The following is a 143,849-nucleotide window of genomic DNA, read 5'->3' on the forward strand; positions in this document are numbered from 1 at the left end:
TAACCTAACCTAACCTAACCTAACCTAACCTAACCTAACCTCACCTCACATGATCCTAGGAGCCTAAAACAAATGTACATCAATCATTGTTTTCCTCTTAAGTAGATAGAGACATCACCAGAGGGAGGAAGAGGAGAAGAAAGAAACTACAACAAAACTGATGAAACGAAAGAAAAACGCAAAAAAGAAGAAAAAGCAGAAGAAAAATAATAATGATAACAGTAATAACAATAATGGTCCAACCTAACCTAACCTAACCTAACCTAACCTAACCTAACCTAACCTAACCTAACCTAACCTAACCTAACCTAACCTCACACGATCCTAGGAGCCTAAAACAAATGTACATCGATCATTGTTTTCCTCTTAAATAGATAGAGACATCACCAGAGGGAGGAAGAGGAGAAGAAAGAAACTACAACAAAACTGATGAAACGAAAGAAAAACGCAAAAAGAAGAAAAAGCAGAAGAAAAATAATAATGATAATAGTAATACTAATAACAATACCTAATGGTCCAACCCAACCTAACCTAACTTAACCTCACGTGGACGACCCAAGAGCCTAGTAAAGCAATAATGGTCCAACCTAACTTAACCAAACCTAACCTAGCCTAACCTCACGTGGACGACCCAAGAGCCTAGTAAAGCAATAATGGTCCAACCTAACTTAACCAAACCTAACCTAGCCTAACCTCACGTGGACGACCCAAGAGCCTAGTAAAGCAATAATGGTCCAACCTAACTTAACCAAACCTAACTTAGCCTAACCTCACGTGGACGACCCAAGAGCCTAGTAAAGCAATAATGGTCCAACCTAACTTAACCAAACCTAACCTAGCCTAACCTCACGTGCACGACCCAGGAGCCTAGTAATGTAATGGTCCAACCTAACTTAACCAAACCTAACCTAGCCTAACCTCACGTGCACGACCCAAGAGCCTAGTAAAGCAATAATGGTCCAACCTAACTTAACCAAACCTAACCTAGCCTAACCTCACGTGCACGACCCAAGAGCCTAGTAATGTAATGGTCCAACCTAACCTAATCTAACCTAACCTAAGCTAACCTCACACCATTGTTTTCCTCTTAAATGGATAGAAACATCACTCGGGAGGCGGAGAAGGAGGGAGGGAGCGGGAGCGACGGGTAAAGGCGAGGGGTGGTGAGAGGCGCAGAGTGGGACTGAACAATTAACGATGCAGGCCGGCACCATCAGGGAGGGAGGGAGGGCGGGGTAACAATTTAGCAAGCAAGCGTGTGCACTAAAGGGGAAGAGAAGCCACAGTCGCCCCGGGAAAGACCAGCAGCTACGGAGGCTCAGGTATTAGGAGGAACAGAAGGGAGAGGAAAGAGGAAGGTAATAGAGGAATAGTTAAGGGGAATAGGTGATGTGTGTGTGTTTAGGGAGGATGGGAGAATGGATAAGTAAGGCCACGTGTGAAAGAGAGAGAAGAATGGGATAGATAAATGGTGTGTGTGTGTTCAGAGGGAAGGGAAGGGAAGGGAGAAGGACAAGGGAAAGGGAAGAGGAAGGATGCAATGGGGAGACAGGTAACAAAGAAGGGGAAGGGAAGGGGGAAGGAAGGAAGGAAGACAATGAAGCGAGGGTAAAGACATGGATCAAATGACAAAGGGTTAGGGGTGATGGGGAGACAGGTAATAGAGAAGTGAAGGGAAGAGGGAAGGATGTGAAAGAGGGGATGAGCTAGACAAGTAGTTAATTCAGTTATTGATTTTGCTACTGTTGCTGTTGTTGTTGTAGTTGTTGTTGCTGTTATTGTTTTATGGCTAATTCTTCTTCTTCTTCTTCTTTCTTCTTGTTATTCTTCTTCTTCTTCTTCTTCTTCTTCTTCTTCTTCTTTCTTCTTCTTCTTCTTCTTGTTAATCTTTTTCTTCTTTTTTTTCTTCTTCTTCTTCTTCTATATCTTCTTCTTCCTTTACCTCTTATCTATCCCACGTTTCTCCTCAACAATTAGTGTCTATATGTCTATGCCTTTATCTATTCATCAATCCATATGTCAATCCGTTCACCTGTATTACGTCTGTTTATCTATCGTATCTGTCTGTGTCACGGCGTTAGTCAGGGCGATAATCCACCTGCCTTTATTCCTTCATTAGTCTCATTCCAACCACCTGTTCATATATCAAACAATCAGACCTTTCTCTCTCTCTCTCTTATGACCCTTGTAATATCGGAAGAGATGAAGGAAGAACAACAACAACAACAACAACAACAACAACAACAACAACCAATCAATCAGTCAATCAATCAATTAACCAAAAACACACAAAAAAACAGCAGAAGGAGGAGGAGGACAACGACGACGACGAAAAGGAAAAGAAGAAAAACAAAGGAAAACAAAAAAATACAAAAAAATAACGAAATCATAAAAAATATAAAGCTAAAACGAAAGCAATTTGCATAACATAATCCTAATGACCCAAAAAGCAGGGGGTAGCTTATTGGTAATTATGCAAAACACCCACGCACTCGCAGGTAAATAAATACAGGTCATTAAGTCTAGTAGGGTTCCACGCCCCCCGTCACCAGCGCAATTATCATATTATGTATACACTGAAAAACATGTCTATTAATATTATACACAGCAACAGGAATCTCAGTTGACATAGCCTAGTCTAGTCTCTCTCTCTCTCTCTCTCTCTCTCTCTCTCTCTCTCTCTCTCTCTCTCTCTCTCTCTCTCTCTCTCTCTCTCTCTCTCTCTCTCTCTCTCTCTCTCTCTCTCATAGTAGTAGTAGTAGTAGTAGTAGTAGTAGTAGTAGTAGTAGTAGTAGTAGTAATAGTAGTAGTAGTAGTAGTAGTAGTAGTAATTGGATGAAGAAGTAAAAGAAGAAGAGAGGAAGAAGAAGAAGAAGAAAAGAAAAAGAAGAGTTTTACATAATATAAAAAGACCCATCCCCATAAACTATACATAATAATGAAGAGGCTATTTAATATACATGAACTCAAAACTAAAAAAAAAATAATAATAAATAGTAGTAACACATACCACCGTTGCAGCTGAAGGTTGATGTGGGACGAGATGATGATGAAGAGGAGGAGGAGGAGAAGGAAGAGAAGGAGGATGGTGACGCGTGATGCAGAATGTCCGCCTTCCTTCCTTCCTTCCTTTCCTTTTCTTTCCTCCCTTCCTGCTAACCTCCTCCTCCTCCTCCTCCTCCCTTCCACTTTTCCATACCTTCCTCCATCTCCTCCTCCTCTCTTCCATCCCTTCCCAACACTTCACAATCACTTCTTAAGACTATAATTTTTTTTTTAGTGTTAATATCAAGTTTATTCCTATCTCTCTTTCTAGTCTGTAAACACTTCTTTCTCGTCGCTGCAGCTTCCTTTAATCACCGCCGTCTGTAAACTGCAGGCGCAGGGGTGACATCTCCAGTTTTTATCCTCCACTATTTTTTCTACCTACTCAACTGGACGGTGACTGATATCGAATTTATGCAGTTTATGGTAAAAAAAAATCATGCACGTTTTTTTGGGGGGTAGCAGGCAATGACACCTATCCATGAAAGTCCTACTTCACGACTGTTTCAAATACTGCTTCGGCTCGAAATTCCTGAACTAACCCTGAAACTTACCGAACACTGCACGCTGTGGGGTTGGCTATTTTCATCTTTTTTACCCTTAATACCTTACACAAACACACATAGTCATAAGAGGGAGGAAGGGAGATCAGAGGAGGGAGGGAGAATAAGCCATAGAGACAAACCGAATTAACTCAGAGCAAGGATAGTCGAGGGCAGCCTTGGCTCCGCCCCCAACCAGTTCTGCCAGATTATCGTACTCACAACATCGTATTTTCCGCTTCTAACGCATAACCAGAGCGAACAAACACCGATAATTAACGATTTTAACGATAACTATAAATGAATCTAATTATTGGGGTAGAGGAGACAGTTTTTGGTTGGAACTCGGGAATTACATGAGGCTGAGTACCGAGAACCTGGCAACGTTTCCACCAATCTATATTCGTCTATCCATTGGTGTTACAGGGTCGTATTTTAAAACATTTCGTCGCCCAAGAACACAAATTTGACAAGGCTTTCGTAGGGGTTGTGGGCATTTCCAGGAATAGTTTTATGACCCTGGTGGTAGTTTGACCCTTCTTTTGTACCATGAACCTGAAGAAACACTCATTAGAACCCGAGTGACCCCTTCTTTGACCTTTAGAAATAGCTGACATAAGAACCAAAAGTGTCTTATAATACCGACTTGCTAAGGGTCATATTCTTAAACATTTTGTCACCCAAGTACACACATTAGACAAGGCTTTCGCAGGACTTATGAGCACTTCCAGAGGTACTTCTATGACCCTGGTGGTAGCTAGTCTGGCCCTTCCCCTGTATCATGAATGGAAGGAAACACTTATGAGAACCCGATCAATCTCCTCGTCCTTTAGAAATACTTGATGTGAGAGTCGGAAGCGTTTAAGAACACCGACCTTAAGGGGCTATTACACTGGGCAAATTTTCCGTGGATCTTCAGTCACACCACGATTTCCGCTGGCGTGGTTTTTATATTTCCGTGGTTTTCTGACATGTCCACGATCTTCCGAAGCTACGTTAGATTTCACCGAAGGACGACGGTATTACTCACCATTATCATCAGCAACATTAACAAGAAACAAATGAGAACCAAGCTAACGGAAATCGTGGTTTGACTGAAGATCCACGGAAAATTAGCCCAGTGTAAGATAGCCCCTTTAGTCTCCAGCATTTGCCCCAAGATTGTAGTCACTTGGTGGAGTCCCTTGTGTCTGCCCCCTACCATTATACCTTTTTAGTTTCATAGTGCTACCTACATGTAAGTCATTAGTTGTACAATCACACTGTGTACTGCCTGGGGGTTGTGATGGCAGGTTCCTCCCTTCTCCTTTGTTACATACCTGCATCAATAAACTATCAATCAATCAATCTATCCAGGGGCTCTCACAAATTAGAGATAAAAAGGCATATCTTTCCACTTCATAACTCGGGAAAAAGACACAAACAAGCTTGAAAATGAAGCTTTTAGTTGATATTTTGCATAATATTAAGGAGACGTTCACTGCTCCCAGACACGAAAAAACAATATAATTCAGTTGATAATAGTAAACTTTAGATGCCCTTGAGAACAACAGCCGAGTAATATCACCAAGAAACACACCACCTTCAACAAGAGAAGCACCTACGAAGGCAAGACACTGCCGACACCTCTTTAATATATCACACACACACACACACACACACACACACACACACGAAGATATAAGTAAATGTAATGGATTTGAAGTAGTATCCATAATATACAACTATGTTCACCAATTCACACCTACCACTCCAATTAGTAGGACTCATATCAGGTCAAAAGTTACTTCAGAAAACCGAGATAAGGCATCAACATACAAACATTGACAATATGAATATCAATAAGCCTTTTTAAAGTTCTAACATTAATTTTGTACCTCAGCTCAATTTTCCAGTAGTTCGATATAGTCACTAATTGTCGTGGCATTTACAAAGTGCATAACATATCATAATAGAGCATATGCGGATTTATAAGGAAAGCTTGCTAGACAGACCCCACATTGCAGGCACCACCCACTGATCTGCTCTCTCTCTCTTCCCCTAACAATGGCTTCCTCATCCCATGCCAAAATCGTGACCTTAACAAACCCTATCACTACAGACACTTGGAATATATTATCTATTTACTTACATGCTAGATTACAACTTGCCCTTATGGCTTCTTTCTTTGCCTACCTCCTACCAGACTTTGATCAGATACTCGTAATTGTAACGCTAATTTTTTATATCCAATACGGAAGCAAAGAAGATATTAGTAATGTGATTTATGTACAACTAGGATGCAACTTGCCCACATTATTTCTCCATACTCTACCCCAGAGGTTCTCAATCTTTTTTCAGAGATGGCACCCTGAACTTATATAAACTGTTTTGTGGCATCCCTTTTTCACCCACCCCCTCCTCATATGAATTAACTTCTTTTACACAATTGTACCTGTTTAAATTACTTTAATTAATGAATTGAAATTATTATCCATACTCAAACCAGAAATAATATATGGTACAGTACATGCCCAGACAGAACTCATCAGTCAAATTAGATGAACTTCAGAATTATAAATGCAGACTAACATAAAAAGAAAAAAAAAGAATGATTCAAAATTCATGATCTTGTGGCACCCCTAGGCACTGTCCGTGGCACCCAAATTTGAGAACCTTTGCTCTACCTTCTACAAAACTTCTATTGGAAACCTCATTATTGTCATATTTGTTCACTACACCTGATATAAAGAGGAATAATATATGATTCATATTCTCAAAATTACAATACATAATACAACTTACCCACAAAAGGTATTTCTACATCTACCTATACATACCTTCTACCCAATATCTGTCAACGAACCAGTTTTACCATTATTCTTATGCTCATCCTCTATCTGACGAAGACATTACTTCCCAAAATACGAAACAAAATTATCCTCCTCCCTACCCTAGCTTTGAGCATGTATAGCCCCATTAGTTACCTCATTGTGTCACCTTAAATTTCTGATAATCTTGAGTCCATAGGCATTCTCTTATATTATCACACACAGACTAATTCGTTGGCTGGCTGGCTGGCTGGCTGGCTGGCTCTTCAGCTCTAGACACTCACCATACACTATGCCTTCTTTTGTAACTGTTCAATAACCTTCTCCGGCTGTGTGAACAAGAAACATTAGTGCTAAAGAGAGAAAGGTTAGGGGTACAGCCTATCTTGCCGTATGTATGTATTTATCTGACAACACAACACCCATAATTATTCATGAAGGTGATGATTTAATGGAATAATGACAATACTGTTCTAACCATCTGGATGTTGTAATTAAAGTAGTGACAACATATTCAAGTAAACTATCAATAAGCAGGATACACCAAAAGCATGAAACTACAAGAGCAGACGAAGTTTCACTCATCTTCAAACACTTATGCACATACACACTCACGCACACACACAAGGAACATTCATGACTTAAACGCTATGTTGGGGAAGAGTAGATGGGAGACAAGACAACACAGGAGTACTATGAGATTAACTCTAGTCCTGTACACTACAACTAGATAAATACACACACACAAAAAAAAATAATAATAAAGTCTCAGTTGTACCTCTTCACACAGAGGCATAGTTTCAGTCAAGCAGAACACACAAACACAGACAAAAGTATACACCAGAGCCACAAACACATACTCACAGTGACAAACCAGAAGGAGTTGGCCTTGAACATTGCCCGGCCTATCAAGCCCATCTCACTCTCGGGGGCAATGATGTGGAGGTGGAGGTGGCTCACGGTGTGGAAGGGTGGCCAGTGGAAGCCCAGCCTGGCAGTGTCCGGCGATCCTCCTTGTGTGACCAGAACCTCCTTGCTCAATGCCATCATTTTCTCCACTACCGAGAGGAGGAATATAAACTTGGATATCTACACTGTTTCTGTGACCAACAACTTTACTTAGCCTAGGTGGCGTTCGTTGCCCAAAGGAAGTAAAGTAAAGACGGAGGCATATGCTATTGCTGCACATGGCCTTGGTCCTCATCTGGCACATCAGCCCTTTAGCTTGTGGTGGGATAAGAGGTAAAAAAAGTCTAATAGCTTGAGAGGATGAGATTTTTCTGCTTCATATACAAAATAAAGCGAAAGGTGAAAGCAAATCAAACGGCTAAAGATGAGCAAACTTTCCAGCTCTTTTTGTCTATTATGGGAGCGGTGAGTAGTGGGCTTTTTTTCTACACTCTTTTTGTTGCCCTTGAGCCGTCTCCTTTGTCGTAAAAAAATAATAATAAAAAAGTAAAAAAGAGTAAAATGGAATGACGATAGAATAATAAAAGTGTGGACTCTAGATAAAAAATAAAAAGCACCAAAATCAATAACAACCACCAGAGATTAGGATTAGAAAGCAGAATAAAATCACCTAAAGTGGCAATCTGACCTCAGCATCAGAAAAAAACATAATCACAATCAATCCATCACATGAAATAAGCAAACAGGAGGTACCACAACAAGCTTACCTGTGGGGATGTGCTCCTTGGTGAGGCACTTGGGGTCTGTGATATGTTCCCGTGTCACCACCAGGAAGTGGTGAGGTGCCGCTGGCCGGATGTCTGGGAACACCACAAACTCCTCATCCTGCAGTGGAGTGAGTTTGTGTGAATGATTACATGTTGACATTAACCCTTTGGCTGCAGATTTCCTACAAGAAGACATCACCAAGCTACAAGAATGGAACAAAAAGTGGCTGCTACAATTCAATGAAGAAAAATGTGAAGTCATGCACCTTGGGAGAGGATATCCAGCATACCAGTACCACATGGGAAACACTCCACTATCAACTACAGAGGCAGAGAAAGACCTGGGATTATATGTTACCAGGCTACCAGTGAAAGCAAAATCCGTGCCAGTCGCAGCGGACGGGTTAGTATATAAAGAAGACATAACTAAAACTATGGCACTGATTAAATAAATACTCCAACTAATGTGTACTAAAACAACAAACTGTGACATTGATAACAGTACAACAACTAAGATCAGCTAGAGAAACTTGAGCTATGACTCTGATTAATGCTGTGGCAAGTACTAACTAAAAACAACTGAAACTTTGGTACTGATCCAATACTCTTACTAAAATAAAATAACTCCAGAAGGTGATACTGCCTCAACTATAATATGTAACTAAAACAGCTGTGATGAAGATGTCTACTCCCACCCAATAAAGTAACCTAACACCACCAATTAAAGTAGCAAAGCCCAACCAAATAAAACAATACAGCCTCACTAAATAAGTAAAAAATAAGTGATAGTTGTTACTCAATTTGACAACTGTAATGCTAGAAATGTTGAAAAAGAAAAGCACAAAATAAACAGTACAAATGTGGACAACCAGGAAGCAAAAAACAGGATAAAAATAGGCAAAAAAATGTAACAGAACAGGAAAAAAAAATTAAAGTAACAAGGACTACATTACAGGACCCATTACAAAGGCTTATCCCACACCCTGGACTGGACTGGACTACCACGGATCTCACCTGATGGACAATGTTGCTGGGCTCCAGGCCATCACAAATCCTGCAGAACAGACACTTAGCCCTGGTGCTGCTCTGGCCCTGTGTCTGGGCGGACTCTGACTGGGGCGGTGAAGCACTCATGGTTCTGGTGCTGGCCTGAAAACATGTCAACTTGAATATTGCTCTTTTACCTCTAAACTAACAATCACACTGAGGGGGGAACTCTAGAAAAGTGTGAGGATGTTGAAGATCTAGAAGAAATTTAGTCAAGTGAAAAAATGTATTGGTCAAAGCTGCAGGATTACCAAACTAACTAATTGAGTACAGTGCAATCCTAATAAAGGTCTCTACTTCTCATCCTCCCAGGCACAGAGTAGAAAGATGTAGTATGTTTGCACAGAAATGCTCCACCTGCTCTCTCTTGACATTTGATTGGAAACTGACTGACATTCCATCTGTGATACCGTATATTCTTTGATGGTGGTGTCCCTTACAGCTTATTTTTTTTGATATTTTGCATGCAGCTGTGACCTCAAGTGTACTTTAAACACTAAGACAGAACATAACCTATTCTCATCTCTCCATCCCCACAAATGAAACCATCTACCATTAACTTCACTGCACGATAAAAATTTCACTTTAAAAAATCCTAATCTCAAGCTGAAGAAGAACTGAGAACTTACATACACTATGCCTGAACAAAAGCTCAATTTCATTATGTCAGCATGGGATTCTGTTGGTTTAAGAATATGCAGGCTGGAAGTGCATAGGTTCAGTAGTAGCCTGGTCTATCATCTTGAATCAGGGTGTATTTCTAGAATCTTACCCAAAACACACTAAGTAGGCATAATTTTCTACTCTATCACCTCCTAACAATTGACCTTTCAGCCCTTGACAACAACCTGAAACAAATGCAAATCACACAATGCAGTTCCAGAGACAAGCCCTTGCCATCTTGCCTCAGTAACATAAAGAGAGACAGACATAGATAGGTGGAGCAAGATAAAGGACAGAGTAAGAGATAGACAGAGAGAGATAAAGTAAGAGATAGACAGAGATAGATAGAGCAAGATAAAGGACAGAGTAAGAAATAGACAGATTGATAGAGTAAGAATAACATAAAGAGAAAGAGATAGACATAGATAGGTGGAGCAAGATAAAGGACAGAGTAAGAGATAGACAGAGAGAGATAGAGTAAGAGATAGACAGAGATAGATAGAGCAAGATAAAGGACAGAATAAGAAATAGACAGATAGATAAAGATAAAGGACAGAGTAAGAGATAGACAGAGTAAGATAACGAGTAGAGATGACGTTTCCCCGCCCTGTCACGCCCCCCTCCCCCTCCCCACACCCACTCGCCGGCTGGACGGTGCCTGCCACGCCCTTACACTGCCACACACTCCCCAGCACACCCACACCACTACAGAGCCTCCTTTGCGATCTGAAAAGAGTAACACACGCATGAGGCCTTACCTTAGCGATCCTGTAAGCACTGCCAAGGACCCGCACAGCACTGACGGACAGGCGACCCATCAACACACGGGCAGCGCGCCGGTTCTGTTTACCACGTTACTTACGGGATCACATTTCCATGGATAAGCTGTCACTGGAAACTATTGCAGATATTTAAATAGATAAGCACTCCTGTCATCGTAACTCACCACTGGCGTCTTCGCAAGCACAACTCTCTGCGTGTAAAGTCAACCTTCCAGAAATCATCACAATTCAATTCAGCAAGTGGGCACCCAAATGAGGTAACCATGAGATTATCAATTATTCTGGGGCTTCTGCTTCATTGGTAGGAATCGAGGAAGATTTGAGTGTGAAAATGATGGATCATGAGGCTCTTAAAGCTCTAACTGCCTGATTACTTCCCATAACTTTCAATGATCGTTTTACTTATAAGACCAACAGCCAAATCATGACAGGCCTCATGGTTGCAGACTATTCTTCTTTCCAACATATCTGACCTAATGAAAAATAATAATTCACTAATAATGCATTTTTAAAAACTTTATTCCAAATTATGATTCTTTGGAGGGCTGATATTTCAGCTATTTACATATTCATAGTTTGCATCAAATGAGATTAATATGACTCCTTCACTTCACATAAAATAATTACAAAACAAGTGACTACCTAGCTCACCTATCACAACACCCTGAAGGCCTGCCTAGCCCTCAACAGTGTTCCAGAAGGGGTGGTCCTGAAGGTCCTCATTCTGGGGCCCAATGAGGCAGGCACCCTCCACATGGGCATCCTTGAGGTACATGCGGGCCACCCTCACCAGGTCTTGGGACTCAGCGTCCAGCACCAGCTGTCGGTGGTCAGCAAACAACCGGTCTGTGATGTGGGAGAGGAAGTGCCTCTTGCCCATGGCCCCCGGTGCAACAGGGGCGTCTACTGTCTGGAACACCCCAAGCTTGGCCTCAGCAACATCCCGCTCGGTGAAGCCCCCAGACAACACCCACTCCACAGCTGCATCAAACGCCGCCAGGCTCTGGGTGGAGTGAGGGTCCCGGTAGCTGTAGAAGGTAAATGGTCCACCTGGCTGAGCCCTTGCTCCACCGCCGTACGCTCCACCCTTTTCCCGGATCTCCCGATGCAGGAAGCGGAACATGACACGTGCTAGCACCCTAAGGGCACCAGCATCAGGGTGGGCATAGGGCACCCCAGGGAAGGCCTTGGCAGCAAAGTTTATAGGGAATGGAAAGACACAGTGAGTCCTGTTAGTGTGGGGAGAGAAGGTCTGTGGGATGGTGGCCAAGGGCTGGGTGGTGGGGTCAGGCGTGCCATCCAGGTTCTCTAGGAAACTCTCAAGGGTGTGAAGGGCAGCATCATGGTGGCCTGGAGTGGTGTTGATGGCCACCCGCATCCCCTGGCGACTCAGCAACTGTCTGGCCAGCACACGGAGGTTCTCCAGGGTTGGGGTCAAGTCTTTGGCCTCGCTGAGAGCTTTCATGCGCCGCAGCTGTGACAAGCCACCCCAGCTCTCTGCCAAGGATGACACATGGCTGGTGGAGGCAGCGGCAACAGTCATGGCATACTGGTGGCCCGAGTACACCAAACTGTTGGCCTGGTTGGTAGCAATCATGCTGACCAGGGTACTGAAGCGTTGCAGATCATCAAATTTTGTCTCATTAAAAATGCATGTCCACAGGTCCAGCATTTTCTGCACATTATTGTTGAGGCAGTGTGAGGAGAGCACGATAGCTTGCTCATATTGTGTGATATCAACTGGATGAAAGCAGGTATGGGGGCCAACTCCCAGGCCTCCAGAGACAAGCTCAGCGGCTTGGTCCAGCTGTCGAAAGTCCATGTCCCCTGCCCCCATCCTTGTCAATACCCCACACAAGAGGGGAACCAGTGGCCGCAGCTCCTCATCCACATCCTTGGTGCTGAGGACGGTGGTGAAGTAGGTGAGGTCATTGGTGGGGCAGTCACACACCTGCACCTCCACCCCGCCAAGTGTCTGGGTGGTGACGGGCACGGGAGTCACAGTGCGAGGGATATCGGACACTTGCAGCGTTGGGAGGGATGAAAGGTCCTCCTCCTCCTCCTGTTTGTTTGCCAGGGTGTGTCCAAGCTCCCAGATCTTTTCCCGGTCCTCTGAGGTGAGAGAAGCAAGCCGCTCCTTCAGCTGGGCTTCTTCAAGGCTCTGAAGGTTGTCTTCATATCCGTCCTGCGGGGCCATGGTCAGTGTGTACTTGTGGGAGTTCTCCTTAAAGTATTGTCTAACTTTCTCCTGGAGGAATTTGGGATTTTCTTCCAGGCATTTCCTGAACTTGGCTATTTTGTTGTTAATGAGGAGGCCATCGATGGGGTCACCATTCAAGTTCCAGAGTGGGGTGAGGTTCATGGCGAGTGAGAGGCCAAAGCTGGACGTCTGGTGTTTGACACTCAGCTCAATGTTGTGCAGGACAGATTCCACACGGTCTGCAGGGAACCCTTCTTCAATAACCTGATCAAAGGTCTCCTCTATGATGGCCTTAACCTTGTCCACATCTTGGTCCTTGACACCCTGAAGACCCACAGTGAAGGTCGTGCTGCGTGTGCTGCCCTCAAACCCTGAGGACGGAGAGAAGCTGGACCCAAGCCCCGGCTCCAGCAGGGCTTTGTAGAAAGGAGCATTTGGGCCACTGGTCAACAGTTGTGTTAAAATGGCCAAGACAAAGGTTTCAAAAGTATTGGTGATGTCAACTAACTTGTAGGACACAGCTACACTGGCCTGGGCCTCTCCACCCCCCATGGGGTCAACACCACAAGCCACATGAGCAGACCGAGGCTCCTGCCAGTTGGGTTCCTCAGGCACCTCTGTGTTTGGGTCAATTTTGTTATAATGTTTCAGGTAGTTATCCTGTATAAACTCCAGGTGATTGGCAAGAGGTTGGTCACCATAGGTAAAGAAGTGTGCATTGCTGGGGTGGTAGTGGTAGGCATGGAATTGCTTGAGCTGCTCCCAAGTCAGCTGAGGAATGACCAGCGGGTCCCCGCCCGACACCACCCCATAAGTGTGTGACGGGAGGATGCCATTCAGCAGCTTTTGATTGAACAGCTGCTGGGAGTCTGCAAAGACACCCTTCATCTCGTTGAACACTACACCCTTGAACACAATGGGTGAAGATGGGTCTTTGACATCTTGATGCTCCAGCCTCCATCCCTCCTGCAGGAAATCCAGCTCAACAAGATTAGGCTTGAACACAGCATCCAAATACACAGACATTAGGTTCCTGAAGTCCACAGGGTGCTGCGTGGAGAAGGGATAGATGGTGAAGTCACAGCCTGTCATAGCATTCATGAAGGTTGACAAAGAGCGGTTCAGCATCTTGAAAAACGGGTCTCTGCAGGGAAATTTTTCACTGCCACAGAGAACCGTGTGCTCCAGGATGTGAGGCACACCAGTGGAGTCCATGGGGGTGGTGCGGAAACCCACACAGAATACATTGTTGGGGTCAGCGCGGGCTATGTGGAGGTAGTCAGCACCAGTGGCTTCATGTTCCAGGCGCAGGGCCGTGAGGTGGAGCTCAGGCACCTCCTGCACCTCCCTCACCACAAAGCCGGACACTTCCCTCCCGACTGGAAACTCTGCTTGGACTGCCTCTTCTGTAGCCACTGGAAAATAAATAAATGTTGTTCTAGTATGCATTACAACATTACACATCAAAGTTATGCAATATGACCATCACACCCCATCACAGAGCAATGGTTAAGGACTAAAGGGCGTTGCTAAAGGTACAAACCACTGCTGAAATTCAGGACAAACAATATGACTGAAATTAATAAGCTTGATTAATTAACTGAATGACACCTATTTGGTAATGTACTTATATAAAATTTACTGAATATACTAACAATATATATTTGTCATTCACCAGGGGTCTGATCACATACTGGACTCGTGATCACCAGCCAGTAGCCTACCCTTCATAAAAATAATAATAAAATGCGTTTTGACAAATTCAAGAGTACAGCTGAGCCCTCATCCATTACACCACGGAGCAGTGCGCGAGCGTGCGTCAGTGTGTTACTCTTTGGATTACTTGACGCAAAACACAAGGAATAGGAATGAATGTAGTCTGAGGAATGTAATCTAAATCCTCACACAGCAAAATAAGTTGCCCTCGTGATGCCAAGCCCTCCCGGCGTGGCAGTGTTGCGTCACCCACCTTTGACCGCCGTGCTGTCCTTCGTGGTAGTGGTCACTAGTGTCCTCGCCCTGCCACGCCTCAGCCCGTGACCCGCCGCCCTCCCTAGCGACCCGAGGAACCTGGATATCGTCATTTTTGCTGGAGCAGTGTCTTACATCACGCCACAGCCCGCTGCCTCGCCTGCCGTCGTGTGATGTAAACAAGTGTGGGGAGACGAGTCGTCTCAGACGACAGACGCGGGCGAAATATTTTAACGGGGCGACTTACACATGATTTTGATTTAATGGTCGTTACAGTTTCTTGTGTGTGTGCGTGTGTGTGTGTGTTTCACCACCATGGCCTGATCACGAGTTCAGCAAGTATGTACCCTCCCGATTAATACAAGGCTCATTAGTCGATCCGAGTACTGCCAGCTGACCTCACACACCACACGCCCCAGCCATTCCTTGTTCAAGTGGGGACAGTAACCACTCCTAGAGTCCTAGTAAGCCGAAAAAAAACCGGCCTTAGCGGGGCTCGAACCTGTTACCGTGCCACGCCACGAAGCCTGGCGACGCAGCGCTTCAACCGACTGAGCTATCGGAGTGGTGTGTATCAACATTAATATGATCGTTTTATTTTCTTCTTTACGTAACCAAAGAAAGCATGACAGCCTTCTCAGACAGATGATGGAAGAAGAGCCTTTAATAAGAGTTCTAGCAACTGGCCCATACTCATGGAAAAGGGAAGCTTCCCAGCTGATGAAAAAGGAGCTAATTAAGTCCACCTAACTTTATTCCTTCTTGCACTAAAGCCGGACGCTTTCCATGAATCCATGCAGTTAGAGCCAATAACTCCTTGGCTGAAATTGTGGAGACTCAAGGATAATGCATTGAACCTGTCCTGACATTATTTGATGTGAGTTGGACCTCCTGAAAGACAGATAAGCGCATGGAGTAATTTATTTGTAACAGTAAATGTTATTTCAGAACTAAATGTATATTAGCTGCTGAATAAAATCAGTCAGTATATATATGCATGATTTTTAAGTACATAATGTATTTAGAACAAGTTGCCTGCAAAGTATACATTATTTTAAGGTTAATATTAAAATAAGTAGATGTGTGAGGTTCCAATAATTGGTGTTTCTGCTGAAATAAATTAATCTTCCTGACTATGGCGAGTCATTATGAGTGAGGAAAAAAACCTCAGTGCCAAAAGTCACACATTTCCAGATTATTCTCTAGATCTCCAGCTCATCAAAATGTCTAAAGGCTTCAAGGTTTCAGTACATTCCCCACATGATATAAAATTAGAACACATGTCCAAGCCATTGTTGGAGGTGGGCTTTCACCCAGGACTTTACTCTGAATCTTTACAAGAAATTAAATTGTATAAGATTTGGGCTCTACTGTATTTACTTCCACTTCTTTTGATTGCACTCACATGGAAGGAAATACTGTACGAGACAGCTAAAATTCAATGGAAAATCCTTGCAGAGCATGCCACCAGGCCCACCAACAACTCTCTTTGTCACTTGTGGTTTCACACAAGTGATCCCCCAATGCCCCAAATGTCTAGCAACAGCCATGTGATACCTAGTGCTACTGTGAAGCTCATTTGATTGCTGTGCTGGAAGTGATGTGTTATCATTATCAAGACAAGGCACTTTTAGCTTAATCTCTATCACATAAAAATATTACCTATATGATCACAATTACCGAATTATTATAAATTGACATAATGAGAATTATCACAAAATGTCTCATGACATGTACAGCCATTCATGGAGATGGTTGTGTTAACACTTCACCTACAAAGAAAACATACCAATGGCCATTCAGCCACAAACCCCATGGCAGTGAAGTACACCAGGGTATTCGTTATATGCGAGGGTTACATTCTGCAAAAAGCTTGCATAATGTGAATTCGCATATATTGAACCTATTATCCCATTAATTAAAGGGGGTTATGTTCCACGATCCATTTTCAAACCCTCTAACTATTCATTCTGGCACTGTTTCACAATAATAAATCACTAAAGCAACAATAAAGCACATTAGTACAGATAAACTGTAAAATATAATGATAATTAGCTACCTGAGGATTAACTTTAGGATCAGAGGGAGGACAAGGTTAATTATAGGCGAGGAAAGTGCGGGAAAACATTTGCATCCGCCGCCCTCTAGTGCGAGTCGGCCACCATACCTTCCCAAACAATCGCACCAGCGCCGCTACCCACATAATAGTGAATTTTTCTCGCATAAAATGAACACTTGGCACATTTGGGTTATTCGCATATTTCGAACTCGCATATATCGAATACCCGGGGTATTTCGTTCTAGTTGTGTTCCCTAGTCTTGTACATTTAATTATCTTATTTCTCATTCATGGCACTTACTCCTTTCAGACTGATCGTCACCTTTCACTTTCCTTTGCATAACCACACACAATTTTCCTTTCTTTCTTTCTATTACCAAACCACTTCATAATCATTCACTCCTTTTTGTGTTCATAATCTTCCACAAACACTTTCACACATATATCTACTTTATGATTCGTACACAAAAATATTATAAAGTAGAAAATTACTATGATCAGAGAGCTAACAAAAAAATATTATCTCTGAGTGTCTTATGACCTTGGAGCTCTGGTTAGAGAGCACAAGAAACATATGAATGAGACACATTTTGGCGCACATCCTGAGAACGCAAAGGTCACTGCAACTATGAGGCAGCACTGAGAAATACCCTGAATAAAAATCTTAAAAAACAGGTCTCATAAACATATGGCAACCAAAACAACAGAAATGAAGTACAAGGAAATACATCTTACAAAGCCTACAAGGGTTAATTATTGCTCAAGACATTTTGCTCTAAACTTATGGAATGGCAAGTTGCAAAATGAAATGGGCACTAAACTGTTAATTATGGAACCAGATAACACAATCACTATATATGCAGCAGATCCAATCATTAAAATATATAAGATAAAAAAATAAAAAATAAATGAAGAAATTGCTTTAAAAAATTCCATAAGACACAACCTGAGAGTAAAAAAACAACCTTCAAATTCCAGTACATACCAGGAAGGAGAACACAAGCGCAATAAAAAACTGAATATATAAAACAAACACTCGGTAACTATCACATCAACTCAAAAGTCCTGCCACAGATTCACCCAATGACAGGAAGGTTCTGAGATAGGCGTAGCTTGAGGGGAAGATGATACCCTAGCTAAAAAATAAAAAATAAGATAAAATAAGAAAAACTGTGAGCAACTATTAGGTATATCAACTCAAAAGTCTGTCACATCTTCCACATAAAAGGAGGTGCTGGGATGGGCTGAGGTTTAGTGGGAGACTGAGACATAGAGGTTGTAGCATCCGAGCGTGATGCCACCCTTCTGAGCTGTCCCATGGATGTAGTAATCACCCGAGACCAGCCAGGCGGGAAGGTAGCTAACAATGGGGGAGATGCTGAACACTCCTCCCTTCACCTTATACTGGCCCTGGAAAAGCGAATAAATTAAAACAAATATGCCGTGTAAAAAATCCTTCCCTCTACCTTAGTCCTCACATGACAAGAAAACAAGAAGGAAAAAGGAGTTGTCGGGTTAAGTACAAAATAAATGAATAAATATGTGAACCCTAACAAAACAGGAAAAGAATGAGGATGATGATGATTATTAGGGCGGTCTGTCTTGGCGCCAAGAACTGGGTCGTTTACGCCGAATCTAAAACAAATTATTTATCTTAAAAAACAACATAAAGAAATAGTAAAAAGTTAACTTTAGTTTAATTTAATAAATTAAAATAATAAGCAAAACCCTAACAAGACAAAAAAAAAAAAAAAAAGGAAAAAGTGATTGTTAGGTCAGGGAAGAAAATAAAGAAACAAAGACAAGAGAAGAAAAATGAAAGAGAAATAGTTGGGTTGTGTTTGAAGCAAATAGATAAATAAATAAATAAGCAAAATTCTCACAAGACATAAAGGGAAAAAGGGAAAGGGAATTGTTAAGATCAGTATAAAATAAATAAATAAACAGCCCTCAAAAGACAAAGCAAGAAAAAGGAAGAGAGGAATTATTAGGTTACGTCTGAAATAAGTAAATAAAAGGGAGAAAGAAAAAAAAGAAAGAAAGAAAAAAACCCTCATCATCTCATCAACTCTCCTTCATCCTAAATTTAAATATAAGTGTAATAATAATAATAAAAAATAAAAAAGTCATCTCTTACCCTGGTGATGGGACAGCGGCAGGGGAGTCCAAACCTGGGGAAGGGGTCGGGGCATGGATCAGGGGGCAGGATGGGGCTCAGGTCACACACGTTCTTGTAATGGCAGGACCCCAGGCTGTCCAGGCAAGGGATCTTCACCCACCACCACCCCACCTTGCGTTCCACCTTAACTGCAGCCTGAGCAAGGGGAGAATACCACTACACCATGCAGCCACACACATATAACTTCATAATTTTAACCCCTTGACTGCGGGTTTCCTACAAGAAGACATCACCAAGCTACAGGAATGGATCAAAAAGTGGCAGCTACAATTCAATGAAGGAAAATGTAAAATCATGCACCTTGGGAAGGAATATACAGCATACCAATATCACATGGGAAACACTCCAGTATCCACCACAGAGGCAGAGAAAGATCAGGGAGTATATGTTACCAGGCTACCAGTGAAAGCCAAATCCGTGCCAATCGCAGCAGACGGGTTTAAAGAGTAGTTGGAATTTAAGTCTACAAAACGATTACGGTAATTCTTATCACTTGAGCATTCACAAAATATGGAGTGGTAGCCAGGTGATGAGTACAGGGGCATGAGTTCAGTTAAATTTCCTTCCAAATGTCTATTACAAATTCTTAAGAGAGAAGGAAGAACGACATCAAACATCTACAAACACATACCGAAATAGGAGCATCAAGGGTGAGATCCAGGAATGCATTCAGAGTCAGAGTTATGTTGCTGTTTAGCATCACAGGATCTGGATTGACTTGCAGTTGCTTCAGCTGAAAAATTATGCAAAGATTAATGACTGATAAAACCTCTTAAATTATGCATCTATGTAATAATATACAACGTAAGCTATTCAATCTATCTAGACGAAGTTTCAAAGTGCATACATATACATACATTACCAAGATCACATTCCTCTGTAACTAGGGGTGGGGTTAGGCCCTTTAAGTCACACCATGAAAATAATAACCCAAGATAAGGGAAAGACTGCCTAGTGGAATACATCACACTCATACTTATTCTCCAATCCTGCCACCAAAATTTGTATCATAAGCTCTAAAGAATTACAGGAAATTCATTACTAATAATTTGTTTTTTACCAGCACTGGGTCTGATTGGCTGCCACAGTTTGACCATGAGAAGTGGACATGCCGTACCTGTGAACGAGGAAAACAAGAAATCAATGAGCTGTCCACATGTGTATTTACCAACACCAGAGATCTATTTGTTCAAACTTCAGCAGAGTGTAAATTTTGCACATTCACAAAACTTAGCCCTTGTAAATTGATCATATACATCTGAAAATAAGACAAAATGAGGCTTGCTTTACTTGAAACACTGCTGCTGTGAATGGAATATCATTGAGACTGACAAAGTCACTTCAAGCACAAAACGTTCGTCTAAAACCCACCAAATATTTCAGAATGGAGTTAGAAAAAAATATGCTTGAGCCAAAACCCCAACCTACATTTCTTAGATCATCCTTAATGGGCCTGTCACACCTTAACGTTTTAGAGAACGTATGGCTAGCGTATGGTAAACATGTTAAACGGTGGCGTACGCTGAACTCTTCGTTTTTCGGCGCGTTGTCGACGTATGCAGAGCGTATAAGACAACGATCGGGAACGACTCAGCGCGCGTGATGTACGTTTTGCATCCGTTGCCATCACGTCCAACACGGTGTACATCCGTTCGCTACACGTCCAATGATCGTTACAAACACGACAACAATGCGTTCTGGGCACACTGTCCATTACTAATGAATACAACGCGTGAGGAACGATCAGAGAACGAATGATAACGATCTAACGTGCCTTTAACTTATCCCCAGCGTATGCATAACGTACACCACACGCTGGCATACGCCGAGAATTTTGTGCATGCTCAAAACTTCGCTGTCCCTCGCGACGATGACGCACACAGACGCCACCGTGATTTCAACGTACCCTAACGATGGAGCAGCGTACCCATAACTTATTCAAGCGTATGCTGAGCGTGTGCCACCGTTTTCCATACGCTAGCCATACGTTCTCTAAAACGTTAAGGTGTGACAGGCCCATAAAGACCAGTCAGTGAGACCAACAAATTCACTTTTAGCACATCACTACAAACCACATCACACTACACTACATCACATCAAACTACACTACAAATACACTACACTGCACATTAGTACTACACTTCACTACACTACAATACACTACAAATCACATCACACAACAAATTCACTTTTAGCATATCACTCTCCTTTAAAATCCACCAATTATCTTAGACTTGACTCTTAGAAAAAATATATGGTGTTCCTAATACCCAACCTACATTTCCTTGGTCATCTGTAAAGACCAGGTGTGTGACAGGGCTTGCATCCCAGGTGCTGAGAAAGTACAGGAACAGCCACAGCTGCGTGAGGGTCACCACACACCACAAAAGCCAGCGTCAGCCATGAGCCTCCACAGAACTGCTTCCGCAACCTGTATCAAGGCAACAGTCAACACCCACTTGTTAAATCGTTAGATCTTGTTTTTTGTCATTCCTCACTTTTTTTTTTTTTTTTCTTACTTTACTGTTGCTGTCACTTTTATTTTTCATATCCATCTAAGTATATATATTTTTTTCATTTTCCCCTAATGCCCTTTCACGGATATCAATAATAATAATAAGAGTAATGAAATGGGTTTACTCACCTGTTCATCCATCTATCCCTATCTCTATCCCTGATGGAATTATAAGATAGTCTTGGTATTTATGATATATGAAGCATAAAAACTGTGCCAACATATTTTCACTTACCATAATAAATGTTATCTAAAAACATCTACACTTCACTAACTAAAAAATCACTGCAGACATTATTAGATGAAAAAAATGAGTGTCCCTCCTGCCAACTACCCTTCAAATACTAACTATATTAAATGGAATCACATAAATTAAATAAACAAATACCAGTAAATAAATATAATACAAGAAAAAAAGTGTACCCCCTCCACTCCATCTGTATTCGCACCTCACCTCTGAGTGCAGGTGGGTGCCTTGTGGGGGTGCTCCTCCTGCAGCTCCTCGGCACCAAGGGTCTCCACCAGCACATCCCACGACACCTCACCCTTCTCGCCAAACTGGATCTTCATGGTTGCTCCTTACCATCGGGAACTAGTGCAACAACCTTTGATTCTGTCCCTGCGTAATGCCCATATCTATTATTACCCTAAAGACCTAGGAATATTAGTATGCATAGTGGTAAATAAGTAGTGTAATGCCTGGATTTATCATTACCCTAAAGTTCCAGGAATATTAGAATGTATGGTCATAATTAGGTAGTATAATGCCTGAATTTATCATCACCCTAAAGTTTCTGGAATATTAATCTGCCTAGTTGTTAATAGGTAGTATAATGCCTGGATTTTCCATTATTATATAGTTCCTATAGTGCAGGAATATTAGAATGTAGTCATAAATAAATAATGTAATACCCAGATTTGTCATGACCATAAAGTTTCTATACTGCACAAATAGTAAAATGTATGTAAGTCATAAATAAATATTGTAAAGGCTGTATCTATCATTATCATAAAATTCCTACAATTACAGCATATTATTACCTTATTTATGACTGCAATAATTAGGGATGTACCGATACCAAAATTTTGACCGATACCGATACCCCAATATTTGACCAATACCGATACCTGTGCACTGATTTTTTTTATGCAACAATTCCAGCAGCAAAAGGGCAATATCAAATGTTAAGAAAAAAAAAGACCCACTACTCGTTGTTCCACCATAGAAGGGGAGTGTTAACACACACCCCCACGAGTTTCAACAAGGGGCGAGGGAGGAGGTGCCTCATGAGGTCTAGTTGACTCAGCTAGGTTAGCTTTACCTTAATTTCCGTACATTTAGGCAGAAGACCGTGAAGAAATCCCCAGATCCTGGCAGCGTGCCCCACTGCGGGGCGACCGTCTGACCGACTAAGGCAGGCAATTGAGGCAAATGAGGCGAGTGGACGGGCTCTGCCAATCCCGCGCTGAAACTACTAGTACTAAACTTGTATTGTACACGTCCGCGGTACCAAAGGCTATACTGTATAATAAGTATTATATACTTGTATTCAAATTAATATGAATCTTATTGTTTAAAGTGATGAAAATCAAATCACGGAAAATTTCAAACTATGTAGTATCATGATACTAGATAATTACGCTTTTCTAATACTTTTTCAACAATTTAGAAAATCCAATTTCTATTGAAGAAAATTATTTGAAACGAGTGACATGCGATGTACAAAACTCCTTCAAGTATCGGTAGTATCGGCAGAAAATTAGCCGATACCGATACCAATACCGATACTCTTAAAATGTGCCGATACCACTGATACCGATACTGATACATCGGTACATCCCTAGACTGCATTCTAATATTTCAGCATTATATATACATAGTAATGATAGACCTGGGCATTACACCTGGAAATAATAGCCAGTTAAGCATGAAATGGAGATCCATTAAAAAGACACACTATAAATAAATACAAAATTTCAAAATTGTACTCATTAAAATATTATTTCAGAGAGGGATGAAGACAACCTCTAACCTCTTGTTCCTCAGGGGATGTGGTCGGGTTAGCTACACATGTGACAGGATGCACACACACAAAGACAGGAAACCACTTAATGTTATAAAGATTATAAATATCTCCTTGAATCATACCCACTTCACTTCAAAGTTCAAGACGTCACCCAGTGTATAATAAAAAAAAAACATACTAATAATAACTACATAACAATAACAATGGACTTAGAAAATCCAAGCCACCCAACTTTATAATTAACGAGGCTTGTCCCCCTGACCCCTTCCCAAGGTAAAACATATACGAAAATGCATTATAATAATAATTCTTTCACGTGCTAATTTACTACGAATATTGGTTTGGAGTGGTGCTTCCTAAGATTAACCACACCATCACAACAAGCACCACACCTCTATCAAGCAAGCACTCACGCTGTTCTCAATAATTCTGTCCTGAGTCTCGCTGGGAAAGGTCTCATATATGACCCCCGCCCCCCCCTAACACTGATAACGGCACATGCATCACACTGATACACAGGGAGACCAAAATATTCCTCTGATAACACTAAGTAAACCTCACCTGACTCCTCCTAGATCACTGTTTACACCCGCTCAGTTGGCTCCTTGTTTACTGTTTACACCCGCTCAGCTGATGGTCCCCTTGTTTACTGTTTACACGAGTCAGCTGATGTCCCCTACTGTTTACATGAGTCAGCTGATGTTCCCCTTGTGTACTGTTTACATGAATCAGCTGATGTGATAAGGTTCCAATGAAAATACGCATATCCTCTTGTACAGTCATGATTTAGGTCGAAGAACTCCTATTTTGCCTTTGTTTTCTACGTCATCACATGCATTAAGATTTCAAGTACTAAAATGTTTGTTTAAGGTTACCATAGCATCCACCAGTGTTACTATAGCATCCACCTTTGTGTTTTATGGTATTCTCCCCTTCCCTCCATGCCCCCCCCCCCCTTGTGTTGGCTTACGTAATATCTCATGCTCACCCTTCCCAGTGTGTTTTTATGGCTTCAGTGATAGGCTCCTTCTCGATCCTCGTCTGTCTCACTTTTCTTTTTTCTGTCTCTTCTATCTATTCACTTTCCCTATCAAGCTTTCTCATATTTCCCTCCTCTTCCCTCGAACCATTTGACAAACTTCTTTTATGTTTTCTTTTTGCATTGTTTTATTCTCTCTCTCTCTCTCTCTCTCTCTCTCTCTCTCTCTCTCTCTCTCTCTCTCTCTCTCTCTCTCTCTCTCAGGTATGGAAACTGCAAGTGGCTATGGGTGAAAGTGTTCCATGGTCAGCCAGTAAAGTGTGGCCTTAACCTCCATTGGCTGAGGCGTCGAACAACGTGAACAGACAACGTACATTAACACCCAAAAAACATATATACTCCTCAAGGATGATATTTTCTGAAAGGCTGAGATTTGCTGAGCTTTATTTAGTAATAATGTAAAAACTCCCTCCACCAGAGATCATGTATAATATACTATATAGTTGAATGAGTGAGTTTACTTAAAAGTTAAATTCTACTTAAAAACATTTTCACTTTAAACCTTTATTTTATGTTTAACGTATGAAATGACAAATCAAGCACCTCGATACTTTCTCTGTATGTTGTTCTAGTATCTCCTTGCATTATTTAAAATACGAATCAACCATATATTTAAGCAGATCAATTCTCCCTATAGTTGTGGACATATCTCTTTTGCAATACTAAAATAAGTCACAAATAAACTAATCAATATTTCCTTGCTATATTAAAAACATCAATCAATCATACATTTAAGCACTTCAGTTCTACTTAATTAGTTGTGGGTCTATATCTTTTGCAACACTAAAATCATGAACTATTAATTAAGATAATCAATCTTTTAAAAACGAAAGGTATGTATGCGAGTGAGCGACCGAGGATATAATATACGTGACGGCGGTGGGTGGGTGCATATAGTATAGATAACCACCGACAGGACTGATCTGCTTTCTTAGGTACTATCATGGATGGATGGGTGCTTCAGAGGTAGACAAGTTCTCGGTCCAGGTTGTCGGTGAAGTGCTTAATGCTCTGCATGGTGACGACGCCCTCGGGGGATTTGTGCACCCTGACGTGCACCATCCTGTTGTCACCGACGTCAATCTACAGAAGAAAAGAATACGGAGAGTAATAACAAGAACAACCATCATATTATAATGGTAATAATAATAATAATAATAATAATAATAATAATAATAATAATAATAATAATAATAATAATAATAATAATAAAGGCTTCCAAAGACACATCGCGTTTTCTTCCGGGTTCATCAAACTTTATATGTCCATTTATTACATAAGAGAGAGAGAGAGAGAGAGAGAGAGAGAGAGAGAGAGAGAGAGAGAGAGAGAGAGAGAGGAGGGGGCAAATGAGAGACGACGCAACAACAAGTCATGGGAGAGATAAGAAAGCTTAATTAAGTCAAGGAGCTTAGTATTATAACTTCCATCCCCTATTGTAATACCCTTAATCCTCGCTACGCATTTTTTTTTTCTTGCGTCGCGGCCTATTGCGCCGTTAGGCTTTTTCACTGGTGAAACCTGATGGTCGGCCTAGCCCGTTGTGGCCCAGGCGGGTGTTTATAGTGGCACCATCTTGTTTTGGCTCATACTGCCCCCCGGAGCTCATCTTTGAGTCTCGCTTTGGAGAGGTAATCTAGAGTCCGGATTGATAGCTGGTGGTCTTCAGGGCAGCATGTGGGTAGTCTTGGCCACTCGGCGGTGACAAAAAATCACAGCTGTGTGGCTCCTGGACGTGGCGCCGATACGCTGACCACTCAGCCACCGCCTCCCCAAACAGTACGTTGAATACGTATCCAATGAACTTCATACGTATATACATATTAAAATTGATGACAGTATCTAATTAAACTTGCTATACGTATGTTGAATCCAATACTTTGATAGTAACTTGTTAAAATTGCAACGTATATAATAAATTATAACACCATCTTGTTAAACTTCTAACAGTGCCAGTATTTTCCTTCTTTTCACTACACCTCAAATTAGTAGTAGGTGTACAGTTCCTATAGTACCGGTCGATATATATTGCTAGAAGATGGAATGGCAGGCAGCTTCCTCTCTGCTTAATTTATTTATTTATTCTTTTTTTTTTTTCAGTGTCCAGGGATGAGCATGTATCGTGTATTCTGCAAGCTTCCCTAAATTCTACTTGTTAGCTACGTCTATAATCTATTACTTTAGGTACATATTAAAGTTACAAATAAAGTGCAGCTCGTCATAGGTGTGAAGTACGTGTCACATAGAGTATTTAAGAACAATTAAGTATAAGAAATATTTACCCATCTAGGAAGTTACTTATTATTAACTTTATTAGTTTTATGCACTTTCTTCCTTTGTTATCCTATGTTCAATTATAATATTACAAACCTTATCATTTCCTCCACTGCATAGCGATACGAATACTGTACAGCAGTACACATGTTTCTTGTATTACTGCAAATCACGCTATAGGCTACATGTATTGCCTGGGGGTCGGGATGGCATGTTCCTCCCTCCTTTGTTGCGTACCTTTACAACAATAAACCATCAATTTGTCAACAAACATGTATATAACTGTGGGCGTGTTCATTACCTTGACGAAGTAGTCGGTGCCTATCACATTATTGGTTTTGAAGATCAGCCCCACGTAGCGAGACACGGGGCGACTCAGCTGCTCCTCCACCTGTGCGTATAATTAAAGGGTACGGAGGTTAGGTGAGGGGGCAGGTATCAAGGTGTAGAAGGTAAGGAAGAACGAAAGGGCAGGAAAGAGAGAAAGGTAAAGGTGCAGAGGTGACAAGGGTGATCAGGGTACAAGGTGATAAAAGGTGGAATGAATTAGTACTGATATACAGGTGAGGCGATCGTTTTTTTGATTCGTTATATATATGCACAATAGTAATAATACTGATAATAATAATAATGATAATGATTCTGATGATGATGATGATAATAATAATAATAATAATAATAATAATAATAATAATAATAATAATAATAATAATAATAATAATAATAATAATAATAATAATAATAATGAGAAGAAGAAGGAAAAGAAGAAGAAGAATATGAAGAAGAAGAAGGAGAAGAAGAAGAAGAAGAAGAAGAAGAAGAAGAAGAAGAAGAAGAAGAAGAAGAAGAATGAGTAATAATAATAAGAAGAAAAAGAATTAAGAAAACGATGATGATGATAAAGGATCGAGAAGAAAATTATAAAAAAAAGAAGAGTATAATAATTTTGTAGAGGAATATTATAAAGCAGGAGTAATCAACAGCCTCTATATATAGCTTATGCGAGTCGATAATTCATAAAAAATAAAAATAAATAAATAAAATGAAAAACTTTCATTATATAAACAACAAAAAACTAAAAAGATATATATATATATATATATATATATATATATATATATATATATATATATATATATATATATATATATATATATATATATACATATATATATATATATATATATATATATATATAAGTATCAATCTGACTTCCTCCCTATACTTCCTCCTCTGTATCATCATTTCATCATTATAATGAAGTCGTTGGCTATATACACAGCCTCGAGAAAGAAGTTATTTACAATGTAAATTAAAAGGATGTATACATAGGAACTGTAAAACAATGAAAGATTCTCGAAGGGGCTACCTTTCCACAAGTTGATACGCTAATACCTCAATTTTTCATTTTTTTCATTTCATGGAATGTATGAAATGGAGTCCTTATAAAGTTTTAATATATGTTGTTTTATAAGCAGAGAGAGAAGAGAGAGAGATAGGAGGAAAAAATGAACAGTGCAAATTTTCCGTGGATCTTCAGTCAAGCCACGATTTCTGTTGGCGGGGGTTTTCATATTTCCGTGGTTTTTTGACGTGTCCACGATCTTCCAAAGCTACGGTAGATTTCACCGAAGGACGGTATTTCTCACCATCATCATCATCAGCAATAACAAGAAACGAATGAGAACCAAGCTAGCGGAAATCGTGGTGTATTATAGCCCCTGGTGGGTCGATCCACTTCACACCCTGACTCTATTCCCACAACTAGAGACAGAGATGTGGCAGAGTGGTACGGGATTAAGGAGAGACCCACGTATACTAGACCTACACCCCATATCCGCCAGTTTCACGCGGAAATACTCTACTGTCATCATTATTAGCTACTATTATATTACAATGAACACTTACAACGGGCCTGACTTCATTGATGAGCTCCTGCACCTCGGGAGTCACCGGCTTCTCCTCTGTCAGTGGCTGTGGTTCAGGCATCAGTAAATAATCGCGTATGATCGGCTTCTCGGGGTTTTTCTCCATGTGTGCCGCCATGCTTAACAGCTGTGGACGAGGAGGAGGAGGAGGATCAAATGATAAGAACCTCACCACAAATATATAAAGGGAACTGCATGGCAACCCGAACGTCTATTTTTTCCTGTATTAACCTGAGTTTATCGTACCTGGAAGAAGAAGAAAAAAAGCTGGCTAATGCCCTAGTAATATCCGCTTAATATATAATTAAACCATGAAATTGTGCCTGGAAGAAAAAAAAGCTGGCACTACATATGTATACTAATAGTTGTATAATATCACACACTGTCCTGCCTGGGGGTTGGGATGGCATGTTCCTCCCTTCTCCCTTGTTGTTTACCTGCAACAATAAACTATCAATCAGTCAATCAATTCCTTTTTATTGGCAGCTTAATACCTGTAATTTAATCTTGATATCGTACGTGGAAGAAAAAAAGCTGCCAAACTCCCTAATAATGCCAGTGAAATATTGTGCCTGGAAGAAGAAGAGAAAACCCTAATGGCATTTTTTTCCTATAATCTTGAAATCGTATCTGGGAGAAAGTAAAAGCTAGCAAATTCTCTTTTGATGACAGCTTACCAATAATTCAACCTCGAAATAGTGGCTGTAAGAACAAAAGCTTCAAAATTCACTTTTAATGACAGCTTACCTGTAATTCAACCTTGAAACTGGACCGTATTGGCTATAAGACAGGCAGCGCCACACGTAGCCACTTGGGGACTGTCAAAGCCAAGGAGACTATACGTATCGTCGCCTTTGGTCAAACCATAGAGTTCAATTATAGACTAGAGTGCGTCTGAGGCTGGCTTCGGGATACACCGCCTTGTTGCCGTCAATGCTCCAAGCCAACGCCTGCACACACTTGATCACTCCTACCCACTTTCCTGACATGAAGAAAAACTGAGACCATCATCGTTTTCACACCATATTATTAACCCTCATTTTCGTATATTTTTGCTTACTTTACAGTTACAAATTTATTCCATTGCAATGCAGAATTTCCTGATGATCTCTTTTTTTCTTCATGTCAAATAGTAGTGCCAGGAAATCGGGTAGGAATGAAGTGTGTGTAGCCGTTGGCTTGGAGCGGTTCAAGGTGAAGTGTATAAGTGTGCACTGTGAAGTAACTGAGTGCATGCTGTGAAGTATAGAGGTGTTGAGGAAGACCTATATAAGAAGCGATACAAAGCGGAACGGGTGAAAAGAAGAAGCTTAAATTGATTTGGCACAGTGTGTGTCCACTATGTTTCCACGGCTGCCTCATCCTGCCTCGCCAGTCATAATATTTGTTGTTAGCGGATTCGAACCGACGATGTCCATGGCGCGGTGAATGCGGGGCCCGCACGCTAACCACTCAGCCACCGCCTACCCTTTAGGCTGAAAATGATGATTTCACTTACCAACCTCATCAATTAGAGGAAATAAGTGAATAATGATTTTTTTGTTTTTATTGATAATTTAGTTTTTTTTATAATTTTCTATAAACAACAGTTCCCAATCAAAAGCATGCCTCCTGACCAGAGCACTGAGACTTCATCCAAAGCAGATCACCTAAGTCAACAAAGGAAAATGTTGATTATGAGATCAGTTTGGAATGAAGTCAAAATGCAACATGCTGAATGAGCACTCCTCAGTTGCTAAGCTTTGGAATCAAATTAATTCACCGGTAAAAAATTGTCTGTTCCATGGTCAGCCAAAAAAGTGTGGCCTCAACCTCCATTGGCTGAGGCGGAACAACATGAACAAAGACAACAACATTAACATCAATAAAACCTGTATACTCCCCAAGGATGATATATTTCTGAAAGGCTGAGATTTGCTAAGCTTTATTTAGTAATCATGTAAAAATACCCTCCACCAGAGATTATGTATAATACTATATATATAGTTGAATGAGTAATCGAGTTTACTTGAAAGTTAAATTCTGCTTATAAACATTTTCACTCTAAACCTTTGTTTTATGTTTAACGTCTGAAATGACAAATCAAGCACCACGATCCTTTCTCTATAATTTGCTTTAATATCTCCTTGCAACATTTAAAATAGAAATCAACCATACATTTAAGCACTTCAATTCTCCTTACATAGTTGTGGGCATATCTCTCTTGCAACACTAAAATCATGAATAAACTAATCAATATTTCCTTGCAATATTAAAAACATCAATCAATCATACATTTAAGCACTTCAATTCTCCTTCATTAATTGTGGGTCTATATATCTTTTGTAACAGTAAAATCATGAACGATATAATTATACTCCATCGACTCTAACTTCAGCCTTTAGGCGTGGCTCAGGGAGACCGAGCTTCTGCGCCACATGGCTCCATCACTCTACTCGAGATCAGAGGGGCTCGCTACCTCTCTCTCTCTCTCTTATTAGTGTTATATATGATCTCTTTTGCTTGGCTGTGCAGGACGTGAGTTTCCCATGGTGGAAGAAGGGTGAATTAACAGTGCGGCTTGGCGCCTGTTGCCAAGGTCCTTCAGGCGGCAAGGTCGCATGAGCCACGTTGACAAGTGAAATGGAGGGTTTCCCGAGTCGTTCTCTTTCCCTCAAATCCCAAGCCATTCATAACACCATGCAATTGTATTATGAATTTATATATATATTGCATAAATAGATAACGTAGACTAACAGTGAGACAGATCGCCATGCGCAGGTCATCGCTAGTTGTGTAAACAATGGGGGGTTCCCCGGGCCAAGCCACAGTGCTCAAGTTATAGAGTCGATAGACTATAATCAATCTTTTAAAAACGAAAGGTATGTATGCAAGTGAGCGAGGATAGTATTGTGATGGCGGTGGGTGGGTGCATATAGTATAGTTAACCACCGAGGGGACTCTGCTTTCTTAGTTACTATATCATGGGTGGATGAGTGCCTCAGAAATAGGAGATGGGTCGGTCCAATTTGTCGGTGAAGTGTTGAACGCCATTCAGGGTGTTGGTGCCGTCGAAGGTATGGTACACCCTGATGTGCACCACCTCGTTGTCACCGATGTCAACCTACAGAAGAAAAGGATAATTAGAGTAATAACAAGAACCACCACCACCATCATCATCATCGTAATAATAATGATAGCTTCCAAAGATACAACGTTTTCTTCCGGGTTCATCAAACTTTATATTTCCATTTATTACATAATAAATGGCTGCCGTATGAAGCAAAGGTGACATCTGGTGAGTTATCTCCCAAGCACACCTGTGACCTCCTGACCCCCTAATATGAGAGACGACGCAACAAGTCATGGAAGAGATAAGAAAGGTTAAGTCAAGGAACCTACTGTGACACCCTCAATCCTCGCTACGCATTACAGTACGTTGAATAAGTATCCAATGAACTTCCTACGTATATACATGTTAAAATTGATGACGTATCTAATTAATCTTGCTATACGTATGCAGAATCCAAAACTCTGATAGTATCTTGTTAAAATTACTACGTATATAATAATTTATAACACTATCTTGTTAAACTTCTAACAGTGCCAGTATTTTCCCTCTTTTCACTCCACTTCAAATTAGTAGTAGGTATACAATTCCTATATAGTACCGATCGATATATATTGTTAAAAGATGGAATGGCAGGCAGCTTCCTCTCTGCTTAATTTATTTATTTTTTCTTTTTTTTCATTGTTCAGGGATGCGAATGTATCGTGTATTCTTCAAGATTCCCTAAATTCTACTTGTTAGCTACGTTAATAATATATTATTCTAGGTAGAAATTAAAGTTACAATTAAATAAAGTGCAGCTCGTCATAGGCGTGAAGTACGTCACATAGAGTATTTAAGAACAATTAAGTATAAGAAATATTTACCCATCTATGAAGTTACTTATTATTAACTTTATTAGTTTTATGCACTTTCTTCCTTTGTTATCCTATGTTCAATTATAATATTACGAACCTTGTCATTTCCTCCACTGCATAGCGATACGAATACTGTACAGCAGTACACATGTTTCTTGTATTACTGAAAATCACGCTATGGGCTATATGTATTGCCTGGGGGTCGGGATGGCTGTTCCTCCCTCCTCCTTTGGTGCGTACCTTTACAACAATAAGCCATCAATCAGTCAACAAACATGTATATAACTGTGTGGGCGTGTTCATTACCTTGACGAAGTAGTTGAGGCCTGACACCACCTGGGTCTTGTAGTTCAACCCCTCGAAGCGAGACACGGGGCGACCCAGGTGCTCCTCCACCTGTGTGTATAATTAAAGGGTACGGAGGTGAGGTGAGGGGGCAGGTATTAAGGTGTAGAAGAACGAAAGGTAAGGGAGAAAGGTAAATGTGCAGAGGTGACAAGAGTGATATAAGGTGGCTACTGATACAGGTGAGGCGATCGCTTTTTCGAGTCGTTATATATATGCACAATATTAATAATACTGATAATAATAATAATGATAATGATGATAATAATATTGATAACAACAACAACAACAATAATAATAATAATAATAATAATAATAATAATAATAATAATAATAATAATAATAATAATAATGAGAAGAATAAGAATAAGAGGGAAGAGAAAAATAAGAAAATTATGAAGAATAAAAATGAGTAATAATAATAAGAAGAATTAAGAAAACGATGATGATGATAAAGGAGAAGAAAATTATGAAAAAAAATGTAATAAAGCAGGAGCAATCAATTAACAGCCTCAATATATAGCTTATGCGAGTCGACAATTCATGAAAAATAAAATAAATAAATAAAACGAAAAACTTTCATTATAAAACAACAAAAACTTAAAAAAGCACATCATATCAATTTGACTTCCTCCCCCATTATTATACTTCCTCCTCTGTATCATCATTATCAGTCATTACTATCATCATCATCATCATTATTATAAATACTACTGTTGCCTGGGGGTTGGGATGGCATGCTCCTCCCTTCTCCTTTGTTGTTTACTTGCAACAATAAATTATCAATCATATATTACAATGAACACTTACATCGGGCCTGACTTCATTGATGAGCTCCTGCACCTCGGGAGTCATCGGCTTCTCCTCTGACAGTCCTCCAGGCATCCCGAGAGCTGTTGCCTTCATGCCTAACAACACTGTGGACGAGGAGGAGGAAGAGGAAGATGTGGAAGAAGAGGAGGAGGAGGAGGAAGAAGGAGGAAGATCACATGATAAGATAACGTCAGCACACACACAAAAAAAAAAAATATGCAAAGGGAACTGCATGCCAAAAGTATTGAACTGAATTGAATTGAAATATTTATTCCCTAGTACTGCCAGCTTATTTACATATACCTTAATTGAAACTGGACTGGAAGAGAAAAATAAATAAATGAATAAAAGAAAGCTAACAAAGTCCCTTCCCATGGCCTCCCTTCCTCTCTCTATTGCAACACGTATCTGATTGATTACCTGTCCTACCTCATCATCATCTACCTGGACGCCATTCTCACCTGTAGTAATGAAGAGTCCTACACTGATGACCCTGAGACCCATCTTGTTCCTTGGGGTCGTGGACGAAGACGAAGACAAATCACTTCAGAGGAGGAAAAAATGTAACTCTCTCGTCCGGTGCTGAGGAAGGACTGACAGAGGAGTGGCTGACGGGGCTCTTTTTACAAGGCGACTGGAATATCCTGGTGACGCCATATGTTAATTAAAGGTAAACATCCTGCCCATCCCTGTATTTGTCCTTGAGAATGACCTCCAGCGGCTTGCACACCCGTTGCTAGCCGCCCTGATGAATTGATTGAGGTATTGTGCATGGAAAGGTAAATCTAGTGTCCTTTCCATCCTAATATGACTTTAAATGTAACCCCTGACCTCATTAACTAGTCCAACTGTTAATATATAGCCATCTCAGACCCCTATAAGCTAGTTCATCTGTTATACTAGCCGCTTGGTGAAGGATTGTGTTATGTTCGAAGGTGGAACAAGCGTCCTGCCCATTCTTGTTAGTCTTATGTGACCTCCCGTTGCTAGTTGCCGGCCCCCATTTCCTAGTTCACTTATTACTAGCCGCCCGGGTGAACGATTAAGGTATTGTGCATAGAAAAGTAAATCTAGAGAATCCCTCCCATCCTTGTCTGCCTTATGTGACCTCCCGTTGCTAGTTCACTTGTTACTAGCTTTAATCCCCTTACCCCTATTAGCTAGTTCACTTATTACTAGCTGCCCTGATGAACGATTGAGGTATTATGCATGGAAAAGTAAATGAGTAACCTGCCCATGCTTATTTGCCTTATGTGACCTCCTGTTGCTAGTTCACCTGTTATTAGCCTTAATCCCCTGACCCCTATTAGCTAGTTCACCGATTTCTTGTGCATTATTCTAAGGTGGAACAAGTATCCTGCCCATCCTTGCTTGTCTTATGTAACCTCCTGTTGCTAGTTCACCTTTTACTAGCCACCTCTGACCCCCATTAGCAAGCCCTCTTGTTACTAGCTGGCTCTTGTGAAGGATTGAACTATTGTGTATGGAAAGGCAAATCTAGTATCCTACCCATCCTAGCCTTTAAATGTGATCTCCTGTTGCTAGTTTACCTGTTACTAGTCTCCTCTGACCCCTATTAGTTAGCTCACCTGTTACTAGCCTTTTTCTTTAGACCTCTGACCTTTTTGTATCACTTCTTTACATATTTACAACTTGGTCTTCTTTCCTTTGTAGCCTATATTCATATATGATTGTGCCTTGTTCCAGCCCTCAGATTCAGGGTGGCTGCCCCCCCTGTGGCGCCTCCCCTACCACGAGGGCGAAATCAATGTAGGTCTCAGTACTCCTTGGGTCTCCTCTACAGGCAAGGTCTCATTGGTACTGGACCTTACACCTTAGTTCACCTATCACCATTAGTTTTTTCAGTAATTTGTCAAAGTATTAGTTAAGAGAGCAGGGCATACCACTACACACTTATTACTTTCATTTCACCGTAATCTTAATTTGGTGTGTCATGCTGCATCTCCTCGTCTCCAGAAATAGAAGTAATCTATGTAAAGATTGGGTAAAGCCCCCTCCCCCCCCTAGAAAGTTAGGTTAGGTCTCATTGATTGTTTATAAAATGAGGGGTCAAGGGGGCCCTTCCTGTAGCAGGTTGAGTTAGGTTTTGTTTGGTTGGATTAAAATAATGGGGGTCAAGGGGGGGCAAAGCCCCTCTGTAGGTTTGGTTATGTTTGTTAGGTATATTTTGATAAATGTGATTAAGACAGCCCGAGCCTTCAGTATTTTTATCACCTACTATTCGGTAAAGCAGCCCTCCATGATTTTTACTGAGGTAAATTTTTCAGGTTCAGCTTTATGCTCTAAACAAATCTCACCATTATTTTCTATGAGGATGACAAAGTTTCAGTTTATGAGCAATCATAAAATTAATCAGTCCTTAATATTAGCCCATCCATAGTAGGTTCAAATGTAGTAAATGGACCAACCAGTTTAATCTATTCTTTACATCTTCAAGGTAAAATTTTAGAAACTCACTTGTTTCATTAAACAAAACTAAACTCCTGTTACTGTTAGTTTGTTGCCAGTTGAGTTTCCATGCAAAAGGGAATTATTTTCACATCAAAGTAAATCACAGGGTGCATCAAGGGAAGAGTTGAAATTAACATTAAGAAAGTATTTTGGTTACAATAGATATGTAAAATAAAAATTCAGTTGTATGAATATTTAGTCAGTTAAAGACGTATTTTGACATTTATACCCTGGCTGTCCGTAGTAGTCGATCCCTAACATGCTGCAGTACCTTCTTCACCTGCAGTTTTCATTTCTAAGTTTCCTATACATTTTTCACCTAACCAGTGTTTCATATTTTAGTTAGCTCATGATATTTATATACCCCTTCATGATTAAGGCTAGGTTAAAATATCCTAAGAGTTGGATTTAGGCTGAAAATAATGATTTCACTAACCTCCCTGATCATTCATTCATTCATTCATCTTTGATGCCTGGTCCTAGGAGCTCCCACCAGGGGATGGCCACAGCAGAAGAATTTCCATCTCTCTATCCAGACACTCCCTCCTTGCCTGCTCAAAGTTTTTCAAGGATCTTTCACCCCTTTCCCTGACATACTCCTGCACCCTATCTCTCCATTCCCTGGAGGTCATCCTCTAGCATTCCCTCTCTCTATCTCACTCCCATACACCCTCCTAGTCATCTTACTCTCCTCCATTCGCTCCATGTGGCCAAACCACTTTAAAAGTCTGTCGCTTCACTTTTTCCACCACTCTTCATTTCTTCCCTTCACCCCTGTGACACATTCCAAAACGCTCATACACACTTCTGCCATTCATGATACGTCCCAGAGACCCTACCACCTTTCTTCCTTGCAATGCCCTTTCTCTTGTCTCTCCTTCTGTACCACCATGCTTACACATAACTGATCCAAGGTACTTAAACTCATTAACCTCCTCCATTTCTTCACCAATCAAAATTATTTTGCGTTCTTTTTCACATTCAATTCCCACTCTATATGGGCATACAAAATCAACACCCTCACTTCTACTCCGCTCACAAACCATCACTTTACTTTTGTTGACATTTACTTTCAGCTTTCTCCTTTTACATACACTATCAAAAACACTGACCAAATTTTGTAAGTCACTCATTTTCTGCAATGAGCACTGTGTCATCAGCAAATAAGATTGAATTCAGCACCCACTTCCTTCCCTCAGCGTACATTTTTACTCCAACTTCCCCAACTTTGCCCTTCATTTCTCTCATAACACCATCCATATAAATACTGAACAACCATGGTGACATGTCACACCCCTGCCTCAAGCCCACTTTTATCACAAAATGTTCACTTGTTTCTCCACACGTGCAGATGCATCCTCATAGAAAGACTTTATTGCATTAAGCAGTTTTCCTCTCACACCGTATATCTTTAAAAAATCCCACAATGCCAGCCAATTGACTCTGTCATAAGCTTTTTCTAAATCCATGAAGACATCATATAATTTTTCCCTCTTGCTAATATTTTTTCTATTACCATCCTGAAGGAAAATATCTGATCCACACATCACCTTCCCTTCCTGGAGCCTCCTTGTTCTTCAATGATTTTCTCTTCTGCAAGTCTTTGCACCCTCTTTATTATGACTTTTTCATATACCTTTCTGGGTATACTCAGCAGACTTATACCTCTATAGCTCCCACATTCCCCTCTCCTGCCCTTCCCCTTGTAAACTGGGGCAATGATGGCTTCCATCCAGTCTGCTGGCATCCCCCCCCACTTCACATATCTTGACCATCCATTTAGTAACTACATCTCCTTCAAACTTCAACATTTCTTTAATTCCATCAAATCCTGCTGCCTTTCCTTTTTATAATCTTTTTATTGCTTGATTTACTTCTTCATATGTTATACTTTCTTTATATACTCCTCCTCTACCTCCGCTTCTACATAAAAGTCTTGACATCATCTGAGAAGCTACTTTAATCCTGCTCCAAAATAAAATGATTGTCTATGAAACTTGTCTCCATTGGTGGTGGTGTGCTGCCCTATCAGTCATTACATCTCTGATTTGAACTGGTCACCTTTGATCATTTAGTAAATACCTGCTTGAATCTAATGTATAAATGTGATTGCAGGTCTTGTGTTGGTGGCACCATCTGAATCATTGCACAACTTGGGTAAGTATATAGCATTTTAATTGTAATCTTAACATCTAAAATATTATATTTTGTCCTAATGTTTAGTATATTCTATTGTATGTAAATTTTAGTATTGTATGAAGGCAATGTTTTGTGCTTGTTTTGTACCATTGGTATCAAAGATCTCAAATAAAAAATAAATTAGTCTTTCATAATGTACCCCAAGTTACATAAATAAATACTTTTTCTAAAAAGTCCATCCATCATCATACCATCTACCTTGAAAACTTCCTAGTTAGAGGAAATAAGTGAATAATGATTTTTCTCTTTTTATTGATAATTTAAGACTTCTATTTACAGTTTTTTTTATAATTTTCTATAAACAACAGTTCCTGATCAAAAGCATGCCTCCTGACCAGAGCACTGAGACTTCATCCAAAGCTGATCACCTAATTAAATCAACAAAGGAAAATGTTGATTATGAGATCAGTTTGGAATGGGGTCAAAATGCAACATGCTGAATGAGCACTCCTCAGTAGCTAAGCTTTGGAATCAAAGTCACCGGTAAAAATTGGCTGACAGAATTTTACATGCTGGCAGCAAAGCTTTCTCCCTTTTTGATGCTTCCTTTCAGCTCGGGCAAGGCATTTTCCACAAGCTTGGTTTCATAGTCAGATAGTTTACCCAAACCCAAGTTCTTCTCCATGCCCTTAGGGCCCAGAAGGAGAGGAGTGGAGAAGTAGGTGGCATCTGTAACTGTGGATCTGTAATTCAAGAGGAACAAAATTTAAAAACCAGAAACAGAAAGACAATTTACCACAACACAGAGATTGAGAGGAAGCTAAACTATACAAATATAACTAATATACAGGTCACTTCCCATATTTCAATCTCCTCTACTGTACTGGCTACCTCCCTAAAAGTTGCTTCTCACCCATATAAATTGTTGAATACATTCACACTCCATATCTTAGGAATATTTTTAATCTTATCAACTCTAATATAACACTGTATAAGAAAAGAAAAAGGTGAATCATATTCCTGGACCTAAATACAATTAAGAGATACAGAAGTCCTCTGGCAGCACCCACCTGACGTAGGCACACTCCACAACACCGGGTTCTCCATTGAGGGCACGAATCATGGAGAAGGCAAACCGGGCACCTGCGTAGGCCATGGAGAGAGTGGCTGATCCTGCCCCAGCCTTGGCCTTTACCACCTCAGTGCCAGCATCCTGTCATAGGGGAAAGGTAAAATTGATTCAAAATGGGTTAGGAATGCAAACTGAGAACTGAGGCTTACCCATTCTTAAGTTCTCATTTAAAATTATATTTATCTGTAGCATTGGAGAAGTAATGGAAACAAAAACAGAGCCTTTGGTTGAAACACTACTAGGACTCACCTGAATCCTCTCTGTGAGTGCCTTGAGCTGGTCCTCGGGGAACTCTACAGATGGAGTGGCCTGGGAGATGAGTGGGATGATGGTAACACCCGCATGGCCACCGATCACTGGCACATTCACTTTGGTGGGATCCAGACCCTGCGGGAAACAAGGCCATGTTAATGAGTGGTCACCGAGAATTACAATTCTTCTAATACCAGAGTTATTACCATTATCAGATGTTATGCAAAGATCAACAATACCAACATCCAACATACCTTCAACTCTGCCACAAAGGTGTTCGCACGTACAATATCCAGGGTGGTCACACCAAAGATGCGGCTGGCATCTACACCGACCTTCTTGTATATCTCGGCTGCAATAGGCACAGTGCTGTTCACCTGGAGATAATACATATTTAGAAAATTATTTTTGAATAAAATTCTATTAATTAATCAATCACATTTTCATTCTGACTTATGAGTAACCTTGACTAAGTGACAACAAACAAATTTTATTAACCTCAAATTTACAGAATTTGCCAACCTGAATGATTAATTTTCTGAGTTACACCTGCCAACCAAAAGAAATGGCTCTGCTATCTAATCTCAGCTACTTATCAGGAATAGCTTAAAGACCAAGGCTAATCCCTGGTGACTCACAGGGTTGGAGATAATGCAAATCATGGCTTCAGGACAGTTCTCTGCACAGGCCTTAGCCAGGTTGGCAACAATGGAAGCATTTGTGTTGAACAGGTCATCTCGGGTCATGCCAGGCTTGCGGGGCACTCCAGCAGGGATCACCACAACCTCGCATCCCTTCAGAGAGTCCTGCAAAACATATGCAATGGTGTGCTATAAAAAATATATATACTTTTTAAAAACTGTGTGAATGAAAAATATAAAATTTAAATTCTAAACCATGTTAACTGTTTAGCATTTCAAATTGGGGTTATAATATATACAAGTGAATAAATGGTTATGGTAATGATATATTTCACATTAACAAAGATAAAATAAAGAACAGCCTATATACAACTTTTGTATTTCACACCTAAGGCTACAAAGTCAACATGGAAGGTGCTTACAGGTAGCTGCTCAGGTCCTACATAGCCTGTGACCTTGGCTGGGGATTCAATATGGGAAAGGTCGGCTGCCACGCCTGGAGTGTGGACAATATCGTAAAGGGAGAGTTGGGTCACCAGAGGGGAATTCTTGAGCAGCATGGAGAGGGGCTGGCCATGCTCCACTGGCCCCCATCACTGCAACCCTCTTCTGGGCCTGAAAATAGAAAATTACTTTTGATATAATATACTTATGTTATGCATCCAGCAGTATACATTAAATATGATAAAAAGAAAAAGAATGCATTAGTGTCTCCTCCATATATGCTATTCATCTACATTGGAATCTACAATATCTATAGTCTGAAGTTTCAGCTTGTTAACAATAAAATTGACTTGTTTTCTAAGTTTTACTTAGTTTTAATGCATAAATACCTTCATTATCATAACAATAAATGAATAAACATGTATAGCATATGTTATGCACCTGCACAGTTGCCCTGCGATCAAGATAACAAGGAAAATGTCCACTGTGGATGGATCCAGGAAAAATGCACTTAACTCACTAAAGTGTTTTATAATATTTTTTCTGATGTTTCATTCAAAATTAAGTGTCCATTGTTGATTAAAAGTTTCTGAGATTAGAAAAAATAATGCAGAATTAGGCTACTATTTCAATGGTGATAGGTTACTATCCCCCTGGACCCCCCCCTCTTAAAATACCCCAACCGAACAGCTAACTGAGGGACATTGAACACAAGTAACCTGCGTTCGAACCTGCTTCACGCATTCGTACGTGATACCAAACCTGCTTCACGCGTTCGTACGTGCTACCAGTAAGTAAATACATAGTCGTATATGATGGTTGCAGGATTCCTATGACATAAATTACTTACCGTTTAGATGCTTCATTGATCTTAATGCTGTACCGGAGGGCTTCGCCCCCCTCGAACCCCCCTTTGATATGGAGAGTGAGTGAAATTGCGTGGTTTCCGTACGTTGTAAAAAAAAACGGAATGTATGAAATTTCCCTACATCTAGGGTATTTTTCAACCCCCCATAACTCAAAAACTATGCATTTACGACGCATTTCATGTTTACCACCGCATTCCCCGAAGTCTCAATGGCCCCCTAGCCAATTTTGGTTGTGAGGGGTGAGTATGGGCAAACACAAGAATAATACCCTATGTTTTTGCTATAATATCATAAATAAGAGATTTATGTGGAATTTCTTACCTATTGTTATACTGTAATAGTACATATAAAATTGTCATAACCTAACAATAATGATTAAACTAAACTGGATTTGTAGGTTTTGCACACTTACATATTTAAGACTAGAGTGCATTTAATTCATATAATATAACACGACTTGCCTCACTGATTGGACTGTCACACGATCAATCCGGGGTAAACCTAACTGAACGTAATCAGCGAACTCCTTGTGATGCAACACTTGAATGGCCTTGAGATGCAACCAAGGTCATCTCGTTTCTATGGGACCTTTCCTTCACCCCTCACATATAACAACAAGACCTACAACACACAACAACAGCCCCTGTAATAACAATGCACCTGCCACTTGACTTAGGCCCAATATATCCTTGACACGGCTAAATCGATGCGCAAATGTATTAACCCGTCCTTATCATCTGTAAAGCGTAGGAATCTCACCGCATTTGTGGTGGAGAAGTTCTTGGCGCAGTGTCCGAGGAGGCAAGACACCTGGGGCCTGGCGAGCCTGGAGAACATGGTAAAAAGTGACGGTTTTGTGGAGGCGCGGAGTCAGCTGTGCAGAAGGGAGGCCGGCGGGCTCAAGCAAGGGGGCAGGGACGGTCTCGGCCACGGGAGGGTTTTTATCGTGCTAGCTACGGTAATCTAGACTCCTATACACGTTATTTCATTCATAGCTACCTCAAATGACTTCTCTATGCAATCTGTATACTATTCCAAAACAGTTGTGACAGTTGTGAGTTTTTTTTTCTTTATTCTTCCGCCGTGTTATCGAAAAACCCTTAATATTTAGCCTACCTTTAAAAAAATGCTAACAATGATATGAACAAACAATTTTCAGTGCTAACAAGTCACTAGATCTTTGTATTCCATGGAGTACAACACCTCTTAAATACTACAATCCTTCATTCTGCAAGAGCTACAGTTACATGGACCCATCACGCAATTCTAGAAGCTAATTATTCTCAAGCCATCCACAGACTCGGCTTAACTAGTATTCTAGGGATTTAATATATTGAGGCTTCCTTCACTATGGCAGATTCAGTATTTGGATCAACAGTCTTCTTTGCCACTGGGTTGCACGACCGCCATGGGCTCAAGACTGTACCTGGCGGCTTGGCAACGTCTGCACAGGAGCCGGAGGGTTGCACGAGCGGGCCGTTCAATTTTACACGTTCATTGGTCAAGCGTCACCGTCACCTGGTCAGCCCTAGGTCGGTATTGTTAGACGTTTTCGGGTCTCACATCAGCTATTTCCAAAGGCCAAAAAGGAGATCCAGTCTTGTTCTTATTAGTGATATTTTAGGAATTTTTAAGTATTTCGGGTCTTACATCAACTATTTCAAAAGGCCAAAAAGGAGATCCAGTCTTGTTCTTATAAGTGATATTTTAGGTATTTTTAAGTATTTCGGGTCTCACATCAACTATTTCAAAAGGCCAAAAAGGAGATCCAGTCTTGTTCTTATTAGTGATATTTTAGGAATTTTTAAGTATTTCGGGTCTCACATCAACTATTTCAAAAGGCCAAAAAGGAGATCCAGTCTTGTTCTTATAAGTGATATTTTAGGTATTTTTAAGTATTTCGGGTCTCACATCAACTATTTCCAAAGGCCAAAAAGGAGATCCAGTCTTGTTCTTATAAGTGATATTTTAGTTATTAATAAGTATTTCGGGTCTCACATCAACTATTTCAAAAGGCCAAAAAGGAGATCCAGTCTTGTTCTTATAAGTGATATTTTAGGAATTTTTAAGTATTTCGGGTCTCACATCAACTATTTCAAAAGGCCAAAAAGGAGATCCAGTCTTGTTCTTATAAGTGATATTTTAGGTATTTTTAAGTATTTCGGGTCTCACATCAACTATTTCCAAAGGCCAAAAAGGAGATCCAGTCTTGTTCTTATAAGTGATATTTTAGGTATTTTTAAGTATTTCGGGTCTCACATCAACTATTTCAAAAGGCCAAAAAGGAGATCCAGTCTTGTTCTTTTAAGTGATATTTTATGTATTTTTAAGTATTTCTGGTCTCACATCAACCATTTCCAAAGGCCAAAAAGGAGATCCAGTCTTGTTCTTATAAGTGATATTTTAGGTAGTTTTAAGTATTTCGGGTCTCACATCAACCATTTCCAAAGGCCAAAAGGAGATCCAGTCTTGTTCTTATAAGTGATATTTTAGAATTTTAAGTATTTCGGGTCTCATCAACCATTTCAAAAGGCCAAAAGGAGATCCAGTCTTGTTCTTATAAGTGATATTTTAGGTATTTTAAGTATTTGGGTCTCACATCAACCATTTCCAAAGGCCAAAAGGAGATCCAGTCTTGTTCTTATAAGTGATATTTTAGGTATTTTAAGTATTTCGGTCTCACATCAGCTATTTCCAAAGGCCAAAAGGAGATCCAGTCTTGTTCTTATAAGTGATATTTTAGGTATTTTTAAGTATTTCGGGTCTCACATCAACCATTTCAAAAGGCCAAAAAGGAGATCCAGTCTTGTTCTTATAAGTGATATTTTAGGTATTTTTAAGTATTTCGGTCTCACATCAACCATTTCCAAAGGCCAAAAGGAGATCCAGTCTTGTTCTTATAAGTGATATTTTAGGTATTTTTAAGTATTTCGGTCTCACATCAACCATTTCAAAGGCCAAAAGGAGATCCAGTCTTGTTCTTATAAGTGATATTTTAGGAATTTTTAAGTATTTCGGGTCTCACATCAACCATTTCCAAAGGCCAAAAAGGAGATCCAGTCTTGTTCTTATAAGTGATATTTTAGGTATTTTTAAGTATTTCGGGTCTCACATCAACCATTTCCAAAGGCCAAAAAGGAGATCCAGTCTTGTTCTTATAAGTGATATTTTAGGTATTTTTAAGTATTTCGGGTCTCACATCAACTATTTCAAAAGGCAAATAAAGAGATCAGGTCTTGTTTTTCTAAGTGGTATTTTAGGTTCATGATACAAAGAAGGGTCAGACTACCGCCACCAGGGTCATAAAGCTAACCCTGGAAATGCCCACAACTCCAATGTAAGCCTTGTCAAATATTGGTGCTTGGGGGACGGAATGTTTTATAATACGACCTATTGTGTTAAGCCACAGCTCTGCCGCCACTGTTCAAGAGGAGCCACGCCCATGCCCCCTGATATGAAGGTTCTAATGGGAAAAAGTAACTAGGTATATAGCCAGTCATAACCTACCCCGTCCTCTGCCTTTTTCTTCTTCGTCTTTCAAGCTGTTCCACTTTGTACAGCCTCTTAGGTTCTCCCTGGCACTTCTTCACACTTAGATCCTTCACTATGCACTCTTATAGTTCCTTCACTGTGCACACTTATATATACTTCACCCTGCCCTGAGCTGTTTTTCTGTTCACTTAATTGCCTCCTCTGACTTTGCTTTTGTTTTCTTTTCCTTTATTATTTCACTTCAGCTTACTCTGGAATTTCATTTTTGCATTTCTCTTTTTCTGCCCTTTTGTTTGTTTCCACTATTACACTTCTTTTTACTTCTCTTTTATTGTCGTGTTGTTTTGCCATGCCACATAGGACCACTTATTCTATTCTTAAAACACTTTGACACCCTATCTCACATATTTGACACGGTTTTTGTAGTTTTAGGGCATTTCCAGGTGTAGTTTAATGGCCCTGGTGGTAGTTTGACCATTCTTCTGTACCCTGAACCAAAAATCACTAATGAGAACCCAAATGATCTCCCCTTTGGCCTTTGGAAATAGTGGATGTGAGAAGTGGAAACATCAGAGTACCAATCTTATTCCCTTCCTTCTTTCATGTTTATCAGTAATTAATAGTAGCGTAACTGAGATGTGATCCTGGATTTGGGGCAGCAATGTCAGGGAGGTAGCTTTGGTGGAACATGTACAGGGATAAAGCAAATGCAGTATGACAAAGTAACAATTATTTAACAAGGCAAGCCATGAAATTCTGTGACAACTTTTTTTGCATCATACATTGTTGGGAAAGAGATATATTCAGATTCAATACATTTATAAACTTACACTATTGCATTTCAGGGACCGTAAATATGGGGCCATAGGATTTTGCTTTCACTAAAAAATATGGATATATACAGCCATATTTAGAGGTGTTTTGGTGTGACAGTATAATAACATTGCCATTATGCAAATCAAAAGTGTCATTACAAGTCTTAAATTAATATTTGGAACTTCCACATCCAAAAAATTAAAGATAAAATTCCAAGATGTTACCAAAGAAATATAATTTAAGTGTTCACGTAAGGCATAAGGTTTATGCCAAAAGAGACAACACTAGTAGCAAAATATACATATCCAATATCCAGTTTAATAATATTCACCTCAATTCTGTGGGTGAAAAGCACTCAACCTACTTTCTATACATATTTACTAATCAGTGTACTTTTGGACTTATTGCTCTGCAACCAGAGATGTACTTGAACCTTGATGGCATGAAAATTAAATAGAAGGAACCAGAGAAAAAAAAGAAAAAAAAAGTATTAGCACGGACATCCTTTGGAATCAGGCTTCATCTTTGATCTTCAACTTTATAGTGAAGTCAAGGCGAATCTCTTTTGTTCAAATCCAATCAGCACATTTCTTTCAACTTTTTTTATTTTTGTTCTAATAAAACACATGCACAGAAAGAGGGCCTCAACTTTGAACATGATTACACAATTTTGTATAGAAATATAATATCAAAGAAGACAAATTCTCATATTAAAAAATGTTTCATGATAAATATAATTTAAACAGCTATGAGTAACAATATAAAACAGTGCTGTACTAAAACATTTTATGGAATAAAGTTTTACTTATTGCATGAGAATCTGAAGGCTGAGGAAATATATCTCTATTATTGTAGCTAACGTGTTATCACAGAAGTGTCAAAACTGTATTATAAATGATTTTGTGATTGCACTTTTATACAACTGTACAATTCAGCTTATATACATTTGGTCTGGATTAACACTTGCAATGAAATACTCTATTAAACTGGCTAGGTAACTGCACAGTAGAGCTTCCACTGTGTGATGCTGATAAAAAATAATAAATTATTGTGGGCAGTGATGCAATTGATCTTTTTAAAATACATAGTAATAACTGTGTGTGTTTCTACATACTGTAAATATATACAATGGTTATACAACAAATAGCTAAGAGCAGTTTCAAATAATTTTATCTACTATACCCTCATAGAAACACCTTTGTTTACTAATTTCTACTTTACAATCAAATATAAATTATTGTTTTGTCTCTAGATTTCAATCATTATATGCATGCTTCTTTAACAAGTAAACATTTAAGCATATTGCTAAACTAAAAGGCTTTCCTCTTTTGTTGTTATATGTCTGTATTATGCATTACCTACCATGTATTTCACTTTCTATGGTTTCCAACACCTTTTTCTCTAAAACATATTTCTGTACTAGGAAACATGCAATATATATATATATATATATATATATATATATATATATATATATATATATATATATATATATATATATATATATATATATATATATATATATATATATATATATACACACACTCTTAAGAATTATGGAACGTCAAGTCAAAGAGGACAGTTTCAGTCACTCAGCATTTGTATACAAGAAAGATTGAAGAAATATTTCACATGTTAGGCAACAAAAAAGGAGGCCAATAGCACTAATAATATAACATGTTTAATTGAGACATGAAAAAGAGCCTACAAATAATAAAAAAAATATTAAGTTCCAAAACCCTTTAAACCTGAGTTGGTCCAAAGACAGTATTACAAATATTTTTGAGGTCCATTATCTGTTTGAAACAACTCAGGAAACATCTCTACAAGAACAATGCAAGCAGTCACACCACATTTTCTCCAATAAGGAACAGCCTCCTGCCACTCTTGTGCCATTCAGCAGTAAATGTAAAATTATATATCTTTTATAATGACTGATGCCACTGATTTAGTTTGATCAAGCATGGCATACCTGCCAGGTTTTCATCTTCCATGCTAAACATTTCTTGTGAATTCTAGGGTATAATTCTGGAACATTTCCATCACAATATAGGTTGTCATGAATGATAAAACCAATAGACTTGGTGAAAGTAAAAGTAATAATTTCCTCTATATTAGAAGTAATAATTTCTTGCTGACAATGTGATTTGCAATAGTACATAATTTTTTGTGTTTACAGTGGTGGATCAATTTTGTGGAACTTTGAAATCTTAAGCTGCACTTTAAACTGAATCCATCCACACAAATAAATATATATTTACAAAAAATCAAACAGTGGCTGGATTAAAATGGCATGACACTGGCACATGAACTAGCATCTTGCAATTTATGGTTTTCTTTGGTGGTAATTGGGCTGTGCCTGAGTGAGTGATTGAACTTGGCACAAGTTGTTTCTCGGTTACTGATTATCAGTTACTCACTCATCACACCTTGAGCATTTATAAAAGTAAACAAATGGATGATATTTCCTCTGAAAACAAATGAAAACACAAATGACTGGTTGGGCTCTTGTTCAGAGCTACGGCACCTGTGGTGCTGTCACAGATCACAATCATATTCAGAAATCATGCACTCAATAAAAAAGCACCACATGTAAAGAATTATGAAAGCCACTTATAAAATGTTGGTTATAATGGTGACTGAATAAAAGTTATAACACCAAAGTAATAACCACAGCCAAGAAGGAAATCCAAGTGTCCTCCTAACCTGTTGGACTCACTTAACTTCATGGCCATCACTAAAGTTAACCAAAAGCATACTGACCTATCACTGCCATGTCACTCTTCTGCTGAAAAGTCCATTCACAACAAAGTGACACTGTGTGAGGGGGGGAGGTATGATATAAAAAAAATATAAAAAAAAAAAAAAAAAAATCTGAAAATATGGGGAATGATCTGCAAATGAAAAGGGAGAAAATTATTATTATTATTTTTTTTTTCAAATTCATGAACTCAATGTCACTTACACCATGTATGTATACTGCTGAGCAATACAGGACCACAATTCCCATATTCTTCACTTAGTTCCTGAGGCCTCAGGCTGAGGATTGTCATACTGGGCATAACTTAACCTTGTGCCGGCCAATTCAATAAGATAGCGATCAGGGTTGTCTAGCCAATCAGAGCTGTTCAATTTGACTTTGCGGCGATTTTCAGTGTCCTTTACTTCTCTTTTCTTCTGCTCCTGCTGGGCCTCCCTGCAAAAGACAAAAAGTAGGTAAATGGGGAAAAATTAACGAGTTGTCAAAACATTTAGCTTAAACTTTCTATATAGTAATTGTACTTATAAAGTTTACCATGTAAACTGCATTATATATAGCATATTTTTTTATATAACACGCACCTTTTTCACATAAAAATGCCTGAAAGTTTACCCCTAGGTGTTGTACACAGAAGGTACAAATTTTTATTTATTTTTTCTTCTTCTTTGGGGTGTGTTAACGGTCTTTTTTTCGTTTTGTCCAATAACAACTGCAAACTTACCTTTATTATTGTTTATGATCCTTCGTAGTCCATAGCTGTCTTATAATACGTTACCATAGAATACATGGCGATCAAATAACTACTATACAAAAATGAAATCGGTGGAGGATTGCCCATGCCTTGTTGTTATTCGGCCGACCCACTTGACCGCCATGTGCATTGTTTTGTATGACTAAGGTGCACTGTTACCAATTCAAGCAGTACAAGCTACATAAAAAATCATATTGGAAAAAAAATCCATGTGTTCATTATTAATTATTAATATTAGTGAAAATAATGGGGTAAATATGATATCAGAAACTGTACATCAAGAGTCTTGTACGAGGAGTTATTTCTCGCAACACAAGCCTGGGCACCATTTGCATTGTTCGAAAACCACACAACCACACCCATATAACAAACAGCTGCATGCTGCGTGTCACCAGAACCAGGTGAATTGTGTCTTGCCTAGTTGTCTGTCATAACCTATGAGTGATGGTGAGAATAATATGCTATTTATGAAATCAAAAGCTGTGCATCATCAGTATGTACGAGGATGTATTTCTCACAACACCAGCCCGACCGCCATTTTTATTGCTTTACTCAAGGACACTTGTCAATTCAAGCAGTGCAGGTTACACCAAAAATATATAAATTTTGGGAAACTGTGCATCATCAATGTTCTTTAACCGTACATATTTCTGAGCATTTTAAGAACTATTTCCCAAAATTGTTGTCTTAAAGTTTGGGGTGCACGTTATACACCGTGAAATACGGTAGTTTTGGTATCTAGCTAATAGGCAGACAAGTTCAAAGCACTAACATCTTTCTGTAGGCTACAAATACAACTTAAAAAAAATTAAAAGTAAAGTGGTACTAACCTGACTTCAATGGTGCTGCAGCCCCACACCTCCAGAGACTTCAGCTTGTAGGGGATTTTGCGGTAGGTGACAATGGTGAGATTCGAGTCCAGAGTGAGTGCTCGGTTGGTGCTGTCAGTGCCCACCTGAAACCCGGTTGGGAATCCACGAGATGTCATGTTGAAGTAAAGAATTTTGGCACCACCTAACAGGGCAGAGGAAAAGAGATCATAATTATAACACGCCAGGAAAGTACTGTAATTTTCCTGTATATGTATGTAGATCAAAGTAATTTGTGGACCTCAACAGTTGGAAAAAAAAAAAAAAATCTGGTATGGTCAACCAATACTAAATCTGCTGTTTAATGATATCTATACAAAATACTAGCTTCCTAAGTATTGATTGCCCTGCAGTAAATAGTTTCCTTACTCTCGACAATCTTGTACTCTGGGGTAAGGTGGAGGCAGACGGCGTGCTCGCCACCCCAGAAGTGCTTGGAGTCTCGCCACTCCTGGTCACTTGCCACACAGAACATGTTGTCACCCTCTGTCGTGATGAACACGAGGGTGGCACCATGGTAACCAAACACATGATGCTGGAACCTGCACACAGAGACATCATTATTTTCTCTACATTGTTGCATTACTGCTCTACTAGTTTTCTTTGTGAAGGTAAATGGGAATGTGAAATATGCTGCCTTTTACATACCAACAAAGAGAATGCTGAGTGCCAATTTCAAAAAGGTTAAATCTCAAGGTAATCACCTGTTAATACTGAGACCATGGTTATCACTGTTGTATAGTGGGTCCCAGTGTGTGGGGCTCACAGCTAAAATCTGAAACAAAGAAAATAGCTGTTATGCTGCATAGCTTTTAACAATATAAGAAAACAAAGTGAAAAAAAACCTTAACAAAGCACAAAACATAAAATGCACTATCATATTAAAAGATGTTTTGGAAGGCAAAATTAAGACGGAGAAGTGCGCCCACCATTTTCTCGATGAAAACATGAGGATCAAGGAGGAGGTTGTTGGAGGAAGGAAGAGCCTGGTTCTTCTGCTGCTTGGTATAGAGGGTGGGCAAGGAGCAGGTCAGCAGCCATATGAGAGCAGGATGCAGGCTTGCGCAGGATGACTTACCAGGGTGATCCAGGATGGGAGTGTCTCTGATATCCTAGAAGAAAACAAAGGAAAAGAAAATAATAAATCAGTAATCAAATTCTAACAGTTTTCACTGTATTTATTCCTGTTTTTTTTTTTTATACATCTCAAGCTCACCTCCTCTTCCTCTGTGTTCTCAGGGATGGTGCGGTAGCCAACAGTCAGCATGTGCACGATGCTGCGGTGGAGCCACACCACAAGGCGCGGACAGTGCTGACAAAACCAGCTGTGGAGGTATTTGGTGTTCACGCTTTCCTTGCCGTGCATCTGTGTGAGTGTGGCCAAATTGTAGTGCAGATTCTCGGTAAACTTATGATTAGAAACCTTATAAAGACAAGAGAAAGATTGAAATCTAATTGAATATGAGAAATGTTACAGTAACTCATTGAGAGCAACAGTGCACCATTCACATAAAAACTGAACAGTACAACTAATTCAAATGGAAATCTTAATTTGACTCACAACACCATTGACCACTGCCATCAGTATGTTGTCAGGCAGGCAGCAGGTGCGCTGGGTGCAGGTGGACACTTGGTGGGCAGCAGAAATCAAATCGAACACATCAGTCTTATTTATTCTCTCTTCATCTCCTGCATATACCTATTGGAATAAAACAGTTTATATATATATATATATATATATATATATATATATATATATATATATATATATATATATATATATATATATATATTTTTTTTTTTTTTTTTTTTTTTTTAGGTGAAGAGATTAATAAAACAAAACCTTGTCAGACAAAATAGATCAGATTATTCTCAGTCAGTGCAGAGCAGTGGGTCTCTTATAGCTCTGAGCTTTTATAGCCAACGTGATGTATAGAATCACTTTGATGTAGAACTCTAGTTGTTGTGAGTCGGTGAGGAGGGACATCAAGTAGTTGGAGGCCTCAACAAAGGCACTACCCGACAGCACATTTTCGTTGACTGGACAGCGCTCATTTTCATTTGGAGTGCCAGGGGGGACAAACGGTTCCAGTTGGAAGTGTTTTAACACATACTGGAACAGCCGCTTTCCCAGGGGTTCACTGTGCTTACACATACTTCTGCAGAATAAGGTCAAAAGCTTTGTGAATAGGAAATTATCTACTGGTACTTGTTATTACTATTATTGACATATCTACCAAAATTATATGAATATTGACAAATGTAAATGCATCAATAATTAACATAAGTTGCATAAACTTACAATGAAGACACATTTTGTAATGCCATCAACATTGTCCTCAGCCAGTGATTTCGCAGTTAGGATCTGTTGGCACAATAAATTAATATCATGAATTCTGCTTGAGTGGACAGATAATTAATAACAATAAGAAATAACTTCTTTCACCAACCCAGATATATTTAGTTCCCAACTGGTAACCATTGATTTACTGTATAGCCAACCATACAGCAGAATTAGTTAGGGAAAAGAATTAATGAATTACAAATAAATTAGGCCAAAGTAGAAATGACATGACAACACAAGCATAAGCTTCACTTTTTCTGGTTGGGCAAAACATAACAGATTAACACACACCCACCCACACACACACACACACACATGTATGAATAAAAATTATCTTAGTCAAAAGTAATACAGAGGTAAGGGGGGACATGAACACAAGCCAATGAGATAAGTTGTCAGATTATTGTGAAATAACATAACTTTCAAAACCGGAGTGATGAAAGTGACACAACCTCACATCATAAGTATTGCATGGTAAACCTAACATCTGTGAGCTTGAAAGTCAAGTGGATAAAAGCATATCTGGAGATGGGAAATAAGCATAAGCTATAATCTAATTTGCTATAACTACTTAACCCAGTAGCAGCGACGGGCCAAATTTGTGGCTTCACCGTGTAGCAGCGACGGGCCAAATTTGTGCCATGGTATAAACCCCCCAAAATAGATGATACATAATCTGATCACAAATGCTTGGATATATATTATGAAATGGTTTGTGTGAGGGATGATTTTTTCTCATTTTTCTCGCTTGGGGGGACCATTAAGAAATATGATCCCCGCTGCTACCGGGTTAAATACAAACAAATGCAAATAATAATAAATAGACCATACTTAGACAAGTTGACATAACCCAGCCAGTGTTGTAACCATTTTAACAGTGTCCACCGCTACCACACCCAGTTACGTGGTGAGCCGTGGTGAGTCTCTCTTTTGGATTTCTGCACGGTCAGTAGACACCACTTGAGCGGTTCCAATATACTAGCTGGGTTATTTCAATAATAACTATAGGAAATGCAAAAAATCATAATGTAATATAACAGAACAATTCAAAAAGAAAAAGTATACATCTCGCATCTGACTTAAGGGAAGAGTACGCCGAAGCTCTAAATTGCATCTACGGTCTTAATTAGGCTATGGTTTGTGTATAACAGTATCATAATCATCATATTATGATTTTAAGATGATGAGACCCCCCAAAAAAATTTCTTACATAATACACTTGTCTATTATCCTAACAAACATATGTGATTACTTTTTAAGTATCGGGTTTCATTTCTTTGATTTATTTCTATTTCGAATAGTTATAGATGTGTTTTTAGATGATATGGAAAATATATGACATTAAAAAAAATCTAATCACATGCGTTTTTTTCGTTAAGAGTTGAACTTATATGACCCCGAGTTTTATTAGTGTCATGCAAAAAATAAAAGCGAGAACCATTTTAAAAATTATTTTTACCTAGTTTTGAGAAAAACGCAATTAAAGTTTGGTTCCCATTTTAGTGCCCCAGTGAAGTTACAGTGCCGCAAACCTGCTTTTATATGAATGCTATGGGTTTAATAATCACATACCAATGTATGTATATAATGATATGGCACCTGGTTCCCCTTTTTAAAAGATATCAGCTGCTCAAGGGCGAGGGTGTCAGGACGCGTCAAGCACCTCATTGTCGCCAGGTTTGGTCTGAAAGTTCCCCGGTGCATATTCCTCACCGGTACGTCCATTGTCTTCCTTCCTCTTCCTTTCTTCCCCTTGGTTGTTTTTATTCTTCTTTTCTCTTTGAGTTCCAATCCTTGTTCTTTGTATGCCGCTGAGGTTCCCTTTCAAACAAGGTTACCCATGCACTGAGGGTGGAGGCCGTGGCCATGAGCGGTGGTGTGCCGTGATAAGAGGCACCAACTGAGTTGTGTGATTCACTAAAATGCATTGATAAGTTATCATTGTGCATTATTCATTGCAAAAATACACCATAGTGACTCCCAGCGCCACGCCCCACGCCGAGGTATTTAAACCCCTTGACGGGGTATTTAAATTCTGATGAACAAAAAATACACCACCACTCGATGCCTCTGAGCCAGTAGATGTTGGGACAACATATAACTCAATTTGGAATATTTTCACTTTTTATATTAATATTTGACAGCTTACTCTCACCAAAAGGGCTCCTTAATACTGTGTGCAAGTTGTACTAAATGTTGACATACAATGGGGCTTTCCAAACTCCATTAAGTGTCGCCACACGTACAGTCATACATACACATGTACATTATAATATACACATTACATCGCTTGATGTAATGTGTATATTATAATGTACATGTGTATGTATGACTGATCGGTGTTGCACAACAGGATGTCTAACAACACGCCGTGCTTTTGGCCGTGGAAGCTGTGATGAACTGACACTAGGATCAGCAAATGATGACTGTTGATGAAAGTCATCAGTGTTGTTAGACATCCTGTTGTGCGACACCGACCGGGTGTCGCCACACGTACAGTCATACATACACATGTACATTATAATATACACATTACACGGCAGCACTGTGCCATCTGGTCCCTCGCGTGAGAGGCGGAAATGCAAGTCCTCTTATTTGCTTCTCTAAAAGGGCTGTGAAGCAAAGTACTATAATTTTTCATTCAAATGAATCAAACAAAATTTTTCTATGAAAATGTAACAGAGAAGAAAGTTTCTCTCTCTCTCTCTCTCTCTCTCTCTCTCTCTAAGCCCTCAACTTTTTTTTTAAAGAACAGTTCAAGAGGTTAGGGGTGGCAGAGTAAAGACTGGGAATGAGACTGGGGTGTTAATGTGATGATGATCTATAAGATCTACAGTTAAGGAGATGGTATAATCAGGAGAAGCAGGAGAGGAGTCATTGAGAACAAAAGGGGAGAAGCAGGATCAGTAGTAGGTTTTGGATGGTTGGTTGTAATTTTTTTTTTTTTTTTTTTTTTTTTTTTTTTTACGGCGTTGCCTGTTGCGCCGGTAGGCATCTTCCTGTTGGGGCCTGATGGTCGGCCCAAGGCTTCTTCCAGGTGGGGCCTGATGGTCGGCCCAGCCCGTTCTGGCGCAGGCGAGTGTTTATAGTGGCGCCATCTTGCATTGGCTCATGCTGCCCCAGAACTCGTTCTTGATTAAGCAGGCGGCTTCCTCTAGAGTCCGGGTTGATGGGTGGTCTTCAGGACAGCATGTGGGTAGTTTTAAGCCACTCGGCGGTGACTGAAAAATCCGAGTGGTAGCGTGGGGATTCGAACCCGCGTCGTCCATCACGCGGTGAATGTGGGCCCAGTACGCTATCACTTCGGCCACCGCCTACCCAAACAACGTGTATATGTATACAAGTCCAATGTGGGAGGGGAGAAGCGTTTGAGGCTAAAGGAACAGAGGATGAAGTGAGTGTAACTGAAGGAAGAACAGAATGGGCAAGGGAGGTGAATAGTGGGCAGGGATAGGAGAGAAGGGATAGTGCAGCAGCAGGTTTTATTTTATTTTTTTAATTTCATTTATTTATTTATTTATTTTTTTTTTTTTTTATATATATAGTTGAGCCTGTTATGATCAAGGTAGAAGCTGGGAGTGGGGTAAGGGTGAAGCCAATGTGACAAGCTTTTTGGTGACCTTGTTGGAAGCAGTGTGCATCAACTTGTTTCAATGACAGGTAGGACAGTCTGGATAGCAGATTTTATGTCCTCCACTACAGTTCGGACAGACGAATTTCTGAAGGACGAGTTGAGCAATCATGGTCAGGTTTAGCACAAAGAGGGGGGCGTACAGTAGATTTTCAATGTTTATCAGGATGCCAGCAGTTCTGACACTGACAGGGAGGAGGAACACACACTTAAACTTTCCACCAAGTTCCTCCTATATATAACTTTAGGAAGAATTTTTAATTGTCATTTTGTGTTGGATAATAACGGCAGTCATGGGTTGTGAAGCAAGTTACATCAACAACATCATAGACGTCTGCAAGGAGATCATAAAGGATTGTGAAACAGTCGTAGAAGTTGGTAATGTCAGCTAGGCAAAGCAAGTAGGAAGATAGTGCCAATACAGATGTTCAGTTGAGCATCAGGTGACATAAGAAACATTTTCCCATCAAGGTCTTTCATGGATAGCATCACTTGAGGCTTGAGTTTTAATATCAACAGTAATGAGATGAGACTAGTTAGACCAGGTGCAGATTACCTTACCCATTTATCACTGAATATATTTTTTTGAAGAGTGTGTTGCCTGAGTAAAGAGTGGTGAAGAGATAGTAAAATATTTGTTTCAGTGTCAAGGGGAAAAGAGGAAAGACAGAGGAGGGGGTAAAAAAATCAGTATCTGATGAATGAGGTCTAGAGGAGTAAAAAATTCAGACTGTAGGAGGATGAGAGGCCAGAGCAGAGGATCAGTGGAAAGAAGAAAGATTTTTGAGGAGTACAGGGTTAAAGGGTGGCAAGGAGGGGGAGAATGTAGGAAGGGGATGAGGGGAAAGGTATAGTGCGTGCAGAGGAGGTAATCAGGAAGGTACAGGGGAAGAGGGTGTGGATGGTTGGCGAGGTAAGGTGCAGTTCATAATTGAGGTCAAAGATGGGGCTGATGAGAGCTTTGGGGATCAATTTGTGGAGGGGGTTGTCCCCGAAGCCCCTACAGTAAGAGTAATTTCATCATCGATTTTGAGTTTTCCACAAAGTAGGGAAAGTTATCAGTCTACTCCTCAAAACTATGATGAGAAGTAAAGGCCATGATAAGTAGGGTTGCTGCACCCATGGCACCCCCAGGTCATTTTAGACTAGTTCATAACTAACTTCACAACCTGTAAAAGATAGTGGAAGGCAGAGGGAAAGAGAAAGATGAAGACAGGGAAACAAAATTAAATATATATTATATGTCATCTGCATCTGCGTGTTATGCACCTGATAGGTGCCCTGCGCATTATCATCCAGATCCAGATCCCAATGCAGAAAGTGCCTTAAAGTCCACTCAGTAAGGGGAGCACCTCTTTGGCTGAATGGTAGAGTGGCAGCTTCCTGTCTGGCTAGTCACAGGTTCAGTCCCCAGCATCAGAATGTATGTTTCCCCTTTCTGGACTAAGATCAACTTCTCATGTGTTAAGTGATATGAAGATATGGAAGATGGGAAGAGAATTATGTGCATTACTTGTGGTGGCTAAGATGTGGGCATCCTCTCCTGATGTGTCTCCCCTGTGTTGGGAACAAGAAGATGAATGGCCCAGTCTCTGAGGAGTTGATTGGAAATGGAAGATGAGTAACTTCAGTAAACACAAAGAAATTGATCTAGATCGAAGGGGAAAGCTGTGATGTGACCCGCCCGATGTGGAAAGTTCCGGAAAGCCCACTCGGTCAGGGGGGGAAGCTTCTTTAGCTGAATGGTAGAATGGTGGATTCCCATTTGGTTGGTTGCAGGTTCAGTCCACAGTGTTGGAAATGTATATTCCCCCCTTTCTGGACTAAGATCTATTTCTTGTGTGTTTTGTGACGCGGAGATGTCGTGAACCATGGGAAGAGAATTTTGTGCATTACAAAAGGAAAAATCCAAGCAATATTTATTGGACAAGAGATATTAACCAGAGGTGGGCAAGTGCGGTACTTAGTGCGGTAGTACCGCACTACTGCAAAATTTCTGAAAATACCGCACTAACGCGGACCGCACAAAAAAATCCTGGGGTACTTTTTTGCGGTACTTTGAAAACTTTCGAAGACGACATTTGCAGCACAGCATGCTCACAGAAATGTCTTTTTTACAGTAAATCGGACTCAATCAGTCAATCGGTATCAGTCATCAGAATCAATGATTCAATCATTCTGACTTTTCAGTTATTGTTCAAAATTAAATACTAAATAAACAGACTAAACTACCACACTGCGAGTCTTCTTTAACCTGCGCGGTGCCAGCCATTACAACTCCGGACTCGTCCGTGGTGCCGGCCGATTTTTCATTGTACTATTTTAAGCATGTTTCCTTTGTTTGGATAGGCAGGGTAGGCACTGAAGCATTTTTTTTTATTTTGACTACCGCTACCGCAGTACCGCACACCGCGTACCGCACTGGGAAAGAAAAAAATGAGACCACTACCGCACTACTCGGAAAAAAACTTTTCGAAAAGTACCGCCCTACCAAGATCGTCTGATGATTTTTAGTACTACGCGCCCACCTCTGATATTAACCCAAGGCCAGGGAGGTCATAAGGTCATAAGGGCCTGGCCCTTTAGTACACCCAGAACGACAGATTTGGAAATTGGGGAGGTTTTTTTTTTGTGTGTGTGTATGTGTCTGTGTGTGTGATAATTTTGCTATGTATATAACTTGTTCCCAGTATACAGATGATACAATTGAGTGTGTGCCTGTCAGCAAAATATTGAATATTCACGTCTTGCAAATTACCTCTTTTAGTGTTTTGTGGCGTTTCTTTCCAAAGCCGTGCCAGTGTATGCCAGTGTGTGTTCACTGTGGTGGTTCTTCTTGTGGCTCCACATCCTGGCACGCAGTGGACACAACTGAGAGAATGTACAAGCGGTCACACGCACAGGCACATATGTCACACCACCCCCTCTTAACTTTGACGTAATTACCTTCGCTAACTTCATTAGGAATTCCGGAGGAGGGCTGTCCCTGAGTATGGTCGTCTGAGGGCCGCAGGACCACTGGAAACTCCTGATGCTGGGGAGCGACGGCCTCCTCTCCTTACTGGCCGTGGGGGCGGGTGCTGGTGCCTGCTGGTTGCCCATGACTCTGGAGGCGCCGCCCGCCAGATAGTGCAGCAGCTCGTGTAGCCTGGACGCCTTCACCACCCGCCTGGACAAAGGGACGTGCCTCCTCGCCTCACCGTCCACTACGCTCGCAACCTCTCCTGCGTGGTTCATTGTGTATTTTTATTTTCTCTGCGTATCACCACCTTTCAGTTTAGTTCGGCCTTTCACTGCGCCTCGTAGGTATTCCCGTCACGCGTCATGTGTAATGGGTCCATGACGCTTGTTCAGTTGGACGGTGACGCGGGCTGCATATTTGTTGGGCAGCATATCCTCTGCGGGTGTAAAGCTGCAAGTTTTTTTTCCCTCTACACATCACTTGAATGCCATTTTATTTCGCGCTACAACTTCGTTCATGACTCTCGGCGCCGTTGAAGCGTCTGGTGGTCCTCCATGGTGTCGAATCAGCTGGGTTAGAGCTTCTCTTGACGTGGAGGGCTGTTTCCCTGTACCAGCTGAGTGTGGGACCCGTGGCGCCTAAGGAAGGGAGGAGGGACCAGCTGGCGGCAACAAGTGGTGGACTTAGGTAGGAAGACTCCTTTACCTCATTGGCATTCCTCCTGGTGCCTGGCCCTGAGTCTGAATCCGAGAGGTTAGGAAGGAGGCTAAGGAAAAAGGAGGAAGTATGAGACTCGGCCTGCACGACAAGTAGAACTGACAGACTGACTGTGAGGAAGGTGGAGCTTACACGCGAAAGCTTTTGACCTTTGAGAGCGGAATAAAGTGTGTCAAGGCAGCTGTGTGCAAGGGGCGACCACTGCTACGCTGTATCTCCCACACCTCCCTCAGCCCACCTGCCCCTCCGATCCTCCCCTGATAACGCCACCATGCTAGGGTCACCTGAGCCCCACCACCTCGCTGTTATCGCCTCCATACATTGTTTGTTGGCCAGGTCACTTATGCCCAAACAAAGGAGGAAGGTGTTGCTTAGACCATTGTTGGGCTGCAGAACATTGATCTTCCCATGATTCCTGTCTTTCAACTCATTAGGGATAAATTTAGGGTTAGGTCAGTTGCTTGGTGTAATAGGTGTCGATACTGTTAATAAATATGTAGGTATGTGAGGGTGTAGTAATGCATCTCAAGTACTAGTAGACATGACATCAGAAAGTCTAAACTGCATGTGTCCCGCATGATTGATAAGGCTCGTAAGGCTTGTCTAGTGTCACATGTTAGTGTCTGCTGAAGCTAATATGATGAAGTCCAGCATTATATAAGCACACTGTAAATACTGGTGTAGTTGCTTCATACTCCTCTAGTGTGAAAGGCTGCAAAAAATATAAGGAAAAAAAGAAGGAAAAAGTTGCTAACATTTCCTGGTTCATTGGTGGGTCAAGGTTAGTTCCCGTGTGTTGGAAGAGGCATGGCCACACCTAAGGGACAGCCATACCACTAAGGAAGTGTGAGTCAGAGGAGGAGGAAATGAGGAGTTTTAAGGAAGAGAGGAAGTTGAAATAGCTTTTAGCCAATGGGTTTTTATTATTATTTTTACGATAGATGAATCATGCTTACATATACAAAGGAAGTACTAAAAGAAAACAAAACAAAAGGAAGCAATAAAATCCAGTGCATGAGAGAGAGAGAGAGAGAGATTTGCATAGATGTTTAGACCACTCAGACCCTGTCATGCAGACACAGTGGTCTGTCCTTAATCCTAAGCAAATCAAACTGCCAAGGTGTTGCACCTCTGCAATACCAAGGTGGAGGAAGAGGGGATCAAATTGCATAACTTAATTGATAGTTTTGCCACTGAAGGTGGGAACTTATTCCATCCTTGCACAACAATACTTGTGAAAAAAATTTGGTGAATTCATTTTCATGTATTATGTGCAATTATTTTGAGAGAGAGGGGGGTAAACAATACTGAGGTGAGAATAAATTGAATAACATTCAAATGAGTATCTACCTCCTCAAGTAACCTTGATAAAATGAGACAGACATCAATAAATATTTTACTATCTAAACATGATAGTAACTAAAATGAGGGGAGTGAGAATTATAATGAAAGCATGTGAGGCCACATACTGTACACTTGTCTTATCTTGCCTATTTGACTAACGACAGGTGGTGTCCTCTGAACAACTACAACAACTCAGTGCAGGAGTTTCAGAATGTCTGAGGAAAATGGAGGTGGTCTCTGGAGACTCCTGCTCTCCAGAGGTTCAAGAGGTGACGGAGAAGATTAACAACACTACTGTGGAGTCTCTGGTTCCAGAGTCAAGTGTCCTGAGCACATAGTGAGTATGCAGCAGCTGGCCCTACATGTGTTGAATAGAATGCCCAAACATTTCACTTACAAAGTTCTCCTAATTTGTTTGGAATGGTTGGACAAAATATACCAAGTCCCTTCATCTATATTAAACATTCACTTCCTTTCCTTAATTCAAAATCTAGGGTAAATAAACTTTATATCTCATCAATTGCTAAATTAATGTTTTTAGTTTGGCTAATTTCTGTTTGTCTCCACCAATTATGTTCCCTTCCAGAGTGTCTCCCCCACCACTGTGTGGAGTATGCATCCCATGTTGGTGGAGTTCCACCCACAGCTCTGTTTAGATAGAGTCGAAGCTCTGTGTCTTATCAGCTCTCTCTTACTGTACTATACATCTTAAATTTCATACATATTGCTTCCCTCTATTTTGTTGATAATTTCTTGCTAACTACTGTTCATAGCTGAACGCGATAACAGAAAACCTTATTCCCAATAATCGATAACTGTTACTGGAAAGCCTTATCGGTGATAACAGTATTCGTTAACTGGAGACACAGATGTACGTTAACGATACCGATATAAATCCAAATTCCAACACTAACTGCAATAAATCCTAGAGGCTTGATACTAAATTGATATTTTAAATAAAAAACATAGATGAATTCAAATTTTCATTATCTGTATTTTAGAAAACTTGTATTACAAAACCTGAAAACTTCACGTTGACACGTACCTATGGACGGTAATACTAGAAACGCCTGAACCGATGTTGTATTATTTGGCGTCCCATTGTCAAAACTAAGCTTTGTTTACAAACACTGTTCTCTCGTGAACTACATATCAGACCAGCAAATGTAGACCTGTACAGTCTCACAAGCTTTTAACATAATTAAGAGTTGTTGGAAGGCTGAATCAGACATACAGTACCATTACCATCCATCGCTGTTTCTAGAGCGACCTCTATGCGAGTTGTATTTATATGTACAGAGTGCGTAGATTCTAGAAACAGCGAGGATGGTCTTATGTCTGATTCAATACATCATCCACAAACTCAATGTGCTAAAAGCTTTGTGAGACTGCACAGGCTACGCTTACAAAAGCTTTGTGGTCTGAACATGCGTAGTTCCTGAGAGATTCAGTGGTTTGTAAACAGCGCCAGCTTTGGACGATGGACACCAAATAACACAACTACCGGTTCTTCAACCTATGGCATGCTCACAAATGAATATGGAATATCAAATGTGAGGCAGTGAATAATCATTTTTTGAGCAAAGTTAAATGATTTTTCTCTTTGATATATTGATTTTTGAGTCTAACATAAAAACTAACCTAATGTTTTAATGTTGATGATCTGAAAAATGAAATCTCTTCACCGAAGATATTTCATACCCCGAATTTTTCGTACAACCACTGGCGCCTGGCCGCGCATGCGCAATAGGGAGGAGACAACATTTTTTTTTTTTTTTTTTTCCCCTGAGGCGGAAAAAAGTTGCGATTATCACTAGTTTGGTTACAAAGTAACTAAGATGCGATATATATTTAAATAGGTGGCGGATGGCTGATAACCGATTTTGTTATCAGCGATAAGTATTCGATAACTTATGCGATAGCGCCTTCTAACTACACTACTGTTGTGAGTTTGCTAACCCTCAACTTTATTTCTTCCACAGCTTCTCACCTAACTTTCTACTCTAATTTGTCCCTGTGCTATCCAAATTCTGATGCAAGAGTTAGCCAGTATCTTCATTCTTTCATCCCTTCAGTAGTGAACTCTAGAACAGCCCTCTTTTCTCTGTATTTCTCCTTCATGTGACTTATTGGTTTCAAGAGAATATCAACAACTTTTCAACCTAATTGACCTAAGGGAGTTGGAGCAATGGTTTGCAGTCTTATATTTTTATTTTGTTTTGCCCTTTAACTGCCTCCTTTTCTGAACAAAAAAATTGAGTTCCAAGCCTCTGTGAGCCAATAGGAGTTTTTCATATGTTGTCAGGATGAGTTCCCTGAATGTCTTCCCTCACTGTTAATGAATTACTTGTCCTGGACTCTGAAATTGACCATTTACCTTATAGGTTAGTCTATAAGTAATTGCAACTATTGATGGTGAAGAATCAGAAAAATGGTCATTATTTAGTGTACATCAAACCTGTTCTTGCTCAGGCACATTAGGTAGGTTGCCAGACATCCAGTGGCTCCCTATTTGGAAGAGGTGTTTGCTGGGTGCCAGCTGGTGGTAGTGAGTCATGTACAGAGAGGAGAAAGATAGGATGGGAGCAGATGAGTCTGTGGGGCTGTTATTGTGGTGGAAGTAGAGTAAGGGCCAAGGTGATAAGTGTAAACTTTATTTGTTCGAAAATTTAATGTTTGTTTTATTCTTTATTGATTTATACAATCTTAAATCAGGAAGACAAAGGTAATTATTCTCATTAAACCGCCAGAGTTTTCTTGGGATATCCCCCATAACGTTTAAAGTCGGCTGAAAATACACTTCGAAACTGAGAAAGTCATAAAAGATGTTTTACAAAAAATTTTCTGGCACACCCTGCTGTGAAATCCATTTCTTTCTAGGTTGTCGCATTTGGCTGGAATTCCATGATTCCCCAAAATTCCAACTTTTATTGGTGCTGACGCATAGAAATTAATTGGAAAGAAAAGTTGCTCATTTTATCCGGAGATGGAGGTCTGAAAAAGTATAATGCAATCTTTGACCCATAGAAATTTACTGCCTACAAAGAGCCAAGAGTTGTAGTGGAAACTTAGAAAATATTTTTTGTAAATTTTTGTAGTTTTTCATTCTGGAATGAATCTCATTGAATAAAAGTTGTAGAAAATCATCAAATATAACTCAACATGAAATCAGATTATGATTAGGACAGACTGTTTGGCTGAAATCTATGATTCCCCAAAAATTCAACTTTTACTGGTGCGATGTACAGGAAAATTGGTGGAAGAAAAAGTTATAGCCTCATTTTATCAACGATGGAGACTGAAAATATATTTATAATCTTGACCAGGAAATTTATCGCCTACAAGAGCCAAAATTGCTTGGCTTTAAACTTCGAAAACAATTTTTAGTGTTTCATTCTGGAATGAATCTCATTGAATAAAAGTTGGCTGAATTCCAATGATTCCCAAAAAATCCAACTTCTGCTTCCCACTCTTCTGAACACTCCTGTGAACAAGATATTAGTTCATCTAGATTCACGAACATCATAGAGGTGGAGGTGTCAAGACCATGCTCAGCATGCACACAACGAAAGAAACTAAAGGAAGACTGCTGAACCAGCTCGACTGAGGGAACCTAATCACTCTGCAGAGCCAGCCATGATCGCGGTGGCAGAACTGTAGTGGTTTTAGCACGCGAGTCGAGTGATCTGGGGACAAATACATAGGTCAAAAGTGATAAGTGTATAACTTTATTTTTCAGAAAATTCCATGTTTGTATTTCTCAGGCCCGACCTTACCTTTTTTTGCCAGGCGCGATGCATTTCTACATTCCTAGACATATTTTATTCTCATGATACAGGCCTTACCTAATAATTTGGTATCAATGGCTTCATAAGAGACTTATTACTAGAACATATAGCAAATAAAAATAGGAGAGAAAATAAACAATACAATCCTCATGCTTCAAGTCTCATAGACAATAAATCCTAAGTACCAACTCTTCTAGCTAGCTGAGTTAGTCTTCAAAATTTTGCAGGCCAACTTTTTAGCCAATACATGTTTTGAAGCAGAATTTAGTGAGGATTCTCATGGTATCCTCAAAATCCTCATACGCCTCTATTAGTTCCGAGGTTACCAAGAAAACTTTCCCCCAATTGTTATTTATTTATTTATTTTTTTTTTTTTTTGTTGTGTGTGTGGGTGTGTGACCTAATTCCTCCCTCCTCTCCTCCTCATCTTTCCTCCTCATCCCACGCTTCTTGAAAGGTTGTCATAATGTTACCATTAGAAACTTATCCTATCAAATGACACTTCCAAATTTGACAAAGACTTTCAACGGCTTAATTTTAATCAATTTTTAAAACTTTTATAGCATTTAGGTGTCAATCAGTTGTACTGGGACTTCTTTTTACCCTTGTTGATGTGAAATGCATCCATTGTGCGCGAGAGGTTAAATCAGAAACACAAAAGCAGTAATAAAGTAACAAGGGTGTGTGCAGGAATTGAGGAATTATTTGATGTAATTTAGTCAAGATGTAAGAAAAATACGATGTGTTGAGTGAGACTGTAATGATGGCAAAGTGACAGACATTTCTTGAAGATTCTCCATTAAGGAGCATTAAAGGCAAGGAGGGCCAGGCAAGGTTCTGTTGTATATGTGTTTGAAGTATGTCTGACAAGGTATTTCTGCCTCAAGATTTTAGTGGTGGATGTGTGCCGAGAGGAAGGCAACTCGAATTCCTAAACCAGACTGAGCTGATGGGTCCAGTTTTCTGCCCTGTATATGGTGAAGCGAGCACTAACCCTCTTTGTTCAAAACAAACATTCCATTGATTCAAGACACAAGCTTGCTCTGGTGATCCTCCAAGACATACCCAATATGGGTAAGGAGAGAAGCCAGATTACTTGAATATATATGTCAGCGTGTGGTTTTATATGCCAACCTAATTTTCATTTGCTTTTCCAAATTATTACTACATATGTGCCAAAATTTTGTTCGTAGTTCCATATGTAGTTATTTGCAGATCCAAGACTTCACCAGTGATCCTCAAAAATAATCTCTTACATTGAGGAGATGGAAGAAGCTGCACTTCTCCATTGTGACCTAAGTTCAGTGTTTGAACTTATTGCCCTCAGATCACCTTCCCAAGTGCTCCAGCACATCCCACAGTGCCTCCATATACTTTTACAGAACAAGTGAGTTCCATCTTTACGAAGAAAACATTTGGCATTGTTGAACTTTCACTGGTACTATCACAAACAGGATACTCCTTTTAAAAATGTAAATTCTTGACTTGTTATGAGATGGAAGCAAGTTCCAGGTTCAGTTTTGATTACTTAAATTAAATGTATTTAATTTTTATCACCATTTTTTATATCATTTCTTCCTGTGTTAGCACATCTTTTATCATTTGCTTCACAGTATTGATCTATGAAGGAAGGTCACATTGTCTGCCACAGTTTCTACAAGGAAGGAGTCTCTTCAGCCACCTCACCCAGAGCCCTCACTTCGTCCTTGATGTTTTGTACCTCATGAGCCGCATACAGATGACAATAATAAGTGAGGTGAGTGAGGGAGCACCTGTTTCTCACTGATACACTTGTTTTAGCATATAACTTGTGGTACTAAGACTTGGTACAAATTATTATATGCACATGATCAAGAGTGAGAAAAGATGAAGGTTGTGTGCCTTGCTCAGTACCTGCAGCCATTCCTCTTGGGTCCTATTCAGTGAAATGGCATTTGATTTTTATATATAAATTATCAGCACTTTTGCATGTGGAAAATCTTTATGGACTTCATTAAGTGATAGCAGCCAGACATTTAACTTTTCTGGTCCTATACAGCTCCCTGATTTCTCTCTGTAGGGCATCTTTGACCTGCTGTGTGTGTGGTCTGGATGAAGCGGCTTAAGCTAAATGCGTTGGAGGTGTCCATGATGCTACAAAACTCACATAACTACTTTTAATACACTATTGGCACATCCTTCCAACGCCCCATTCAGAAGTACCTCCACTTAACTCTGACTCCGAGAAGGACTGACAGTTGAACAAAGATCTTCAATCTCAAAACATATCAAGTTTGTGATACCTCGGATACCAAAGATGGTCAGGATCTAGTGATGGTAGCACCATTTCATATTCATTTGTTTTCCTTCTGTGTTAACCCACATCAAAGAGTATCTTTGACAAATTTCTAAATTAGTCCTTAATGTAGAGGCCATGTTGGTGCTAAGTTTTACTCACCTTAAGCCCTTCATTCCGGCGACGCTGGCATTCGAAGCGTGAACAACGTCACCGTTAGTCCTCTTCTAAACCTCTTTAGAGGAAATGGAAGAGGATTAAAAGGAATTTAGAGGAGGATTGAGAGGTTTAGAAGAGGATTAATCACTTCCATTTTCTCTTGACCCTTTCCATACTGTGATGCCGATGTTCCGTCGCCACGGATGGAAAGGTTAATAGCTATACATCACTCTCCAGAATAATAATGAAAGAGCAAGGGTTGGAAAGGTTATTGAAACAAAGCAGTCTTTCAACTTCCATCTAAACTTTACCACAATAAATAAACACAATATATATTCAATACAGATAGACATACATATCATTTGACCCATTGACTGAATGTACCACCTGTTTATATTGTTGACACACATTATGTCAAAGTGATCCTCAGCAAGGTAAATGGTCTGTATTATCTAGGTAACTCACTTCATGGTTCTCCTGTGAGTCATCCACATGTTAAATACCCATGAATCAACACACCTTAAAAGATATATCCTCTGCACTAATAAGGTTTTAATGTTTTATTTGGTACCATGTTACGATTTAAGGAGTTAACTTCAGCACTACATTCATTATGCTACAAAGATTATAGTGAAGGAACCCACACTCCTGCTCAAGTTAATCCACAACCCTTGTTTATGCACCTTCTAAAACCTGCTTGAAATCAGAGTTTTTATGGAAAAGTGATATGAGTGCAAGTTCTACCTGCAATACATAAATGTCTACATAGCACCCTCACCACTTGGTACCTTCTACAATAATCATGTTTTCTTCTGGGGACTGAAACAAATACTCTTTCACTGAAAATACCGCTTCCACACATTGTCTGAGCAGTTACGACATACTCATCTTTGGCAGAAAGTATGACAGTACTCATTAAGAGTGCAAACACTAGATTTGGAACAGATTGGGAACTAACACCCAGAGGAAGGCAAAACACTGGTTGCTCAGGTTGAGTGCATTTGGCTTAGCCTCCTGACTTTTTACCCAGTGCCAATGACCCTTAGCAGAAGCGCAAAGATCAGACTATTAATTTAGTAGATCCCAACAAATCTAGAATTGAAGAGAATAATTACACCTTCAAAGTTACTATCATCCTCTTACTGACATTTTTATCTCCCCATTGAAGGAACAGCCATGGAAACAAGTGTCAGTGTTGGGCCATCCCTCATATCCCCTCTAACAGTACCCAGCGGATGTCCAGAAAGATCCGCTATTTTGTGTTTTCTTGATGTGATGTTATTAAGGAAGTTCTTGTGATGGATTCGGTTCTGTTTCGTGTTTTTTCTTTCTTATATTCGTTGTAGTTTTTGGTTACTTTGTCCTTATTTTTATCTTTATTGTTAATTTCATTGAGATTTTATGATGTATATTTTTCGTATTTTTGATGTTTTATAACCAGTTGTTTATGAAGACCTTCAAGCTATTTTGTTTGTTTTAGGGATTCTGTTTGAATTTCACGTTTTTAGGTCAACTAATATCTGGCTGACATAATAGTGTCACCCTAACACACACACACACACACACACACACACACAGGTACGGACGCTGGCTGGGGCTGTGTGGGGCTTCTATATCTCTCTCTTTAACAGCGTGACGCCGCCGCCTCCCCAAGCCCGCCTGCCGCCCGTCTCCACGACTCCGCTGCTAACATATTCGAGCTCGATGCCAGATCAGCTGATACTGGCTTGTCGATGGTGTGTTAGCCATTTAGACGCTCCTATTCGTACTCACGCCCAGAGAGAGAAAATGACGTGGCCTGGAAAATATTGTGTCTGAAGCGTAGAAATAAAATATCATCGAAAAGCAAATACCAGACATTCTTACTTTGACATTTCTTCATTTTAATCTCAGCTCATTTTGTGTAGGAATATTTCTTATCTGGTATGCGTGCTAAGCTGGGACACTGCGTACAAATTAGCGATAACTCCCATTCAACGCTTTCCTGGTAATGTTAATTTAGGTTATTGGAGGTTATCTTCCTTGGTTTTGGCAAACAGAGTATAACTAATGTGTCTTGATTTATCGGCGATACTTGCACCCGTGTGTATATAAGACCTTAACACGTTTACACACACACACACACACACACACACATAGGGCATTCCGTACACGGCTTACCTTCGATAACTTACGTCTTCAATAATTCATGCATGATATATTAATTCTCATGACCATGAATTTGTGGCTCTTTTGGCCCCGACTTTAAATTACGGTTTGCCAGAATGAAGCGGCGGCGAGCGAGCAAGGGAAGGAGGGAAGAAAGGGAAAGGGGGAAGGAGATAAGGAGGATACGAAAGGTAGGAGGGAAGGAGGGAAGGTTAGGAAGGAAAGGAGGATAGGAAGGGAAGGAGGGAAGGAAAGGAAGACGGAATGGAAGGAACGCAAAATAGAAAAAGAAGAGAAATAGAAGGTAGGAGAAAGGGAAGGGAAGAGGAGAGAAAAGATTACACGTTACATAAGGGAGAAAAGGAAGGGAAGGAGGGTAAGGAGAAATGGGGAAGGGAAGGAATGCAGAATAGAAAGAGAGGAGAAAAGAGGAGTTTGGAAAAAAGGAGAAAGTAAAAATAGGAAGAAAACAGAGAAGGAAAGGAGGAGAAAAGAAAGCGTAAACGGAAAGAAGCAAAGTACGAAAGAAGCCGAAAAACAGGCGAAGAGAAAATAAATATCTAAGATGTGTCGGAGTTCCAGACTTTGTAACTTATCCTATTTGTACCCTGCCGGCTTTACCTACATATAATAATAATAATAATAATAATAATAATAATAATAATAATAATAAGAGAACTTCAAGCCATATTAGGATCGTCTCAAAAGAACAGTAATCATCCTAGCGATCGTTTGTGGCCGTCCCCAATCAATCCTACCTGGCCCGGACGGTATTAAAGGTATCCAACCAGACTTTAGTGCCGACGAGACCTTCCTGGAAGTCAACGGGTGGGCGGAATTGAGGCGTCTTGCGGGGATCTGACGACGAGCACCGCTGCCAGATGATTGTACTCCGGGCCATATCGCACACATTTGACAAGGGTTTCGTAGGAGTTTTGGGCATTTCCAGGGGTAGTTTAATGACCCTGGTGACAGTTTGACCCTTCTTTTGTACCGTGAACCTAAAACCACACTCATGAAAACCTGATTAATCTCCTTTTTTGCCTTTGGAAATTGTTGACGTGAAAGACGGAGGCAGCTGAGAATACCAACCTTATCACAATGTATTTTTCGGTTTCTGACCCATAACTATTGCAAGAAAACATCAGTAATTAACGATTGTGACGATAACTATAAATGGATCTAGTTATTGAGGTGAAGCAGACAGTTTAGGGTTGAATATCGGATAATATAAGAGGTTGAACAGTCTGGCATCTTTGACTAACCTAACCTAACCTAACTTAATTGATGAATCTCTTTAGAAGGAAGGGTTGGAATCGAGGCTGCGGAAACCGAAGACTTAGAATAGGAAATAAAAGTGAGCCTCGTGTTGGTCAGGGAAGGGACATAAAGAAAGAGAAAGGAAGGAAAGAGAAAGAAACAAGAAGAAAGAAAAGTCATAAAAGTGGGGAAGTATAGGAAGCAATAAGAGAGAGAGAGCAATAAAGTTGAAATCAGCTTTATCTATTTAGCACCAGCGCGCACATCGTCATATCGAATCAGTATGTCTTCTTGGACTGCTTGCCCATCGCCGAAGGGAGAAAGGAAGAGAATGGAAAGGAAGAGAATGGAAGGGATAGGATGAGATGGAAAGGTAGGAAGGATGCGAGACAAGTACAGAGGCAGTTTAGGAATGGGAGGGAAAGGACAGGTGAGGAAATATAGGAAGGGAAGCTGAAAAGGAGGCGAGGAACGTTGAGATTGTAAGGGATGGGGAGGGAAATGAAGAGGGGAGGAAGGGAGGAAGCAAAAATTATTAAAATATTAGAAAGAAAAGGAAACAATGGGATGGGAAATAAAGGAGAAGAATAGAAGAGAATGACACGAAGAGAAAGGAACGAAGCGAGGATAATAGAAGGCTTGTAAACGAAGGAGAAATAAAATAAAAAGGAGTAATAAATGAAAGGGAGATAAAGCCAGCCGCTGAAGTAAGGAAAGGGAAACAAAGGCAAGGGAAAAGGAAGGAAAGGGAAAATAGATAAGGGTAAGTAAGGGAAGGGAGGTACAGGCGAGGCACAGAGCCGCCCACAAACCCCTCGAGTTCGAACCAGACAGTGCCATCCCGCCGCCGCTGTCTGCAGGACCCGGGGCAGTGTCAGCGCCTCCGCCAACTCCCTGCACGCTGTCACCCCCCCCCCCCTCTCTCTCTCTCTCTCTCTCTCTCTCTCTCTCTCTCTCTCTCTCTCTCTCTCTCTCTCTCTCTCTCTCTCTCTCTCTCTCTCTCTCTCTCTCTCTCTCTCTCTCTCTCTCTCATTGCTCGTCTTATGGAATCTGGTTGTTTGGTAAAGAAATCTACGGTAACATTATGCCACGTTGTCTAAGTATATATGGCTATTTTCATCCATATCTCTCTCTCTCTCTCTCTCTCTCTCTCTCTCTCTCTCTCTCTCTCTCTCTCTCTCTCTCTCTCTCTCTCTCTCTCTCTCTCTCTCTCTCTATCTATCTATCTATCTATCTATCTATCTATCTATCTCTCTCTCTCTCTCACCAGACTCTTCTCTTCGCTTGTGTACTTGGCGCGGACGTTCCAAAAACTATTCGCCGCAACAATGGACCAACTTTTTCCAGCTAAGGTTTTCGAGGAGGGCGAGTGCAGCATTTTACTTTCCCCGCTAACTATCATTATTTTGTTTTTCAAGGGCATTATTTTTTTTTTAAGTGAAGCTCCTAAAGATTAATCGTCCCTTAGCGAGTGATGAAAGCTAATAGAATCTGCAGGAGAATGATTTATAGACCCATTTCGTAGTTATGCGTGGAAGTGTGTGAATGGTATCGGTGTTTGCCTCTGTATTGCTTTGTTTTGTTCTCTTATAACGTACCTCGTGTCTCTTGTGCTCCTAAAGATTGATCCTCCCTTACCATGTGATAAAAACGAATTAGAATCTGCAGGGGATCAATATTGAGTTCCGTTTTATAGTTATGTGTTGGAGTGTATCTGAATGGTATCGCTATTTTGCCTCTGAATCGTGTGTTGTTTTGTGTTATAACGTATTTCTTGTGCACGTAAAAATGAGAGATAGGAATTCGACGCTGAAAGAGAATAATTTATTGGCGCGCTCCATAAGTCAGTCAGTCGGTCGGTCAGTCTTGCCTCCGTTTGCCGTCACTGTTATGTTACATGTTCGTGCTGATGTGTTGTTAGAGTTCATGGGGACGTTTTATTGCTTTTACGAGTGCCTAGCTTTTTGTTTTCTCATTGTTGTTATATCAAGTTGTTCTGTTCTGTAATGTTGGATTTGTGTGCCGTCTTCTTTAACCTTTACTCCAGATAGCACAATGTATTTCCTATTTCTCTGTTACTCTCCTCAATTCCTTCTATCTAACGTCTTTCTCTTTTTCCCGTTCTTGATCCTTTACCATTTCTCGCTCTACCGTCAATTCCTCCTAACTGCCTCCTCGTTTTCTCTTCCCTGTTCATCTTTTACTATTTCTCGCACTGCCCTCAAATCCTCCTAAGCACCTCCTCGTTCTCTTTTTCCTGTTCTTCATCCTTTGCTATTTCTCGCCTGCCCTCAAATCCTCCTAACTACCTCCTCGTTCTCTCTTCCCTGTTCATCCTTTGCTATTTCTCACACTGCCCTCAAATCCTCCTAACTACCTCCTCGTTCTCTCTTCCCTGTTCATCTTTTACTATTTATCGCACAGCATAAACGATGGTGAAGTTTACCCTTATCTTGCCCTGCTAAAGAGATTGGTTAGGTTGTTAGGTTAGGTTAGATTAAGTTTGTGTTAGGTTAGGTTAGATTAAGTTTGTGTTAGGTTAGGTTAGGTAAATTACAGATGTTTATTGATACTCCCCTATTAATAAGTATTGAAGTAAGAAGGAGGGAACACAGGTGAAGAGGATAGAGGACAGTGACAGGGATGAAAAAATAAATACCCGTTAACTCTTGCATGGGAAAGTTGGACGCCCTGAGTAGCAAGTTTCGAGCAGCGAGTGAGCAGGAGTTGTGAAGCCATGCACTTAGTAACTTCAAAAGAGCAGACGAGAGCTACAAAACTGCGGTAAAACATAACAGCGAAAGCGACATTGCGGTGAACTTTTAGGAATTTAGAGATGGCTGTCTTAATTTTTCGCTCTGTTTTGTTACTTAACTTTTGTGCGTTTTGTCTCCTCTTCTGCAGTCTCTAAGCTACCGCCGAGTAATTTTTTCGCTTATCACCTTGCCAACTTTCTCCCTTCTCTCTCTTTCTCTCTTTCCTAGACTCATTCTTTCCCATTAGTCTTTACAGTATTTTCCTTTCCATTATGTGAGGCAGTGGTCGGGTATCTACTCTCCCTACAAGCTTTCTCAGTTCTTTTTTTCATTTATTACTTTCCTAACTTTCTCTCTTTTCTCTTTCTCGTTCCTTGACCCTCACTCTTTTCCCCCATTCCTTACAGTATTTTCCTTTCCATTATGTGAGGCAGTGGTCTGGTATCTACTCTCCCTACAAGCTTTCTCAGTTATTTTTTCATTTATTACTTTCCTAACTTTCTCTCTTTTCTCTTTCTCGTTCCTTGACCCTCACTCTTTTCCCCCATTCCTTACAGTATTTTACTTTCCATTATGTGAGGCAGTGATCTGGTCTCTGCTCTCCCTACAAGCTTTCTCAGTTATTTTTTTCATTTATTACTTTCCTAACTTTCTCTCTTTTCTCTTTCTCGTTCCTTGACCCTCATTCTTTTCCCCCATTCCTTACGGTATTTTCCTTTCCATTATGTGAGGCAGTGATCTGGTCTCTGCTCTCCCTACAAGCTTTCTCAGTTATTTTTTTCATTTATTACTTTCCTAACTTTCTCTCTTTTCTCTTTCTCGTTCCTTGACCCTCATTCTTTTCCCCCATTCCTTACGGTATTTTCCTTTCCATTATGTGAGGCAGTGATCTGGTCTCTGCTCTCCCTACAAGCTTTCTCAGTTATTTTTTTCATTTATTACTTTCCTAACTTTCTCTTTTCTCTCTTGTTTTTTTTTACTCCCATTCTTTCCCATTATTCTTTATAGTATTTTCCTTTCCATTACGGTTTTTGACTCTCCTTACTTGCTTTCTTAAGTCATTTATTCATGTATTACTTTCCTAACTTTCTCACCTCCTCCTCTTCCTCCTCTCTTTACAGTCTCTCTTTCTCTTTCATCATCGTTTAAGTCTTTTTCCTTTTTGTTGTGCGAGGTAGTCTTCGGGTCACTACATCAACTACGTCATATATTACTTTCCTAACTTTCTCACACTTCCTCCTCCTCTTCCTCCTCTCTTCACACCCTCTCTTTCTCTTTCATCATCGTTTAAGTCTTTTTCCTTTTTGTTGTGTGAGGTAGTCTTGGGGTCTACTCTCCCTTCTGGCTCTCTTAAGTAATTTGTAGACTCGTTATTTCCTCACTTCCTCCCCTCTTCTTCTTCCTCCTCCTCCTCCTCCTCCTCCTCCCCTCTTCTCTCTTCCCTCTCCCTCTCCTCCTCCTCCACTTCCATTATTTAAGTTCATTTTTCGTTCTCTCTCCACTCTGTTATTTTTCATCCAATATTCTGTGCCCTCGCCCTGGTCCTATCTCTGTCTCTCTTTCTCTTTATTCTCTTGCTCTTTCTCTATCTATTTCTCTCTGTCTATCTGTTTATCTATCCTCTTTCTCTCCTTTCCATCCTATCCTGCTTCTCTCCGTTCCATTCTTCTACTCTGACCTTCTCTTTTATCTTTTTTTTTTCTATATGTTTTTTCTTCTTCCCATTTTTATTCTTTTTCTCTCGGTTTATATTTATCTATCTATCTATCTTCTTTCTCTCCCTCTTCTTCTTCCTCTTCTTTTCTTTCGTCCATTCTTCTCCTCTGACCTTTCTCTTTCTCCATTGTTTTATTTTGTTTCTTCTTCTTCACATTTTTATCCATTTACATTCCAATCTTCTCTTCTGCTCTTTCTCTTCTTTTCTCTCTTTCTTTCTTCCGTTCTCTGCCTCTCCCCTCTTTCTATTCCTGCATATATGTCTTGTTTTTTCTTCCTTGTCTTTCCCCGTCCCTCTGTTTCTCTTTTTTGTGTGTATATCTTTTTGACAGTTGGTTTTCTATTTATTTTCCTTTCTCTTTTTTTGTTGTGTCATGTTTTGTTTCTCGTTTTCATTAAATTTTTTTTTTTTTTAGGGGGGGCTTTTATTTTTTGAGGTCAAAGGTACATGTTTTTTGTATTGGGGGTTCATATAAAAGATGGAGTTATTTTTTCCCAACACCAGTACCACCACAACACCAGTACCACCACAACACCAGTACCACCACAACACCAGTACCACCACCACCACCACCACCACCACCATCACCACCACCACCACAACACCAGTACCACCACAACACCAGTACCACCACCACCATCACCATCACCACCACAACCACCACCACAATCACCACCATTCCATTATTTCCGTCATAACCAACACCACCACAATCACCACCACCACCACCACCCTCCCGTCACCTCACCACCACCACCCTCCCGTCACCTCACCACCACCACCACCCTCACCCCCCTTCATTACCCCCACCACCACCACCACAGCCATCACCACTCCATCATTTCCTCCACCTCCACCAACACCTCCACCACCTCCACCACCTCCACCACCAGTTCACTCCTCGTCGCTTTTCCTTGGTGATTGACACAGTCATCTAGAGGCCTTTCAAGCTGCGGCCCGCCCCCCTCTCACCCCCCCCCCCCCCTCTCACCCCTCACGATGAGATACCTGCATTGATGAAGTGAATGTCACCTCGCGCCCAGTCGATACCTCGCCTCGCATATTTTCAACGTCACTTCATCTCCAGGGCGGGTTTTCCTCTCTCTCTCTCTCTCTCTCTCTCTCTCTCTCTCTCTCTCTCTCTCTCTCTCTCTCTCTCTCTCTCTCTCTCTCTCTCTCTCTCTCTCTCTCTCTCTCTCTCTCTCTCTCTCTCTCTCTTCTCTTTTTCTCTTCTTTTTCTTCATTTCTCTTCCCTTTCCTTTCTTTCTCTACCCTTTACTTCCTTTCTCTTCCCTTCCCTTCTTTTTTCTCTTCTTTCTCTCTCTCTCTCTCTCTCTCTCTCTCTCTCTCTCTCTCTCTCTCTCTCTCTCTCTCTCTCTCTCTCTCTCTCTCTCTCTCTCTCTCTCTCTCTCTCTCTCTCTCTCTATCTATCTCTCTCTCTCTCTCTCTCTCTCTCTCTCTCTCTCTCTCTCTCTCTCTCTCTCTCTCTCTCTCTCTCTCTCTCTCTCTCTCTCTCTCTCTCTCTCTCTCTCTCTCTCTCCTCTCTCTCTCTCTCACTCTCTCTCTCTCTCTCTCTCTCTCTCTCTCTCTCTCTCTCTCTCTCTCTCTCTCTCTCTTCCTCCTCCTCCTCCTCCTCCTCCTCCTCCTCTTCTTCCTCCTCCTCCTCCTCCTTCCTTTCTTTTTCTCTGCCACTTCCTTTTGTTGTTCAGTTTCTTTTTCTTTCGTTTGTCGGTTCGCGTCCTTTTCCTCTCTTCCTCTTTTCGCCTTTTTCTTCTCTTTTCTTTTTCTTTTCTTTTCTTTTATATTTTTATTCTATTTTGGTTGTGTGTTGGAGTTGGTTAAGGATGAGGAGGAGGAGGAGGAGGAGGAGGAGGAGGAGGAGGAGGATGAGAAGACGTAGGAAGAAGAGAAGGAGGCGTTGGAGAAGGAATGATAGTTGGAGGATGAGGAGAGGCAGTGGAGGAGGAGGAGGAGGAGGAGAGGAAAGAGAATGAGAAGGACAACAGAAAGAGGAGGAGGAGGAGGAGGAGGTATTGATAGTGATTTCTTCTTCATTGTCATCCTAGTATTTCTCCTCCTCCTCCTCCTCCTCCTCTTGCTCCTCCTCCTCCTCCTTCTCTTTATTTATTTGAGGCCATTTCCTTTGTTTTTTGTAGCGTCATATCCTTCAGGCTATTGATTCTCTCGCTCTCTCTCTCTGTTATTGTTATTTTTATTAATTATTTATTATTATTATTTTTATTATTATTATTATTATTGTTGTTGTTGTTTTTGTTATTATATGAGTCACAGGAATGCCTTCAGTGTTGCCTCTCTCTCTCTCTCTCTCTCTCTCTCTCTCTCTCTCTCTCTCTCTCTCTCTCTCTCTCTCTCTCTCTCTCTCTCTCTCTCTCTCTCTCTCTCTCTCATGTTTGTCTGTCTTTGCAATGCTCAACCAGAAGATTCCTTTTATTAGAGAGAGAGAGAAGAAGAGACCTAAACCTGTATTCATCCTAGCAAGTTTAATATCGCCACAAGAGGATCTGATTCTCTTAATAAAAGTATGCCAGGGAGATCCCAGTAGAGAGAGAGAGAGAGAGAGAGAGAGCTGTGACATGGAACACTAAAGAGGATAACCAACAGAGAGAGAGAGAGAGAGAGAGAGAGAGAATCCATCCTTGTGTTTGTGCAAATGCCAACGAAGTTTTGAGAAAAGGAATGAAGTTATGGATGTAGAGAAGGAGGAGGAGGAGGAGGAAGAGGAGGAGAAGAAGAAGTAGAAGAAGAAGAAGAAGAAGAAGAGGAGGAGGAGTAATGGAAGGGAGAAGGGTGAGACTGGAGGGAAAGAGAAAGTAAGGGGGATGAAGGGGGAGGGGAGGGGCGGGGGGGGGGCGATCATGAGGTTAAGGGTGCGCTCCCCAGCCATATGCTCCCCCCACTCCCCCCTCCCCGTACCGGGCGCATTCGCTCTCTCTCTCTCTCTCTCTCTCTCTCTCTCTCTCTCTCTCTCTCTCTCTCTCTCTCTCTCTCTCTCTCTCTCTCTCTCTCTCTCTCTCTCTCTCTCTCTCTCTCTCTCTCTCTCTCTCTCTCTCCTCATTTTCCTGATATATCCTTCTCTCTCTTGTTTTTTCCCCCTTCTATTTTCCTCACCTATTTTATATTTTCTCCCCCTATTATTTCATCCTTATTTATCCATTTATCCTCCCTATACCTTCTCTTATCAGATATTTCGCCCTTCCTCTCATTCCTTCCATTCTTTTTTTATCTTCGAATTTATATATATTTTTCCCTCTTCTCTTCTCTCCCCTTCTTCATCTCGGTCCCAATCTGAATCCATTCCATGTATTGACGTCGCTTAATCTCTCAGTCCTTATCTCTTCTCTAAATTGTATGAAAGAAACCAGAAAAAAATAATGTCAAGAAATAGATAAAGAGGAAGAAACCATGAGATACTGAAGAAAGATTAAACAGATACATCACACCGTGTTTTCGTTTTTATCGCAAACCTCTTCACTAGATGGCGTTTGGGGAACTTCTGATATACATAAAATATTGTCTGTCTTCTTTTTAGCTTGACTATTTTTTTGTTACATATCGATTTTTTTAAGATACTGCAGTGTTTGAAGTGCCATACATGTACTCAACTTGATCTAACCTTGCAGTGGGTGAGATTGGGTACATGTAAGGAATATGATCTTGAATGTGGGAATCTTAACTGCTATTGCAAGGGATTAGGTAAGATGTCTATTCTGTTTTTTGGTACATTTCGAATTTTTAAAGATACTGCAGTGTTTGAAGTGCCATACATGTACTCAACTTGATCTAACCTTGCAGTGGGTGAGATTGGGTACATGTAAGGAATATGATCTTGAATGTGGGAATCTTAACTGCCATTGCAAGGGATAAGGTAAGATGTCTGTTTTGAACTCGATATGACCTTGTAGTGAGTGAGTTCGGGTGCATCTCACGAATCTAATCTTACATTGCAGTTGGTCTTGGACACATATCAGAACTCTAGTGACATTGCAGTGCTCCAGATGTTTAGAGGAGGAGGAGGAGGAGGAGGAGCTTGCGTCATCCACCCCTGAGAGCCAAGGCTTCATTCTCTCTTTAAGTTCTCCTCAAAAGCGGCGCTGAGATGGAAAGTTGGAGTCTTGTTCTCTCTCTCTCGCTCTCGCTCTCTATATGTATCTATCTATCTCATCTATCTATCTATCTATATCTATCTATCAAGCCGGTATTTGTTAGGAAGACTTCACCGACAGTTCTTAGAGAGTCGTAATCTTCCAAGTCGTTCGTTCATCCTTGTCTTTACATAATCTTGAGACTGTTGGCGGGCTGTCTCCGTGTCCTGGTTCTCGTTAATTATGCTGAATCTAATTTGGGAGTAGCGGCGACAGCATTAGTTAGGGTCGTATAAGTAGTAGTAGTGGTGGTAGTAGTGGTCGAAGTAGTAGTAGTAGTAGTAGTAGTAGTATTTTCAGTCTGTCGAGGTGCCCGGGGAAAGCTAGATAAGGTAAGCTATTGTAACCCTGCTCATGTCTCTGAATGTTGGGTTATCTCCCGCCACGAGCCCGAGAAACCATGTGACAGAGATGAGCACCGGGGCCACGCGTATCTGTAGCATATACCCCTTAACTTTACCTTAACTTTACTTACTATTAGCGCTTCGTCCTTTATATCTTTCTCGTATTTGGGGAGCGGGAATATAGGAGAGGTGGGGGCGGTACAATAAAGGAACGGGAGAGGGGAATTATAGGACAGACCAGAGAGAGCCATCACATCACCAGGCAATGAGAGATGAGGACAGATCACAAAGCATTACTGGGTGAGGTGAAGGGAGGGAAGGGCGTATGCCAGGCGAGGTTTAGATAGGCTCAGACAGGGCGTGGCTGGGCTGGGCGGGACGGAGCAGAACAGGGAAAGGTAAATGACTCGGCCGGCGGTACACTCACACGCCTCTTTCTCCTCCTCCTCCTCTGTAGCGACCTAGGGGAAGATGGTGAAAATTAAAGACCCTTCCCCCACACTTGAGGAGTTTCGCTCATTAACTGGTGGGGAGGAGGAGGAGGAGGAGGGAGGGAGGGAGGAATGTTACGCTACGCCACTGATGAAAAACGGGGCCGAAACGAAGGAAGAGAGAGAGAGAGAGAGAGAGAGAGAGAGAGAGAGAGAGAGAGAGAGAGAGAGAGAGAGAGAGAGAGAGAATTAACAAATCTTGACACATGTAGACCAAAAAGAAAGATAAGAGAGAAAAGAGAAAAAACACAGAAGGTGAAGGTGAAAAAGAAAGAAAAGAAAAACAATAGAAAAAGAAACAAAAAAAAATCAGAACATAACATTATAGATGAAAAAGTAGGAAAGCAAGCAATACAAAGAAGAGAGAGAGAGAGAGAGAGAGAGAGAGAACAAAAAAAGAGAAAACACCTCTTCATTAAGCGAAAAGCCTTGTTCCTCAGCACTCACCACCTCCAAGACCCGCGCGCGCGCGCTAGAGAGAGAGAGAGAGAGAGAGAGAGAGAGAGAGAGAGAGAGAGAGAGAGAAGGGAGTGTCATCGTGCGTGCAGTAAGAGGAAGAAGAGAAGGAAGAGGAGGAGGAGGAGGAGGAAAGTTGAAGGATGGGAAGAGAGGGAGACTAATGTGGAGGAGGACTTAAGGGAGAGGTGGAGGAGGTTGATGAGGAAAGGAGGAAGGAGGAAAGAGTGGAGGGAAGTGGAGTATGTGAGTGACTAGGAGGAGAAGGAGGAGGAGGAGGAGGAAGAAGACAGTGGAGGAAAAGGAGAAGGAGGAGGAGAAATCTTCAAGAGGAAAGGAGGAAAAATTAAGTATGAGAGGGAAAAATGGAGAGAAAGGAAGAGGTGGAGAAATCTAGTGGAGGGAAGGAGGAAAAATGGAGAAATCTTATGGAGGAAAGGAGGAAAAATGAAAAGTGGAAGAGGAAAAAGTGGAGAGAGAAAAAAATAAAATTTGGAGGAGGTTTTGGAGGTATGGAGAGAAGTATTTTAAGTTTAGGGGAAGGTGGAGGGAAGAGGAAACATATGGAGGAGATACTGGAGGAAAGGAAGGAAAAGAAGGAGGAAAGTGTGGAGAGAAGGAGGAAACATTAGGAAGGCATTGGAGGTAAAAAAAAAAAACATGGATGGGTGGAGGGAAGGAAGGAGGAAAAAGGAAACAAATGGAGGAGATACTGGAGGAAAGGAAGGAAAAAAAGGAGGAAAGTGTGGAGAGAAGGAGAAAACATTAAGAAGATTGTGGAGGTAAGATTAAAAACATGGATGGTTGGAGGGAAGGTAGGAGAGAAAAGGAGGAGGAAATGGAGGAAAGAATGGAGAGAAAAAAGAAGGTAGAGATTTTTTAGGCAAGAAAACGTAAGTGAATGAAAGACTTATGTAAAAAGGAGGATAAGGAGGAGGAGGAGGAGGAGGAGGAAAGGGAGGAAGAAATGGAGGTATAATGAGGAAAGGAGGTAAATGGGAGGAAAATAGATGATAATACGTAAAAGAAGAGGGGAGGAAATTTTGCCAAGATGGAGATATATGAGGAGAAGGAGGAAAGCATTGTGGACCGCGCAATGGAGGAGTGGAGATAAGGAGGGAATTATGGGAGGCTTGGAGAGAAGATGTGGGAGGAAAGGTGAAGGGAGGAGGAGGAGGGAAGGGAAGGGAGGAAAAATCTGGAGGAAAATAAGACCTCGGAGGAAAGATGGATGGAAACCCCCCTGAAAGAGTAATTGCGTGTGTGTGTGTGTGTGTGTGTGTGTGTGTGTGTGTGTGTGTGTGTGTGTGTGTCTCATAAACTTTTTTTTTTTTGTGCTGTGTGTCTGTCTGTATGTATGTATGTATATTTGTATGTATGTATGTATATGTATATTATTAAGATTTTTTTGTGTGCCTAATTATCTGTAACAAAAATAAATGCTAAAAAATGATTAAAAAAAAATAAAGGTACTAAGTTTTGGGGGTTATGTATGTATGTTTGTCTACTTAACTATGCTTTAATAACTTTTTTTTTATTTTCTTCTGCTAAACATTGTATAAGATTCCTTTTAATTCCTTTGTTCTCTCTTTATTAATACGGTATGTGCATATGTAGCTATGTATGTAAGTTTTCACAACTTTATTAATTCATTTACTTGTGATAAAGTTTTCCTGAACATAAATATAAGATGAAAAAATTGAAAAAAAAATAATAACTCTTGTGTTCTGTCTGTTTATGCATGTCACAATGTCTTTTCAAAACCTTATTATTATTTTCCTTTCCTTTTGCTAAATTCCCCGTAACTTTCGTGGTAAATTTCTCTCGCGTTCACATCTTCAGCAGTGCGCAATCATGTTCCCAGCGCCTCCTCCTCCTCCTCCTCCTCCTCCTCCTCCTCCTTGCCGCTATCTCGCCGTCCAATCAGTTATCAGTTAGCGTGGCTGCCAAGAGACCTCACCAATTTCCCATTTTCCACCTTGCTTAATATCGAAGTAATTAAAGAGCGCTATTCACCTGTCCAGACCCTAATATATGTACGTACCCGCGCACCCCCGGGCCCGCGAAGGTGCTCGGAAAAGTGTGTGAACTGGAGAGGAACTGTAAATAACTACTACATTTTTATTATTATTATTATTATTATTATTATTATTGTTATTATTATTATTATTATTATTATTATTATTATTATTATTATTATTATTATTATTGTCATTATTATCATCAGCAGCAGGAGCAACACCTATTTGACTACACAACACTGGCCTTTGCTAACGTCCTCACCTTTGCCTGATATATTCTGAGGTTCTGAGACAATTATGTTCAACTTCGTAAGAACCTCTAATGGCTTCTACATCTTTATTATTACTATTATCATCATTAGACATTTAACTATTTGTCAAGGGCCTCTCCTAACGTCTTCATCTATGTCTGATATTCTGAGGTTACCATAAAATTGTGTTAACTTGGTAGGAATTTTCAGTAACTTCATCTTCTTCGATATCATTATCATCATCAGCTATTATTATGCAACTCTGAACAAAGGCCTTTCCTAACGTCTGCCTCTTTGTCTGGTATTAGTGTTTAACGTTTTCAGAAGATTAGATTAGAACATAAGAACGTAAGGAGTCTACAAGAGGCCGTAGGTCTATGCAAGGTAGCTCCTGTGAACTCAACTCCATCTAACATCACTGTCCATGAATTTATATAATCTTTTTTTCAATATGTCTGTTTGTAAGATTAAGTGTACTATTTGTGTTATGGTCCACCTGAGAGAGAGTAAATAAATAGTCGTTCAATCCGAAGACTGTATTGAACTTTAGATATTCAGCAATCATCTCTCGTTCATTTACAAGATCATCCAGTGTATATTTTTTGCGTTGTGACCCTCCTGAGAGAGATATAAATAGACGTTCAGTTCGCGCTACAAAGGAGGTATATTGGGAGCCTTTGTACGGACCCTGCCTCCGGTCGCTCGCTCCCTCCCGCCTCGCCTCGCTTGTATTATTAATGATTTGGCTTGAAAGTTTGAGAGCATGCAGCTTTCTCTCTCTCTCTCTCTCTCTCTCTCTCTCTCTCTCTCTCTCTCTCTCTCTCTCTCTCTCTCTCTCTCTCTCTCTCTCTCTCTCTCTCTCGCTCGCTCGCTCGCTCTCTCCCTGTATAAATATATTAGTAAGCTGATATTGCTGTTCCAGTGTTTTGCTCCCCAAGCTGTGACCCGTGTAAATGTGAGGGGTGCGCTCTCTCTCTCTCTCTCTCTCTCTCTCTCTCTCTCTCTCTCTCTCTCTCTCTCTCTCTCTCTCTCTCTCGTCATAATATCTCCACTAACTTAATATTCAGTTCATGGTAATATTTTCTGCTTAATGTTGACAATATTAAAATAGCTAACAAAGAGAGAGAGAGAGAGAGAGAGAGAGAGAGAGAGAGAGAGTGTCAGAGTCTGAGTGTTCCATGTATCATGCATTAATATTATAACAGCATGCAGAGAGAGAGAGAGAGAGAGAGAGAGAGAGAGAGAGAGAGTTAGTTAGCCATCAATCGGTCATTTATTCAGTCAGTCAGTCAGTCAGTCTTCCCAGAGAGAGATACAAACAGACAGAGACACAGAGACATAGAAACAGAGAGAGAAGGTCAGTGAGTCAGTCAATCAGTCATTCACCCAGCCAACCATTCACTCACCCAGCCACCTAGTCAGCGAGTCAGTCAGTCAGGCAACCAATAAACCATTCAGTCAATCAGTCAGTCAATCAGCCAATCAGTTAGCAAGTCAGCCAGTCAGTCCATCAGCCAGCCAGCCTCCCCTGCCTCATCCTTCCCAGCCAGTCTCCCACAAGTTCCTCTCCTCGTCTCCGCTCCGTGGCCGCCGGGATTCAACCGTCACCGATCACTCTCTAAACCGGATCACATTTTCTGTCTGAACCTTACCACAAAACCTTGACTCACGCCTCGCTGCCGCTCTGTCCAGATGGAGGGAAGGGAGAGAGGAGGAACAGGAGGGGCAGGAGGAGGAGGAGGAGAGGGAGAAAGGGAGGCAGACAGGAGATGAGAGTGGGACAAGTACACGAAAAAGAACTTCAGAAAGAGGAAGAAAATTGAGACGATGGAAAAGAGGAGGAGAGAGAGAGAGAGAGAGAGAGAGAGAGAGAGAGAGAGAGAGAGAGGCAGCAAAAGGTACAGGCAGACTCGTATTGATTTGGACTTGTTTGCAATTACCTACCATATTATTGTAGATACGTGTGGCCTCGACCTGTGTGTGTGTGTGTGTGTGTGTGTGTGTGTGTGTGTGTGTGTGTGTTATAATCCCTTTAATTTTCATCCTCATTATGTTTCTCTATTTGTCAGTGTGTATGTGTGTGTGTGTGTGTGTGTGTGTGTGTGTGTGTGTGTGTGTGTGTGTGTGTGTGTGTGTGTATATGTGTTTGTATGACATTATGTCTCTCTCTCTCTCTCTCTCTCTCTCTCTCTCTCTCTCTCTCTCTCTCTCTCTCTCTCTCTCTCTCTCTCTGTCTCTCTCTGCTACATAATACAATTGTGTTTCCATCTGAACATGTATTACCACCACCACCATCACCACCACCCTCACCACCACCACCACCACCACCGCCACCTGACCCCCATCATTGCGTGTCACCCATTAGCCGCCATTCAGCGCTCACACGAGGTCAGCGCTTTTTTAATTGATGCACAAATGAGGTGACACAAAAGCCTGCCAGTCAGTCAGCCATCGAGGGGACGAAAAGAGCCTGGCCGCCGCCACCGCTGAAGGGGAGGAGGTTAGCCATGAAATAGGTATGGAGTGTCAGAGATGAGTGAGAGTAGCGAGTGTCAGTTTATAAAGGGAGACGGGAATGGCAATTTTAAAAGGGAGAAAAGATGAGGGTTAATATTGGGAGGGATATTTTGTAAAGGGAGATGATATGGGCGGTTAAATTGGGAGTTGAAGTTTATGAAGGGAGACGGAATGGCAATTTTATAAGGGAGAAAAGATGAGGTTATTTTGTAAAGGGAGATGATATGGGCGGTGAAATTGGGGTGGTAGTTTATAAAAGGGAGAGACGAGAGCAGTGAAATAGAGAAAGAGTCATATACCACGGCAGCCATTATAAATATAACTCGCCCGCGGCACCAACGGGCTGGGGTCGTCGTAGAGACCCCTAAAGAAAGCCTACCGCACCTATAAAAACAAATACTAAAAAAAATGCAAATGAGCGATGAAATTTAGTATGGAGATCATTGATAAAATAGAGTATGGAGATCAATGATGAAAATAGAATAGGGAGATAAGCGATATAATAGGGAAAGGAAATTTATAATGCGAGAAGAGATGAGTGATGGAATTGGGAGAGGTATTTTATAGAAGGGAGAGGAGATTAGCGATAAAAAAAGGGAGAGTAATTTTATATATCTCCCTCTTTTAGATAAAAATATAGGATGCCTAATTCCCTCACTTAAGGATACGGTACAGGGAGTCCTATTGATATCCTTTCTTTTCCTTCTCTTTTCCTTTTTTTTCTTCATTTCGACTAGCAGGATGTTTAAGTCTTTCCGAAGGTTGCATTAAAAGGAGTCCTACGGGTAACCTTTCTTTCCTTTCCTTTGTTTTGACCTGTAGGATGCCTAACTCACCCACTGAAGCAGGCATTGAAGCAGTCCTACGGGTATCCTTTCTTCCTTCTGTATTGCCGTAGGATCCCAACACAAAGGAATCCAAAACTGTATATATGAGCTCCCTTAAGACGTTCTAATTGTCTTTTAAAATCCTACTCCAGAGATTGTTTAATTTTTCTCTACCTTTTTTTCAGTCTTTTTTTTTTTCCTCCTCGTCATCGCTTCATCGGGAACTTTAATTTGTTTCCCTTTTTTCGAGCCAACTCCGAATATGTTTTTTTTTTTTTCACCGTCTTGAGAGGCCTTTATGAAGTTTCCAATCGCTTTGTTGTGTGTGTCTTTTTCCTCTTTTTCTCTCCTCTCCTTTGTCTACTTAACTTTCCTTCCCTTCCTCCCTCCCTCCTTTCTTCCTTCCTTCCTTCTCTTCTCTCCTCTCATCTGTCTCTCCGTTCGTCTCTTCTTTCTCTCTCTCCCTCCCTTTCTTCCTTCCTCTCCATCCCTCAATCTCCTCTACCTTTCCTCCTTTCCTCTTTCTCTTCTTCTATCCATCTCTCTATCTCTACTTCTCTATTCCTCCTTCATTTATCTTTCCTTCTCTCCTTTCTTCTCTCCATTCGTCTATTCATCTTTCTCTCTCTCTTCCTCTTTTTCTCTCCATCTCTTTATTTCCTCAATCTCTCCGACTCTACCTCCTCTCTCTTCGTTCCTACCTCACTCCTTCCTCCTCCTCCTCCTCCTCCTTACCCTATCTTGACTTCAGAACTTCTCCAGTCCTAACGTTTAATCCCTTCAGTAATTTCCTTCCCTCCCCTTCTCCTCCTCTTTTTTTTCCTCTCCAACCATTTCTAATTTATTTCTACCTCAGGATTCTCGTTGTAGCCTCTAGTGTTGTTGTTGTTGTTGGGTTTGTGCGTTTGTCTGTTACTCATTTCTGTTTTTTTCTCGTTTTCTTGTTATTGTTTTCTTGTTTGTTTTTTCTGTTGCTCTGTTGTTTTTGTTTTGGTTTGGTTTGTCTGTTACTCATTTCTGTTACTCTTCGTTTTCTCTTTGTTACTTCTGTTTCTCTTTTCTCTTCTTTTTTTCTTTATTTTCTCAGCATCATCACAGCATCCACTCGTCTTCCTCTGTTACTATCATCTTCTTTGTCGCATTCCCATCATCCGGGGTCGCAGCATCTTCCCACAACACAGCATCCTTCCACTTCTCACTCACAGCATCCTGACAACATCCTTTCACGTCATCGGCACAGCATCATTTGACAGCGCATCCTCACAGCATCATCTAACATCATCCCAACACAGAATCCCCACAACATTATCTCACAGCATCCCAGCACAATCCCCACAACATTATCTCACAGCATCTTCTCACAGCATCTCACACCATTGTTCCGCAGCATCCTCTCTCAGAATCTTCACAGCATCCTCCTCTTAGATTTCTCTCCTCTTTTCTGTTCCTCTCAGTCGCCCGTCCATAAGTTTCTACGTCAAAATTGATTCCACATTCTCCATCTTTCCCTTCAGCCACTCTCTGTCTCGCTCCATAGTTCACTCCCTACTCCTGACGGTTATCATTCCACCTGTTACGCTCTCTCTCTCTCCCTCTCTCCCTCTCTCTCTCTCTCTCTCCCCCTCTTTCTTTTAATATGTCCTCCTTACCCTCTCCCTTCCTCGGCCCTTCGTAACCTAACCCAACCATTAGTTATCCTCCCTACCCTCCCTTCCCTTCCTCTCCTTCCCTTCCCTTCCCTTCCCTTCCTCCTCCTTCCCTTCCTTCCCCTCCCTTCCCTTCCTCAGCCCTTTATAGAAAACTCATCCATCTCTTACCCCCCTCTCTCTCTCTCTCTCTCTCTCTCTCTCTCTCTCTCTCTCTCTCTCTCTCTCTCTCTCTCTCTCTCTCTCTCTCTCTCTCTCTCTGCTTCTTCATCTTTCTTTGTTTTTTCTTCCTCTATCTCTCTCCTTCTTTCCTCCTTTCCTCCCTTCCTTTTTTTTTTTTTTTTGCTCTGTCTTCGTCTCTCTCTCTCCCTCAATATCACTATCTATATATCTATCTATATCTATCTGTCTATCTATCTATCTACTTCCCTTCACTTCTCCTTTGGCCTTTTTTTTTTTCTTACCTACTTGTTGCTCTCTGTCTTTCCTCCTCCTCCTCCTCCTCCTCCTCCTCACCGCCAAGGGAGGAAGAGACTTGCTCCCCTCGTCTCCGTGTCTCCCCAAGGATGCTTTTTTTTCCCTCCTCCTCCTCCTCCTCCTCCTCTGCCTCCTCCTCCTCCTCCTCCTCCTCCTCTGCCTCCTCCTCCTCCTCCTTTTCCTCCGCCTCCTCCTCCCGCTCTTCCGCCGTGTCCTTTGTGAGTTATCTTTATATTCCGAGTCTCACGCCGCCTGGGAGAAGGGGAAGCATAGAAGAGCAGACTACAGTAAGCATGGAAGGGCAGGCTACAGAGAGCGTTGATGGTGGGGCAGGTTACAGGAAATTGATTGGTGTATATTAAAAGGATGTCTATTTTTGCTGGGTTTTGTTTGTTTCTCTTTATGACAAGCCTTCTATTCTTCCTCCTCCTTCTCCTCTTCTTCTTTTTCTCCCTCTTCTTCTTCTTCTTCCTCCTCTTCTTCCTCCTCCTCCTCTTACTCTTCTCCCTTTAACCCCAGCGTCATCAATTTCTCTCTCTCAGAATCTCTCTCTCTCTCTCTCTCTCTCTCTCTCTCTCTCTCTCTCTCTCTCTCTCTCGCTCTCGCTCTCGCTCTCGCTTTCTATCTTTCACCACCACCGATCCACCATGCAACAGGCCAACACACACACACACACACACACACACACACACACACACACACACACACACACACACACACTTTCACTCACTCTTCCCTTCCCCCCATCGCCATCAAGGGTCCCTCCTCCCGTCCCTCTCCTCCTCCCTAAACTTGCCTCAAATCCACTTTTACTCTCGCTCTCCTATTTCCACACAACTTTCGGGTAAATATAATTATAACTTTACCCAAAAACGAATATATTACCGGTACAGGAGGCAGACAGGACGGACGGTAGTGATTCTGTTGGGCCGAGGTGATGCTGCTGGAGGCGGTGAGGGAGGGGCGCAGTGTTGTTAGGGGCAATGAAGGGTATTCCTGTGAAGGCTGTTGGGGGGTAAGAAGAGGGTTCGTGGAGGCTGTAAGAGGCTGTGGAGAGGAGTTTGTGGATGCTGTGAGGGGTTGGCAAGGAGAAATGTAGGGAAAACGAGATGGCGTATGTGATGGGTCTGTGTGTGTGTGTATGTGTCTGTTGGGGTAAAGAAGGGACGTGAAGGAGGGTCTGCGTGTCTGTGTGGGCTGTGAAGGGCGGCGAGGGGACGAAGAGGTCATCTCGGGGTCACGGGTGGAGGGGGCGAGGTCATCACTGCTCGGGAAATCTCAAGGGATCGGAGACTAAAGGGGAAGGAAGGAAGGCGGCGTGTACAGCAGCCCGAGTGTGTGTGTGTGTGTGTGTGTGTGTGTGTGTGTGTGTGTGTGTGTGTGTGTGTCCACCTGTCTGTCTTTTGTCCGTCTATCTATCTATATGTCTGTCTGTCTGTGTTTATGTATCCAAATCGCTAAGAAGAAAAAGAAAAGGGTTAAATTCCACTGCATCTTCTCACCTTAATCTTTCTCTCGCCTTTGATCCTCCTTCTTAACGTATAGAGAATCTGATCCTCTCGGTGTGTCGCGGCAAAGAGATCCAATCCGTCCGCTGCCCGAAGACCCGCCAAGGAGAATTATGCCGCTCTCTCTCTCAGGCCCAAGCAGACGGAGACGCATACAGGGAGAAAGAATACATGGAGGGATTTATTACGTTTCTTTGCATTGAGTTTAGTATTTCCGAGAGAGAGAGAGAGAGAAAATACGACAAGCAACTCTTGATAACACACACACACACACACACACACACACACACACACACACATAGTTCCCTAATGAATTTCGCTGATGTGGATAATTCTAGGGAAAACTCGGCCAGGGAGGAGGGAGTCGGGGAATGAGGGTATGAATGTTAATGTGCAATATTTCGCCAGTCCCTCCTTGAAGCGCTTAAAGCTGAGCGTAGGAACCGGAAGAAAACGGAGGAAAGAAACAGATGCGTGGAGGGAGAAGGAAGAGAAGGGAAAGAGGAATGAAGGAAGATGGGAAGATAGGGAAAGAGGGAGGAATAGGGGAAGAGAGGAGCGAAAACGGAGGAAAGAAATATGCGTGGAGGGAGATGGAAGAGAAGGGAAGGAGGGAAGAAACAGGATAGGAGAGAAAGGAGTAAATAAAATAAGGAATAGAAGGAAATATGAAGGGAGAGAAAGACTGGAAAATCGGGGTTCATGAGGAAAGGAAGCTGAGGAAGGAAGGGACGGAGAGAAGAATAGTGGACAAGGAGAGAGAAGAAAGAAGTAAAGAAAATAGAGAATAGAGATTGACACGTGGAAAAAGGAGATGGGAAGGAAGGGGAAAAGGGAAGATGGAAAATAAGTATAGAAAATGAGAAATAGGAATATACATAAAAGAGTTTAGAAATATTATAGAAAGAGAAACTCGTGAACGAAGGAAGGAGTAGGAGGAAGGAAGATAAAAGGAGGGAAAGAAAAGGAATAGGAGGAACAAGATTTAAAATAGAAATAAAATAAAATAAAAATAATAAGCAAAATAAGAGAAGGGGAAAAAAAGTAAAGGAAAACGTTGGAAAATAAGACTAATTAAACAAAGGAAAAAAAGACTAACAGAAATCAACAAGAAATTAATGGATGAAGAAGGTGTGTGTGTGTGTGTGTGTGTGTGTGTGTGTGTGTGTGTGTGTGTGTGTGTGAAAGGGAGAGATTTAAGGAGATTGAGAGTTTTATAAAGAGATTGAGAGAGAGATAAGCAGAGATTGAGAAAGAGATGAACAAAATCGAGAGAGAGAGAGAGAGAGAGAGAGAGAGAGATGTCGTTAGTAAGCAAGGAAAAGTTTCTGTACACAATCAGATAGGCAGGTTAGGTGATGAAGTGGAGGAGGAGGAGGAGGAGGAGGAAATATGTTCGAGATTCAGGGGAAGAGAAGTTAAAGAGGAAGAGAAGGAGGAGGAGGACGAGGAGGACGAGAATGAGGAGGAGGAGAACCTGAAGAAGAAGAAGAAGAGAATGACGGACAGGGAAGAGAGAGGGAGCATCTAGAGATCATTAGCTACAACGAGAGAGAGAGAGAGAGAGAGAGAGAGAGAGAGAGAGAGAGAGAGAGAGAGAGAGAGAGAGAGAGAGAGAGAGAGATCAGTGACCTCGTGCCGTATTCAAGGTAGTTTGCCCTTAAGAGCGACCGTACCTGCTATCGATTCCTCCGCCCATAACACACTCCTATAACCTACACCTTCTACTCGACTTTCAGGTTAGGGACACAGACACTTGGGACTCGAGAGGGCCATATTACTAAAGATTTAGGCTCCCCAAGTACACATAATTAACAAGGCTTTCGTAGGAGTTTGGGGCATTTCCAGCGGTAGTTAGTGACCCTGGTACTAGGTTGACCCTTCTTCTGTATCGTCACCTTAAAGAAAGACTCAAGACATCACTTAAAACTCTAGAGGGCCATATTACTAAAGATTTAGGCTCCCCAAGTACACATAATTAACAAGGCTTTCGTAGGAGTTTAGGGCATTTCCAAGGGTAGTTTAGTGACCCTGATACTAGTTTGACCCTTCTTCTGTACCGTCACCTTAAAGAAAGACTCAAGACATCACTTAAAACTCTAGAGGGCCATATTACTAAAGATTTAGGCTCCCCAAGTACACATAATTAACAAGGCTTTCGTAGGAGTTTAGGGCATTTCCAAGGGTAGTTTAGTGACCCTGATACTAGGTTGACCCTTCTTCTGTATCGTCACCTTAAAGAAACACTCAAGACATCACCTAAGATTCTAGAGGACCATATTACTTAACATTTAGGCTCCCCAAGTACACATAATTAACAAGGCTTTCGTAGGAGTTTAGGGCATTTCCATCGGTAGTTTAGTGACCCTGATAGTAGTTTGACCCTTCTTCTGTATCGTCACCTTAAAGAAAGACTCAAGACATCACTTAAGACTCTAGAGGGCCGTATTACTAAACATTTAGGCTCCCCAAGTACACATAATTGACAAGGCTTTCGTAGGAGTTAAGGGCATTTCCAAGGGTAGTTTAGTGACCCTGGTACGAGTTTGACCCTTCTTCTGTATCGTCACCTTAAAGAAACACTCGAAGACATCACTTAAGACTCTAGAGGGCCGTATTGCTTAACATTCTGACGCCGAAGTACACCTATTAGACAAGGCTTTCGTAGGAGTTTAGGGGATTTCCAGCGGTAGTTCAGTGACCCTGGCTCTAGGTTGACCCTTCTTCTGTATCGTCACCTTAAAGAAACATTCATGAGAACACTTAAGGCTCTAGAGGGCCGTATTACTAAACATTTCGACGCCCAAGTACACCTATTGAAAAGGCTTTCGTAGGAGTTTGGGGCATTTCCAGGTGTAGTTTTATGACCCTGGTGGTAGTTTGACCCTTCTTCTATATCATTAACCTAAGAAAACACTTTAACACATATTATAACACTTAGAACTGGATAATAAGAGCCCTTTCTGCATTCTTTATCAACTTCAAAACACTGACATTACAAATATAACGTCCATATTACAAGGTGTCAATTTGTAAGCCATTCCCTTGAGATCAGCTACAAGAATATTGGTTCAGCTGTGCCCTGTTCTCTCCCTATGCTCCCTATGAGGATTAAAGTTGTGATTCCCCTTCTGGTAACACTGATGACGAAGGTTTTTATAATGATAAGTGGGCGAGCTTGAGAGGGATTGCGAGCTGCTTGGCGATTGGCTAATGATCTGGTCGTAATGAGGAAGGGAAAGGGACTTATGCGCGTATTTTTAATTTGAACGGAGTGTAACATTTGCTAATCGCATGCAGTGTGGATTTACTTGTTCACTGGCCTCTGATATACACTTGATGAGGAACGAGAAAGGACTTAGTTATTAGATTATGTAAAAGCAGACACTGATATTCACATAATGAACGAACGAAAAAGTGGTTAGCATCAATCTTAACCTGAAAACAGATACGAGACTATACTCAAGTCATCAGACACAAAATACATTAATGCTCTACCTTAACTCCATTACCTTGACCTGTTTCCGTACGTGGCCCCGAAGCTTGCATGAAAAACAGTGTATGATGAACAGCATTTAAACCACAGAAAGCTACAGTGAAATAGCCAACCAAAACAAGTACACTGAACCCTTCGACACCCTCTTCCTCCACCATTCCGCCCTCCTCTGTGTCCCTCCTGCTGGGTACTAAAAGCTCACCTTGAACAGAGATAGATAGCCTTCGTGGGGGAATGTTTAAAACTCCGTGCGCCCTGATCCCACAAAATACCATGACAATCCGTTTGCTATTTCCTTCTTCCTGTTCCTCCTCTTTCCTACGATCCCGAAACCTCTAACCTGAACGCAGATAAATAGCCCTCGTGGGAGAATGTTTAAAAGTCCTTGCGCCGTGATCCTACAAAATACCATGACTGCGTTTGCTATACTTTCCCCTTGTTCCCTTTTCATCTCTCCTTTGCTCAGAAACCTCTCACGTAAACGCAGATAAATAGCTTTCGTAGGGGAATGATTAAAGTCGATACGAACTGATCCTAGCCTTGACAAGAGTAACATAATAACATAACCTCGCGTGACTTAACCTCTCACTGAACCTATCCTATTCCTACGTTCTGTAACTCCTCTTTCCTTCGCTTACAAAACCCTTACGTGAACTCAGATAAACAGCCTTCGTAGGGGAATGATTAAAGTCGATACGAACTGACCCTAGCCTTGACAACAGGAACATAATAACATAACCTCGCGTGACTTAACCTCACTCTTAACCTATCCTCTTCCTACGTCCTGTTCCTCCGCTTTCCTTCGCTTACAAAACCCTTACGTGAGCTCAGATAAACAGCCTTTGTATTGGAATGTTTAAATGTCGATACGAACCGATTCTAGCACCAGACAAAATACCATTACTACCATTACTAACCCAGGTCCTGTTCCTCCTCTTTCCTTCGCTTACTAAACCCTTACGTGAACTCATATAAATAGCCTTTGTATTGGAATGTTTAAATGTCAATACGAACCGATTCCAGCACCAGACAAAATACCATTACTACCATTACTAACCTACGTCCTGTAAATCTTCTTTCCTTCGCTTACTAAACCCTTACGTTAACTCATATAAATAGCCTTCGTATTGGAATGTTTAAATGTCAGTACGAACCGATTCTAGCACCAGACAAAATACCATTACTACCATTACTAACCCAGGTCCTGTTCCTCCTCTTTCCTTCGCTTACTAAACCCTTACGTGAGCTCAGATAAACAGCCTTTATAGGGAAGTGTGTTGCCCAGGTCGATGGGATCTTATATTAAGGAAACACTGGAGGCTTGAAGGATGGAAAAATAGGAGAGTACTGCGTTTTTCATTTATTTTTTTCCCTCCGTTGTTGTCCTTTGTGTGAATGAGACCCTCGGAAAGGAGAGAGAGAGAGAGAGAGAGAGAGAGAGAGAGAGGAGGAGGAGAGAACAGGAGGAAGAGGGAGGGATGGAAAGGCAGAGAGGAAGACTTGAGAGGAAAAATAAAACGAAAGGAATGAGGGAGAAGAAGAGAGGAGAGAAGAGAAAAGGAGGGAGGGAGGAGATGGAGAAAGGCAATGTGGAAGGAGAGAAAAAAGGAAGGAATAGGAGGCAGCAGAGAGTACAGGAAGAGAAGACAGCAGGAGGAGAGAAAGGAGGGAAGGAGGAAGATAGTGGAGGGAGGTACTATGGAGGAAATGAGGAAAGGAGGGGGGAGGAAGGTAGAGGAGGGAGGTACTATAGAGGAAAGAAGGGAAGGAGGAGTAGAGGAGGGGGGTAGAGGAGAGATGGAGGAAAGGAGGGAAGGAGGAGTAGAGGAGGGGGGTAGAGGAGAGATGGAGGAAAGGAGGGAAGGAGTAAAGTAGAGGAGGGATGGAGGAAAGGAGGAAAAGAGGAAAGTAGAGGAGGGATGGAGGAAAGGAGAGAAGGAGGGAGGTAGAGGCGGGATGGAGGAAAGGAGGGATGGAGGAAAGGAGAGAAGGAGGAAGGTAGAGGAGGGATGGAGGAAAGGAGAGAAGGAGGAAGGTAGAGGAGGGATGGAGGAAAGTAAAGAAAGAGGAAAGTAGAGGAGGGATGGAGGAAAGGAGAGAAGGAGGAAGGTAGAGGAGGGGATGGAGAAAGTGGAGGGGGGAGGAGGAAAGCCTTGTCTCCGCTACAAAAGAGGACTTAGGCTCACGCTCTCGTAAAGATGAAATACAGTCACATGGACGCCGGGGACCGAACCCTGGACCTGATTTATGGGCACATCTACATTTGTTGCGCCCACTCCTACAACATTGCCCTACTCCTCCTCTTTTTCTTCTCCTCTTCCTCTTTTTCCTCCTCCTCTTCCTCTTTTTCTTCTCCTTCCTCTTTATCCTCCTCCTCCTCCTCCTCTTTTTCTTCTCCCTCCTCTTTATCCTCCTCCTCCTCCTCCTCTTCCTCCTATTAATACTACTAGTACTATTTTTTTTCCTTTTTTTTGTTCATTCCCTTTGTCTTTTTCCTTTTTTTCCCTTTTTCTTCTTCCTCTTCTTCCTCCTCCTTATCCTTCTCGTGTTCTTGTTATTTTTTTTTTTTTTTTTTCATCATCATCATCATCATTCCCCCCCCCACACCCACACACACACACACACACACACACACACACACACACACACACGTACACACTTACACACTTTAGAGCGAGTTAAACATTCCACCGCCTCCTTCCCTCTCCTTCCCACTCCTTCCCCCTCCTCCCCTTCCTCCCTCTCCTCTCCCTCTCCTCCCCTCCCTCTCCTCCCCGCCCCTCCCCGTCTCGCAGCGCTCGTCGTCTAATCAAACTTTGAGGAAACACCTTCACGACGATGAAATTTTGACGGGTAATAGAATTCCAACAGCCAGGCTCACGGACATTCATACATACATACAGACAGACATACATACACACATACATACATACATACATTTTTTTTTACAAGGGAGACAGCTCAAGGGCACAAAAAAAGGAAACAATAATAAAAAAAGCCCGCTACTCGCTACATACATATATACATACATACAGATAGACAGACAGACATATGGGTATTCATACAGACAGACAGACAGACAGATAGATAGATAGATTGATAGATAGATAGATAGGCAGACAGACCTTCGCTGATAAAAATTCACACTCACACTCTACTCCTATTAAGAATGATCCCCTCTCTCTCTCTCTCTCTCTCTCTCTCTCTCTCTCTCTCTCTCTCTCTCTCTCTCTCTCTCTCTCTCTCTCTCTCTCTCTCTCTCTCTCTCTCTCTCTCTCTCTCTCTCTCTCTCTCTCTCTCTCTCTCTCTCTCTCTCTCTCCTATTCTTCTTTTTCTCCTTATATTATTTCCTTTTTCCTCCTCTTTTCCTCATCTCCATCATCTTCCTCCATCTATATTCTCTGATTTCATGATAATATTTTCCTTTCCTCCTCCTCCTCCTCCTCCTCCTCCTCCTCCTCCTCCCTCGCTCTTTTCTTGTCTGCCCTTCCTCTTTTTCTCCTTTTTCCTCCTCGTCTTCCTCCTTCTCGTTCGCCTCGCTAAAAATCCATCCCAGTCCTTATTCAATTATAGAGTTTTAGTAAAATGCCTCCCCTCCCTCCCCTTCTCTCTCTCTCTCTCTCTCTCTCTCTCTCTCTGTTATTCGCTTTATCTTTTTTTCCCTTCCCTTTTTTTCCCTTCGTATTTATTTCCTCTTATTTGATGCTTTTTTTCATTATTTATTTCCTTACCTCATCCCTTTCTTATCCTCCTCCTCCTCCCCCTTCCCCCCTTTCTCCTCCTCGTCCTTCACCACCACCACCATACATCTTTCTCCTCCTACACTTCTCTTCATCCTCCTTCTCCTCCTCCGCCTCCTTCTCCTCCTCCTCCTCATCCTTCTTATCCAGCACCTTTCCCTTAAGTAATCTGATGTACCTCATATTCCCACCCACCACCACCACCACCAGTCACTCTTTTCCCCTCCTATTCCTCCTCCTCCTCCTCCTCCTCCTCCAACACCTTTCTTTCCCTTAAATATTTTCACACACCACCACCACCACCACCACCAGTAAACAATGTATTCCTGCCTGCAAACCCTAGGAAAGGCCAGGGGGTGATTTATCAAAGGTCAAACCCCTCTCTACCCTATTAGATTTTGAGTGAGGGGGGGGGGGGGAGCGTGTGTATGTGTGTGTATGTAATAATAATAATAATGATAATAATAATAGGCGGTTTATTAAGTCCCAATTCTTATATACTTTACCATTAATAACCTCCCCTATCCTAAGCTCAGTTACATCCCTACCGTATTAAACCTTCCCCTCAGTGACTCCACTTTAAGACAGTCACAACCCAACCGTGAACACTAATACCCCGACGGTCTCTCGCTGTCTCTCCCCTCATCCGCCTCGCCGCTGGTGGTCGAGTGGCCGTCAGCATGTGTGTGAGGGTGGTGAGGAGGGGATTTACAGGGCCGAGAGGGACGTGAGAGGCTGATGAAAAGGCGGAGGATCAGAGGGAAAGAGTGAGAGACGGACGCCATATAATCAATAGCGCAGGAGTCGTAGTAGACGTCGTGGGGAGGTTTTGAAGGGCGTGTCGCGGAGGGACAAACACAGACAGACGTATAGGATTGCTTACACACACAGGCAGATAGACAGGCAGATAAACAGAGACAATTAGATGGAAATTTAAACACATACACATACTTTAACTAACTAACAAACATACCAACTTACTTACTTACTTTATAACTTACTAAAACATATGTATAATTAAATAACTGGAAAAAAATATTACCACTACTTTTTCTAATTTTACTTCAATCGCTACTACTACTACTACTACTACTACTACTACTACTACTACTACTACTACTACTACTACTACTACCATTGCTTTCCTTATAACCTCCTTCCTTTCAACACACAAGAATCTGACAACAGCGCCCCGTCCGCCTCCTGAGATGTAATAAAATGCCACAACCACTTCGCTCTGTTTCCCTCTCATAAAACTTCCATCTCAACTTCAAAGGAGAGTTCTAAAGTGATGCAACTATTTTTTTTCTTCTTTTTCTTCTCAGCCTTTCTCCTCCTCCTCCTTCTTCTTCTTCTTCTTCTTCTTCTTCTACTCGTCCTCTATCCCCTTCTCCTTCTCCTCCTCATACTCCTCATTGTCATTCTCTTCCTCCTTTCCCTTTTCCTCCTCCTCCACCTCCTCCTTTTACTTCTCCTTCTCCTCCTCCACCTCCTCTTCTTCATTTTTCACTCCTCTCCGTATGTCTTTTTCTTCTCTTTCTCCTCCGTTTCTTCCTCCTCCTCCTCCTCTCTCCCTCTCTTTCTGTTTTCTCCTTCTCATCCTTCTTTCTTTCCTTCTCCTCATCATCATCATCATTATCTTCCTCCTTCTCATAATCATCAAAATTCTCCTCCTTCCTCTCCTCTTTCTCCTCCTGCTCCTCCTCCTAATGCAACCCCCCCCCACCCCCACTATTATGCATGCAGCCTATTTGCTCTCCAGAAACCCAAGGATGAGGGACATTTAAAGAGCGGGCAAAGATTGGGTTCCTGATGAGCCTGAGTATCCCTTTCACTCCAAACATTAAGGGGAGCGTCCCAGTGCCCTTCGCTCACCCGTGTTTGCTTAAGGTCGGTCCTCATTAAGCGTTGACGGGGACGAGCACGTGAAAAATTATGGTAAAAAAGCTCTCTTGGGAAATGAAGGGAAGGTTGGGGTATGATGCTGTTTATGATGTGCCTGCGTGACTTTGGTGGATAAGATGAAAAGGAAGGAGGAGGAGGAGGTGTAGGAGAGGTTATTGAAGGAAGAGGAGGAGGAGATATAGCAAGAGACAAAAAAAAAAAAAAGGAGCTAAAAACATGAAGTAGAAATTGATGAAAATGAAAAATATTGAGAAAAATAAAAGAAAAAAGGAGGAAAATGGGAGACGAAAAATATAATGGGAAAATGTCGAAGAAAATTTAGAAAAGGAAAAATATAGAGAAGACGAGATAGGTAGATAAAAAAAATAGGAGGAAAAGAAAGAAAAATGAAAAAAAATAAGAAAGGGAAATATAAAGAGAAGATGAAAAGTAAAAACGAAGAAAAAAATAAAGGAAAATAGTAGGCGAAAAAAAAAAAAGAAAGTCTGAGAAAGAAATTAAAGACGATTGGCAGGAAAATAAAAGTTAAAATAGAGATTCCAAGGAAGAGAAGGAAACACACACACAAAAAAGAGTCGCTGGAGGCAAATCAGAGTCGTTGTCTTGTCGATGTGAATGTTTATCAATAGTCTGAAGAATCCGCCTCGCTGCCTGCCAACCCCTGCCCCCTCCCTCCCCTACCGCCCCCCTCTCTGTCTCACCGCCCTAGTCAATCCGGCCCACTGCTCTGCTTGTCAAGGGAAAAAGACGTCAACTCCGAGGACCGCCGTCATTACCGTCACCGCCCACCACCACCACCACCACCACCACCGTTCTTGCTATACGATTCCTTCTGTTAACCAAAGCATTCTATTTCAATTCTCCTTTACCCGAATAGAAATTAAAGCATATGAACTCTTTCTTCTATACTATCTAATATCTTCTATACCATACTACCACCTCCACCACCACCCTTGTTACAAAAGACGTTTAATTGCACTCTTCACCATTAAATAACGAAATCATTCAGTACTACCAAAACATGATCTAATTCTTCTATACTAATTATCACCACCACTGCCATCACCACCACCACCACCAACAGCAACAATTACAAATACATCACAAAAAAACACCCTATATTAATTCTCTTCACCCAAGCTTACTGAGACATAACCTTTCTCTTCTACACTTCTTATCACCATCACCAATCCTCCTCCTCCTCCTCCTCCTTTTCTTCCTGTCTTATCATCCTCTTTCCTTCCCGTCTCCTTCTCTTCATCATTCTCATTCTCTTCCTCCTCCTCATAATCAGCATTCATTTCCTCCTACCTCTCCTCTCTCTCCTTTACCTCCTCCTCACGCACCTCCACCGCCACCACCATCATCACCACCACAACAACAAAAACACACGATCAGAAGGACACGATCCCCCTTATTGCCCGGTTTTGCGCGGTTTTCTGGGCCATTTGAATCGAGGGAACGTTGTGGTTGAGGCCCCGTTAGCGGTGATGAGCGGCAGATGATGGGAGGGTCGCGGCGGCCGGGGAGACGCAGATCGCGGGATTAAAAGGTCCACTCGGCGAAGATGGACCCGAGCTTGCCAATTAGTACGCGGGTGAATGGCCCTTTAGTAATGCCCGTGTTGAATGTCTGTTTCTCTGCCAGTCTCTGTCTCTTTCTATGTATCTATCTATCTATCAATATGTCTGCTAGTCATATTTTCTTCTTGATGAACATGAGAGAGAGAGAGAGAGAGAGAGAGAGAGAGAGAGAGAGAGAGAGAGAGAGAGAGAGAGAGAGACTAAAACGAATATTACGAAAGAGCTAAATTTAAGAAAAGGAGACATTAAAACAAGAAGAGAGAGAAAAAAGTACAGAAAATAGGAAAAACAAACCAGAAGAGTAGAGAAAACATTAACTTACATTGAAGAAAAAGATAAATAGAACTAAGAAAAAGAACGTAACGAAGAAAGCTAAATGGATAGAACGATAGATAGATAGATATAGATAGAGAAAGCCATAGATAGAGATAAAGAGAGAGAGACACACAGACAGACAGAGACAGACAGACGCCGGGCAGATGACGTTTTCCGCCCGCTCATCCGCCCGTCTCCTCAGCATCCAGCTAAGCATCCGCAATCTCGGGACTTAATTAGACTTAAGCTGTTTTCGCCTCGCTGCGCCCGCCCCGCCGTCATCCCCGCCTCATCACCACGCCAACCACCACAGTAATCACCACCAATCACCACCAATTAGATCTCTCCACATAAATCATCTCTCTCCGATCTTCTCTTTTTCTTTTATTGTTCAGCATCTTTTCTCCGGTCGATTGATTATTTTTCCTGCTAATCACTACACTAATCACCACACTAATCACCAGTAATCATCACCAATTAGATCCCTCTATATATTATCTCTTTCCGATCTTCTTTTTTTTTTTTCTTTATTATTTAGTATCTCAATCCCTGTCCGTCTTTCCATGTTCCTTATCTCTCAGTTGAAGTTTTTTTTTTTTCCCTCAACTGAATAGAAGTTTAATAATAAGTGAATTAACATTTGTCATCTCTCTCCGATCTTCTTTTTTTCTTTATTATTTAGCATCTCAATCCCTGTCCGTCTTTCCATGTTTCTTATCTCTCAGTTGAATTTTTTTTTCCTCGACTGAATAAAAGTTTAATAATAAGTGTTTCTTCTTTTACTCTTCTTTTTTTTACTCTTTTACACATTTACCGTCTCGTCTCCTTTAATCTTCTGTTTTTATTCGCATTTTCATTTTAGTTTTTCTTCTTTTACGCTTTCTTTTGTTTCTTCTTGTACTCTTCATATTTTTTGTTTACTCTTTCACACATTTATCGTCTCGTCTCCCTCTTTAATTTTCTGTTTTTATTCGCATTTTCGTTACAGATTTTCTTATTTTACTCTTTCTTTTGTTTCTTCTTGTACTCTTTCCTCTTTTTTACTCTTTAACACATTTACCATTTCGCCTCCCTCTTCTTTCTTCCTTTTTTATTCCTTTTCTTCCCAAATCGCTGTTAAAAAAACGTCATTGCTCACCATATAATCTCTCCCTGATGGTATTACTCTCTTGAATCCTTAATAGCCCTTCTTTTTCACATTTACGATTTCTTCACCCTTTTCAATCGTCTGTTTTATTTGCTTTTATATCTGTCACTGCTAAGAAGGTATTATACAAATCTTTTTTTATATACAGTGGGGGATACAGTGAAAGGGCGTAAAAAAACAATAATGAAAAAATTAAAAAAAAAAACGCTACTTACTGCTCCTGAATAGAGTAGAGTGGGTCGCTTTTCCTGATCGTATTATTCCCTTCAGGCGTCTAGTATCTTATCTCCTTCAACACATTTACCACATCGTCTCCCTTTTCAATCTTCTGTCTCATTCTTTCTCCTTACCAAATCACTTCCAACACATTATACACCAAATCAACTTTTTCTCCCTCGCCCTGATCGCATTACTCTCTTAAATCGTTTCGTATCTCATTTCCATTTGGTTTTCTTTTCTGGTTCCTTCCTCTCTCTTCAAACGACTAAGCAATTATAATCATTTTGCACACTTATATATCTCGTTTCCCTGTTTTGTCTTGATTTTTGTGTTTTTTTTACTTATATGAGAGAGAGAGAGAGAGAGAGAGAGAGAGTTTGTGTGTGTACGTAACCTGATATGTGTATGTTTTTGTTTCCCGCTATAGGCTTGGCAAACACACACACACACACACACACACACACACGCACACGCACTTTCCTCCTCCCCTCCTCCTCCTCCTCCTCCTCCTCCTCTGTTTCCTCTGTTAGTCCACCCCGAAGAATAAACAAACCATAGAGGAGGAGGAGGAGGAGGAAGAGGAGGAGGAGGTGGAGGAGAAAAAATACGAAAATAAAAGCGTAAAAATTGTGAGGTAAAAGTTGATTTAGATTCACCACAGCATGATTATGAAGCTTTAATTGCTTGCTTCCTCTCTCTTGGGTGCAAAACTCGCATGTAGCGGAGGGGGAGAGGAGGGAAGAGGGAGTGGGGTCGAGGGCAGGGAACAGAATTGGGGATTAGGGCAGAAGAGCAGGGGAAGGGATGCAAGGGAGGGAAGGAGAAAGACTAAGGGCAGAAGAGCAGGGAGGAGGGATGTAAGGGAGGCAGGAGTAAGGGGAGGAAGGGGTGTAAGGGACGCAGGGAAAGGGGATAGAGTGGGGAGGAGAGAGAGGTTAGTGGTAGGCTGATAATATGTATTCGGTGTTGAAAGTCTCGCGTACTGACAGGAGGGAGGGAGGGAGCGGGGGAGAAGGTGGTGATGGAAAGGCCGGGGTAGGGGAACAAGGGAGGTGGAAGTGTGAAGGGAAGGGTACAGGGGAGGAAGAGGGTGTGGAGAGACAGGGGGAGAGAGGCAGGCGAGAGAAAAAGGGTATAGGGAGAGAGTGAGGGGAGGTAAGAATATAAGGGAGGAAGGGGTGATGAGGCTGGGGAAGGTTAGCAGGAGGGAAGAGCAAAGGAGAGGGAGGGAAGAGGAGGGCAGGTTAGCAAGGGGAAAGAGCAAAGGGAGAAGGAAGGGAGGTTAGCAAGAGGGAGAGGGAAGACAAGAGGGGGGAGAGGCTGGGGAGGGGGGTAGGAAAGGGGAGGGAAGGACAGGGATGGTCTGGGAGGGGTAAAAGAGAGGATGTGGGGGAGAGTGGCTTGCAGGGGAGGGGAAGGACAGGGATGGTTTGGGAGGGGTGAAAGAGAGGCTGTGGGGGGAGTGGCTTGCAGGAGAGGGGGAGCAGAGGGGAGGGGAAGGACAGGGATGGTCTGGGAGGGGTAAAAAAGAGGCTGTGGGGGGAGGGGAGGGTCTGGTCGGCTTATATGTGAAGGGATTAAATGTTTGCTGATTTATATAAAAAAGAATTACCCGGGATCTATTCACGAGTGGCAAAAAGATTGGCTCATGTATAAAATTTGTTTATTAGACCGGATCCCATTGCGCTGATGTGTCTGTATGTCTGTCTGTTTGTCTATTTTTCTCTTTAACAGTCTGTCTTTCTTTACAGGTAAGGATACAGAGACCAATGACTACGAAGGCTAAAGACGTTGTACCCAGTAAGTAGAAATTGAATAAGTTTCCCTCAAAAATATTTATTCACTTACGTTACAGATTTTAATATTATTGTGAGATGGTCTGATTTTTTTTTTTTTCTTTTTTTTTTCTTTAAGAGTATGTGTCTGTTATATTATATTTGTCCTGTCTGTCTCTGTCTGTCTGTCTGGGTGTTTGTGTATAAGTTTGTTTGTTTTAGGATCCCTCACACACACCATCGCTAATATATATTGGGAAAAAAATATTAATAAGGGTCTGATTTTGTATAGCTATCTTTATGTGTGTGTGTGTGTGTGTGTGTGTGTGTGTGTGTGTGTGTCCGGGGTCTCCATTACAGCCATCATCGCCAATATCTATATCAAAAAATGTTAATGGGCCTCGGATTCCAGCTCGGGATCAGCGGCGACTCATTAAGTTTGTAATTATGGCGCGTAATGAGACGGAAGGGCAGCCCGCGTGAAGCTCCTCCTCCTTCCTCCGCCCAACCTTCACCTCGAGGCCTCCTGCTCTCTCTGTTTATTTATCACTCAAACAATCTACCTGTCTGTCTGTCCATACCTATCTATCTATGCATTTATATTTCTTTCTATGTTATTTCTCTTAATTAACTCCTTTTCCCTTCAAGTTTGATTTCTTTTAATTTTCTTCTTTGTATTTTCTTTTCGCGGTTTACTTCTTTAATATTTTCCTTGTTTAAACTTAACCTTTTCGTCTTATTCATTCCGTTATCTCTCATTGTTTATTCCTATCTCTATGTCTATCTATCTATTTAACTATCCATATCTTTTCATTGGTACTCTCTCCCTCCTTCATCTTTTCATTTCCTTCTTCTTTTACTAATTCTCATTCTTCCTCTTCTCTTCCCCCTCCCTCCCTCCTTCCCCGGCCTTATCAGCTCCCCAACAGGTACAAGTTAGCGGCAGGATATGTGGTTTTGCCTCTTTTGTGGCCGCCTAATTGGAGGACGGGAGCGTTTTATGGGAAACTTAAACTTAGGGCCAAAAGTTCCAAGACATTTTAAGGCTTGGGGGAATTGGGGCGGACAAACGGGGCGGGGCGAGGGGGTGAAGGCTCGTGTGATTAGCGTATTTTAGGATGTCCACTTTTGTGTGTAGGAACCAAAGGAAGCGTTGATTGAGACTTTTTTTTAAGTATATGCTATTAATGGACTTGTGTATATGTGTTCAGGATTCTGTGATTGTACAAGAAAGAGTTGATTGAACTTTCTTTTTGGTGTATAAGGTATTTTCAGGCTTGTGCGTTTATGGCGTTGTGTGTAGGACCTCATACAAGCGTTAGTGGAGCCTTTCTTGTGGTGTAGGATATATGTTTAGCTTTGTAGGTATATTATTTGAGTGTAGGATGTCAGGAAGGTGTTGATTTATTTTTTTCTTAGGTGTAGGATACATATTTAAAGGCTTGTGTATGTTTCGGGTTAAGGATCCTGGGTTGAGGAAGGAGGCGTGGATTGAACCCTCTTTTGTGTGTAGGAATTCAAGGAAAGGTTAATTGAACATGTGTGTATAGTATATTTAGGACTGTATGTTTATAATAACTTTATATTGTGGTGTTTAGGATGTCAAGAAGGCGTTAATTGAATCTATTTTTGAGTGTACAATATATTTAGAGTTATTTTCTTGTACTTTCGTGTGTAGAAACTCTAGTAGGCGTTGACTGAACCTAGTTTGGGGTGTAGGATATATATTTAGGTTTACATGTTAATTGAATCTATTTTTGAGTGTACAGTATATTTAGGATTATTTGCTTGAAGTTTCATGTGTACAGACTCTAGTAGGCGTTGACTGAACCTAGTTTGGGGTGTAGGATACATATTTAGGCTTATATGTTCATGTTAATGTGTGGGGAACTCGCCTTGACTGCAGGGTGTCAATTTTGGGGTTCAGGATTTCTCTATTCCTGATCGTAAGACGTATCTATCCTCGGCTGCAGGATATATCGCTTCTTGGCTGCAGGAAGTATCTATTTTTGGGTCTTGGTTGTTCTCCTGTATCACCTCACGTGGCTTCTAGCGCAGGGGGTAGTGGTGGGGCTCGATCCAGGGCCCTTCTCTGCAGCACTTCGGTAATTACTTGGGCGGCGAAGGTCCATTCATTTCTGTAATTGGGCTTCATTCAAGTAGCTCCTAGGGTTGGCTGGGCTGGCGGGGCGGCTTGGGCTCCCTCCCTTTTCATTTCTTTACTCCTTTTTATATCTTTTTTTTCTTGTATTTTTTTTCCCTCGCGGCCCTCCTTCCCTCCCTTCCCTCGCTTCCCTTCCCTTCCCTCCTCCTCTTCCCTTCCTTCTCCTCCTCTCTCTTTTTTGTTTTTTTGCAGGTTGAGTTTTGCTATTCATTATATATTTTTTTTGCGTCAGGTTTTATACGCACTGCATTTTAACTTATTCGTCATTTTTTTCATTACTTTTTTCTTCTCTGTTTTTTATCGACTTCCTCCTCCTCCTCCTTCTACTAGTACTACTCCTCCTCCTACTCCTATTCCTATTCCTCCTCCTCCTCCTTCTACTAGTACTACTCCTCCTCCTACTCCTATTCCTATTCCTCCTCCTCCTACTCCTTTTCCTCCTCCTCCTACTCCTACTCCTCTTCCTACTCCTTCTCCTCCTCCTCCTCCTCCTCCTCCTCTTCTCTTCTTTTCTGTCTTTTTTCATGTTTAATAATGGATATTCACTTTTCTTTTTCTTTCAATCTCTCCTCGTTCTCTTTTTTCCATTCTCTATTTCCTTTTATTATTCCCAGCTTCTCTTTTTCCTCTTATTTTCCTTTTTCTTTTCTCCCTCCTTCATTTCACGTCTCCATTTCTATATAATAGTTCTTTTTTTTCAATGTTTCTCCCTGTGGCGCCGGTAGGCTTTCTTGATGGGGCTTGATGGTCGGCCCCAGTCTGTTATGGCGCGGGCTGGTGTTTATAGTGGCGCCATCTTGCTTGGTTCATGCTTCCCCACGGAACTCATCTATGATCTTCTCTTTAGAGAGAGAATATAGAGTCGGGGCTGATAGGTGGTCTTCAGGACAGCATGTGGGTAGTCTTAGGCCACTCGGCGGTGACTAAAAAATCCCATCTCTGGCGGCGGGCAGGACTCGAACCAGCGTCCTCCTGTACACGTCCCCAGCACGCTAACCACTCAGCCACCGCCTCCGGGTAAACCGTGCATACTCTTTTTCTTTTTTCCATCAACTATTTCATTTTGCTATTTCCTGGTTTTCTTTTTTCTGTATTATATTTTCTTGTTCCTCTCTCCTCTCATCCCCGGTGTCTCTTTCTCTATACAAAAGTTCTGCATCTTTCGTTTCCTCTCAGCTAACTCTTTCCCATTTTCCTGTCTTCTATTTTCTTTTTATCCTCGTTTCCTGTTTCTTTTTCCTTTTCTTTGCCACATATATTCGTACGTAAGAATTTGACTGTCTTCTTCAGTTTTTCAATATCTTTTTTCTCTCCATATTTTCCTCTCCTTTTTGTCTTCTTTTCTGTGTTACATTCTCCCAGAGGTTTGATATTATGCTCTTCTACCTCTCCTCCTTTCCTTTCCTTTCCTCCTTTCTCCTTTCCTCTCCTCTCTTCCATCTCTATTCCAACCCTTTCCTTTCTGTTCTACCTCTCCTCCTTTCCTTTCCTCCTTTCTCCTTTCCTCTCCTCTCTTCCATCTATTCCAACCCCTTCCTTTCTCTCCACAACTTTCTCCATTTCGTTTGTTCTTATTTTTTCATTTCCTTCTCTCTTTGTTCTTTCCTTTTCATCCACCTCCCTCCCTCTGTTCACTTGTTTGCTTCCTCTCCTTTCTCTTCTCCCCCTCTCCTCCTCCTCCTCCTCCTCCTCCTCTTTCCATTTCGTGTGTCTTTCCTTTTTCATTTCTTTCCCTCTTTGTCTTTCTCGTTTTCTCCTCCCTCCCTCCTTTCCTCTCCCTCTCTTTCCCTCTCTCCCTCTGTTCGCTCTCTTGCTTCTTCCTTCCTCCGTTGCCTCTTTACTCCTCCTCCTCCTCCTCCTCCTTCTCCTCCTCTTGCTCCCATTTCGTTTCTTATTTCCTTATTTCTTTCCCCCATTTGAGTTCATTTCCCTTCTCCCTCTTTCTCCTTCTCTTTTTACTTATTTATCTTTTTTCTCTTCCTTCTCTCCGCCTTTTGCTTCCATCTCGTTTGTTCCTTTTTCCTCATTCCTTTTGCCTCGTTATCCTCGGTTTCCTTCTCTCTCTCTCTCTCTCTCTCTCTCTCTCTTTCCTTCACTGTCCGTCTTTCTTTAGTGTTTTGAGACTTAATTCTTCCTCCTCCTCCTCCTCTTTTTTCCTCCTCTCTTTCCTCCATTACTCACCTTTTTTTCCTCTCCTTCCTTCCTTCCATTACTTCTTCATCCCATATTTTCTCCTTCTCTTGTCTTCTCAACATTCTCTCGTCTCCTTCCTTTTTTGTCTCCTTTATTTCTTCCCATCTTCTTTCTCATCAATGACCTTAACTTCGAATTCTTTTTTTTTTCATTATTTTATTTTACTTTTTTTTCTGTGTCGTCTTTCTGTCTCATTGTCTCTCCCACATTCCTTCCTCTCTTCCTCCTTTTAACTTCTTTTTTTTTCCATTCCCTTTTTTTCATCACTGGCTTTCAACTCGATTTCTTTTTTATTATTTTTTTCTGTCTCTCCATTTCCTTATCTTGTCCACATTCTATCCTTTCTTCCTTCCTTCGCTTCCTTGCCATATTTATTTTTATTTCCCAATCCTCATTTTCTTTCCTTCTCTTTCTTCTTTCCAACGATGCTTCTCTGATTCTTCGTTTCGTTTTACTTTGCTTTCATAGTTCCTTCGTTCTGTGTCTCTTCCTTCGCCTTTACAATCATTTATTTTCTTACCAAATTCCTTCTTCCATTACTAATTTTATTCCCTTAGATAGCTTATTTATTCTTTTTTTTTCCCTCCCTACATTCCTATATTTCTTACCGTACCTTCCCGCTCTTCCGATAACTTCTTCATCCCTAATCTTCCTTATTCCTCCATTTATTTCCACATCTGTCATCTTTTGCCCTCCCTTCCTTTGCATCCGTTTCTGACCTTCCCGCTCAATCCTCCTTTTTCTTGCCTACCTACCAACCTTTCCTTGCTTTCCTTCTTCCATCTCATCCTTTTCTCCTCTTCTTACCTACCTCTTCCATCTCATTCCTTTCTCCTTTCCTTACCTACCTATCAACCTTTTCTTCCTCTCCTTCCTTCCATCCCGTCCTCCCATGCCTCTCCCGCCTTCCCCCTCTCGCGTGCCGTCAGAAGTCCGCTAACTAGGCCGGAACTTTGCCCATAGTCCCCTCGGAACAGCCCCGCCTCGCCTCCTCGCTGCGGCCGCCAACGCCACGCAGCCAATTCCCGCGCCAGAATCCCTCGGTCTAATTTAACGCGGAAAATCACACGTCTATAAGCTTTTAAATGCCGCCATTTGTCAGTCAGCGAGGGAGCGAGGCGAGGCAAAGCATTCTCCCGTCCGCTTTAGTGCGTGGGAAAAATTATTATGCTTGTGAATATTAGCATTGCCGAGTGGGTGCCTGATTGTGATATTGAAATGAAGGTCTGGGTGTGAGGATTACGCGGTTTGCCTTTTTTGTTTTTGTTTTGGTGGTGAGCAGAGGTGGACCAAGAGCGGGGACATGAAGGAAGGTGAAGAGAGAAGGGATAATCTTAACCTTACTTCTTCTTATCCTAGATGTTATATTAGATACACGGGAGCTTGGGTTCAAAGGAGCTGCCTTGTACATTCCTACCAACCTCTTGCAGACTCCTACGTTCTTATGTTCTTATGTTCTTATGTACTTTTATCTTATTTTTGCTAGTGTTTTTTGAGATAAGCAAGAAGGAATAAGAGGAGAATGAGAAGAGGTAGACCAAAAGCGATGATAGTGATACAAAAAGGAAATATCTTAACTTCACTTCTACTTTTGTCTCTCCTTTGGTGGTGTTCGTAGAGATAAGCAAGAAAAAAATAATCTGAACTTTACCACCAGATTTTTCTTTTTAACTCTTGTGTTTCTTAAGATAACATTCCGTTGTAGTCTTTGAATTGAATGTGTTGTAGTGTGTTGTATTATGTTGTATTGCCTTGGGTCGGGAGTGATAAGTTAAGGTCATTCAATGGCCTTGGGATCGGAAGTGATAATTAAGGTCATTCAAAGGCCTTGGAATCGGAACTGATAAATTAAGGTCATGAAGAGAGAGGCCTTGGAGTCGAGAATGATAGAATAAGATCATAATATAAAGCCCTTGGAATCGGAAGTGATAAAATAAGGTCATACTAAGGCCTTGGGATCGGAAGTGATAAATTAAGGTCATACAGAAAGAGCTTTTTGTATCGGAAGTAATAAAATAAAGTCATACTAAGGCCTTGGGATCGGGAATGATAAATTAAGGTCATACAGAAAGAGGTTTTTGTATCGGAAGTGATAAATTAAGGTCATACTAAGGCCTTGGGATCGGGAGTGATTATTCAGGTCACACGCCGCTTCTAAAAGTCGCGCAGACCAACATTAAGAGCGAGGAAGGCTGAAAGGCATCCCCGGGGAGTCCACGAGCCACATCAAGCACCAAGTTGTCCGTGTTTAAGAGTCCGTTGCGTAATTAATGAGACGCCGCGTGAAGGAGGAGGCGCGGGAGAGATAATGATGATGCTTTTTGCTATCCTTACCTCGGGATGCTGCGAAATAGCCAGTAGCCGGATTTACATTATTCATGCTCTTATGTTGCATTGTTCCTCTCGCAGTCTGAATGTGAAAGGCTTTACTTTATTTCTGCCTCTGTCGAGATGTTTGTGGAGGATGCAAAATATTTAGTGGCTTCATATACATTTTTCCTTCTCTTAAGCGTTGTTGGTATTGTTGTTTTACGTTTCTGCCTTTCTTGGTCTGTCCCAGCCCCTAATGGCGCTGGCAAGTGTTTACAGTGGCACCATCTTGCCTTGCCTCATGCTGCTCCCCTTCAATTTTGATCCTGTCTTTAGATAGAGAATCTAGAGTCCAGGTTGACAGTTGGTCTACAGAACAGCATGTGGGTAGTCTTAGGCCACTCGGCGGTGACTGAAAAATCCCAGTTTTTGGCAGCGGGCGAAACGCGAACCCGCACGTTAACCACTCAGCCACCGCCTCCCTTAATTTAAATAGGAGTTTTAAGAGGTATTGTGGCAATGTCTGGGGAAGCTTCAGAATAGTCAGTGGGTTGACTTATGGTTTTCCTCTCCGATTTTAATATTGCTACACTAAATCTGAATAGGAGCTGCGGGAAAAAAAGTTGGAAAGTTTCGTTTAGTCGGCGCAACATCTGTGGTCATATGCCGGAGAGAGACAGGAGGGGGAAGGAATTATAGGAGAAGGGAAGAGACCCCAGGAGACGGGACACAACCCCCGATTAATACCTGGTACCCATTCACTGCTGGGTGGACAGGGGAGTAGGGTATCGGAAAAGCCGCCCAAATTTTTCCACCTGCCTGAATCGAACCCGGGGTCTCTCGATTGTGAGCCGAGTGTGCTAACCACTGCACCACGAAACCCCCGGAGATGCGGGAGGCATACTGGTGATGCTTTATTTCATCTCCGCCTCTGTTGCAATATATAGGGAGGCTGCAAAATAGTCAGGAGCCAGATTAATACTCCGCCTTCCTTTACTTATTCTAATTAACATCCTCTGTCTCTGTAATTCTTTTTATTCTAATCATCCACTAATTCTCTGCGTACTCTAAACCAACGCTTAAGCCGGTCAAAGGGAATGATAGGAAAGACCAACCAGATATTGACCCAGGGGGGAGAGAGAGAGCGCATTACCTTTGACTCCTGGAAATTCCTCTCTCTCTAATTAGCGATGTGTATTGACCCAAAACTTGTCGGCAGTTGCATTTTTGCCAAACCGAGAAAAAAAGTATATATAAGTTGCAAGCAGGATTTGTAGTAGTAGTAGTAGTAGTAGTAGTAGTAGTAATAGTAATAGTAGTAGTAGTAGTTGTAGTAGTAATAATAATAGTGAAAGAAAATGAAGAAGAAGAAGAGAATGGAAGAGGAGAAGAAAAAGAAGAAAAAAGAAAAGATGAAAAAAGAAAAGTAGAACAACAATAATAATAATAATAATGATAATAATAATAATAATAATAATAACAGCAACAACAACGCCCAGTGAACGCCTCGCCCACGCCGACTTGAAAGTATCAGGGAAGAGAAATGAAATTCGTCGCTAATTAACGTAATTTTTAAAAGTCAAAAGTTAATCATCGCTCTCCCCTTCCCCGAGAGAGAGAGAGAGAGAGAGAGAGAGAGAGAGAGAGAGAGAGAGAGAGAGAGAGAGAGAGAGAGAGAGAGAGAGAGAGAGAGAGAGAGAGAGAGAGAGGTATATAGGCAGTCTTTGATGATGCATTAGGAGCCCTGTTGAGGAGAGGGACAGACGAAGGACGGCCGGTGATCAGAGCGGTCGTTGGCTTGCTTCTTTATCCTTCGCTGCCTTACCTATTCACGGCCGCTTCGTCTCTGTTGCTGGGAATGGCAGAGTAAGAGCCGGCACAGTCAGGGCCGAGCAGGAGAACAGATGGAATGTTGACCTTTGTAGTAGTAGATTATATGGGACAGTGCCGTCTTTGAGAGAGAGAGAGAGAGAGAGAGAGAGAGAGAGAGAGAGAACATAAGAACGTTAGGAGTCTGCAAGAGGCTGGTTGGTCTATACAAGGCAGCTCCTATAATCCTAACCCCACCTTACCTCACTATCCATGAATTTATCCAACCTCTTCTTGAATGTATCTATGGTATTGGCATTCACAACATGACTGCCAAGCCTGTTCCATTCATCCTACTTATCCTAACTTATAACCGCTGCTGCGTGTCCTACCCGGCTCTTTTACTACCAAAACCTCATTGACATCCCCTTTATTAAAGCCCTTCATCTATTTATAGTCTTCGATAAGGCCTCCTCGCAACCTTCGCCTTTCTAGAGTGTGTAGATTTAAATCCTTAAGTCTATCCTCATCAGGCAAGTTTCTCACACATTGAATTCTCTTCTTTTCTTTTTTCCTCCATATGTCTCTCTCTTTCTTCTATATTTGTCCCTATTTCCTTCCATCTGTTATACCTTCCTTCCTTCCTTCCTTCCGTCCATCCATCAATCAGTCCATCCGTCCTTCTCTTCTCACGGCAATAGACAACCAGACATATACAAATCATAAGACTTGAAGACCAACAAAGACCGACTCGTGCTCCCATTCTTTCATTCTAAGGCAAGCAAATATTTTCCGCCGCCGCCGCCGTTGTCAGATTGGAACACAAACATTATATCCTTTTTTTGCTTGTATTGGACACGCGAGCATCACCGCCATCAAAGAGTTTATAGTTTTGTCGGGTCGGAAATGATTCGGGGCGATGATTTGGTCCAATACCTTTGCGTGTGAAAATAACGAAGGCTGGCTGGCGGCGGAAATAATTCACGGCGATAGATAAAATAAAAGGAAAAAATATATTGGTGTGTTAGGAAGGGAGGAAGGAAAGGGGGAAAGGTGAGTTAAAGAGAAGCAACAGTACTGCAACAAGAACGGGACAGGGAAAAAATGGGAAAAATAGGAAAACAAATGAGAAAATGGGGAAAATATAGGAAAAAAAGGGAAAAATAGGAAAACAAATGAGAAAATGGGAAAAACAGGGTGAGAAATATATGTGAATTCTCTCCTCTTTAATATTTTTCCTTTTCTTTTTCTCTTTTCGCTGTTCTACGTGTTCTCAGTTATTTATTATTCTATCTTTCTTATGTACCTTCTCTTTTCTTCTTTGTCTTCTGTCTGATCCTTTCATCCTCTGCTTCCGTTCCTCTGCACATATTTAACGAGTTCGTAATAATTGCTTCCATCTTCCCTTCACGTTATATCTCTGCTTACTTCCTAATTTTGTTGCTGAATTTCTTTGCTTCTAAATGCGTATGTCCTCCTCTTATATTTATCCTCTCTATTAATGCTTTCTTTTTGTTCTCCTTCCTCCTTTACTCCACGTGAGCGGCGCCCTTCCAGTATCTCAGGGGAGAGAACAGCGTAACACATGTGAATTTACTAGCATTGGTCACAGAATAATATATAAAACCGTCAATCATTTCCTTAGAGCAGCGTCGGTTCTTCCTTAATATATAAAGAGAGAAAACAGCGTAAGTCAAGAGTTTCGTCGCATTGGACTGAGAATAATATGACAGTCAGGGATTTTCTTATAAGCAGCAGTGTTCTTACTTAAATATATGGAGGGAAAACAGCGTATGACATGAATTTCCTCGCTTTGGACGATTAATAATATGACAGTCAGGGATTTCCTCATGAGCAACGTCCTTCCTTCCTACCTTCCCCCTCTCCTTCCTTCCTTCTCCTTCTCCCTTCCCCCTCCTTCCGTCCTTTCCCCTTCCTTCCTCCCACCTCTAGCAAATCAGTCGTCTGCGTCAGAACTTCCTAATTGCGCGCCAGTCGGGCAGGTGCGTGATTGGTCCCGGCTGCTGCTCGTCCACGTGTCTCGTTAGCGGAATGCACCGTCAACACCGCCGCTCTCTCGAGGCTCCGCGACATCAGATTTGTGTGGCGAGGATTAGCCAAAGACGCTGAGGAGAGGAGGAGGAACTGCAATAAAATTAAGTGAGGTAGGAGGAGGAGGTCGGGGATAAATTAGTGAAGGATTAACCCTAGAACTGTAACGCTTATTTTGACTAACACAGGAGTAACGTGGGTCCGGCCGGACCCACAGAAGAAAATACTGAAAAAAATACAAAAATCATATTTCTTGACCTCCAAAGCTACAAATCTCTAAAAATAGACATTCCTGCATACAATCACAGTTTTAAATCAAAGTTTTTCTGCACATTTATTTTTTGAGTAAAAAAATAAAATTAAAATTAAAAAATAATAGGTAACGCATATAATACATATTTGAGACACCTCTGGCACGAAAAGAAATTCTAACTGAAATGCTTTTTTCTTGGCTGGATGGCCTTCATGAAGAGCGATGGCGAGTCCCTATGCATCAAAAAACGTGATGTGCCTGGAACACGTAAATATGACCAAGAATAGGCATGTGGTGAGTGCCAGTACAATTGTCACATGCAAAAATAGATTATATAAATTCATGGACAGCGATATTAGGTGGGGTTAGATTCACGGGAGCTGCCTCGTACAGGCCTACCAGCTTCTTGCAGACTCCTATATTCTAATGTTCTTTTGTATTTTACCTCAAATTTAGGATATTTTGCATTTATAAAGTCACATGCATTAATGTAACATGTATATTTGCATAAAAGTTTGTATTTTGAAAGAATATCTTTATTCATGACGAAAATGCATCACCAAAACATCAATTTGCGTTTGGAATGGCGAGGTGACATGGAAGAGCCTAAAGGACCGGCAACAGGTGATATGTTATCTTTCCTTTTTTAAGCTCTGAAACTGAGTACGCTACATAATAACCGGATTTAATATTACAGTTTTAACCTTCATATGCCAATTTCCTGATTAATCTCGGCTTCTAATAATTTCCACTGTTCAAAAATATACGAGTATTATCATTAGTTTCTAGTTCTTTTTAATTAAGCTCTGAAACTAAGTACGCTACATACAAACCGTATTTCATTATGTCATTTCTGCCTATATATATATATATATATATATATATATATATATATATATATATATATATATATATATATATATATATATATATATGTGTGTGTGTGTGTGTGTGTGTGTAAAATTTAAATACATAGATATTTTACTCTTGATAAAACATTTAAATCATTTCAAATACATTATATTTAATTTTGATTTAAATCATGAGTTTTTTACTGATTTGAATCGATTTAAATCACTTGATTTAAATCAAAACAACCCTGCTTAGTACGCTACATAAAAACCGAACTTAATATAATTTTAATATTTTAACAATTCCGCATCAAGTTTTAATTTATTTTTATCCACATGCAAGTGTAATATTATAAGTACACTTTTAACTCCTCATTCCTTTGGTCGTTGATTTCGTGTGTAGTACTAATTCCCTATCACCTTTTATTGTACTTAATCAATCTGCCCACAAGTGTAAACTTCATCTCCATTCCTCTGGCCCGTGTTGTGCGTGTGTCATCAATGCGGCAGATCCAACGCCACTGTTTAGTCGCCTCGCTGCATCGGAGCCGAGTGGTCTGGAGTGGCGGGGCCACTCCGGAGGATGAGTGTGTAATGCCTGCTGTGCTCTGCCGAGGCGGCTCTCCCATTTCGCCTGCTGATTATAGTAGATTATACACTGAATACTCCTCCCCACCCCTCCCAAAGCAAGAGTATCCATGTATTTGTGGGTCCTAATGTAATATATATATATATATATATATATATATATATATATATATATATATATATATATATATATATATATATATATATATATATATATGACCTTCATCTCTGGTTAGAAAAATACGAATGATCAAGCAATTTTTATTCAATCTTTTCTCTGATTTCCGATGTTGACTGTTCTTACTTTTTCTTTTTCTGTGGCTTTCATTCCTCTCATCCCAGACTCCCGATGTTGACGATTCTTTCTTTTTCCCTGCTCTCTTTTCTCTGGTTTCCGATGTTTACCTGATGCGCGGGAGAAGCGAGCTCGTTAGCGTATTTCATGTGTGATTCGCCGAGCCAAAAATATCGTTGAATCGTGCGCCCGGAATTTCAAAGACGGCATTGGTGGACAAGGCAGGCGGGGGCACATAACCTTTGCTTGAGCCTTCCTGTAACCTAACCCAACCACCCCGAGGCGACACCGGGCAGAAGGATCCCTGACGTCCGATCTAATGGCCTCAAAAACTGATCCTCATGAACGGGTAATCGCTGGGTCGGCATTCTCAGACGCTTCCACCTTTCACATCAACTATTTTCAAAGGCCAAAAAGGAGATCATTCAAGTTCTTGGAGTGTTTTTGTAGGTTCATGGTACAGAAGGGTCAGTATACCACCAAGGCCATAAAACTACCCCTGGAAATGCCCCGAACTCATATAAAGGCTTTGTCAAATGTTTAAGAATGTGGCCCTTCACTCACTCCTTTTTTTTTAATGATCGGGGTAACATTGGCTCTTTTCCACGCAGGAGGAGGAGGATTAAGAGGACGGGAACACAAACTTGCTGACGTTTAGTTCCATCGGAGAACCCTTCGGCGGCCCTAACGAGCTGTGTTCCATCCCGCCCGCCTCGTTCCCTCTCCTAATCGTCCCCTTACCGCCCCTTTCCCAACAACCCCGCTTCTCTTTTTCCCTTCCTTAACTCTCCTTTTCTTTCTTCCCCCTTTTTTTCCCTTTTCCTTTCTCCCCTTCCTCAACTCCCCTTCTCTTTCTTCCCTTCCTCACCTCCCCTTTTCTTTCTTCCCTTCCCTTTTTCCCCTTTCCTTTCTCCTTGTCCCGTTCTCACCTTTCAATTATCTTTCTCCCCTTCCCTCTCTTCCCTTCCCTTTCTCCCTTCCTCACCTCCTCTTCCACAACTCCCCTTTCCTTTCTCTTCTCTATCTCCCCTTCCTTCTCTCTCCATCACCCTCACTATCATTTTCTTATCGTGTTCTTCGTTATTTCCTCTCTTTCTTTTTATTCTGTTCGTTCTTTTCTTCTATTCGTTCTTTATTACATTATCGGGTTCATCTGTCTCTCCCTTCTTTCCTTTTTTCCTTCTTCTATCTCTCCCTCCTTCTGTCCTTATCCTATTCCTCTATATCTCTTGCTTCCTTTCGTTATCTTTTTCCTTCATTTTTCCTCCCCTTTGATTCCTTTTCATTCCCTTCTTCCTCGCCTGGTTCTCGTCCCCCCTTCCCTTCCTTTTATTTTCTCCCTTCTATCCTATACTCCAGTCCCTTCCCTTCAAGTCCTTCCCTTCTTCCAATCCTTCCTAATTACTTTTTCCTGCCTGTTCCCTTCCCTATTCATCTCATCTTCAACCTCATATAATTTCCTCCGTTTCTTTATTCCCCTCTATTCCCTTCCCCTAACTGTTCCTTTTGATCTTCCTCTTCCTCCATCATCCCCCTCCTCCCCACCATCACCTCCCTTCCCTCCCTTCCTAATACACCTCCCGCCAAAAAGTCTCCTGAAGGGCTTCCAAAACATGTCTTCCGCGTCTAAAACTCTGATTTCGTCGGTAAATATTTTTTCGGTGAAGTTTTGCTACTTAAGATTCAGCTGCGAGCAGGAAGCCTCGCGCTGAGAGGTACCTGGGCGCCAGCAAGACTAGGGAGGAGCTCACGCGTGACTGGAACACTGAAAACAGCCTTGAGTCGGCCCACTAATTGAGCGTTCGAGGGGAAGAGGTTTCGAACGCATGTGGTGAACGCCAAGGGTTTTTGCACACCAAGGAAGCAGCTCACGGGCAAAAAAAGGAATAAAAAGGCTGCTAATCACTTCACCTGTAAAGAAGCTGCAAGATTTCGTTCATCCGCAGGCAGCTTATGTTCTAACGTTCTGGGTGAATTTAAACCGAAAAGAAGACACGTAAAACTCTCTTGATCTCGTGAAAAATATCCGGTTCTTCTATGGCAAGTGCAGCAACGATTTCTTCAGCCTCCTTGATGAGTATTTATGAGGGAAATTGACAGCTTGCCGGGCCTGCCTGGGGAGGGAAGACGGCTGTAAAATATTATAATTTGCGTGTAGAGCGCATGAAATAGTCTTGCCGGCCTTACCCAAGTGGGGAAAATGATTTTACGCTTGGAGAGAGAGAGAGAGAGAGAGAGAGAGAGAGAGAGAGAGAGAGAGAGAGAGAGAGATAACACAACATTCTGCTCCTGAGACATGCGCCAAAGTATATCGTTCAAGCAGAGATGTTCCTGGACACACACACACACACACACACACACACACACACACACACACACACACACACACACAGTAACATGACTTCTACGTAGGATTAGCCGTTTGTTTCTTCAATAAACTAAATATGTATACTGCAGGAACGCTACATGATTTTACTCTGCGAGATGAGGATTGGGATGCTGCGATAAGAGATGCTGGGAAAGGGGAAGGAAGACTGGGAGGAAGAGGGAGGGAAGGGAAGGAAGGGAGAGAGAAGAAAGGGAAGGAAGAGGGGAAGAGGGAGGGAAGGGAAGGAAGAAGAGTAGGAAGAGACGGAGAAAAGGGAAGGAAAAGAAGAAATGAGTGTTACTTTGAAATACAAGTCGAGATGAAGCTGGTGATGGAATATTTGCTAAGCTTAAGAACTGTCTCGTTACTTAATAGATATAGAATTGCATGTAGGATGGGACAGAAAACAACTTGCAAACACTTAAACTTACTACCTTCAAGAAATGCGAAAGGAATGTCATATTGCCGCTGTTTTAAGAAGACCAAAAGATGAAGCACAAAAGGAACCGGCAAAATCACGAAGCTAAATTAAAGAAAATTTAAATTGTGCGTAGCGTTGCCTGATGAAAAATTGTGTGAGCTTGAATTTTCGTCGTTATTAAAGACTGCCGAGAACGTGGTGGCTCTCTCATCTCTCTAAGTAGTGGTGGTGATGAGATGGTGTTGGTGGTGGTAGTGGTGGTGGTGATGGGCTTAGAAAAGGAGTAGGAGGAGGAAGAGGAGAATTGATGTTATTAGTTGTTGATGTTTTTGGTTGTGGTGGTGGTGGTGGTGATGGGCTTAGAGAAGGAGTAGGAGGAGGAGGAAGAGGAGAATCTATGTTATTAGTTGTTGATGTTTTTGGTGGAGGTGGTGATGGGCTTAGAGAAGGGGTAGGAGGAGGAGGAAGAGGAGAATCTATATTATTAGTTGTTGATGTTTTTGGTGGTGGTGGTGATGGTAGAAGAGATGGAGGAAAATGGTAATGATGATGGAGGGGGGAATAGAAGAGAAAGGAATAGGTGAGTTATGGAAATGGTGATGGTTGACTTAGTTTTGGTAGTGGAGGTGTTGATGGTAATATAGATAATGGCGGTGGTGGCGGTGTTGGCTGCCTCAACCTCCATCAACCTTCAATTACTCTATTTTCCCATTGCCAAACGCGAGTGACTTTTCTCCTTCCCCATCACGAGATTGAGGGTCTGTAGGCGAGGCTTTACCTTGTATAGACACTAATGAACGCCGGAACACCTGTATGGGAAGACTAGAGAAGGACAGAAAGGGAAGTGAGGGAGAGAAAAGAAAGGAAAGAAACTATAAGAAAATAGGAGAGGAAAGGAAGGGACAGGTAAGAGAGAGAGAGAGAGAGAGAGAGAGAGAGAGAGAGAGAGAGAGAGAGAGAGAGATTGGTAGCGAGTTCCAATGCACACAACAGTATATTATTTTTGGCATTGTTGGAATTTCATCAATTAGTGAAGGCGGAAAGCTCGGGGGACGAAAAAATAATTAAGTCAATATTCTTGGGAAGGCGAGACAAATATTACTAACGAGTTCACTTGCTTCTTCTGCTGCTTTCCTCCTCCTCCTCCTCCTCCTCTTCTTCTTTTCCTTCTGTTTCTTATGCTTCTTCTTCTTCTTCTTCTTCTTCTTCGCCAGTGGTTCTTTCTTTCCTCCTCCTCTTCTTCTTCTTTTCCTTCTGTTTCTTATGCTTCTTCTTCTTCTTCTTCTTCTTCTTCTTCTTCTTCACCAGTGGTTCTTTCTTTCCTCCTCCTCTTCTTCTTTTCCTTCTGTTTCTTCTGTTTCTTCTTCTTTTCGATATGTTTTCTTTTTCTTCTTCTTCTTCTTCTTCTTCTTCTTCAACAGTGGTTCTTTCTTTCTTGCTCCTGTTCTTCTTTTCGATATATTTTCTTCTTCTTTTTCTTCTTCTTCTTCTTCTTCTTCTTCTTCTTCTTCACCAGCTGTTTCTTTCTTTCTTGCTCTCGTTCTTCTTTTCGATATATTTCTTTTTCTTTTTTCTTGTTCTTGTTTTTATTAATATTATCATCTTTTACTTTTCTTTTTCTCTTTATTCTTATTCCCTTTTCTTCTTTCGCCTTTCGCTGCTTCTTGTTCTTGTTCTTGTTCTTTTCTTCTTTATTTTCGCTTTGCTTCATTCCTCTCGTTTCATATTTCTCGTATCTCATTTAGTCTCTCTCTCTCTCTCTCTCTCTCTCTCCTCACTCTCGCCTTTCCTTTTTCCCCATCAAATCTTCCACTTTATCGCTTATTTCAATTTTATCTTCCTCTATATCTATCCCTTTATTCGCTTCCATTTACTGCACTCTCTCTCTCTCTGTTTTAACCTATATGCGTATCCTTCCCTACACATCCTCTTTTTTTTTCTCTCCCTCTCCATTCCTTACTCTTTTCCTCTTCTCCTTCCCTCTCTCTCTCTCGACTTGCCATGTTTGTCTCTCTTCATTTTTTTCCCTCCTCCTCTTACCCATCTCACGGTATTAATTTCCTCCGTTGCTCTATTACGACTATGGCAAAAACAACCTCCTACGCTGTGCCTGTCTATTAATAAATACTCCTACAATACGTTTCATCCTTAAAAAAAAAAATGGAAATGGAACAAACAGCCGAAGGGGTTGTGAAATTCCGTTCGTGGGTTGTTTTGATGCTGAGATGCGTCCTATTCTCAGGGGCTTTCAGATCTCACAACACACACTTCCCAAGGCCACAAAGAAGATCAGTCGGGTTCTTATGAGTGTTATCACGTTCATGGTGCAGAAGAAGCCTTGCCATACTACCACTAGGCTCCTAAAACTACCCACGGAAATAATAACATAACCTTGTATTCTCAGGCGCTTTCAGATCTCACAACACACATTTCCCAAGGCCACAAAGAAGATCATTCGGGTTCTTTTGAGTGTTATCACGTTCATGGTGCAGAAGCCTTGTCACACTATCACTAGGCTCCTAAAACTACCCACGGAAATAATAACATAACCTTACTTGTATTCTCAGGGGCTTTCAGATCTCACAACACACATTTCCCAAGGCCACAATGATCATTCGGGTTCTTATGAGTGTTATCACGTTCATGGTGCAGAAGAAGCCTTGTCACACTATCACTAAGCTCCTAAAACTACCCAGAGAAAAAAGTAATACAGCCTCTACCTGAGCATAAGTACGCCAGCAAGAGACACCTTCACAGAGATAGTTCGCGAAGCCGCCCGCCCTACCGCCGCCGCCGCCTCCGTCAGCGCCGCGCCCGAGAGCCAAGCGCCGTCAGTACTCATTAAAGACTCGTTAACACAGTAATGGTTGAGAGGTGACGTTCGCTTATTGCTTCCCGCTGCCCTGGCGCAATCTCTCTCTCCCTCCCTCTCTGTCTGTCTGTGTGTCTGTCTATGTGTCTCTCTCTCTCTCTCTCTCTCTTGTTGTGGATATCGCGCTAACCTGTTTAAAAGGTCAGGCAGGTCAGTACCACGCGGGTCAAAGGTCACGGTGGAAGAGAGAGAGAGAGAGAGAGAGAGAGAGAGAGAGAGAGAGAGAGAGAGAGAGAGAGAATTGTCGCAGTGTTCTTTTCTTCTTTAATGTCAACCTGCGACCCCTGTTTTTTTTTTTATGGCCTGTTCCTGTTATTTCCATTATTATTTTACCTATTATTACTATTACCGCTATTATGACTATTTTTACACTGGTTAGTAATGAAAGAAAACGTCACGCTGTCTCCCCTAGTCAATGTTATCACTGAAAACGTAAAGGGAAATAAGGAGATTGAACGAAGAAGAAGGAAGAGAAGAAGAAGATAAAGAAGCAGAAACAACACACTACCCCTTTGGTAAACTCGGGGTAGTAATAAGAAGCAGGTCACGCTTTAATAAATCAATAATAAGTGAGTCCCTTGCCATTTCTTTAATACTCAACATCGCTGCTACTGCCCTACAAAACATATTAACCGTCAATGCTATACGCTAACCCTCGAGTACAAGGCAGCAAGGTTCCTTCAGGTGACTTCCCTTCCCTTCCCTCCCCGGCCCGGCCTCGCTTATTAGATCCCTTCCCGCATAGTTCAGCCCGCCGCGCCGCCACGCCTCAGGGCACTTCTCGGGGTGATGGGGACGCTGCGGCTTCAAAGGTCTCGTTGTTTATCAGCGGCTCACAAAGGAATTAAATAAGCGTGTGTGGAGCGGCGGGTTGTGGGGCTTGAGTGTTGGGTTTGTGGTTTGTTGATGGGTTTTACTTCTCTGTCGTGTTTTTGTAGTTAATTTGAGAAGCGTGTGTGAGGGTTGAGTGATGGTTTGTGAGTGTTGGGTTTGTAGTTTATAGAAGAGTCCACCTTTCTATCGCTGTGTGAATGAAATAAGGGTGTGTGGAGCGTTGTTATGATTCCTAATGGTTTGACTTTGTGGTTTGTTGATGGGTTTTACTTCCCTGTCGTGTATTTTAGTGAATTTGAGAAGAGTGTAAGGACTGAGTGATGGTTTGTGAGTGTTGGGTTTGTAGTTTATAGAATTCTCCACTTTTCTAGCGCTCTGTGAATGAAATAAAGATGTGTAGAGCGTTGTTATGATTTCTGATGGTTTGGTTTTGTGGTTTGGTCAATTGAAATGCTTATCTTTCTCTTTGTTTTCGTCTTTTTGTTGAGGATATTCTGTGGAAATTACAATGGATATGACAAGTATGTATATAAGTATGTGTATATATGACAGATATTAATACGACTTTTATTAATATCACATAGTTTGGGTATGAAAATTATGTATTATTGAGTGTATAGGACACGTTTTAGAACGACCTCTATAATTTTCACATATTTTGGGTTTGGTTATGAAAATCCTGTATATATGTGAGTGTATAGGACAAGTATTAATAGGACCTCTATAATTTTCACATATTTTGGGTTTGGTTATGAAAATCCTATATATATGAGTGTATGGGACAAGTATTAGTAGGACCTCTATAATTTTCACCTAGCTTGGGTTTGGTTATGAAAATTCTGTATATAAGTGTGTATAGTATTGACAGAAAACGTCACGCTGTCTCCCTTAGTTAATGTTATCACTGAAAACGTAAAGGGAAATAAGGAGATTGAACGAAGAAGAAGGAAGAGAAGATAATGAAACACAAACAACACACTGCCTCGTTAGTCAACTCGGGGTAGTAAGAAAAAGAACGTCACGCTGTAATAAATCAGTGATAAGTCAGTAAAAATTAAGAAAAATAAATAATAAGTAATGAAAAACGTCCTTCCTGATAACATGACCGACCCTTGTTAGTTTCACGTAGTTTAAGTTTGTCGTCTATATAATAAATACCTGCCTTCTAGTCCCCTAGTATTACGAATTCTTTTTCCTCTTCCTCTTCCCCACGTCAAAGGAGGCAGGCAGCTCAAGGGTTAAAACTTTATTCCCTCTCCCTTTGTACTGCCGCCGCGCCCTTTCTCGTTCCCCTTCCTTCCTTCCCTGCCCTATGTGTCCCTCCTCCCTTCCCTTCTCTTCCCTTCCCTTCCCTTCCCTTCCCTTCCCTTCCCTTCCCTTCCCCTACATTATGTCTCTTCCTCATCCCCTCCCCTTCCCTTCCCTTCCCCTACATTATGTCTCTCTCCCTCTTACCCTCCCCTTCTCTGCCTTACGTCTCCCTCTTCCCTTCCCTTCCCTTCCCTTCCCTTCCCCTACATTATGTCTCTCTTCTCTCCTCCCCTCCCCTTCTCTGCCTAACGTCTCCCTTCTTCCTTCCGCTTCCATTCCCTTCCCTTCCCCTCTGTCTGTTCCTTTCACGATATTCTTTCTCTTTCAACATTTATATTAACACAGAAAAATAAAAATTTTGTATTAGGCCTAAATCGTACTTTGTATTTAAAATTAAACATGTAGACTAGCTAACATTATGTATATCAACTATTTCCTTCCTTATGTCCATCTTTTTTCATGATATTCTCCCCATCTTTCGCACTTTCAACATTTATGTTAAGACTGAAAATATTAATACTATCCATTTTCATATTTTCTGTGACGTATTTACTATATTTGTAGATGTAGACTAATTAGCATGGTATATATGCTCTATTTTTATCTATTAGATATCTTGTGTATAAATCATCAAAACATACATCTATTTTTATATAGTAAAGGAAGCAGCTCAAGGGCTAAAATAAATTAGAAAATAAAAAAAGAGCTCGCTGATTACTGTTCCTATAGGAGAGAGTATTGATGAGTGGCCGAGAGGTTGTAGATAGGAGGAAGGAAGGAGAGAGAGAGAGAGAGAGAGAGAGAGAGAGAGAGAGAGAGAGAGAAAAAAACATGAATTAAACACCCACACACACACACACACACCACCCCAAAGGCTTAACTAAGAGGGTTTAAAAATAAACTTATCCCAACATGTAAGAGAGAGAGAGAGAGAGAGAGAGAGAGAGAATTATGATCAGTTCTCATCTTCTAAAAACAAGGAACTGCACAAAACAAATATCAAAGGAAATGTTTAAGAAAGACAGGAGGAGGAGGAGGAGGAGGAGAGAGAGAGAGAGAGAGAGAGAGAGAGAGAGAGAGAGAGAGAAAGGGAAAGACACGGAGAAGAAAACACACACACACACACACACACACACACACACACACACACACACACACACACACACACACGCACATGATCCTCCCCCCCTCACACACACATACACCCCTCCACCCCCCACCCCCACCCCTCCACACACACACATATATATACAAAAGGAAACACATAAAAATGGAAGGGAGGAGGGAGAGGTAGACAGGAGGGAAGGGAGAGTCGAGAGCCAGTCTTAAAACAATTTGCGGTCGAGTGTTTGTTGTGTTTCTTGCGTTGTCTGTCTCGTGAAGCGGCGGTCGTCCAGCTGGAAAGGAGAATTGCTCGAGGCCCCAAAACTAATGTTATTTAGAGACCAAAGAAAGGACAGCTGTTATCATTGTCGTGGCGGGAGCTAATGTGTTTTTGTGTGTTTCTTGCCTGGGCTTGTGAACGTGAAGATGAATTACGGTTTATTAAAGGCCATGGGGGAGAGAGAGAGAGAGAGAGAGAGAGAGATTTACGCAGAAAAACTTATATATCCCTAGAAGTGGGTTTGGCATCGCTGGTTCCGATGAGCTAACTCTTAGGGGAGACTGAGATCAAAGCGGCGACGAAATTCAATTCTCCATACACTAAGAGAGAGAGAGAGAGAGAGAGAGAGAGAGAGTAAAGTAGGAAGGAAAGTAAAATAAGAGAAAACTGTACACAGAGAGAGAGAGGTTAGGGGGGGTAGGGTAAGGTCTGTGCATGCAGGTGACGAGCTATTGTTGCTTCTGAAGGTCTAAGTTCAATTATTGAGCAGCGTACACAGGCAGACTCAGTACGTTCATGGAGGGCTTCTTCCTTCCTTGCGTGCTTGCTTGTTCTTTACTTTTTTCTCTTTTTTTTTTTTGTTTTTATTAGTGACTTTCTCCTCGTTTCTCGTTGTTATTTCTCCTTGTATTTCTCTTGTATATCCTCAGCTTCATGTGTCTCTCTCTTATTTATTTCCAGTGACTTACTCCTTATATCTCTCATTGATAGTTTCTGGCGTTGTACTAGTTTGTTTAAGCCTGTTTCCTATTTTTTTCATATACTTTTCTTCTTTTTAATTCTTTATACTCACAGCCTCTACACTGTTCATCGTTTCCAGGCATATTTTTAGCTGATGTTTTTTTTTTTTTTTTTTTTTTTTTGTTTCTTCCATATATATTTTTATTTTTCAACGTTTTTCGCTTCAGTTGCTCTTTTTCTTTTTTTTCGCTCAGCTCCATTTTTTACTTCATCCTTTTTTTTTTTTTTTTTTTTTTTTTTTTTTTTTTTCTGGCTCTTTCTCTCTCTCTCTCTCGGCCATTTGTTTTCTGTTTCTTTATTTCCATTGTAAAAGATGGGTTTGTCTGAGTGTGTGTGTGTGTGTGTGTGGGTGGGTGGGTGGGTGGGTGGTTGTAGGAGTGTGTGTGTGTGTGTGTTTGTAGGATTGCGAGAGAGAGAGAGAGAGAGAGAGAGAGAGAGAGAGAGAGAGAGAGATGGATAAGCTGTTTTGGTACTCGTATATTAACCTTTTTCATTGTTTTTATCTCTATTTTCACTACCATCACCTCCACCACCACCACCACCACTCCTCTACTCCTCCACCACCACCACCACCACCAACACCATCAGCACTCGGTCGGAATATCTCGATTATCTCCGAGGCGAGGGAATATCCGATTATTGAAGGGAAGTATTGGCTGCCCGCGTGCCTGGCTGCTGCTGACGGCCTGTTCGGGGTCTTACTGACGTCACCACTTAGAAAACCTCATCCACCAGCCCGCGACAAGGCAGTATTTCGTCCATCCCTTTCCCTCACTCTCCTCAGTTCATCTCTTCATCTCCTCAGCTTCTCCTTCATCCCTTCCCATCCAAAGTCATAAGCTTCAATTCTTTATCCCAGCACCCCTCGTCCCTCCCTCTCTGCTTTTTATCCTTTTCGTCTTCTTCAGTTCATCTCCTTCATCTTCTCTATATCCTAAGTCACCATCTATAAATCCCTTCCCTTCAATTTTTTATCCCAGCTCCCTTCGTCCCTCCCTCTCTGCTTTCTATCCTTTTCGTCTTCTTCAGTTCATTTCCTTCATCTTCTCTATATCCTAAGTCACCATCTATAAATCCCTTCTCTTCCCTTCCCTTCCCTTCAATTCTTTATCCCAGCATCCCTCGTCCCTCCCTCTCTGCTTTTTATCCTTTTCGTCTTCTTCAGTTCATCTCCTTCATCTTCTCTATATCCTAAGTCACCATCTATAAATCCCTTCCTGTCTAAAATCATCATCCAGAATCTTTATCCCAGCATCCCTCACTAGAACAATATTTCCTCTCTCCCTCTCTGTTTAGGTCTTCCTCTTTGTTCTTCTTAATTCATCTTCTCTTCTCAACTTCTTCACTCTTTCCTATACAATGTTATCATCTAGACTTCATCCCGGCTTTTCTTAAGACTTGATTTTTTCTCTTCCTTTTCAGGTTCTCTTTTTCTTCCTCCTCCGCTCACCTCCTTATCTCTTTTAGCTCCTTAATCTCTTCCTGTGAAATGTCATAATCTAGAATCCATTATCCCGGCATCTTGAATTATTGCTATATTTCTTTTCTATATTTTTGCAGCTTCTTTTTTTTCCTCCTCAGTTAATCTCCTCCTCTCCTTCCCGGCATCTTGAATTATTGCTATATTTGTTTTCTTTATTTTTGCATTTTCCTTTTTTTCCTCCTCAGTTAATCTCCTCCTCTTCTTCCCGGCATCTTGAATTATAGCTGTATTTGTTTTCTTTATTTTTGCATTTTCCTTTTTTTTTTCCTCCTCAGTTGATCTCCTCTCTTTTGCTCTTACATAGCTTTCTCTTCAATCCTCCAATCAGCTCTTTATCGACGCAGGATCTATATTTTTTTCCTATCTTATGTCTTTTCTCCTTTCCATTTCTTCTGATTCTGCTCATTCTTCTAACTCTTGTTCTTATGACTCTTTACAACGAGACTGTATTATCTTTCTTTCCTCTTCAATTCCTCCTTTTCTGCCTAAGACGCGATTCCCTTTCCTTCTTAAACAGCTTTTTTTTCTCGTCCTCAGCTTTTCCATCCCCCCCCGTGTCCCTCACTAAGACTATTTTATCCTTATTTTCACGCTAATCCTTCTCAGCCTCAGTTTCTCATCCGCTGCATAAAATATATATTCCCATTACGGCCAAGCAAGCGGTCAATCTTTCCTCCTAGCTTAAATTCCTCTCTCTCTCCTTCTCAGCACATTCTTTCTTTCGTAATTCTCTGTTCAATTGTTTCTTCATCTCCAGCATCTCGACCTAAAACTATCCTTCTCAGTCTCAGTTTCCAGGTCTACCCTCCTAGCTTAAATTTCTCTCTCTCCTCTTCTCAGCCCATTCTTTCTTTCCTAATTCTCTATTCAATTATTTCATCTTCAGCGTCGCTCGTTCTAAAACTATATTCGTTTAATTCCTCCTCATTTCCCTTATTCCTTCCTTCCTTCTTTTCTGCCTAAAATTATATCCCTCTCCTCCCCTTCTCAGCTCCTCCTTTATCCTTTCCAGTTCACTGTTTCCTTGCTCGGCTTTGGGATTTTCTCGTTTTGTCTTTTTTTCCTCAATTTATTATCGCTTTCCGTCTTTGCATTCTTTCCTTCACTGCCAATATCCGTGTTCCTTTTCCTCCTTGTTTCTTCCTTCATTTTTGCCTTCCTTCGGTTTTCTAATAGCATCTTTATCCTCGTCTTCCTTTCCATTATCCTCAATTTATCTTTGCCTTCCTTCTATCCATTCCTTCCTTCACTCCCTAAATCTGTGTTTCTCTCCCTCCAGGTTTCTTCCTTCACTTCCTCCTTCCTTCGATTCTCCCTTATCATCTTCTTCATATTTTCCATTATCCTCATTCAGTTTCATCTTTTTCGCCTCAGTTATCTTCGCCTTCTTTCTATATATTATTTCTATATATTTTTTCCTCCTCCACCACTTCCTCTTCCTTTATCCTCCTGTTCCTCTCCATTCATACCTACAACTTTTAAGCCTCAGGTAACGTATGAGACGAGAGGTAAACTGCACTTAGCGAAAACGTTCTGTATAGGACCGTACAGTAGAATTTCAATACAGATTAATATTTTCCGTTATTTCACCTTCCGCCAATTCCACTCCTCTCAGCTCCTCTCCACCTGCTCCTCCTCATTCACACCTGCAGCTTCTAGGTCTCAGGTAACTTGCAACTTAGTCAGGCAAAAGGAAAAACACTTCCCGAGGACTTATCGAGTGGCTTTCATCTCCACTCTTGGTTCGCGCGGGAGAGCAGGCTGAGAGTGGCGGCCGGGGCACCACGCATCAAACCTCTTTTGTGTTACGAGTGAGTGTGATGATGATACTATACTCATACTAATACCAATACTGTATACCCTTACGATCACATGTATTTTTATCAGGACCACCTTCAACGGTCTTTCAACATCTTTATGCATTTTCTTGCTGTTGACGCGTGTAAGGATCTTAAACTCGTCCTCCAAGATGTGTCCGCTTTTCTTGGTTCGAGTGAAGCTGCAGATTCCTCGCACTCACCGCCTCGCAAGATCGTCACTTAACTTCAGTAATGGGTCGCTGATTTAACCTGTGCTGAAAGATGTCACAGTTCTATTGTAAAGCTACTTTTTGTTGATTTTTCCCCATGAATTTGTGTTGTATTTGTCTGTGTTAGTCAAGTAGTAGATGAGTAAATAGATAGATAACTAGATACGGTAGATAGATGAGTCGTAGAGAGATAGATGGGCTGGCAGACACATTAAAAGAGGTATCGTTTGTCACGGTAGTAATTTACATCCATGGTCATAAATATATTACACGCAAACAGAAGTATAAACAAACCGGGTAATAAAAGCATTTCAGTATACTTTTTGTAGCTTCACGGAACTAACGTACATGATTATGTCGTCGTTCTCGTGTCATTCGCAACACAAACAAACATGTCCGCCTGAATGTATTGCCATGGATATTTACCTTAGAATATATGGAGAGGATTATCAACGCCTATGTACCTATGTTTGTTTTTTCACGAGAATAACTTCACCCCTCCATCATTATCGTATAGCACAAGCATAAACAAACGTGTTAACCCTAATACATTACCAGGAGGATATAGCTTGCATTATAGAGCCTTCGGAAAGCCAATATGTTTTGTGTTGTTCCACGGAGTAACCAAAACCGTCCATCGTCATCGTATCAGCCAAACACACACACACGCTTCCGCCTCAACATATTGCCGGGAAACAAACCTTCCATCGCAGAGGCTTAGCAACCCCCGTGTGTTTTCCGGCCCATTTCCCGGAGCCCTGAGACGCGCCTCGTGTGTGCCGCTGACAGGGCACGGCCGCCGCTTAGCCCCCTCGGCCTTACCTCAGCCTAACCTGACCCGCTCACTCCTTCCTGCCCGGCCTCTTGCGCCTGCCAAGTGCGTGTTCCTACTCCGGTGACCTCCTGTGTTTTGGGGGTTAAACGAGACAGACGATAGAGAAGAACGAGACGTGTTAATGATGTGAATTTAAACTGAAAGGTGTATTGAAAGAGAAAAGGTAAAAACAAGCATAATCATTCGTATTCCTTTCTCAGTAATAAGGCAAATGTAAAGTTTAGTGTGTATTGAGAGAAATAATATGAAAAACACCGCATTATCATCTGTTTTGTCTTCTAATTAATAACGCGTATATAAACTGTCATTTATGTAGAAAGAAAAAATGAGAAGTAAAACCGCGCAGTCATTTGTTTTCACTTCTCTAACAACACAAAAATAACCTGTACTCCATGTAGAAAGAAAAAGTTAAATATCAACACACCGCATTGTCATGTTTTCTCCTCTCAGGTAAGCCAGCAAGAATATCAAGTGTAGTATAGATAGAGAAAAGGAGTGAAAAATAAAACAGAGCATTACCATCTATTTCCCTTCTCCTCTAGGTTAGCCAACACGAATATTAAATTAAGTCATAAACATAATGAATGCGAAACTAAAACACAACATTATCATATGTTTTCTCTCGTCCTGCAGGTAAGCCTAACAACGCGAGGTGCATCACGCGAGGGTCCAGCACGGTAAGGAAGCTCCGAGTGGTGCCGTGTGAGGGGGGCGGCTTGAACGGCCCGGCTTCCTCCCCCCCCAGCCGGAGACGCAGCCGGCGCCGAGGCATCCATCCAGAGGTAATTCCCGGCTGTGTTTTATAGCCGCTGAGGCCCCGCTTGTCCCCCCTGACCTTAGGCGGGACGCGAATATTACAGTGACCTGAAAGCCTCTCTCTCCCTCGTTCTCCTTTACTAACCTCTTCACTCGCGCTCCTTTCATCCATCCTCCCTTTTCTCAAGCCATCCCTACCTTCCCCCTATCCCTCCCTCTCTCTTCCATCTTCCTTTTACTGTTGTCCAACCGTCCCTTCCATTCCCACTTCTCTCTATCCTTTACTTTTCTCATCACTTGCTCTCCCTTCAAGTGTTTATTGTGGCTGTCCCCTGGTGCTCATCTTTCATACTCAAGAGAGAATCTATAGTCCAGGTTGATAGGCGGTCTTCAGGACAGCATGTGGGTTGTCTCAGGCCCTCGGCGGTGACTGAAATATCCCAGCTTTTGGCGGCGGGTGGGACGCACACCAGCGTCCTCCTGGATGCCGGGCCCGCACTTGGATTGCCAAGAGTGGCAGATGAGTGGAACAGGCTTGGCAGTTATGTTGTGAGTGGCAATACGATAGTCACACTCAAAAAAGAGTAGATACTTCATGGATAGTGATGTTAGGTGGGGTTAGGTTCATAGAAGCTGCTTTGTACAGGTCCACCGGCCTCTTGCAGACTCCTTGCGATCTTATGTTCATACGATCTCTCCTTCCCTTTCTCATCCCATCTTTTCCTTCCATCTTCTACCTCTCTCCTTCCACTTCTTTACAGTGGCTCCAGTCCTCTCTCCCTTTCCCCAACCTGACCGACCCTCCATTCCCTTCCCTCCCCTCCCCTCCCCTCCCCTCCCCTCCCCTCCCCTGCTCACCCTCTCTTGCCTCCAGCCTGACCCTCTCGTCGCTCTCCTTCCCTTCCCTCTTCACTCCTATCCATCTTCCAGCCAATCTGGTCTTCCCTTTGCTTTCCTTCCCTTCCCTTCTCTTCCTTCCCTTCCCTCCCTTCTTCACCCATCTCCTCTACAGCCGCTTCTCTTCACACATATTTTAACACTTCCATTGTCTTCCCCTTCTTTCCCCTCCTTCCCTTTCCTCCTCTTCCCTTCCTCTCTGCTCCCCGCTTCGCTGCCCTTCAACTCAACCGTGTATTGTGGCCACTTCCCTCCTCCACGCTTCCCTTCACACCTCTGTTTCTCTTATTTCCAGCAGTATTATCCTCGTTTTATCTCTTTCACGCTTCCCTACACTTCTTTCCCCTTATTTTTTGCTAAGTTTACCATTGCTTCCAATTTTTGCACCTCTCTTCACATTTTATTTCCTTATTTCCTGCTACGTTTGACATTTTTTTTCAGTTCTTTCACTTCTTCTCCTCACTTCACTTCTTTTTACTCATTCTCTGCAACATTCACTATTTTATCATTTCTTTTACTGTTCCTACACTTTATTCCACTTTATTGTCAGTCACGTTACCTTGCTTGACCCGCTTCACACTTCATTTGGCACTTCATTTGCTTGTTATTTTTGTCTTTCTTCTTGACCTTCTTCACACTTCCCGCACGCTTCTCGCAACACTTCTCTTCCGTATTTTCAGCCAAGTTCTCCTTTTTTCAATCTCTTATCGGTCTCCGTAACATATATTTTCCTTCCTTTTGGCTGTGTGACGCTTCAGTACCATCTCTGTCCCCTTCCTTCACGCTTCTCGCAACACTTCTCTTTTCATATTTTCAGCCAAGTTCTCCTTTTTTCAATCTCTTATGGCTTTCCGTAACATATATTTTCCTTCCTTTTGGCTGTGTGACGCTTCAGTACCATCTCTGTCCCCTTCCTTCACGCTTCTCGCAACACTTCTCTTCCGTATTTTCAGCCAAGTTCTCCTTTTTTCAATCTCCGTAACATATATTTTCCTTCCTTTTGGCTGTGTGACGCTTCAATACCATCTCTGTCCCCTTCCTTCACGCTTCTCGCAACACTTCCCTTCCGTATTTTCAGCCAAGTTCTCCTTTTTTCAATCTCCGTAACATATATTTTCCTTCCTTTTGGCTGTGTGACGCTTCAATACCATCTCTGTCCCCTTCCTTCACGCTTCTCGCAACACTTCTCTTCCGTATTTTCAGCCAAGTTCTCCTTTTTTCAATCTCCGTAACGTATATTTTCCTTCCTTTTGGCTGTGTGACGCTTCAATACCATCTCTGTCCCCTTCCTTCACGCTTCTCGCAACGCTGTCTTTTCATATTTTCCTCCGCGTCACCTTCCTAATCTTCACGTTACACCTCTTTCTTGATTCCAGTTATTTAACCCATTTTTTCACCCCCTCCACACCTCCTTGACTCGCTGTGTTAACTCTTCCTTTCCGTATCTTCAGCCACCGTCAAGGTCACCTCAGGCGTCCATTCGTTATTCCTTCTGTATCATTTATTTGGGTTATTTCAGCGAGCCTTCCTTCCCCCGCCTCATCCATCACGCTCACCCCAAAGCTCACTGCTCATTATCTCCCCTTCCTTGCCGCTCCCCAAGTGACCTTCATACCTCACCTCCCCTTCAGCCTTCCTTCTCTCCAATACCTCCCCTTACCAGCCCCTTCAGTCTTCCTCCTCTCAGCCCCTTCAGCGTTCCTCCTCTTCCTTACCCTCCCTTCCCTCAGCCCCTTCATCAGCCCCTTCCTCCTCTCCCTTACGAACGCAAATCCAGTTTTCCTCCTCACTCCCTTGTGTTATAACTAAGCTATTCCTCTCCCTCTCTCCCTCTCCCTCTCTCCATCACCATCACCTCCCTTCCTTTCTCTTTCGCTCTTGCTCTCTCGTCCTCTCTCATCCTTCTTCTACATCCTTCCCCTTTTTCCTTTCTTCCTTCCTTCCTGCCTTCCTTCATTCATCCTTTCATTCCCTCCTTTCTTTCTTCCTTCCTGTTGGTGATGGTGATGAGGGCGGTGAGGTAAGAGTGGAAGAGAAAAGAAGATAGAGAACAAAAAAAAATGGGGAAAGAAGAAAATACGAGAAGAAGAAAGAGGAGGAGGAGGAGGAGGTGGAGGTGAAAAATGAGTTAGAGAGAGAGAGAGAGAGAGAGAGAGAGAGAGAGAGAGAGAGAGAGAGAGAGAGAGGAGGAGGAGGGGGGTAAGTGAATAGAGAGTTGGATTCAATTTCCGAGTCGTTTCTATTTTGTTTCTCGCTCAGCATTTTTCATAATCGAAGCTCAAACGGCAAACATTCCGACGCCATTTCTAGGCCAGTGGGGTAGGGGGGCGCTACGATATAAAACTTCAATATTACATCAAAACACTTTTTCCTCTCTCTCTCTCTCTCTCTCTCTCCTCTCTCTCTCTCTCTCTCTCTCCTCTCTCTCTCTCTCTCTCTCTCTCTCTCTCTCTCTCTCTCTCTCTCTCTCTCTCTCGGAAGTTATTGTTTTCCTCCTCGATACAAACTGAATGTGTGTTTTTTTCTTTATTTTGTTTTTCTCGTCCCATTGTTGTTGTTGTTGTTGTTTTTAAATAAGTGAACACATAGAAGTTCGTTTCCAGTCTTGTGTCCGTCGCTCATCCAATTACCGCCGCGCTAATGGCTTCATTATACCCTTTGTTCCATAAGAGAGAGAGAGAGAGAGAGAGAATATAAGAAACGGCCATGTGTTGTCATCGTTCCTAGAGAGAGAGAGAGAGAGAGAGAGAGAATTTAAGAAACGGCCATGTAATTTGTCTTTGTTGTCACGTTCCTAGAGAGAGAGAGAGAGAGAGAGAGAGAGAGAGAGAGAGAACTATATATAAGAAACAGCTACGTCGTTGTCTCCATTGTTATCATTCTTATTGTTATTCCTCCGTTATTTAATTTTAGTCTAGTTATTTTTATTGTTTTATTGTTGTTGTTATAATTGTCTCCTGTTGTCGTAAACCCCCACAAACAAAAAATATTCACATCTGAGCAATTATTTTTTTCAACGCCGCACTAAGAACAAACTAATCTCATGAGCCTAACGCATCCACAAGGAGAGATTATTATTTTTTTTTTCGGAACAGAAGCATAAAAAACGGATCCTCGTCCCGTGCCAACGAGGGCCAAGTGCCAAGAGGTGGTGCCAACAGGTGTCAGGCAGCTCGTTGACTCTGGCCCCCCCTCTTGCCAGCCCTCCTCCCTCCCACCCTACTCCCCTTTGCCCTGCGCCCTTTAGCCTCTCCTATATACGCTTGTAGCCTTTCCCTTTATTAGCGTTTATGTTCCTTTGTTCCTTCCTTCCTTCCTTCCTTTCCTCTCCTTCCCTTCCTTTCCTTTTCCTAACCTCCACGCCGCCTCAATCTCTTCCTCTGTTAACACTCACATATTTCCTACTTCCTTCCTTGCTTCCTTCCTTCCTTTCCTTTCCTTCCCTTCCTTTTCCTAACCTCCACACCGCCTCAATCTCTTCCTCTGTTAACACTCACATATTTCCTACTTCCTTCCTTCCTTCCTTCCTTTCCTTTCCTTCCCTTCCTTTTCCTAACCTCCACACCTCCTTAATCTCTTCCTCTGTTAACACTCACATATTCCCTACTTCCTTCCTTCCTTCCTTTCCTTCCCTTACTTTCCGTTTCCTAACCTCCATTCCTTCTTAATCTCTCTCCTCTGTTAGCACTCACATCTTCATTCCTCCCCTTCCCTTCCTTCTCTACGGCCTCCATGTTTTTCATATACTGGTCACCTTTCTCTATAAACGGTCATATGTTCCTTCCTTCCTTCTCTGCCGCCCTAACACCACAATCTCTTCTGTACACTCGCTGTCTTATTCTTTCACACTGGTATTTTCCTTTCCTCACTTCCCTATCGTCTCACATGCTCATATATACTTGCCTCCTCTTTCTGTTAACGCTCATATATTCCTTCCTTCCTTCCCCTGCCGCCCTAACACCACAATCTCTTCTGTACACTCGCTGTCTTATTCTTTCACACTGGTATTTTCCTTTCCTCACTTCCCTATCGTCTCACATACTCATATATACTTGCCTCCTCTCTCTGTTGACGCTCATATATTCCTTCCTTCCTTCCCCTGCCGCCCTAACACCACAATATCTTCTATACACTTGCCACGTTTCTCTGTTAACGCTCATATGTTCCTTCCTTCCTTCCCTTACCGCCCTAACACCACAATATCTTCTATACACTTGCTTCCTCTCTCTGTTAACGCTCATATGTTCCTTCCTCCCTTTCCTTCCCTCCCTCCCTCCCTCCCTCCCTCCCTTCCCACCTTGCCACCATTCTCTCAAAGCTCATATATTCCTTCCTTCCCTTACCACCCCAGCGCCTCAGTCTCTCCTCCACGCTCGCTTACCCTCTCTCTCTCCCTCTCTCTCCTTCCCTCCCCTTCTCCCTCTCCTTTCCTGCACCATTACTTCGCGCCCTTTCACACTATTGAGGCGAGCGGCGAATTTGTACCAACAGCGTCTGGCTACGAGTTGGGTATTATTTATTTTACGCAGTTTGCCTTCCGTGGCGTGAAGGGAGAAAATAAATGTTTAACCCCGCCTCTAAAAAGCCCTCGTAAACGTTGCTGGCTTGTAAGAACACCTGAACGTTTGCCTCTTGTGGTGTGGCGGTTAAAGAGAAGGGAGAGTAGAGATTAGATTAAGTGATTATCCGTGTGACTTTCTGTAGTATTTAACGTCTAAAGACATTTGTTTTCGCATCTAAATAGTCCTTATGATCGCTATTTGCAAGTAAAATTACCCCAACTTAACTTTTTGTGTTGTATAGCTCAAGGGAAGTAAGACCAGACTACACGATTGTCTTCTTCGTTACTCCTATTGCTTGTATTCTCCCCTTGAACCGTCCTCGTGATCGCCTCGCACCGGTAACACCCCCTAAAACATCCTTGACTTGGCCCTCCCCTTGCGGCGGTTTAGGAGCGGCGGGCGGCGAGGCGTCTGTCATCCCATCGAGCGGAAACACAGCGACAGATCATCCCCCGAGCTGACGGCCCTCCTAAAGCCTGCGACGAGGCGGGGTTATGTGTGTGTGGGGGGTGGGGGGATGGAGGGCTGTGTATGAGGGGGAAGGGAGGGAGGGGAGTTTGTGGGGAGAAGAGGGGAGGTGAGATGTTGTTGAAGGGGAAGGGGAGAGGTTGTGTATGAGGAAGGAGGGTATATGTGTGAGGGGTAAAGAGAGGAGGTTGTGTGTAAGGGGGGGGGATTACTGCGTGTGTGTGTGTGTGTGTGTGTGTGTGTGTGTGCGCCGTTGATGACTCATTCCCGTCACGTAGCAAATGGCTATGTCTGTTTGTCTCTACCTCTCTCTTCTATCTTCTCTCTCTCTCTCTCTCTCTCTCTCTCTCTCTCTCTCTCTCTCTCTCTCTCTCTCTCTCTCTCATCACCCCTTACGACTCCTTCCCTCCCTTTACTGCCGGCCACATCGCGGGCGACCAAGATGACAGCGAATAAACTTGATTTCCTTTCTTTGCTCTGTATTGTTTCCTTCTCTACTATATTGCCTTACAGGACTTGCGGCTTTCTCTGGCACATCCGCCGAGCACTTGCATCCCAAACCCTTTGTCTTATACACGCCATTATACGAGCCACGCCAACGTTTTTCCTTTTTTTTTTACGGTTGCCCCATGGCACCGGTAGGCTTTCTGGGAGGGGCCTGATGGTCGGCCACAGATCGTTGTAGCGCGGGCAAGTGTTTATAGTGGCGCCATCTTGCTTGGCTCATGCTGCCCCCCCCGGAGCTCATCTTTGATCATTTTTTCGAGAGAATATAGAGTCCGGGTTGATAGATGGTCTTCATGATAGCATGTGGGTAGTCTTAGGCCACTCGGCGATGACTGAAAAATTGCCAGCTTGTTTGTCGCAGCGGACGGGACGCGAGCCTGCGTCTTCGTGAATGCAGCGCCAGCACGCTGACCACTCAGCCACTGCCTCCTCTTTATTTAAAATGCAGCCTTCCTGCATTTGTGTTTCCTCCTGCCGACGACTGCCTTCATGAGGGGATTATCAAGACCGATATTTGAATATGATACTCTTCCACTAATCGGTTTTCGGGAGCAGGAACATAGCGGAAGGATTGGTTTTTTTTTCTATTCTCTTTTTTTTCTCATTCCTTTTGCCCATGAGCGGCCCTATCTGCTAACAACGGCGTGTATGTTGCAAGCGTACATATTCCGCCCGCACGTTTTGCCCTGTCAATGAAACACTCGCGACAACAACAGTTCCGGGAAGGGATGACAGCGCGACCGACGGCACACACACACACACACACACACACACACACACACACACACACACACACACACACACACACACACACACACACACACACACACACACACACACACACACACACATGTAAGCAAAAACGACAGGCGGCCAGGAACACGTGAAAGCCATATTGTAGTACAGAAATGTTGAAAGAGAGAGAGAGAGAGAGAGAGAGAGAGAGAGAGAGAGAGAGAGAGAGAGAGAGAGAGAGAGGCTCGATTACCGCTCCATCACAATAGACATTCAAGCTTTTTGCGTATTCATTCCCTCGTCTTCCTCCTTCTCCTCCTCTTCCTCCTTTTCTTCCTCTTCCTTCTCCTCCTCTTCCTCATCCTCATCCTCATCCTCTTCCTGGTGATATGAACAATTGCATCCTGTATTTCTTGTCCTCCAAATTTACTCTGAGCAGTTATTCCACGAAAAACTAAATGAGTAATGACGGGGAAGGGCGATCAAAGTTGCATCGGTATTGGTGGCGCCACTGTCATTCTAAGGGTCGTTTTATAAGATATTTCGGCGCCAAGAACACCTATTTGACAAGGCTTTCGCAGGAGTTGTGGGCATTTCCAGGAGTAGTTTTATGACCCTGGTGGTAGTTTGACCCTTCCTCTGTACTATGGACCTGAAGAAACACTCATTAGAACCCAACTGACCCCCTCTTTGACCTTTAGAAATAGCTGATATGAGAACCAAAAGTGTCTTATAATACGAATCCTACGACTCACATCCCAATAGTTTATACATATACCCAATCCTAAGACTCCCATCCCAATAGTTTATACTTATACCCAATCCTAAGACTCACATCCCAATAGTTTATACTTATACCCAATCCTTAGACTCACATGCCAATAGTTTATACTTATACCCAATCGAAAGACTCCCATCCCAATAGTTTATACATATACCCAATCCTAAGACTCACATCCCAATAGTTTATACTTATACCCAATCCTACGAATCACATGCCAATAGTTTATACTTATACCCAATCCTTTAGTCACTCACGCTATGTGGTGTTGAAATAGCTTTAGCGTCTGCAAGGGGAATACAGTATAGGATCAGGACAGTACCAGAGATAACAAGGATCAGAACAACAGTGATTTTTTAAATTTATTTGTAGGATCATCACAACCAACACTCATTATACGTCAGCTGGAACCGGAAACACATGGGATCAGAAGAACACTAAAACTACATAGGATCACAACACTGTAAATAAGTGGAATCAGGACATGTCTCAAGGATTCTCGCATAAAAGTAACCATACAGACTTCAATTCCTTGTCTAGTTATCGATCACCTCCCCCCGTCATACACACAGGCACACACGCACACACACACACACACACACACACACATTGCCGGGGCCGAGGAAGCGTGGGAATCTGCCAATACCTGTGCTGCTTGCCACACGTGTAATCAGCTGCCTGTCAGGTGGCGGCGCAGCGTCCCGCATCTTTGCTCAAACGATGCTCGGCGTGGGTGCGAGGCGAGGCGTGGGCGGCGGGATGCATTCGGGGAAGCGATGTTGGTGGAGGCGAGAAATTCATGGATCAGGGAAGAGAAATAGATAAGAAGATAGACAGAACGGCTATAGCGAAAATAAATAGATGTGTACTCGTGAATAGACAAAAAAAAATAGGGAAGAGAAATAGATAAGTAGATAGACAGAAAAAGTAATAGCAAAGAAAAATAGATATCTACTCGTGGATAGACAGAAAAAGAGACAGGGAAGAGAAATAGCTGCGTAGATAGACAGAAAAAAAGATTGGGAAGAGATTTTGATGCGTAGATAGACAGTAAGAGAGATGCCCAGCCAAACAGACAGATAGTAACATTGGCAGCCCAAGAGAAAGAGAGTTAGACACACAGAGATACACAGGCAAGCGCAGATTGACGACAGGCAGAGAGAAATACGGAGAAATACATGAATCAAAGAGAGAGAGAGAGAGACGCAGAATTAGACAGGGACAGGCAGACAAAAACGGACATACTGAGAGATAGATAGCCATAATAAGCCAGGCAAACAAACAGGAACGAAGATAGACAGACAGAAATAGATATCAAGACACTCACCTACAGATACCCACGGATATGGACAGGCAGAAAAACAGGAGAAGATTGGTTGGCGTACAGAAAAGTAGAGAAAATTAAATTGAATACAAAAAATGTTTGAGTCAACGTTATTTTTCATATAAACTTTAAATTTTCTTCCATGTGTTGGAGACTGTACTCAAGACTCACTGATTTCTTATGCTACTGTTGTTTTATATAAAAGGAAATTCAAAGTCTACGTATAAAATGTGTTCTGATGCTAAGTACAAGAAGGATTTAATAGTTTAGCTTTTTCTCAACACTAACTGCCCAGGATACACCAGCAGCAAGCATACTCTAAGGAGGCTTGTGTTTTTTTTACTCTATGTTTTATATAAGAAATGTTACTGCGTTGCAAGTGAGTCTCCTAAAAAGTTGATATTTCGCCTTTTTCTTCATAATAATTGCCTCCTCCCACCTGCGGAACCTCGTGCTTCACAAACTAATTAAGGAAATGGCAGGCCAGGTAGAGAAGAGGGACGTGAGAGACAGGGAGGGGGAGGTAGCAGGGGAGGCACGGAGGAAAGAAAGGGCAAAGGAGAGGAAAGAAGGGAAAGGGAGAGGTAAGGTGAGAGAGGAGAAGAAATGAGTGAGAAGTGAAGGAAAGGGAGGGGAAGAGAGAAAGGGACAGGACGAGGTAAGGAAAGGAAGGGAAAGACAGGGTGGAAAGGAAGGGAAAGGGAAGGGTATGAATGGAAAATGGAGGTAAGGGAATGAATGAAAGGGGGAAGAAGGGAATAAAGAGATGATAAAGAGAGTATAGAAGAAAAGGAAGGAAAATGAAAACAAAAGCGAAGAGAGAGAGAGAGAGAGAGAGAGAGAGAGAGAGAGAGAGAGAGAGAGAGAGAGAGAGATGGGACAAAGTGAAGTGGAGGGCAGGCCGAGTGGAGTTTGATAAAGGCTTGAGTAGGCGGATTCAGCTCAGATAGTGTGCGAAAGCTGGGAACAGAGTTGGAAGGTGTGAGTGCTTCAGCAGGAGGAGGAGGAAGAAGAGGAGGAGGAGGAGGAGGAGGTTGAAGAGTAAAATGTGGAAAAAGACAAGGAGAATGAACAAAGCAGGTCAAACAGAAGATTAGAAGAGGATGAAGAAGAAGAAGAAGAAGAAGAGAGAGAGAGAGAGAGAGAGAGAGAGAGAGAGAGAGAGAGAGATGAGTAACATAAGAAGGAGGAGAAGGACTAGGAGGACGAGGAGGAGGAGGACGAGGACAAGGAGGAGGAGGAGGAAGGTGCTTTTCGGTTGCCACACTCCATCTTTAAGCCTGACACACACACACACACACACACACACACACACACACACACACACACACACACAGGTCTCGTCCGGTCATTTGGAAGTCTCGGTCTCGTTTTGTTGCTTGTAGTCAAGAGTTTTAAGGCCAAGGAACGTTTAATAGAATTCTCAGCAACTTTTGTTCCTTCTTAGTAATTTAAGAGTTGATTTTAAGAGTGGAATTTATGAATTGATTTTGAGAGTGGAATTTTAAGAATGAAATTTAAGAGTTGAATTTAAGAGTGGAATTTAGGAGTTGACTTTTAAGTGATGAAATTTTAAGACTGAAAATTAAAGAGTGAGAGTTAGGTACGTCTTGTGAGCTTGTGATTATCGTGTGTGTGTGTGTGTGTGTGTGTGTGTGTGTGTGTGTGTGTGTGTGTGTGTGTGTGTGTGTGTGTGTTTATACTTGACAGAAACGTTCATATATTCATCAACTTTTACTTTTTATTAACAAGTCAAAATTTCTTAGTTTATATCTTAGTATTTAAACGTGAACCTTATAGACCCCGTGTGTGTGTGTGTGTGTGTGTGTGTGTGTGTGTGTGTGTGTGTGTGTGTGTGTGTGTGTTTAGGGGAATGGTAAAAGAGAGAGGTCTTTGCCGCTTCAAGCTGAGTCTTTCATCAAACTCTGTGCCGTCCGCGTCTCTGGGCTCCTTTACGACGCCTATGGAACACCGGGGTGGAGGTGGAGGTGATGGTGGTGGTGACGATGAGGGTGGTGGTGGTAGGGGGGGGTATGTGTGGTAATGATGGTGGTGAGTGCAGTAGTGGTGATGGTGGTGGCGGTGGTGGAGGGAAAGAGGGGGGGGGGGTGAGATTACTGCGCGCAACTTGAGGTGACGAACTACCAGGAGGAGGAGGAGGAGGAGGAGGAATAAGAAGAGGGTAAAGAAGAAGGAGGAGGAGGATGGGGAATAAGAAGAGGGCAAAGAAGAAGGAGGAGGGGGAGGAGGAGAAAGGAGAGAGGGGATACAAGCAAATTAGAAAAGATACGAAAAAATACACAAGAAGGAGGAATAAGAAGATACGAGTAAATAAATAAGCAAAAACAGATAAGTGGAGGTGGAATAGGAAGAGGAAGAGAAGAAGGAGGAGGAGGAGGTGGAGGAGGAGGACGGGGTTGGGGGTAGTGTGATTGCGAAATGGCGTAGAAATGAAATGAGAACGACCAAATTGGAAGTCCCGGTTGGCAGGACGTTCGAGAGGGAGGAGGAGGAGGAGGAGGAGGACCGTGATGGAGGGAAAGTGGAGGAAAGGGAGAGAAGGAAAGAAGGAGAGCCAGGATCAT

At 41.7% G+C, this 143,849-nt stretch overlaps 7 protein-coding genes and 1 pseudogene across 7 annotated transcripts; 1 reads left to right on the top strand and 7 right to left on the bottom strand.

The window, feature by feature from the left end:
• Positions 1-5,493: 5,493 nt before the first annotated feature.
• LOC126991867 (adenosine 5'-monophosphoramidase HINT3-like) lies at positions 5,494-10,705 on the bottom strand. Its single transcript, XM_050850515.1, has 5 exons — positions 10,542-10,705; positions 9,088-9,222; positions 8,074-8,191; positions 7,262-7,455; positions 5,494-6,726 (listed from the first exon to the last, which is right to left on the bottom strand). Exons 1-5 carry the CDS (start codon positions 10,599-10,601, stop codon positions 6,688-6,690), a joined length of 546 nt encoding a protein of 181 aa, XP_050706472.1. The 5' UTR covers positions 10,602-10,705; the 3' UTR covers positions 5,494-6,687.
• A 361-nt stretch (positions 10,706-11,066) lies between these two features.
• Positions 11,067-15,495, bottom strand: LOC126991865 (presequence protease, mitochondrial-like). The gene is made up of 2 exons (XM_050850513.1): positions 14,735-15,495; positions 11,067-14,180 (listed from the first exon to the last, which is right to left on the bottom strand). The coding sequence occupies exons 1-2, from the start codon at positions 14,847-14,849 to the stop codon at positions 11,242-11,244; spliced, it is 3,054 nt and encodes a 1,017-aa protein (XP_050706470.1). The 5' UTR covers positions 14,850-15,495; the 3' UTR covers positions 11,067-11,241.
• Positions 15,496-15,641: 146 nt separating this feature from the next.
• On the bottom strand, positions 15,642-24,256 carry LOC126991866 (ganglioside GM2 activator-like). The gene is given in 8 exon segments (XM_050850514.1): positions 15,642-18,205; positions 18,933-19,109; positions 19,606-19,707; positions 20,035-20,091; positions 21,254-21,353; positions 21,355-21,405; positions 21,944-22,108; positions 24,078-24,256. Coding segments are annotated over 7 exon segments (762 nt in total). The 5' UTR covers positions 22,060-22,108; positions 24,078-24,256; the 3' UTR covers positions 15,642-18,046.
• A 666-nt stretch (positions 24,257-24,922) lies between these two features.
• Positions 24,923-29,671, bottom strand: LOC126991871 (cystatin-A-like). The gene is made up of 4 exons (XM_050850518.1): positions 29,505-29,671; positions 28,738-28,884; positions 27,131-27,220; positions 24,923-25,638 (listed from the first exon to the last, which is right to left on the bottom strand). The coding sequence occupies exons 2-4, from the start codon at positions 28,873-28,875 to the stop codon at positions 25,516-25,518; spliced, it is 351 nt and encodes a 116-aa protein (XP_050706475.1). The 5' UTR covers positions 28,876-28,884; positions 29,505-29,671; the 3' UTR covers positions 24,923-25,515.
• A 994-nt stretch (positions 29,672-30,665) lies between these two features.
• Positions 30,666-34,571, bottom strand: LOC126991870 (cystatin-A-like). Its single transcript, XM_050850517.1, has 4 exons — positions 34,283-34,571; positions 33,819-33,925; positions 32,970-33,059; positions 30,666-31,860 (listed from the first exon to the last, which is right to left on the bottom strand). Exons 1-4 carry the CDS (start codon positions 34,323-34,325, stop codon positions 31,738-31,740), a joined length of 363 nt encoding a protein of 120 aa, XP_050706474.1. The 5' UTR covers positions 34,326-34,571; the 3' UTR covers positions 30,666-31,737.
• A 4,156-nt stretch (positions 34,572-38,727) lies between these two features.
• Positions 38,728-42,669, bottom strand: LOC126991869 (malate dehydrogenase, mitochondrial-like). The gene is given in 8 exon segments (XM_050850516.1): positions 38,728-39,175; positions 39,503-39,645; positions 39,814-39,951; positions 40,071-40,193; positions 40,455-40,622; positions 40,880-41,033; positions 41,035-41,072; positions 42,530-42,669. Coding segments are annotated over 8 exon segments (1,020 nt in total). The 5' UTR covers positions 42,608-42,669; the 3' UTR covers positions 38,728-38,997.
• A 6,249-nt stretch (positions 42,670-48,918) lies between these two features.
• Positions 48,919-60,372, bottom strand: LOC126991872 (uncharacterized). The gene is made up of 11 exons (XM_050850519.1): positions 59,381-60,372; positions 52,762-52,824; positions 52,663-52,667; positions 52,402-52,615; positions 52,021-52,158; positions 51,676-51,825; positions 51,389-51,571; positions 51,164-51,234; positions 50,829-51,001; positions 50,421-50,604; positions 48,919-49,274 (listed from the first exon to the last, which is right to left on the bottom strand). The coding sequence occupies exons 1-11, from the start codon at positions 59,669-59,671 to the stop codon at positions 49,094-49,096; spliced, it is 1,653 nt and encodes a 550-aa protein (XP_050706476.1). The 5' UTR covers positions 59,672-60,372; the 3' UTR covers positions 48,919-49,093.
• Positions 60,373-61,681: 1,309 nt separating this feature from the next.
• Positions 61,682-79,627, top strand: LOC126991868 (BRISC and BRCA1-A complex member 1-like; annotated as a pseudogene).
• The last annotated feature ends 64,222 nt before the right edge of the window (positions 79,628-143,849 follow it).

The sequence above is a fragment of the Eriocheir sinensis genome, unplaced genomic scaffold, assembly GCF_024679095.1.
Source record: "Eriocheir sinensis breed Jianghai 21 unplaced genomic scaffold, ASM2467909v1 Scaffold352, whole genome shotgun sequence".
Lineage (NCBI taxonomy): Eukaryota > Metazoa > Arthropoda > Malacostraca > Decapoda > Varunidae > Eriocheir > Eriocheir sinensis.

Excerpts from the sequence above, each read along its gene's own strand:
- LOC126991870 (XM_050850517.1), bottom strand. The coding sequence starts at position 34,325 with ATGGGTCTCAGGGTCATCAGTGTAGGACTCTTCATTACTACAG. Across the intron at positions 33,060-33,818 it reads TCAATGAAGTCAGGCCCGAT|GTGGAGGAGCACCTGGGTCG; the intron begins GTAAGTGTTCAT and ends TTATACACACAG. Across the intron at positions 31,861-32,969 it reads GCCTCAACTACTTCGTCAAG|GTTGACATCGGTGACAACGA; the intron begins GTAATGAACACG and ends TTTCTTCTGTAG.
- LOC126991867 (XM_050850515.1), bottom strand. The coding sequence starts at position 10,601 with ATGGGTCGCCTGTCCGTCAGTGCTGTGCGGGTCCTTGGCAGTGCTTAC. Across the intron at positions 9,223-10,541 it reads GTGCTTACAGGATCGCTAAG|GCCAGCACCAGAACCATGAG; the intron begins GTAAGGCCTCAT and ends ACATGTTTTCAG. Across the intron at positions 7,456-8,073 it reads CAAGGAGCACATCCCCACAG|TGGAGAAAATGATGGCATTG; the intron begins GTAAGCTTGTTG and ends TCCTCTCGGTAG.
- LOC126991865 (XM_050850513.1), bottom strand. The coding sequence starts at position 14,849 with ATGACGATATCCAGGTTCCTCGGGTCGCTAGGGAGGGCGGCGGGTCAC. Across the intron at positions 14,181-14,734 it reads GGACAGCACGGCGGTCAAAG|TGGCTACAGAAGAGGCAGTC; the intron begins GTGGGTGACGCA and ends TTTATTTTCCAG.
- LOC126991872 (XM_050850519.1), bottom strand. The coding sequence starts at position 59,671 with ATGAACCACGCAGGAGAGGTTGCGAGCGTAGTGGACGGTGAGGCGAGG. Across the intron at positions 51,235-51,388 it reads ATGTTTTCATCGAGAAAATG|ATTTTAGCTGTGAGCCCCAC; the intron begins GTGGGCGCACTT and ends TCTTTGTTTCAG. Across the intron at positions 51,002-51,163 it reads CATGGTCTCAGTATTAACAG|GTTCCAGCATCATGTGTTTG; the intron begins GTGATTACCTTG and ends CTCTGTGTGCAG.
- LOC126991871 (XM_050850518.1), bottom strand. The coding sequence starts at position 28,875 with ATGGCGGCACACATGGAGAAAAACCCCGAGAAGCCGATCATACGCGAT. Across the intron at positions 27,221-28,737 it reads TCAATGAAGTCAGGCCCGTT|GTGGAGGAGCAGCTGAGTCG; the intron begins GTAAGTGTTCAT and ends TTATACGCACAG. Across the intron at positions 25,639-27,130 it reads GCACCGACTACTTCGTCAAG|ATTGACGTCGGTGACAACAG; the intron begins GTAATGAACACG and ends TTTCTTCTGTAG.